The 144,179-nt window shown below is 41.6% G+C and overlaps 1 protein-coding gene and 2 long non-coding RNA genes across 4 annotated transcripts; 1 reads left to right on the top strand and 2 right to left on the bottom strand.

Moving 5' to 3' along the window:
- Nucleotides 1–13,580: 13,580 nt before the first annotated feature.
- Nucleotides 13,581–16,957, bottom strand: LOC133216852 (uncharacterized). The gene is made up of 2 exons (XR_009726737.1): nt 15,794–16,957; nt 13,581–14,689 (listed from the first exon to the last, which is right to left on the bottom strand). It is a non-coding gene; the product is annotated as an uncharacterized LOC133216852 (long non-coding RNA).
- Nucleotides 16,958–30,421: 13,464 nt separating this feature from the next.
- On the bottom strand, nt 30,422–100,698 carry LOC133216851 (uncharacterized). 2 transcript variants are annotated; one of them, XR_009726736.1, is made up of 5 exons: nt 100,471–100,697; nt 100,220–100,329; nt 75,863–75,998; nt 50,461–50,598; nt 30,422–30,453 (listed from the first exon to the last, which is right to left on the bottom strand). It is a non-coding gene; the product is annotated as an uncharacterized LOC133216851 (long non-coding RNA). The 2 variants fall into 2 exon arrangements; XR_009726735.1 differs by having other exon boundaries at nt 100,220–100,698.
- A 757-nt stretch (nt 100,699–101,455) lies between these two features.
- On the top strand, nt 101,456–102,906 carry POU3F4 (POU class 3 homeobox 4). Its single transcript, XM_061361913.1, has one exon. The coding sequence runs from the start codon at nt 101,561–101,563 to the stop codon at nt 102,662–102,664; it is 1,104 nt and encodes a 367-aa protein (XP_061217897.1). The 5' UTR covers nt 101,456–101,560; the 3' UTR covers nt 102,665–102,906.
- Nucleotides 102,907–144,179: the final 41,273 nt, after the last annotated feature.

The raw sequence follows: 144,179 nt of genomic DNA, 5'->3' as shown, positions 1-144,179 counted from the left end.
GGACCTCAGCCATGCTCTAGTAAATGACATTGAGCTTCAGCCGGAACTGGGGAGATTCTACTGCACAGCACTGACAGCTCTGAAGCCCAAGTAGACATAGGCTAACCAAAACAAAACCGAATTGGAGCCATGTGAACCTAGATTTTCCCAGGAAGCAGTCAACCCATGCTGCTGCTGATTGTTGTGCTAGTTCAGTTTTGAACATTGTATTAATTCAAAGGTTTTGCCCTTAAACATCTGTTTAGCAAGTTCAAGTCAAGCTTGCAGAACAGTTTTCTTCACTAAACAGCTGTTGATCACTATCTCAGCACCTCAGTCCAAACATCATTGAAATATCCTCTCATACACCCCAACAAAAAAAGTTACGATGCACACTTGAACCTACACAGCACTGCTCTGAGCTCCTTCCTGCAGGTTTTCCTGTAAGAAACCCTGGTCCCTAACACAAACAATCTGTCACCCCACCTACACTACGCTGTACTGGGATGCCATGAAGATTGATTGTCCTGATTTCAGCATGTATAACATTTGTGATGCCACCATTGCCACCTCGCAGACTGCTGCAGATTGGCAATGTAATGACATTTGGAAAGGAGGAAAATAGGTTGAAGTCAAATTTATTCATCACTTGAGTTTACCCAAGTGTAAACAGAAGTTATAGCAAACTTGCATCCCTAATTAAGAGTGCTTGTTTGGGAAAAAGGCTGGTGTTGCCATCCCCTTCTTGCTTCAGAGGCTGGGGAGATAGAGATCCAGTCCCCAGAAAAGTAACTGCTGAGGAAAATCAGCTCTTTCTTCTTGGCTCTTCACTACAATTCAAATTAAAATTTCTTATCAGGATCTGTCCAGTCTCTTCCCATAATTTGCTCCAAAGCTTGTTTTCATTTACTGTGCCATCTTTTTTCCAGGTGCACCTTCCCCTTGTCTTGCATGCAGCCTTTCCAATTCTCTCAGACTCTGCCTTGAATTGCTTGTTCTTATCTTCTAATTAAAGAGCTGCAGGGATCTGGATTGAAATCCTATTGAATTACCTGACACAAAGTGGTCTAATGGAAAGTACAGCTAAAACCAAAGTATTTTTACTGTGTCAAGTACATGATTTCAGATCACAGGATACTTTAGCTAAGTTGAATGTTGAACTAATGATTCAACAAATACCCAGGCAAAAGCCACCAGAAAGTGCTAATCCTTCTACTGGAGAAACTTTATCATGTTGAGGTTAGGTTACAGCCATGACAGAGATATCATATACATTTTTTTTAAAATTATATTCCATAAATGATTATCCATTAAGTGAAAGAGGTATCTTTTGCACTAAAAGCTTTAGTACTCAATATAATTAATGATGAATTAAAGCTGGCCATGTAAATAAGCAAGATGTGGGTTGGTCTGATTTTGCACTTTATTGAAAAATGTGACAGATTAGTAAATTCAAACACACTGCAGAAATATTTATTGTGAGAACCAACATTTACAATTAGAGGTATTTCCCCCTCCAAACAAATACTTCCTTGTGAAGAATACTTTTTCAATTTGAACTGAAAGCATGTATTTCGATTGCAAATTTTCAGAGAGAGATTAAATGCCAAATAGAGAAAAGGTTTATGTTGTTTGCATTTAACAGAGGAAATCTCTGCTGTTCTTTTTGCCTGTTACCATTCTGGAGAAAAATGCAGTGGGTGGAAGATAGGAAAAGTAATGAAGGTAAAGACATGTTTTCATGTTGCACTTTATAAAAAATTAAATACTCAGATACATCATTTACTGTGCTTGAAAGTGTTTCTTGAAAGCACTTGGCATTTCAATTTTATTTTCAAAAATGTGTACTCAGAAATTGTGGTAAACAAATGAAAGTAAATATTCAGGGATGAAAAGTAACTATATAAAAAAAGCAAATCTTTAGACATGACACTGGTGAGGTCACTTGAGGTCAGTGTTTATTAGATGTTTTAATTACATATGATAACAAGGACCAGGTAAAGATATGGAAGAACAAGACAAATATGTTCAGAACGTTTCAATATTGATATTTATATTGATTTATATGCATTGGTAGTTGATTTTATGTAGTTACAAAGAAGTAGAGTTGATGGAAGTAGCCATTGGGAGTTTTCAGAAAATAGTTTTGCGGGTCTGCAACTCCAGAGCTCATCTGAAGCCTGTTTCAAGACCTTTGTGTTGATTGGCATGTAGACTTTATGGTCACCAATCCAAGTTGGTTCCTTCTTAAGGAAATTTATGGAAGTGCCAGAACTGCAGTGTTCCTGCTGAGACCATGTCCCAGTGTTTTTGGTAAGCACTGCCATTCCCTCCACCACCATGGGTGCTTGCTGTGTTGCTGCTCACCTGCTCCAGGATCAGCACCACAGATGTGGTGGACCAGCAGTGAGTAATTTGCTAAAAGCCACTGTCCTTTCCTGCCAGCCCCCAGATGTCCAGTAGGAAAGACAGACCTCAAAAATGCCATGTTACTGCTGCTGGGGCAGAGCTGTCTTCACAGTGCACCTGAAGGCACCCACTGAAAGACCTTGGGCCCAAGGAAGTCAGGTAGGAGCTAGTCTCATCTCACCAGCTGCTGTTCCTGCTCACAGCACATACTACTACCTTTCTTCCAGGTACAGCTACATCTTATGGACATAAAATACGCTTCATTCCTTACACTACCACCCATTTCTAGTCAGTTTTCTTCCACTGCTGCTGTGACTTTTTCTGGGTGGTCCTTCTCATTGATCCTGATGACAAGTTCTCCATCATTCTGTGCCTACTGCAGCCCTGAGTGACCTCAGCACTATCCAATGTAGGCAAGATTTCACTAAAGACTTGTTATGGATGTTGCCATGGGCAGGCTGGCTCTCTTTATCACTCAGAGGTATTTCTTAGTCTTCTGCAGAGTGATTTCAGGAGATAGCTGTGACTGATTGCTTAGTCACTCAAAATTAGGCAGGTGCTTAAATGATCAGCTGAGACCATGTCAGAGTGAAAAACTAAAATTCTGAGAGGTGGAAATGAGGTAAGACACATTTGCGGATATTGTGAAAAAATTATCTCTTCACTGTTCACAGTCCCATAGTGGATAATGGCTGCAAGTATTATTTTTATCATCTGAAGTACGTATGCAAAGATGGTGGCTTTTTTTGAGGAGTAAATCTTGAACAAGGCTTCAGTAACAGCAATGATGGTTGGTGATGCTAGTGTGGGGGAGAATCAGGGCCCCAGTCTTTAAGGATTTCACTAGGGTTAATGTTCAACTAAAAGTTAGAGAACTAGATTAGATTTTAGCAGAGCAAAGTTGAAAGACTAAGTGCAGGGTGAAATTCAACATGATAAAGCTGGGGAGAGAAAGGACACGCAGGAAATAGAAAGTGTTCAAAGATAAATTAATGTATGCCCAAGGGTTATGCATACCACCTCGCAGTAATTGCACAGGGAATGTTCAAGTTGTTTTTTCTATTTTTTTTAAAGCCAGTGTGAAGGAACATAGAAATGTAAAAGTAATCAACAGTGGGGAAAAAAGGCTGACATGAGTTATAAAACATCAAATAGAGAGCAGGATTGGAACAATTGCATAATGAAGCTGAAAGCATAAAAAGCGATAAGAAAAGCAAAGGCAGCGACTGAAAGGAAACTTTACAGAGAGGTAAAATAAAATTAAAACTTTTCAGGTACAGTGCAGAAAGAAGAGGCTGGAAAAGCAGTCCACAGATCTGCCAAAGGTAGGGCAAGATACTAACCATATAGGGGACCATGTTAAAAGGCTGAAGTATTGCTTTATGATTTGTAAAGTAACCAATATTTAAATCTTCTCACAGAAGACATCATGCAAGAAATAAGTCCCAATGTGTTTTCAGCACTGCTGTTAATTCTTCCAGGCAACATGATGATGGCTGCTGGGCAAACATCTGCAACAAGCTGACCTGGTCCTGAGGACAAGGTGACACGCAAACACGACCCTTTTCCAAGAGGTCTTCCAACATGAGGCAGTCACAACCATCCAGCAGGCACACACACGGGCCTGCCAGGGTCAAGACTTCCTAAGTCCTTTCCTCGGAGTCCTAACATGAAACAGGTTCCAAAGCAACAGCCTTCAGGAACGGCAAAGGAATACTGACAGCTTGCACAGAAAGAAACAGCATTTAGACTGCCTTGCCAATTCACAACCCCAACTGGAAGGAACAGAGTTTGCATTTCACTCTGAAGTCACCAAGTTCCTCCCTGACATAAGACTTTCAAATTCATGGACTAATGCACATGACCTTACAGGTCAGGTAGACATTTCCTGCGTCCCAAGGGACACCATGCATGTAATAAGGTGCACTACAGATGTTGGCCATATTTTCCTCCTTGGGCCTTTCCAAGGCAGAGCTCTTCACTCCCAGAGTCCAGATGGAGCTCACCAAGACCACAGGCAAGCTTGCACACATGATACCCACAACCTAGCAAAAGGGCACCCCTGCTATTGCCCCACATCAAAGGTAACCTTCATCATCTGGTGTCTACCATCAGCTGCACCCCAGCAACATTGGGGTTAGGGGCATCTTACTGTGCTTTCTTTTAATAACAGCTCATATTCCTTAGCTGAACAGTATTTTCAGCACTGCAGAGCTTGAAGGACATGTTCTCCCTGAATTTAAGACACTGTTTCAATCTTTTCTTTCATTCACATAATCTCTTCTATTAAAATAACACTTTACTGGAATAAATGCACAAGAAACAGTGACTGAGTCATGGAGACTAAAACACTGACAACAAATATTGAGAAGCCAACCAGGGATCAGGTTTTTCAGCCAGCCTCCCTCCACAGATCAACCTTGCTGCCCAAGTCTAAAGCAAGTATTACTGAATTTATGCTCTTATTTAGTAAAGGCATCAACAGGAAACTGAAAGCAGAAATAGATCAGAAGTTGTAGATTTGGTTTACTGTGCTTATTATTTGAATTACAGGTAGTGGTCAGGCTCTTTTGCCTGTATATACAATGTATTCTCCCCTCTCCTGTAAAGAGACAAGGGGTAATATAAACATTGAAAATTCATGGGTTTACATTTTATATGTCAAACTAACATGGTAATCTCAAATCCTATTTAAACACTCACCAAGGCAATTCTCTGAAGATCCCCCATCCCTTCCTGTCTGCAGTTTACCCAGTCCTCCGCATTATTTATGATGCTGAGCTAGTTTCAGCAGTCACTCTCAAGTACAGCGTCTGTTCCATGGTTTTCCCGACACAGGAGCTGGACACTGAACTCAGCATATGTGTTTATCAAGTTGCCTCAGATATACTTTGAGCCTCAAGGTCATTTAAAAAATTAGAGAAACATCCTTGTCTTGGTATCTTGGCTTTACAGGTATTTCAGTGACTAAGGAGAGCCATAAAGAAGTTTCAGATGTGTTTTTGCCGTATGAATCTTTCTTTGAAGTTGTAAAAAAAATAGCAGGACTTTTACCTCAACGTATTCTAAAAAAGTGAAACTACCTGGCCCGAGAGCTCTGTATCTTCCTTTCTGCCACCACTAGAGGGAGAAACCTATTCCTGGGATCTCATGGTTTCTAGGCTGCTTCTGGAACAGGATGAGAATTATTTCTGTAACGTGGAAACCCGTTTGTCTCTGTGCAATAAGCACAGGTAACGCAAGTGGAGAGCCTCTGAAAACTAAGTGGGTTAAACGTTTTTCCTCCGCTCTCAAATAACTCCAATTACAAACCTCAAACCTTGTGAATTTAGACACTGCTGCAATTGTTCTTCTTTGCTGGTAATACAAATCCTTCTACTGTGTTTACTCCCATTGCATCCAGGGCAGAGGAGGCCAAACAGGAAGGAGAATACTGGGTTTCTATCAATACAGGAACAAAGGGTGTTTTCTAGCAGCTTAAACAAAATTTTGATTGAAAAGAAAAAAGATCTTTCTATTAGGTGTAAGGAACACTGGAAATTCATTCTGGATTTAAAAAAGATAAAATAAAATAAATCCTGAAGTAGCATTTGAATAAACTAAAAATTCTATAATTCTGGATTTGCAAACTTCCCCCTTTTCTTATGATAATTCTACTGAAAGACATATTGAGGGATACTTCTTATATCACTATATTTTAAACACTTCAACTAATCGTGATTGCTTTTGATAAGTATTTATAGCAGTGACAAGGTTATTCCACTGATATGGCAAATGCCTTTGCAAAACATTTTCAAACATGGGTGCAAAAAACTTTACCAGTGAAATCTACCCTCCCTGCCCAAGTATGAAATGTCTCAGCATCAGACGTGCTGAGTAACTACCGAAATAGGCTTTCAAATATGTGCTGCTGGTGGCCACCAGTGAGCAACCAGACCTGGCTTCATGACACATGGCAGTCCTAGAGGGGAAAAAGGCCATTTTCCCTGCCAAGGCAGTCTGCAGACTCAAAGCTTGACCACATTCTTTCTGGGGTACTCATTGTTCTTTTGCTCTCCAAAAAGCAGCAGCAACACCAACCCTTAAGGTTGTGAAGAATGAATCATTTCAAAGCTTAGACTTAACTGGGCAGCAGGTACAGATAATACCATATTCTTAGAGAAAAAGTTACCCCCAAATCATTCCTTCTTATCATTTAAAGGGCCTCTTCACTAACCACAGAGTAATTTTGTTTGGAAAGGGTTTCTGAAGGCTCTTTGATTGAATCCCCTGTTGAAAACAGAGCCAACCTCAGAGGCAGAGTCCCTTGCATTCGAACTTTGAGCACTGACTTCTTCACTGCAAGAATACACTGGTGACACATGGTCAGCATTTCTGCCAGGACCCCAAGGTCTTTGCCTGCAGAGCTACTTTTCAGCCAGTATCCAGACTGTAAAGATGCATGGAGTTACTCCAAACCAGGTGCAGGACTTGGTATTGTCTATGACAGCCTTCATGAGGGTTGTCATCTCACTTTTCCAGCCTGCCAAGACTGTGTTGGAGGGCAGTCTTGTCCTTTGATTTATTGACTACTTCCTCCAGTTTGGTGTCACCCCCTCATGTCTACAGAGCCTTAGATCCTTCAAGTATGATGCAAGAAAACAGGTTAAACCCATACAAATAGGAAAACCTTCTCCTGGTTCCTCTGTCCCAACCTCCTACTGCATTGGCCAATGTTAGCAGCTAATCCTTTCTATGTCTAATTTGTTTAATCCTGAAGAAACTTAAGTCTCTTGCCTACAATGTTGACTGAAGACCATCAATCACCATTTGCTCTATTATCAGACTGTCTTATACCTCAGACATTATTATCTTAGATATTGTTAATCATCACACTCAACCTAAGCTCTGCCTCTTCTCATCATGCACTAAACCTGGAAACCCTTCTTTTTCCAATTGTCATATAAATAAAATAAAATAATAATAAAGTATGAGATGAGCAAACCAGCTGAAGGCTTCCACCTGGAGAGGCTAGTACTGAGGCGTGGAGAGGAGAAACAAATCCTCTCCCATCAGCCATGCACCTGGTAAGCCAAGGCATCAAGAAAAACAAGGTTTTCTTTTCCTGGTGCTTTACTTGGTGCTTTTTCAGATCAGCTGCAACACCTCATCTCACTGAATAGGACATTACTTTAGCACTGGTTTTGTAAAAGAGGCTGGAAGCAAATTGTTATTAAAAGTTCTAACTCCATCATGTCTACAACATTTTGTGGTTGTCATTGTGAAGATGACAGGTTTTGGGATTTAAGAACTGCAGCTATATTTATTTGATCTGAGTGATTTTCTTCTCCTGTGATGATTTCATATCAGGAAGCTTAAGACAAATCACAGATTCTTTTTTGCCCTTTTGTGTGCATGTGTCTATATACTTGCACACATATATATAAAACAAAACATTCTACAGTAAGTTTCCCTTTCTGAAAGGGTTTCTACCAGCCTTAGCAGAGTAGCAGCATATGTAGTATGTATGTCACTCAAACATTCCCTTTAACTGCAAAGTTTATGTTAAATCTGTGCTGAAAGTGCTCTACGATGTATACTTCATATAACCCTGAATTACAGGTTAGGCTACACTTTAAGTATGAAATATGAAGTGAGATCATAATAGCTAAATCATTCCATTTGTTGTCATTCCAACACTAACCCAGGTTGGCAGAGCTCATGCTCAATGATGTCACCATTTGTACCTTATTGCAGTTTTTAGCAGAGCCCAGTCTGCATAAATTACCTTTGATCAATGATGAGTGTTAACATATTTTATTCTTACCTTGGAGCACACTTTGAATTATCAGTTGCTTTTTAGTGTTTAAAAAATGCACATGGGCAAGTTAAATGGCAGGTTAAAAGACACTGCAGTGACAAACTGCAGAAGCATGGTCAGTGCACTGGAAGCCAAAGGGACTGGAGACAACAAACACCCCCCACAATCAGCAGTGCTTTGATAATGTTCAAAAAGTGCTATCAAATTTGCAGGTTGGAAAAGCTATCAAAACCAGCCCTGAAATAGCAAGGGCAACTGTAGGATAGATTTTACCATCCTTCTACACATTAAACACCGTCCCATTTTGCATCAGCTCCCACTGAAATAAATAACTCAAGAACTATGCAACATAAATAACAGCAGCATGGTTAGGAAAAAAAAATTCATCTCTCCAACTTCTAAAAATAGCATCCTTTTGGCTAAGTTGTTCCTTTATGTCTTTCCTTGAGAAAGCGAGGGTGAACAGAATACTGATCAGGAATCACTAGCAGAGGCTGCCTCAGGAGCATCATTAAGAGGCGCATTTCTCCCACAGCCTCCTATTTTTCTGATCAAGAAAAGGGTATTTTCCATCTCCTTTTGCTTAAGGTTGGAGCAGTGACTGTCTACCCCTGAGCCTCTTCATCCATTCAGGTCTCAGCTTTCCCTATCCAAGACGTGCCTCTGTTTGGTGCACCTCAGGGCTGGAAGGCTGATCAAGCTTCTGAGCTCCCACCCAAAATTCAGCATAGCCCCAACACTTGAACTGGTCTTATAGGAAGCTGCCAATAGGGTCTACAGACATATATGGAAGGGAAGCTGCATCTAACTGGTCTTCAACAGTCCTTCACTGGGCATCTCTTAACTCTGACTGATTAATATATATTCACAAATGCAATGGTTGCATCCTGACCAGGTTTAAGCTGAGACCAACATTTAAGGTCATTTTTATTTTTGTATTTTTTAATATGCAAACTGATTTTAAAGGCCGTTGGAGGGGGATGTCACCAACCTCTTCTGTGGGCTGAAGCCACTGATATCTGAAACGCTGTTGGGACTTCACCCAGAGGATGAAAGGAGATGGGAAGTTTCTTTTTCTATACAACACCCCCAGCTCCTGTGAAGGGAGAGCTTAGGCAGCCAGTACACCTTATTGTCCCACATAACAAAGTTTTCCAAATTCCCCAAAATGGAGGAGGAAAAATGTCTGCTTTGGTGGTGCTTGAGCTACATGTGCTATTAGTGAAGGGAGTAACAGGAGTCAAATGCTGTGCTAAGCATACGCTTATAGCCAAATAAATGGACAAAAGGTCAAATCAAAGACTATCCACATTCGAGGTTTATTTCAGGACCCCTTCTTCTACCACTACTAGGGGAGCCACAGCCCTTTCAGAAACAAGCTGTTCCTGCTATTGCTGGCTTTGGACAAAAAGCATACTGCTGCTAACCTCTTACATAAAGTGAGCAGACAAACAGCTGAATTGCTGACCCCTAATGGCCTTTTCCCTAGGATTTGTGGGTTTGCACAAAGAAGCCAACATTTTACATGCAGCCCTTGATGGAGTTTGGAATTGTGCAGAAACACTGCTTGGAGTGCACACTCTTAACCCAATTGTTTGTGTACAGTGTTCCTCCTCTCTGATGCCAAACACTGTAGGTCCCTGGGTTATTTTTTTGTTGGTTTGTTTTGTTTTTTTTTTTAAGCTGCTTGGCCATACACAACTTTGAAACCCTGTATATACCTCCATTGCCATTAACATCATGATGTAAGTGCAAGCCTGCAGTCAAGGACATTCCTCTTTGTTACAGTCCATCCTCTTTTTTTTACAGCTGAACACTCAGAGATCAGTAGATACAAGGTCCAGAACTATTAAACACTCCTTGGATGCAAACGTGCGAGTTTTCTGGGACTGAATGCAAGAAGCAGGCAGCAATATGCATCAGGTTTATTTTATGAGAGAGAAATATTTAGCAAAAGCAGCTGACTCAGACTGAGTCCTGACTAAACAGTTCTCATCCTTACTTGCAGATTGATTTAACAGATTTTGATAGACTTCTGTCAGTTAGCAACAGATACAAAGCATCCATAAGGAATTACTATTTCCCTCTGAGTGGAGAACCATGGGCAGACCTCAGGCACCAGAGTGCCAACCTGCAGTAAAACACCACCTTTCCAATAAACCACAGGCTATGCTGACTTACCCTGGCTCAGCAAATCCCAGAGCCTCCAGCAGCCTGCCCCCATCATATCCATTAAAACTACTCAAACACAGCAGTAAAAACATGCACTGCAGCAGAGTATTTCAAGGACCACACACTGCCTGTTACCAATGCACTGGATGTTTTCAAGCCTCCCTAAGAAATCAAGCCTCACACCTCAGAGGATGAGAAAGTGCAAGCAATCCAACAGCCCGACTGGTGTATTTACAAAAGCCAAGGATGAAAGCACGAAACACTACAATACTCAAATTCAACAATAACAAAACAGCATTCAGGCATAACAGCCAGCACAAAAATCACCATTGTACATTTCATTTCCAGTCAGTTGAGCTCTGAGCTGCTAAAGACTACAGTATATTCTATTCCATACTCTTCAGCTATATAAATCCTACCTTCGTATTTTTGTTTTAATTTGAAAGACATAATTGTTGTGAACAGACAAAGTATTACCTGGAATAACACTTCAAATGCAAATTAAAGCCTCTGTAAAATTATTGTAATGCAAGAGTACCATGGTTTATTAACAGCAGATTTGCAAGGTTAATTTTCAATTATGTATTTCTTATTAGTTTCCTAGCTGTCTTGCTATTATTAAATTTAAAGAGGAAGATACTTTCAATATGTCCAGCTTCTGTGGCATTATTACTGATAATTATTCCTATTTTCCAATTTGTGTTACTCTCGTGTCTTGCAAAATTTGTAATTAATGAGCAAATAATTATAGCAGCACTTACTAGGGCTGCTTTAGTTAAGGCTGTGTCAGCTTTTGTATTAGGATCCCCATTTTTCAAGGGTTTATAACTCAAGCATAAAAATTCACTCTGGGCAGGCCCCTGTCATAAGAGCTGTCTGCTGAGCATGATTTTTTTGCTTTTAAATGTTTCTAAGCAGCATTATTGGTTCCTTTTTTCACGCTATGGATATTAAAAAGAAAAATCTCAAACTTCCAAGGACATTAAGTTCACAGTTCTCCATTTTTTATGCTCCAATGGCTCTTAAGTAAAGACATTTTATTTTAAAGTGAAGGTGTTCACCTTTAAAAACACAAAAGATGCCTCAGCATCTCCAAAGACCAGAACTAGGTTTTTAATGCCCGGTTGTCATTAGCTTTACAAAATAGACCCAGAAGAGAGCTTGACATTCAGGGTTGTTTATGTTGATCCCAACCAGTTAAGCATTCATGCACATACTCAATTAAGGCACATGAGTGGCCCTTAGGAGTCAACAGGCCTGTCCACACTCTCAGAGATGCACATGTATTCACTGCCCTGATTGAGCAAAACAAAGCATTACTTTCGACACAATTTTAGGCTGTCCCTATTCACTGCAAACTGTTGTACACATGCTTGGGAAAACTGAGCATCACAGGGTTCAGTTCTTCAGGATGCTGAGGACACAGCATTCCTTAAACCTATAGGGCTTAAAAGGCTCAGCACCTTCTTAACAACATGCTCAGCATCATGCAGTGTCCTGTCTGGTGCCAGTATAAAACTTATCACAGAACTGTTGCTTCTTTTTCAGCTGGAAGAGGAAGCCAAAAGTGAAAAAGGGAAAGGGAAAAGCAGTGTATTCTGAAACACAAAGTTTGCTATATGCCCCATACGTTTTGCCACAAACAATAATGACACCTCTAGAGCAAGAAGATCTACCAAAATTCAGGTACTACAGGAGAGCTCATCACAACAGCTTTCTCTAAACATCCTACATAGTTGGTCACTCAGAAAACACTGAATGCACCCCTTCATTACTGCCTGGCCTTCAGTATGCCTCCTCCTGCAAAGATTTTTGGAAGTCATCTAGCTCCTGGGAAGCCACCCTTGGAATTGTTTGACCGCAATATTGAGTTTAATTAAAGCAAGACCACTGCAATTCAGCAAAGAAAGAACAGCATTGTCAGCATATCAATAAGCTCATTTTAGGTAAACTTTCAAAGAGCAGGGTGAATAAGACACTTTCATCAGCAAAAACACATGCAAAAAAAGCCTCCAAATATTGCTTAGAAACACAGACAGAGATGAGACCTACCTGCATCAGTCACAGCAAGTCATGGAAAACAAGGTTTGTCCTCTTGAAAATCCAGGAAAGTTATGCCTTAAGCCTCCTCACCAAGACAAAAGCTGTAGGCTCTGTGGACCTCTTGTTTATTTTCGCTTGACTTCCATCAGCTGAGGCTATTCACACCCCTCTTTGGTGTAATTATCTCCTCACCTTTGAGTTAACTTCTAAAGAGGGCAACCCCTTTCTTAATCTATTAGTCAATTCAGAGCCATGGCACTTGAGCCTTTTACCACAGTGACTACGAGGGCACAAACATACCTTCCCACTGGTGCCATCCTCATTACATACTTTATTAGTCCGTTAGCAAATCCACCAATAATTTGCAAACCTCACCATGTTACAGGAATGCTGAGATATTTATTCCTGCAAAGCACATACAGAATCATAGAATTGTTTATGTTGGAAAAGACCTTTAAGATTGAGTCCAGCAGTTAACCCAGCACAGATAAGTCCACCACTAAACCATGTCCCTAAGTGTCATGTCTACATGTCTTTTAAATACCTCCAAGGATGGTGACTCCATCATTTCCCTGGGCAGCCTGCTCCAATGCTTGACAACCCTTCCAGTGAAGAAATGTTTTCTAATATCCAGTCTAACCCCCCCCCCACACACACAACTTGTTGCCCTTCACTGGACCTGCTCCAGCACCTCAATGTCCTTCTTGGAGCAAGAGACCCAAAACTGAACATAGTATTCAAGGTGTAGCTTCACCAGTGCACCAGTACAGGGAAGTGATTGCTACCTTAGTCCTGCTAGCCACTCTATTGCTGACACATAGCCTGGCCCAGCTACAGCAAATGTTAATCTATAAAAACCCTTGACATATAAACCAACTGTCTATCTTTCAGCTAAATATTTTCTCTTGATGACCTCATGTCATAAGCTTGCCCAGTTAAGATTGGCTTGCTAAATCTAGTCAGAGGAATCTATATGTGCTGATATTCCACAGTTGCTGATGGCCTCACATTTTGACTGTAACCATGGTGCTGCTGGATTTATCATGGCTGCATGGCACAGTGTGTCCCCCATTATTCTTTCCTGGCAGCTTTGTATAGCTTTTATTTAGCTGTAAAAATAATTTACATTTCTTAAGCATCTGACTTAAAGATAAAATAGAATTATGACATTGAGAGCTGGAGATTTCATGCAAATTTATTTGTAAATACAAACCATGTTTAGAATGCAAAATTACACAAATGTCTTCTACATATCACCCATCTCTCAGAAAAATTAATTCTTTACTTTTTTAAGAATCATGCCTTAACCTATTATCTACATAGCTGCAACATGAATGGAAACTCAGTAGAAAATCCTAAGTGAAATTTGGGTACCCTGGGTTGCCGAAGAGATCAGTTATGTGAGGAGGAATTTTCTCCCTTCTGCTTCACTGACTTGAAGTTGTTCAGGTCACCAGCCTGTGGCACTCTCCATCAGCAGCTCCTGGCCTGGGATGAAATTCTGCCTCCAGTGAAGTCATTGACAAACTCTTGCTTGGCTTTACAGGGGTCATGATGTTCAGCTGTCATAAGTGATGCACAGGAAATGCAGTCACACCACGAGTCAACCTCATAGTGCTCATGTATTCACATCACACACACAGCTCAGGCACCTGGTCCAAAAGTTATGTTACTTGAATATTCCAGAATAATATTTCTGGGAAAACCCAGATACTTGCATCTAATTCCATTATACCAAAACATCATAAATCCAAGTGATTTTTATGGTCTTTTGGAATTTCAGAATGGTACAGAATGTATTTTTTAAAGCTGGATACGAGTGATGAGGGGTTTTCTGACTATAAAGCTACTTTGTGCAAATAATCTAACAGTAGCTATTTTGATTTCAAAATGGTCATAGATTTTGAATGCAAATATGGCTTCATAAAATTTCTTTTAAAACTTTTGTCAGTTTCTTTCTGCTTTTCCTTGTAGCCCCTTCTCAATCTTGGTTGTATGAACATTGTCTCTTCTTATGCAAGATCTCTGCTTTATATTTGGGGGGGGGAGGGGGGGGAAGAATAAAATCAGTGGTTGTTTTCTTGGCGTTCCAATAACATAATCCCTATGAGTTCACAGCTTGATAAACAATTTCAGTTTAACATCCCTTCTACTTGGTGGAAGCAGCATCGAAACCATCTCAGGAATCTCCATCCTTCCCGTTCTACTGTCACACTGAATTCTCCACTGGGTAGGTCCTATTCCCATGGCACTCGATAAAAAAAAAAAAAGGTGGAGAATTATTTCCTAAGGGAAAAAAAAAAAAAAACCCAGCATAAAAATAATATCTGCCAATGCCCTGCTCTTTCTGTAACTATGCTTCCATGTTGAGGCTGAATACAACTCTTGAACTGAAAGTAACACAGAAAATGACTTCTCCTTTAAGTCAGAAAGCAGTTCTGCAGCATGTTGGCTTTGCCAAACCTGTGTAAATCCACACCACCCAAACTTTTGAGCCTCTGCTCATTATACTACATATAAAGGCATCCAGCTGCGTTTTGCTGTCTCTCAGATCACTTGTACACGAAATCAGCTATCATCTCAGATGTATTAAAATAGTTATTTCAGCATTTCATACTATCAGACATGCAATTTGTCTTTGCCTCTTGTCTGCCACACAGCACTGCTTGGCTTTCGGTGCATACAGCTGGGGTGAACATGACAAAACCCTGCCCAATTCACATTTCTCCTGCCTGCAGCTTGCTGCCAGCTTGAGGGAAGCCCAGGCAGTGAAAGGCTGTGTATGGAGCACCTCAGGAGCCCTTTGAATTTCAAAGATGACTTTTAATTATAGATTAGTGCTTTCAGCAGCCAACAGGCTGGTCCGGACCCCACACCTCTAAGGACTTGGTAAGGTGGAAAAACTCAAGTCCCCCCATGACTGTTACCACATGTGTTACTGCCATAGAGGCGTCCTTATTTGCTTCAATAAGAATGTCCCTTATTTACCTGAATACTGTAGTCAGTGATAGAGCTGGGAGCTCAAGGAACACAGGTTCAGGTAAATTTTTACTTTCAAATTGTAATAAATAATACATTTAATTGTAAACTAAATAGATGTTTTTAAACCGGTTTGTTGTTTGGGGTTTTTTAACATCACCTTCTGAGAAATTGCACAGGGAAGCAACTCCAGGATTGTAACAGAAAATATTCACTAAATGATTGTCTGGAATTTATCAGGTTATAAAACTTTCTGTTGGTGCTTTTAACTATCCCACAGAATTCCTTAGAAGAAGCATAATATTTGGTGAAGTCTCATGGAAGAACCCAAAACACAAGTAAAATGTCTGTTCTGGTGTTTTAACACTGAGGACATGTTATCGATTTTATACATTATCAGAAGAATTATACCTTTTGTAGCCAGTCATTGCTTTATCAGCATACTCAGAAGGTGTCCTGGTGTTGTGAGAAGAATCCAGTCATATTCTCCAAGACCACATTTATCTTGATAACTGTAGGTTAGCAACATCTACTGTGAAGAGCAGGAGAGTGATGGCTATGGGTGTTCAGCTTTGCATCCTGTCTGGTACTGGACCAAACATTCATCGGGACATCTGAAATATGGAGATGAAATGAAGAAATGAAAAAGAAAAAAAAAAAAGTGAGGTGTACGAATGAGAAATGTCATAATTAAGAAGAATCGAGTTAAATGGAGACAGGTTTAACAAGTATAGAATAGGTTTACATCTCAGGAGGGAATAATACTTTTACAACCTCAGACAGGACCTGAGGCTCCAGTCTCAAAGACTTTATGTGCTTCAGTCCCATTGCAAACAATTGGATTTAAGCACACGTTTAAGTGTGTGGCTGAGCGGTGATGGTTTGTGAGATCTCTATAAAAGCACAACCTTCTATTCTCCCAAACCATATGGGTTTGACTTCCCATATGGAGTGACAAAATAAAAATATATTCTAAAAATAGCTCTCAGAAAATGCACTGGCTGAAGGCTGCTTCCTGTGCTACAATTTGATTAGCCTTGTGTTTTATTTCTTCAGCAGCAATTTCAATTTATCTCTGATTTGGAGCATGAAAAGCTGCTTTTATAGTTGTAAGCAGAGGAGAAAAAGGCATCCGGGAAGCAAATATAGAGAGCTCTTCTGACTTTATAGTAGCTTGCAGGGTCAAGTAAAAAGATTTTAGAGCATCAGAAAACAAAGTGATGCTGGGGGATGATCTATCTTTGCAATCTGTATTTAAGTTGCCTGTCAGCCCCTCAGCAGAACATTACATATTCTGCACAGCTCCAAAGTAACCTAAAGGAGCCAAAAATTGTCAGTGCAGAAATCCCCTCTGTGGAAGGGATCTCTGCCAGCATGGCTCTCGCCCTGCTCGGCACAGTAGCCACACGCGGCTCCCTGACAGCTCCTTCTGTCCACTGCGATGAGAGGAGCTGGAGGAGCCTCTCCCACAGCATCGCAGCATTGATGGATGGTACCAAATGCAAACATTCCCATTTTGGCTCTGTTGGGAGGTGCCTCCTTGAAGGCAAAAACCTTCTTTCTTGTTTTTAAGAAAAATATTTAAAATTTTAAATTCATTCCTTAAACATTGGCTGGGTCAGGGAGCAAACCACCAACCAAGCACATGGGGATCTGCTGGTGGCATCTAAGACCTGAAACTGCTGGCACTGGAGAAGGGGAAGGAGGGAATCTACCTTCCTTCTGTCACGTTCTTACCTGAAGGTTGAAGAAGTGTCACAGCTGGGCTGAACAGGAATTACTTTCCCTCCTGCCTCATGCTGAAGGACAGCTGGGGAATAACATCACAGCACAAACACATCATCACCCCTCAACAGTAGATGGGTCTGGACTAGATAAAGGGCTGATGTTCCAAATATGGGGTTTATGTGTGCTTGGTTTGAGACTGACACAACAATGTGTCTCAACAAGGATTCTTCCTTTGGGATCTGCTATGAAGCTCCTGTGCCTCCAGAAGCTGTCCATGGATGCCTGGGCTTTGCTGCTCCCTGATTTAGCTTGCTGCCTTAGACTGAAGGCTGGGATCTAACAATCACCCCTGCTCCAGTGGCAACATGAACACAGGCAGCTGTCATTTATTTTTCTGGGCTACACAGGTCCATACCCATCCTTGTAACCTCTGAGAATCCAATGTGAGGTAACTACTCCAGTTAGAGACATACATTTCTTATTATTTGTGCCTTTTGCAAAGTAAGTAAACAGATAGATAGCAGACAGAAATGTAACTGAAAACATTTGTGCTCATCTTTCCAGGAGGACAGAGTACGACATGTCCTGCTTTACAGCATTTCAGTTTTCCCACGTCCTTGAGTTTGCTTGGGTTTATGCAAATAATAAGTGTGGATTTCCTGCAGGCCTCTGACACTGCTTTAGTAACACACACTCTGGGAGAGGTTTACTGTCCCATTTCTGGGTTAGTATTTGTTGCTGAGCTGCGAAAGTGAAATACAACTGAGAGAAAACGTGTTTGCAAGAAAACTGCACCCCTCCTTTCAGCACGAGGCAGCAGGGATAGCAAGTCCTGGTGGGGTGGGTTGGGAGAGGTATAGCAACTCCAAGCTCCAGTTCAGACCAGAAGGAATGAGCAACCAGTGAAGGACCACCTCCTCTCCTGGCCATTTGCATTGACCAGCTATCTGGAGTGAGATAAAGCAGACAAATCTCTGGCCAGGCTCTTGGTACATGTCTCCAACCCACATCTCCAGCAGCTGAAAATAAAGAGGGTTTGGGGTTGTTTTCTGATGGGTTGTTTTTTCTTGTTTCTCTCCAGTCTATTAAAGCTTTAGGAATGACTTTTTCAGTCTGAAAAACAGCTCTAGATTTACCCTTAAAAGAGACATTTATAATATCTAAGAAACATTAAAACCCAAGGAAGGAAAATAAAAGATATCTAGAGTAGGAAGAAGCTGAGCTGCAAAAGCTTTGGAAGAGAAAGGATTAGAGGCCAGCTTTTTTCTAAAGAATTTATATAGAGAAAAAAGCCCAAACCACTTTGGAAACAATTATTTACAAAGTTTAAAGTATTTGGCACCCTTTGCTTCTGTAAGATAAGGGGCAACAAATAACATCCATAGTCACTAGGAGTTAGCCCAATTACTTCTGTCAGCAAAACTAATTCTACAGAAAATACGTTTCTTCCAGGAAGAATACTTTCCTTGCTTCAAATTCGTTTTTACATTGCTAATAAGTCTCTTAGCAGTAGATTATAAGTGCCTCTTAAGCCAGGAACAGGCAGATCGCCCTGAGCGCAGCCAGCAGTCTCTTCTCCGGAAGAAACGTGATTGAAGCCAAGGAGAATTTCGCCTGAGGAGGTTCACTGCAGGTGTTTGGTCCCATGTCTGTACCCTGCACTGCTACAGAAACTGTTAATAATTGTTATACACCACCAGTCTTCAGAAACAATCTAGAACTATTCTGACCTTTTTACCTCTCCTTACATCTAGAAATGAGAGGGTGTTTTCAGGGCTACATGCCCAGAGAATAAAAACAGTCCATCTGCATGACAACTTATACAAGGCCCATGAAACTTAAAAACATGGCCAAAATGATCCAAAAACTTTCTGAAACATCCTAAGCCTGGCACCTGCTGGGCCAGGTAAACCCTCAAGGGAATGTAAGTTCAGAAGAACTTAACTTCAGTATAAAAGTGATGGATGAGAGATAAAGACAGAGACAGCCGTTTCTGGCACTGATGGGTCCCAAGAAGTGGATACGGAGACAAACAGAGAGCTAAAACTTTCTGACACATCACCAGAACAATCTGTAAAAACATTCACTGTCTTTTTGTAGATAAATACAGGTATATCATCTCTACCTGAAGGCAGGGGTAAGCACCAGGCTGCCCCTGGCAGCTCACCTGCATATGGTGCAAAGGCAGCTTCTCTTCCGGACAGCATATCAGGGCTGGGCTGGGAATTCACCACTCCAACACCAAGGAGGCTGTCAGTGCCCTCTCCTGTGCTGGGAGGGGTGGAAAGAATAAAAAGTGATTTTAGAGCTCACAAGAATTACAGCTGGTAACGCCTGTATGGAACAATAAGCTGTTGTCAAGTGTTGCCTGCTCTGCAGTGCTTTGCACGGAAAAGCATCAGAAACAATGCGCCTCAGGAAGCTGCCGGAAAAATAAATGCAGCATCTTAATTCACCCAGAGAAATGCTCACTTGTGCAAAGAAAATATTTAGATTATGAAGAAAGAGGATCAGCTTTCAGCTTGGGATATTCCGGCAACTCTCCGATTGATTTGTGCTTAGGCACTTCACTGAAGAACGGAGAATTGAGGTGTCTATAGCCAGTCCACATATTATCAAAAAGCATCTGACAAAGTCAGAAATCTAAATCCTGCACCCAGAAAAGGGGCTAAACTCTTTAAATCGAGTAATTCCATTTTAATTCCTCATGTTCTTCGATTTTTTTGTTCCAAAGGCTTTGTGGCAATTTATGTCAAAGAGCTGAGTAAATATTTTCTTGCACTGTGTGGAAGATGATGTCAGGCAGTGATGGAAGTGAAATACTGACTTTGCATAACTGTTTGTAACTGAGATAGAATTGACTCATTTTCTGAGATTATAGAAAATGCATTCTGTGATTATATATATGACCCTGGAGGCCCCATGGAGGTGAGATTATGCATCTCACAATGTTATTTTACCAGGAAAAAAATTGATTAAGTAAATAAAAAAATCGGCAGGATGTGACTTCATCGTGCACTATTGACATCTGCTTATGTGATTTAAAGGATGTTACTATGAATATCATAGTTGCTAATGTAAATGCTGAAGAAACCATAGGTCAATCATATAATAATAAATACTACCATAAGTTTCCCAAGGCCAGAAATGGCTGAAATGGTGATTAGAATTATGAATTTACTCTTGAATTATGTGATACTAAAAACACTTAGACTGCTGCTGCTTTCCTGGAACTGCTCCATTAAAACCAAGTAGATACACTCCCCAATCTTTCTTCCTCCAAGAAATAATGTCACCTTTTCATAAGGATATTTTCCTTTCACCTAGGCACCCACCTCACCCTGTGTGCTGCATTAAGCTGCTTTAGAGGGGTGCATTGAGCTACACATATATATGGTCCCTATCGCTCTGGGTGCTGGTCTGAGAATGCAGCACTCCATCTGTGCTGTTTGTGTTAGATACCTCACAGTGATGTAGAAAAAGAGCAGAAAAGCCTCAAAATGGTACTGCAGGCATAAAGCAAGCATCTAAACTCATCATCAGTGGCAAGCCACTTCTTCTCTTAAACACCAGAATAAAGTACTCTCAAAATGCATTAATGCAATAGCAGATACATCAAGTGTGATGAAAGACTGACCTAAACAATATGGTTTAAATTGACAAAACACCTGAAACTCATGGCACTATTTATGACACCTCAGAATTACCCTGGACACTGGGAAGACACAAAAAAAATGTGGTTGCAGCTTTAGCGTAATTCATTTAGGAGTTATCTGGCAGCACCTTGTGCAGCAAAAAAAATCACCCTGGCCAGCCTGGTGTTGCAGAGCAAATACTTCCTCCGGAGGCTGAGGGGGGTGACAGTCACTTTACAGCACAAACTGCCATTCTTCACCTACTTTTCCCCAGCTTGGTACATGCCTCCTGTGATGAAGGCTGCATGACTTTGTCCCAAAGCAGTCTGAAAATCAGAAGCTGTTGCATGAAAATAAGTAATAGGAATTGCTGGGTGATCACTGCATTACCTGGTGATTCCTGCCAACAGCTGTATGTGGCAGGCTGCTAAATCGTATTTTTACAGGGATAAAAACAAACCAAACAAAAGCTAACACAATCTAATCCTGTAATGCTATCTGAATATTGTTGGGTTGTTTTCCTTTAATGCTTTTAACTCCTTACTGAGGGGAAGCCCATAGCTGAGCAGTCATGTTCGAGCTGGTGCCTAATGCTGAAACACTCCATACAAAGAAATCCAGATATGCCATGAGTATTTTAGCACAGTTATACAAAAGTCTAAAATTAGGTCATAAATTATATAATCTTGCAAGGAAACAACAAATTTAATGACTATGCCAAACCAGAGATAAAAGCTGAGGAAGGAAATAGCATCTTGCTCATTAAATATTAAGGATCAGATCCTTCAAACATTCTCCAGTGATGAACTCTGTGGGAGTTTGGCATCTGTATTTGTGTGTATTCTATAGAATATGCTTATACATCATATACAAGTGCTGAATGTGATTTATGGAGCACAAACACATAGTAAGTATATTTATAATGCATAAGTATATTCCATCAAGAGCACAGAAGGTGATTAGTGACAGTTTCCTAAGAGGTTTAATCAGATATTTTGATGGCTTATTTCCAGTGTTGCTCCAAAAATGTTTTTCATTACAGGGCACTGAGAAAGAGCAGGTAGAGGCATCTCTGTTTCACACTTACAGCAGCAGCATCAGATAGCAGATTTAGAGATCAGCTCTGTTCCTCCTCGGTAGGATTGAAGAACCCTGTAAAAGAAAAAAGATTACCAAGTTATAACAATGGATTTGAAAATTCCCTGCAACCTTTGAATCTCTCCCTTAATGCCACCGTGCCCTAGCTTTTCTTCTACCCTTACAAAAGACAAATCTGATTTGATCTATTTGAAATAATAATGCAGGGGTGAGGTCTTGTGCATATTCCCTTCAAAGTTTTAACCAATTCCCCTGGGACCGGTGGCTGGTGCTGATGTTCTGAGTATGCTAATGAGAGGGAATAAGAGCCTCTGATGGAATAAGCCAGATAGCGTTCCCGTCCTTGCTGTCGTCAAAGCCTCTCTGATAACCATGTCCGTTTTTGCAAAGATTTGAGTCATTTGTGGATTGACTATATAATCCTTGTGCTGAAGCCTGGAAAAACTGCTGTTGATGCCCTTGGCAAATTCTTATCCTAAAAAAGCATGAAAAAGAGTACCAAGTAATTTCAATTCCATAAAATATATTAAATGCAGCACACAGGTATGTAAATGGGAAACACCAGAACTGTAATTTACTCATTTAGAGCCTGATCTAAAGGCTATAAAAGTTAATTTGAAATCTTTTCATTGATTTTAATGGCCTTTAGATCAGGCCCACATTATTCACTGCATATCATGTTTGTTTCAGTGCAATAGTGTATTTATCCAAAACGTGAATTATGTGGATTATTACACATACAGATCCACTTCTTGTTGTCCAAAAGCAAAGCCTGGGAAATTTATTGACTTTAGCAACACACATAAAACCTAAAAATTAAAAGAAAGCCCCAAATAATGATAATATTTTTTAAAATGAGGTAAAATATGGGGAGGCCTCCTTTTCATTACATACTAATACAATCTAAATGTGTTTTAAGCATCATGAAATCCAAATGGAATTTCTCACAATTCCTCATGTCTGACTGCAGCAGTTCAACAAAAAATTGCATGTAAGTGATTCAAAACCTCTTGAAGAAACAGCATTTTTTTCTAATTTAAGGAGAAGAAAAAAAATGTTACAACCCAAGCTCAGCAAGGGATAACAGTATTACAGTTGCTGCACAGAGAATTTAGCCACTCATAATTCTAAATCCTTCCCAAACGCTTTATTGCTATAAGGTGGCTAATACCAGCCTTTACACAACAGGACTCCCATAGCATTAACCATGAGAGATAGGCTTCCAGAAAGAAACTATAGCAGAGTAATTGTAAATCTCTAATGATGCATAAAACCAAGCTGAATTGGTCCTGAATTCTCAGCATAAAAGAAATGAACCATCAGAAGAACCAATTCTGGTGGCAGTATAACATACCCCAGTGTGGAAACTGTTTATGGTGGTTGCTGCAGTGGAAATATTCCTACTAATATGCAAGCAATACAAATTCATTAAAAATGCCCGAATGCCGCAACTTCTTATGAGACCATGTGTGACATTAAAAGCAAATCATTAGCCAAAAGAAAACCTCATCTGTATCAAAACAATTCACCATCTTTCTCAGTCATAGACAGTTTTCTATACAATAAATTCACTGGGTTCTGCATGTTTTTAAATCCATCTTGCAAGACTTTGGTGATGGTTTTGCGCACCGTGCCAGGCTGGGCTGACTTGGAGCTGCGACCCACTAGGACTTATCATCACCAGGGGCTCATCTGAAGTCAGACTGACTATGTAGGATCAGCCTGAAGCCTCATCCCCACCCTGCTTCACTTAAGAGAAGCTGCACTGGGACCTCCAGCAGTGACCTTCAAGGGTACAGAGCCATGATCACATATCAGCGGGACAGGGTTGTCCCAGCTGGTGTGCCAACATAAACCCAAACTCTCCTGTTTCCTTAGAGAGTTTAGTCAATTCCCTCCTGAAAGGCATCTGATAAAATATTGAAGTCCATAATTAATTATACTGTTTCAGTGATTAACTATGCATTCACAAACTTTAGCAAAAAACTCCACTCATTCCAGACACCCCAATGCACAAATCTGGACCTTCATCCATTAATCCATCACTGCCCAGATGCAGCTTCCTCCAGAAGCAGATCAGGTTCACTACATAAGAGACAAGAGATCACTTACTCATACACAAGAGAGGCACAGCACATGCTGAGGTTGTGCACATTTCCCCACACAGCCTCACCCAGAAGCTTCGGTGTGGTCATAAACACGATTTCTTGAGATGAGAAGACAGTCTTGCTTTTGCATCTAGAAGATCTCTGGCTTTGTTTTAGACATTGTCAAGAGGTATTGCATGGGATGATGCTTTTCTAGCACCAGGGCATCTGTCCACCGAGAACTAGATTGACAAGGCTGAAACGGTTGGGTTTGTTTTATCATTTCACAACTCTAAAAGCCAGACATATGAAAGCTCAGATAAATCATTGCACAGTGTCAAAATTGGCGAAGGCACAGATTTGAAATCTGCATACATGGACAAAAATAGGGTGTATCTGAAATTAATTAAAATTTCTAGTCACAACCTCAAGAACAATATTTATCCATAAAGAGCATGCAGCAATGTATACCACAGTGCATGTTTTTTAGTGAAGCTGCAGTTTTCATCTCTGACATGCAGGACTCGGAGGCTTAGCAATGACTTTTTATTTTATAAAAGAGTTCTCTTATAAAAACAAGAAGCAAAGGCCCATGACAAAAAGTCAAGCAAAAATGAAATGAAACACGAGTGACCCAATTTGGCTTTCTATGCTTGCATTTGCAGCTATCTGTACTACATACGACATATGCGGTGTAAAATATACCATAACTGTGTATAGGTGTTACAGCCTCATCTATAGTCCCCATGGAAATTATGGGAAGAAAAGGTGAACAATTTTGTACAAAATTAAAACCAAAATGAAACCATTGATCTGACTGATCTGACTGCAGTTAATGAATATTTTAACACTGACAGCAGTAGAAAAAGTTAGCATGAGAATAAAAGGTGAAGAAATTAAGTTTTCCTATTAAATATGCTCCTCGTACATAAATATATATATATATATATATAAAACAGTAAAGGAATGGAGAAACTGATGAGGGGAAAAACGTGGCAGGCATAAAAGAGAAACGGACTCCTTCACGATGCTACAAACTTCATTCACGTTTTCAAGGTACTGGCACCATGAGCATCTCTTTTATTTACTTGTGAGTGGTCTTACTCTGTAAGGAATTTTTACAGCCGTTCATTTTGGACAAAAAAACCAAACTACTTGACTGTTTGGCCTGAGGATCTTACAGCAGTAAGTGCTATCCAAGATACTCCATCTGACACCTCTTTATTCAAAGGTACCTCCATTTTTTACAATCGAACCAGAACAACTCTAATTAAATTTAAACAAGAAGCTAAAGTGAGATGAATGGTTTATAGGTGCTTCATGCTTCCCTACATTGATTAATAGATAAAGAATTCATACCTCCACCAAATTAGTTTACAAACCCTGCTGTAATATATTCCTTGTACATGATGATCTGTAAGCACAGTGCACTCTAGTAGGGACTGAGCTCCAGCTCCATCTAAATATGTGCTGGTTGGCTGCACCCACCAGGTATTTATGTTCCACAAATCTTTTCTTTGTGTTCAAAATTTCTCAATATGGGTTTCATTTTAAATTAAACTACTGGTGGTTATTCTAGCATAGAATACCATTATTTGTGAATCAGGCTAACAATGTGGGCAGTTGCATTGGAACAGGCTATTTCTTGGTGCCTAAAGAACTGCTGTGCTGAGTTTTCTTTTTCCTTTTGTTTTCCCTGATGTTGTCCTGCTTATTGCTCTGCTCTGTAAGTGAGCAGCAAATGCAATTTTCTTTCACATATGGATTAAGTTTTGCTAGAGCCATGCATTTGCCACTTGACAATCAAGCTCTTTAACCCACAAGCTGATCCACATGATGTCTGACTACTTGTAAAGCAGAGCATTACAAGAAGGTGGCATGCCAGAGGCTGCACCAAGTATTGCCTGTCTGTCCTGGCCAGGAACAAGCCCCAGCCACCATGGACCAAGCTAGAGTCAGCCAGTGATGGGCTCTAAGTTTTGGAGATGACATTGGCAGTTCAGGCTGGGGTGTGGACTAGCAACTGGTAAGAGATGAATACAGGGCTTAATCTCATTCTTCGATTACTTTACAGTTCAATTTTGCAAGGGGCATCCAGCCTTTGAGATGGATATCCTTGTGCTGGAAAAACAGAAATCAATAAATCTATTCAGAAAAACATAATTTCATTTTGCTTCTTCACCAGGAATTGAGATACACACAGTTCTCGTCCCCACTCTTCCCTGACTTAAATATATCCTGTGTTACATAAGTAATTGTTTTGAACCCACTCTAGGACACAGTCAGAGACATGACTCCAATAACACATCATCAGTAAAACAAAGCAAAACAGTTTCATGTCCCTGCTGGTTTTGTATATACACTCTTAAATGAGCAGATTCTCTCATTATTCACCCTGATCTGGTCATTGTATGCTTAGTCACAGCTGTGACAACAGGTGCCCAAGCATCTTTCTCCTTCATGGAGCTGCGTTTTCTCTATAGAGTTTGTTGTCAAATTCCTCTGCTGCCTTTCTCTGGTGGTTTTGCTGTTTCCTCTCCAGCTCTTCCCAGATGCGACTTCATAATTACCCCTGAAATCATCCAGGGCTGGCTGACTCTGGATGTGACAACCCTTCATCTTAAGCATCATCTCTTCTTTACAAGTGGTTCTTCATCCCATCACATGAAACCAGTTTATCCATCAACTCTGGTCATGCTTTGCTTGCCTGGACCTTTTTTGCATCTTTCTTGGTGCATTCAGTGACCACTGCTCCTAACTGCAATGCACAGCTATGTGTTGTAGAATATACTTTGGGACTATGCAGCAGCTAGAGATTGATTCCTCTATCAAATCAGATTATCTCCTCCTATGCCAAATGGCAGCAGGAGTCTCCAGTGACTGGTGGATTTCCAGATGGGCTCTTGCTCAACATTGTTTTTAACATGAAAATTCTTTGAAATTAATTCATGCCCTAAAATATAATTTATATTTTTATAGCATTTATATAATTTTTATATAATTTATATACATTTATGCCCCAAGATATAATTTCTTCACTTTTGTTTCTCTCTAACATCCTTCAAGATTGGTTTGAGGTTCCCAAAATTGAGTGCAGAACTGCTCCCCTCCTATTCCACTCCTCTAGCTGCATATTTACGTACTGCATTTTCCCACTGAGCTTAGCACTCATTTGGGATCTTTTACTGCTGAAAATCCTGTGAGTTCTTAAATTACCAGCACTGTGCTACTGAGCACTAACAAAGTTTATCTGATACAACAGCATATCAAACATTTTTAGTTCTGTAACAAATGTTTACTTAGCTGGAAGCAAATCTCCTCTGATATTGAAGTACCTCCAAATAAAGAAACCATTTGATATTATTTTTTTGCTATTGTCTTCAAAGAATATAGTGTAGGTTGGATGCAAAATCTACACAATTCAAGCTCTCTTATGTTTTGTTGGTATCAGAATTTAGGGCCTGATTTTCAAACCGCTATAATCTATCAGTCCCGCTGATTTGCAAAGGCTGGTGGGGGAGAAACCAGACTGAAAGCCAGCTATGTAACCTGTATCAGTCCCCTGAAGCACTGAAAAGATTGGGCCAAAACAGTAAGGCAAACACTTTCTATAATTTTACTTCAATAAAACTACAAAGGAGCAAAGAAAATATCCAGCTTTTGAGTCACAGAACAAATAGATTCAGTCCAGTACTAATAACATTTAGTTTGTTTTCTCCCTAAAACACCACAGTTAGGGGTTAAGACATGCATTTATGTCAGGTTTCATCCATTTGGGATCGAGACCTTTTTTTCCCAATTCACCCTTACAATACTGCCTTCCCTGTGCTACGGCACAGCATAACATCCCTACAGAAATTGCAACCACTTGCAGTTGATAGCAAAGTATAACAAATCTTTAATATGTTGCCACCATATTTAACACAATTTATTAGCTGACAACCAGAAGTAGAGGCAGTATCATGCATTCATCTAGTTTTCTGTTGGTCACCTACACTTTAAAGAATTCATTCCATTTATTATTAGGCTTTGCAGCACTTTGGACGTATTAATTAGCATGTTGAGGTAAATTGACTTACTTAATTTTTTGCTGCCTTAAAACTGAATAGAGGATTCATTCATCTCTTATTTTCCCTTTTTCCCCAGATTACTCTGAAGGTAATGTAATTATTGCCAGCGTGTGTGGCTTGATGCTTCCCAGGATGGGAAGTCTCTCAGGCTTGCTTTTGATCACTTGCTAATCTGGAATGGAAGCAGTTCATCTGTTCTGCTATGGTGCAAGCCTGCCTGAATGCAGGCACATATTGATCTTAAAGAAAATATAAATCTACAATAGATGCAACGAAATTAACAGAGGTGAGCAGTCATTCAGGGGAAAAAAATCAGAACTCAAAGACAGTGTGAAGCAACACCAGCAGTGCAAAGAATGTCAAGGAAAGGAGCTTAGCCACAGCTGTTTTTTTATACCTTGTTCTAATTGCTTTAGTTCATGGCTTTACTTCATTTACTGTCTCCCAAAATCATTGGTCAGAGTACAAGAAACCTTGATTGCTGTCTGCCAAGCTGACCGGCAGGTATCACTTCTCCAAAGGTAACGGGACGCAGTCATTCCCATGGGGCAGAAAGGAGTTCTGAGCTGACTCAGTTTTACATGGCATTTCTGTAGCTATAAAAGCTCCATGTTCCATATTGCTAACCTCTTTCTATTCAAGGATCCAGGAAAGGTGGCTCTGTCAGCTACCCAACCTGAAGTTCAAGACTTTTATGAGTGAGGTGACATTTTAGAGCATAATGACTACACAAAATCCTTATCAAAGATTGTCAGAGTTACTGGTGGTTATCAGTCAATAATTGTTAGAGCAACTGATGGTTGAGCAGTAACCCTTCACATGCAATTCTTCTGTGGGAATGGAAAAAGCAGCTGGAAGGAATTCATAACAAGAACCTTGCAGAGCTGAAAGAAATCTAATGTATAAACAGATTATTATTTCCTGTGGATATCGATGACAAATGAACTGGATTGTGGTGACATCTGGGAAATAGCACCACACTCTAAACCAGCTGAAATCCCCATGGCTTAAGGTAAAAAGCTGTGCTGTAACTTGTGAGAACTCAGTATAAAGAAAGCCCTAAATATCTGGGTCACTAGAAATACAGAAGTTTAACATTCCTCTTACACACTTTTCATTCAATTAATCTTTCCTTTGGGTTTTCAGTGCAATGAGTCATTGATTATTGCAGGGAGTGCTTTATAGGGTAAATTAATTCATATAAGAGAAACATTAAGATGTGTTAAGTAGCCAGACAGATAAATAAAATGCAAAGTAAGTTGGTCAATCCATTGCAAGTCAGCCCCAGGGGGCTCCCATTTCTGTAAATCAGCTACTCAGTGAGTACTACCAATACCTGTGCTCCTCTTTCCTCGTTTTCCTCTTTACCTATACCTACAGCTTTCATAAAATATGAAAAATCCCCATAGAAAAGGCAAATATAACCAAGAATCTGTTCCTCTGTTGAAAATTAGAATATATAATTTTTAATATATATTATAATAATATATATTAATAATAATATATATAATAGTCTAATATATATAATGAGATGATAGCTAATTACATGAGAACATGCAAAAAATAACTTTTCCATTTAACAAAAACCTCCCTTCAGTGCATGGTCACTCAGTTCAGCGCAATAAAGAGCATTTTTAAAAAGAAAACGAAGCAGTAAAAGTAAAATATGTCCATTTATGGTTAAAAAGAGAAAAAGGTGATGTTTGGAGAAGCTGGTTGTACCCATGAAATTAATCTTAAAATTATTCTATGGGCATGGGCCAGGTCTAAACATATTACCTGGCTTTTCAGTGCTTCCAAAAAGATTAAATTCTAATGAAAAAGACACTGAAACAAGAAACATGCTCAGTGCAAACAAGGATGGAAAAGGAGCTACCTTCCTCCTTGATACAGCTCCCTTTCTTCTTTAGCTTTGTACATATCAGTATGTTTATGTAGAAAGCTATTTACCAAGCAGTCAGCAGAGTAAGTTTGCAGCTGGCTTTCAGAATTACACACAGGGGAAAACTACCCTAAAGAAACAAGGTAATTCCTCATGATGTTACCTTGAGACTAGTAGTGCTGTGAAGTAGCCTGGATCACAGAAGATTTTGCATCACTAAAAATATTTAGGAGATGCCATGGTTATAGTTTATGAAGATCCCAAATTCCCCTTAGTGTTAAACTGTATAAATCTAAAGTAAATGTTGCCTCATATTTTGACTGTACATGGAGCTATAGCATATGTGTATATCTTGGCTCCTTTGCTGGTTTTTAACATTGAGAAGGGTTCCTATCATTCTGTGAGGATATTTATTTGTATCGAACTCATTTTGTCTCTGCAAAACGTGCCCTTTGCTGTCTAGAACTTTGGAAACTGAATTTTAGATGTTTGCCAGCAACCTGCCATGAACATCCAAGCAAGGAAAGGTAAAAACCACCTCAGTTTGCAAATATATATTCTTCAATTCATACTGCAGAGAAAGAAAAAAAGAAGATACCTTTATAGAGGAAAATATTCATAGAAATCACAGTATAAGCAGAGGGAAATGCTAAATACAAGAAATAAATTAGTCATAATATGAACTCAGATCTAACCTGGAATGTGCTATTAATTCATTTTACACTGCAAACCTTCAGGGGCAAGAGCCACATCTTCCACAATGGGACTTGGACAGTCAAATTTAAAGCACATTAATGGTATTCACCGAGCACTGGTACTACAAGATGGCCCTACCGAGCAGTCTGAGCACTGGTAGAATAACTTGTATCTATGTGAGTTCCTTCTTAGAGTAATAAACAGTTACCAGGCTGTGTAGAGGTTGAATTAGAACCCCCTATTTGAAATACAGTATTTAAACATAGCAAGGAGTTCTTTCCCTCCCTGGAGATCACTGTTTTCAAAAACAAATGGATGGATTATAATAAGCCATTGTGTATTATTTTCTGTTTGTCAATGACCTAGTTCCCATGCTGTCTGCAATACTGAAATGGGAAACTAAAGCTTGGGGGTTTCTTCAGCTGGAGTAACTCAGCCCTGCTCGCTGTGTCAGTGCACAGCAGGCAGAGAGCATCTCCCAGTGAACACATGAAACTCAGAAAGTTTCATTTCTTGGCTTGAATAAAATGAGAAAGAAAGATACCTTTCCAACATCAACAAACAGGTGAGTGAGAGCATCTTTACAAACATGAATTCTGAGGTGACTTCAATGACAGAGGTTGGCTTCTTTGACAGCTCACAAAATTAGGGTGCATTTCTGAGAAGAATGCATAGATTTTCCTTCTTGACCTGGGACTGATGAAGTTCAAATGCCTGTTGACATAGGGATTTTTTTCCAAGTTTCTTTGATTATTAAAATTAATATAAGCACGCGGTGAGAATCTTCACAAAAGAGCTGCATTCTGCCTTATTATTATCTTGGCAAAATACTTTTTATTTTCTTAAAATTGTGTCCTTTCTTAAAATTGATGATCCTTGCAATGCTTTACAGATAGTGCATTTCTACATCACTTAAATCATACATTATAATTTATAGGTTAGTTATTTTATTTTGGTGTCAATCAAAATCGGAAGCTGTATGAAAGAGTTTAGACTAGAAGAAACAGATTTTTCATGGTAAGCTTTAATAAGCGAGTGATGATAAGAGCTATTACATAAATAATAATAATAATATCTAATAATATGCTTGTTCCTGTATATTTAAATGTTCCATCTTGTGCTTGTTTGCAAAAAGTTAATAGTTACATCATCGTTAAACTGATGTAAATAGGTGAGTCTGCTCTGGGTAAAACCTGCAATGCTGCGCTGCAGCGCTACCTGATCTGCAAAGAGTGGATACTGAGATTTCAGCCTTTTTTCTTACAGCATACAACATCCTTCTAAAGAGATATTTGATGTTTTGACCAGATAAGTCCCATAAAATTGGTAGGGTGGACGACACTCAAGCCCCTCTCTAGCACAGACACATGGCTGGTTTTGAGCCAGTACTGCCTCTGCAGAGGCTTCAGTACTGGTGTTGCTGGGTCAGCACAGACAACAGTACACACAGCAGCAGAGGAGGAAAGCAGAAAATCACTGTAATTTCCTCCTAAGACTATCTTACCCTTACGTGACCAGGCTGGAAGCTCTAGTAGCTTCTGATGGTCCCCAGAGTACACATATATGATATTGGTGACCCTGCTTGGCACCTACCAGCTCTCCTGCCATCCACGAGCTAAAATACATTCAAAATGTTTTTAACTAAACTTTTTATTTTTACAACTCCTTTCCTGTGTTTGTCACTGAGATCCTATAACCCACAGGGCAAGAAATAAGATGCTGTACAGAATCTCTGTTGTCCTTGTATAGAAGTTATTCTTGAGGAACCAACTCTCAAAGCATCAGGAACCCCAAATGTACCAGTGTGCTCTGACCCCACAGGAGCACAGTCATCCTGACTACTCCTCCTGAAAGCCTCCCAGCAGAGGCTGGGACAAAGCACGAGTCATTAACTCCTGGAGACTGCACAAACACAACTACTCTGCTTGCTGCCCATACCACAGTGGTTAAACACTGACACTACTTACTACCTCCCTCATGCACAGCAGACCTCTGGCAGCTGTTGATAAATGTGATTTCAGGATGGGCTGTGTTAGATCACAGGTATTTGTACTTGTAAAGCCATCTCCTGTGGTGGCCCAGCCATCCACGGCCATATGGACCAGTGAGAGCACTGTTGGTTACATGTGTAGGTGGCTCTTTGGTCAGATTTGGCAGCAGCACTACCCTGCAGAACACCCCCCCCACACACACACACACTGCGTAGAGTCAGCTCCATAAATCACACATTACCATGCATAAATCACACATTACCATGCATAAATCACACACTACCATGCATCTCTCTCCAGCAATCCAGAGGCTGTCCAGCTGGACCATGGGCACAGATCATCCACCTCTTCTCATTGCGGTGGTGGGCAGCAGGTAAAAATGCATTTTGGCCAGCACAGGATGCTAAATGCTCTTCATGGTAAAGGGACACCCTCGGAGCAATACAGGGCATCAGCTCAAATCATCTCAAGAGTTAAATGGGCCCTGGCCTTTCCACCACCTCAGAGGAAGTGTAGGGGAAGAAGTATACCTCAACTGATATTGGCCTTTCTGCATAGAGAAACCCAGGTGCTTGGAAAGCAAACTTTCTTCTTCCTGAGAAGAAAACACCTCCTGCACACACCTCTTCCAGCATTTTGCCTGCTTAGAGCAAATTGCTGTTGTGGTGTTTACTTTCCTGCAGAAACAAGCAGGTTAGCCTATGTGATTTAGAAATAGCATTTGCCTTCTTCCCCACAGATGGCAAACTCTTTGGTTTCCGCCACCACTAAGCATACAAATAAATCAAGATATGATCTGCTAACATATTCAAAATTCTGTTTGGCCTGAATATTTTTTTTTTAGCTTCAAACATCAATTTCATTTCATAATGAATACATGCTTCGTCTCATAACATTTCATTTTTCATACACTTAGCAAAATGTTTAACTGGCTCTTTTTTTTTTTCCAAAGTAGCTTCATTCCTACCCTAAAAACATGCAAATCAAAGACTTACACACTTATATAATGGGCAGAATTCCCTACCTTTGGTTCAATCGCTAAATTATAAAATATTCATAATATCTACATTTTTTTCACAGAATGAATTTTATACCCTGACTTTTTTAAATGAAAATCACATTAGGATACAAAATTCTACAGGCCTCTCTGTGCAGCTCTTCCCATTTTTATTTGCTCCCTTCCCTGAAGGAAAACTTCCCAGCACCCATCCATGTGCTTCGCATGCCAGCATCCTGATGGGAAACATGGGTGAGGCACATCCAGCACTCACTTCCTAAGCTAATGCCCTTTGCAGTTCTTGTCTGAGCAGTTGTTAGCTGAAGACAAGAAGCCTTATTTCTATTCATTCCCTACATAATCCACCTTAGGAATTTACACCTCACCTACCCACATGTTCAAGGACCCAGAAATACAAAATATTTCCCACTGTGTTTTAAACCCATATCCTCCTGGATACAAGATAAGAGCTTAATAGCTTTGACACTGCACTGTTTTCATATTCATGCATAAGTTATGGATACAGCAACAGATCAGCACTTCTTTGTGCTTCTCATTGGCTCTGGTTCGCTGCCTTAAACTGTCTGAGTCAAGGCCACGTTTTAATGCCATAGACTCTCTATTCAAATACCAGTATGACCACATTTTAAAAGCCACCCTGTACCACTTCATTGCCGCAGATGTCCTTTACATCTGGCAAGGCCCGTTTCTCTGCATGTCAACAGTAATTCAGTTTAACAGCTGTCTCTTTTGACAAGCTTAGTGTCAGACTCTAAAATGACAGGGTGACAGTTTTCCTTTTCTTTAACAGAACATAGTGCAAATTAACCATTTGAATGCAAGATCACTGAACGCCTCCCAGATACAGTTTTCAGAGTCAACTGAATAGGAATTGGGAATTGCTGGTATTAACAACCAAAGCTAAAACCTGTAGGGTCTGACAAATCAAGGCTCTTCTCCTATACCGGAGGTAAACACTGGGAATTTGCAAACTGGAATGAGAAGTACTTTTCCTGCATTGCAGAAATACAAAGAATTTTCTGTATATTTAATTAGAGTGCTTGTTAATACAGCAGCTAATGGTACCGTGTGTGTCAAATACCACGTGTATTTCAAACAGCATGATGTACACACATGTTTTCCACAAATGGCAGGAGTACAAAATCACCACAACAGAATTTCTCGAGGAATAAAACTGGGCCTGAATAATACTGTGCATCTTAGTGATTGAAACCTTTAGCATGAAAACCAGCTTGTGGACAGCAACAAGTGCCACCATGATTTATGAACAACTTATAAATGCTACAAAGACACTGCTTTAGTCTGGTGCAAGAGTGAGCTTTATGAGTCTGGCTCTATTAGGCTCACATAAAAGTGAATTAAATAAAAATAAACATTACACTGTGCATATTTAAAGTAAATACTGAAGTGAGTTGTATGGTGAGCCCCTTCATTATGTCAATGTTATACCATGGCTGCCACAATGAGGAGGAAGGATATCTCCCTGGTTTGGTTCTTGTTCTACTGAAACCAATGCTAAACCTCGAAGCAACTGCAGTGGGACTAGACTCCAGGTCACACAATTTATGCTGTTTTTAAAGAACTATGAAAACCTTTCTGTTGTTTGTTCCTGGGTAAACAGTTACATCTAAAGCCCTATAAAAATAAGCTAGGTTTTAAGGATGGTACAGAGAGGGTAACCTTGAAATGCCTTTAGTAATTGCTTTTGTTTGATTATTAATATGTTGCCATAAACATTTGTATGTGGTACTCATTGCTGTAACACCTAAGCATCTCGTAATATTTAGAAAGATTCACACTCAAAAGTGTAAAAGGTATGCTCATTTATATGAGCTGAAATAGAGACTTCTCATTTCTCAATTTCATAATACAGCCAAGTTCTTCCTCTTTTATTCAGCTTTTTTTAACACATAATTGGTCATGACCACAGAAGAAGTCATTTAATCTCAACCACTCTGTAGCCAGGTCTCTCATACCATTAAACTTGTGTGTTCCTGTTCTGCAAGAGCTGGGACAGAGATGCTGATGGTGCTGACCTCCCTATTGACTCCCTTCTTATGAACATAACCTCTCTGTTCATTTCCATAGCCCACGAATTCATACTTTCATAGCCAGACATGATCCTCTGCAATTCATATTTTATTAATATATCATGAAGCAAAGTCAGCTGCAAACACATATTTTTAGTGCAACATCAACCCCATGGGAGAGTGCAGGTTGCTGGGTTTCGAGGGCTAGGTTGCTATTAGTATCACACGCAGCTCAGCTACACAAGACACATATAACTATTTAAAACACTTAACCTCCCCAAAATCTATCATACACCTGAAACACTAATAATTCTATAGCTTAAGCTAAACAGAGTACTATTCAGCTATAAATTTTATGGCTACTCTCTCCACCTCTTATGAAGTGTGAAAAGAGGCTTCATATCTGTCAGTCTTTTCTCAGAAATGACTTTCGCTGATTACTTAAACTTTCGTTAAATAAGCTTTCCACAAGCTGTAAAAACAGAACACAGTAGGGAAAAAATTGGCTCTCTTTTAAAAGTGCTGTAAAGTCTCTTTTTGAATGAGTAATTAGAAATGTGTAAACTCTTTTATGGATATGTGAGAAGCACACACAAAAAAATTGACATTCCATGCAAGAATTTCTGTGTGCTATCAAATTTCATTGTATTTCACAGAGACCAAAACTATAGAGACCCAAAATACACATACATTAGTGGACATGGGTTATTTGCCAAGAAGGAATTTACATACAGTACAAGTAAAACATCCTAATTTAAATCTATGACAATGGATACTCACATTCTTAAAGAGAAATCAGAGTTGTTTGTCTTTCCACTCATATTTATACAGATTGCAAAGCTGTTGACAGAGCACGATTTGAGCTGGGCCTTTCCAACTGCTTACTGTTATTTTTATTGCCATTGTCAGATATCTTTTCCGTATTGAGAATCGAGCTTAGATGGTCTTCTGATTTCCCAAACCCGTACACAAACACAGAGATGCCATGCAATCCAGGGGTCAGGCAGGGAGCAGGCAAGTGAGAAAAATGGATTCCCACTGCTGGCCCTTGTCTCCTTGAAAACTCCCCAAACCTTTAGTTAAACCAATGCACTTTTTCACTTTCATTTCTACATATACACACAAGCAGTCCATCTAAACCAGACTCTGCAGATGCTCTGCAACCCCTTGTACCTTCATGACTTCGCGTCCCTCTCCCTCTGCTTAAAACCCACGTTATTTGTCCTGAAAACTTGCTGACTTTAAGCGTCATGATCAGCTCCACAGTTGGGGGGCGGGGGGGGGGGGGCCACAATTATCTTTATCTAAAAAGATGCAACAGAAACTATAGATAAAGGGAGATGGGTGCTACCCCTGCGTGATGTCCTACCTCCCCAGGAAAGGGAACAGGGCATCCCAGGGGCACTGAAATGGAAAACCTCCCCCCTCCAAACTGGTAGGATGTTTGCTTGAAAAGCTGTTGGATGTCACGCTGTGTACACGTACTGTGCACTATAAATAGTAATGTCTTCTATGCTCCTCTCCATGGAAAAAAACTGCAGGAGGGGAAATAGTCTCAAATCTGTGTAGTTTTCAAGCCAAAGAGAGCCAGCCTCGTTCTCGCCTCAGTGGGGAAGCTGTAGGTAGGGGCTATGCCCCTCCAAACCAGGGGAGTCAGAGGAGCTGGATGAAAAAGCAGGTCCCAGCTAATGAATCTGGGGGTGAAGAACTGCTCCCCACGTGCTCTTCAACCTCCCAGTCCCAGTGGGTCCTGCAGCCATTAGCCTCTGCCCTCCATGAGCAAACGCAGACCCTCTCCAAGGGAGATGACTGGCACTGCGAAGGGTTTATGTGGCACCATTAAGCAGGTGGCACTAAATGCCACACAGCTCCTTGCTCCCAAAAGCACCTGTGTTCAAGTGGACTGCCAGGCACTGATCCCCCTCCAAATTCCATAGATTTCCAGCATGGAAATGGTGCTGAGGACTCCCAGGAAGAGCAAAGAGCTCCACAGTGTGCTTCCCCTTCTCCCACTAAAGATATTAATGCCATTATTCCTATTTTTTTTAATTACCAAGAGAGTGATTCAGACCCCACCTGCAAAGTTCAATAATCCTGTTGACAGCAGAGCAACACCACCATTCCCACTCCCCACGATGCTGCTCCAAGCAAGTTCTCTGGCAAAGCATTCACAGGCGCAATTTGGTGCCAAGTCAGTTATAAAACCAACCACAGCATGAATGTTTTTGAGTAGAAGAACAAAAGTATGAGAAAGGGAAAGGCTTCACACATCTTTAGTGTGGAGAATGTATTTAGTGCTCCAAGAAGCTATTAGATGGGGTGATACAGGCAATTTATTGTTTTGTCAATACCTTTTATTTTGATTTAATAACTTACAAAACCTACAGTCTATTTGTCGCACAGCCTCAACTTTCTTTACACAACCCCACTTAACTTTCAAACACTTTAACTTTCAGGTCAAATCTCTGTCATATTGATAAATGGGTCTATTTACATTTTTATCAGCGAAGAATTCTCTCTGGTGTCTTTTTCACTATCAGATTTCATGCACAAAATAACAGGATACTTACTATTTTTTGTTGTCCAGCACACACAACAAAAAGAGACACTTTAGAAAGCACAGATGTCTTCTGCAATAGTATCATTCCTACAGGCATTTCACATAGAAAGAGGTACAACACGTTCAAGAATGAAGTGTAAAATCAGAGGGCAAAAAAACCTACTCTAGGATATATACAGAAACTGCAGTCTGCCTCTGTTCTAACAAATAAAAAAGTCAAAGTATTTTACCCTCAAGAGGTATCACTGTGCACAACAGAGAGGCCTCGAGTGAAGTTTAATCTTATTTGGCTATCTGACTATTACTTCATTAAGCAAACTAAAAAAAAATGCTGCAAAGTCAACAAATTTTCCGATATTATTGTAAATAATCACCTGATTTTCCTACCAATAATGAGGAAAAATATAATCCTTATAGCCCTAAGCACACTATATATGTTTAACCTTTACTTTAAAATGGGATTAAATGCTGAACACTGTGGCTACTGTAAAGATAGTAAAAACAGATACTGCAGGAATATAACAGTCTTTAATGACAAGTTACAGAGTTCTACTGAAAGAAAAGCAAGAGAAAAAAAGGTTAAATAAACAGAAACCATAGTGCCTCTCATCTTTCTTACATTGACTTTTAGTAACTATAAAATTTCTGTTATACATGATTTGATTTCTCAGATCTGTGCATTAAATATTTACTTCTAACTCCAAGCTTATATGAGACCCAAACAAAAACTAATTAGCATTATTAATGATGCAAGAAATGTGATGCTTAGTCCCTTAAGATTCGTAATAAAGAAGAAAATGTTAGAGATTTACTTTCTTTTTCATTTTAAAAGGCAAGTTAAAACAATAAAACTTATTTAATTAACAGAGACTCTATTTATGAATTAGTTGTTTCTGCCAGGAAGAATGTTTAAAAAAAAAGAGTCTGAAATGAGGCTGAGACTACAAAGAGTCCATTTTCAGCTTGGGAGTCTCGAGGGAAAAATCAAAGGGTTTCTTTCTTTCAACAGTTTGGGTGAGATGATATTTTGAGATGTTGACAGCTGCCAAACTGCAGACCCAGTGAAGAACTACCAAACTGAAATAATTTTTATCTGTCTGAATTTGTCTCATTATTTAGTTCAAATTCCTTTCACAGATCACAACTGAAACGTCTACTTGGTTTAAAAGGTTTTTCCCCTCCTTCAATGCTTGTGTCTACTGCTTTGGGCCAAAAATAAACTCTTTCTCTTCTAAAATTAGCCATAAATAATAAAGAACCATTATTACTACCTTTAGTAGTGTTTCTAATACAGCAGTGTATTAATTGCCATCCATTTCTTCCTTATGTGCTAAGAATGGAACCGAATTTCAGTTGTTAATCATCTTTACCACACTGAATGTCCTCACTATGTTTAACTTACAAGATATTAGTAAAACAGAACTAACAGGTTTTGCTACAATAAAGTAGAATTAAAAATTAACATTTAAAACATGTTTTCTACTTTTCTGACAAAAGCTACTTATAAAATTCAGAACAAGGCAGTCTTTAGTGAATAATAAGAAAAAGAACACTTTCCATGCAACTAGTACCATTCTTAATTTTCCATTTTCTTCCTAAATCCTGTTTCCACTGCTAAAGCCACCCCTCTTTTTTCTAAACCCTTCATCTCTATTGGTCACATGGCTAACCTTGTGATGGCTTCTCATCTGCTTCAGACATCTGCCCCATGTTTCCTCTTGAAGCCTCTTCCCCTGCAATCACCCCATGCATTTCTGTCTTCATCACATATTCATTAGCCAGCTCAAAGCCGAACAAGCCCTTTCCTCTTTATTGTTCAAGCTGTCAGCCTCAGCAACAACCCCTGCTTCCTCCATCCGCTTCTGCCTTCTTCCCAGCCTTTGCTCATGTCTTCCCTCTCACTGTCACATCTGTGTTTTGAAGATGACCTCTTTAATCTTCCTCCAAACAACCATTTCCAACCCTAACCATTCTGTGATTTCTTTCTAAACTTGTCCTTAAAGACTCTGTCCCAGGCACATCTCTGTCTTGTCCCCTGCTTCCCCATGTGCACCCTCCCTTGCCTGAACTCCAGTAGTGTTAGCTCCCACCAAAACATCTTTCAGTTAGCTCCCACAAAAAACAGCTCACACAGCAGTTAGCTCCCTCCAAAAACAGCTCACACAACACCAGACTGAATGAAGACAAGAGTCTTCCTCCAGGAGGGGAAGGGCAAAGTCCTGCTGAGGGGCGAGCTCCTGGCACTGCTTTGGCAGATTCAATTTCTGATGTATTTTGCCATTACAGCTTGTGACCCTCAGCACTGTGATACAGAGGACCTTCCAGATTCCTGTAACAGGGATACTCTGCACTCTGCTACATGAGATCTCATGCAAATACTCTTTGAATATAACAACACTGACTTCTGCTGGCACAAATTCCTCAGAATTTGGATTAACTGCACTTTGGGCATTGTTTTATAAAAACAAAAAAGAAAAAAAAACATATGCTGAATTAAAAAATAAATCAAAACCAGAGATCTAAATATCGACCACTGAAGACATTGAATATCTTTAAAAATACAATATCTTATAAATTATCATGGCAGATTAATGCCCAGCAAAGATAGTGATGTGACAGAGTGAGGGTAATATCCCCAGCTGTACTCACAGACCTCTGCCGATCAGTGACCCAAGGACTAACTCACAGTTACATGATAAATTGGAATGGATTTTATTCTTTGAGTTTGTTAGCGCAGAAGGCAGGACGTAACTGTTTGGGAAGAGTTCCTGTCAACACTGAAAGAAAAATATGCTCCCCTTTCAAGGAGACTTACCCACACCATTATGCTCCTAAACAAGTAAGACACAATACATAGAGTCCTTCTTAACTCTGAAAATAAAGCAGAGATACATACAAAGATTACTAATTCAGTGCTTTTACGATTAATAAAGCAGACTCTCAAAATGAGGCCTTTAATTCTGGGCAACCCACACCAGCGAAGTGCATGTCCAGAGGAGAACATAGCCTTGCCCTCTCCACTCATTGATTAATATTTTTAATATCCTCCAAGGGTGATCCTCCTGCTAGCATAGACTTGATGCCTCTGGCTGCATCCTCTTCCCCAGGGCAAGGAGAAGCATTGCCATGGACAGCAGCATGGCAGATCTTGGCCATCAGCTCCTATGTGATGCTGCTCCCCTATGACCACCACTCAATGTGAACAGGAGCCAAACAAGAGTTGCACTTGCCTCCTGTTATTCCCCTGCTGCAGCCTGGGACATTTACATTTGAAAATGGTATCTGTCACTTCCTCAAACCAGGTTTGTTTTTTTTTTTCCTGTTTGAACCTGAATGAAAAAAATTCAAATCCCTGGGTGCCTGACATCAAAGTGTGGTAGAAAGAAACTATTGGGATGGTGTTCTGGCATTAATGTGGCACTAGAAAGGAAGAGCAGATGGGCAATGAGGGAGCAAATTCTGTTTAAGTGACACTGAAGATAAGAAAAAACATGGAAACTAAAGGGTAAGTAAGGGGATTTTAGGTGCAATATAAAAGGGGATTTGTGGCACATGTAATTCCTCCTTTAAATGTTGATTAAACATAGATTTTTTTTTTTTGCCTCTCCATTATAGTTACAGATCATTGTTTCTATGCTCTCTGCAAGCATCAGTGAAAACTGAAGGTGCTTGGCATTCTTGTATCTAATGTATGTTTGTGTTTTATTCGCACTCACTAACTGCATTTCCAACTAAAGATGAAAAAGGGAGGCATCAAGAGAAGAACATGCCATGATCTCCAGCATGCTATGAAAAAAAGCCAATGATTTTCTGGAAGATAATGGTTTCATTCCAAGCACAGTCCAAATCAAGCTTTATCAATTGCCCTTTACGACTAGGCAAGCCTGGCTTCTGATCATGCTGCTTTTCACGTGTCTTTGCCAGTAGAAAGTCTGCTTTGAGTATTATGGGATGAAGGAGCTTGACTTTCTCTTTTTTTAATTTATTGTGCTGATGTAGTCACTTGTGTATTCCAACAAATCACTAATTTTGAGTGAATCATCATTCCTAGCATGAACAGAAATAGGTTTTATTCCCACATTTCTGTACAAGCCCACCTCCACCAAACCCAGCCCTCGCAATGCCATTTGTCTTTGAAGCTCATTTACAGACCTAGGTGGACTAGAACAACCAGCCCTCCTGCTTCATCAAAAGGGTGGCCTTTCCAAATGTTTTATGTCATTGTTTCTATTATTTTCTCTACCTTCCAGAGAAGAAGCCTTAATTCAGTCTTTAAGTTCAACAAGATCCGTGGTGGAGCAGGACAGTAGGGAAGGAGGTAAAGGGGGGGGGGGGGGATGAAGACAGGGAAGAAATACCTCTTGTCTTTTTTTGGGTCAATCCCACACATTTTACTGAACTTTTCCACAGTCATAAATCTGAAGAGCTCCTCAAACACCCCTCCAAGCTGTGCTGCTCACTCTGCCTCAGCACTCCAGAAAAGATCTCCATACCAACCCTGCACAACTGACATGATGCCGAGATAGATATGTACCGCTCTCTGGATACTAAATCTGCATTTATTTTTTCTTTGCATGGGAGACCCAGACTCATGCCTGTGGCTGGGATTGGGCACGTGTGATGTGTGCTCATCTAGTATTGCTTGTGGCCAGTTAGAAAAATCATATAATCCACCACAGATTTAAAGCATAATTTAAACCTGCCAAGTCTCATAACTTCCAAGAAGGCAAATTTACCATAAAAAGAATGGTTTCCACTTACTAGATTTTATATTCAGGTTTCTGGCACACAGCTTGCCACCAAAGAAGACTTTTATGCAAGCACATAATCAATGGAAGCCTTCACTTCACTGCAGTTAGATTTAATGTGATAATGAATATTCCAGTGTCAGCTCTGGGTAAATGGATGAGGTTTCACCTCAGATTCCCTCCTTTAAATATCTCACAGAGGAACATGCTTGCTGAGTGGTAAATAATTCAGCAGCACCAGAAGAAGGACATCTGACGTGTTCAAAATGCAGGTGTATCTGCCTCGCTCTTGTATTGCCCCATGTTCCTGCTCTTGTAAACAGCATCAGTAGCACAGCAAAGAGTTCAAAGGCTATGTTACCTATTTATATCTGCCCCTTGCAATGGAGAGCACATGGAAAAAAATGCATGGCTTGAGCAAGCTGCCTGTGGAAAAATGCCTGCTGGGTGTACCACAGTCACATATGAAGCTCACCACTGTTCACCTGGTCCAGGTGTGAGGTAGGTCTGGGTAGGGAAGCTTGGTGCTGCTGTTCCAGACTAATGCCACAGCCATGAGGAATGCATTCCCTAATTAGCAGCATTTATTTTTATTATCCTTTGCAAAACTACAGATGATATTTCACATTCATTTGAAAATCTTTCTGCAATTTGCAAACATTTACTCAACCCATATGAGGCGAATTCTTCATGCTGATTTTAGGGACATAGAATATAGCTGCATAGTATTACTGGGAAAAACTTTGCTGTCATATTTCCCCACCTGTGTCACCATATTTTATCCTCATTACCTAACTAGGGCTGCCTGCAGGAGCAGCTTCCCAACATAATTGTTATGGATCTGCTATTTCTTTGGTCTTTTCACCTATTCTGCAGTGACTGGCTGATGTTTTTCCTCTCCTTCCTTTTGCCAGTTTCAAGTTTCCATTCCAACACCAAATGCTTTCCTCTTTTTCTACTGCTGTTAACACTAGGCAGATCAAACGAACACAAAAGTGTTTTCTCAAAAAATAATCATTAAGCATATCGTGTAGTTTAGTTCAAGTGACAGCTGAATATTTGTTTCATTAATAAGTAATTGCAATTAATTCATGGAGTCATCTCTAAAAGAACATTGTGATGTTTCCATGGTTTTAAAGTGGCAAAACACTAGTCATTTTTTGACAAAATTTCAGTACAAATCGCTCATAAGCATCCACTGGAAAAATCCAGCCTATGATGAAGAGCATCCCCATGACATGTGAACATGTCTCCCATTAGTGCTAGTGGCGAGGCGCCTACATACAATATAAAAATAACTGCAGTATTTAGGGTTTGAATTTCAGGTGTGTGAGTGCTCACACTGCTCCTTTAAAATGATTAGTAATGAAATAACTAAAGTTAAGGGTTTTTTCCATTTAAAGCTCATAAGCAACTCTTCTCCATGCTGGAGGAGTACAGCTTGTTCAACTGATCTCTTTACAATCAAAAGGCTGGACAACCTAATGATTGTTATCCTGAAACCTGATACTGAAGATGCTCCAGCTCACAAACTGCTGAGGCTCTAAAATCATTCCAGGAGTTATGGGCTCCCCCTCCACCAAATAAGCATCTCTCCTTGGAGGTCCAAGGAGCTCCATTCTCAGACCTACAAAGGTCATCTTTTGTGCAGAATGGAATAGGCACTATTTGCACTGATATTTCATTAAGAATTAAATAGCAGTTCACCATCTTTCACAACGTTCTTTCTAACCTTACAAACTGGCATGATTTGGGAATAAATAAGACGGGAAAGTGTTTTAAATCCTGGACACCAGCACCACTTCCACTCTAAAGCCAGGACCTGATACCTGCCCAGCAAAGGCTAAGGACATTTCTAAGCTACAGAAACAATTACAGTTGTTGCCATATCACCTTCTCAATAACCTTCTCCCAAAATTACAGGTTACAGTTGTCTGTAATCATTAACTGCCTGAAGGAGAGATACACATTACCAAAGCAACAAACCTTTAATCAGCAGAATGGGAGCAGTGCAGAAGAGAAAAATAGTTATTTAAAAAGCAAGTTGAAATAGTTTAGTATACATATATAACTATACCTATCTATATTTATATAGTTAACAACCCACAGTTGCAAAATTAAAATGTTGGGAAAAGTGAACATCATGAATCTGTGCCTACTTGGGAATGTAATTTTCTAGAATTCCACTTTCAGATGGAAGTGCTTGCAAATTTTAATATTGAGCAGCAAGAAGACCAGTTATATTAACAACCTGACACAGGGAACACAATAGAGAGCTGGTTAAAAAAAAATAAAAATAATCAAATATTTGTTTATTTTCAATTAAAAATTGAGATTTTTTTTTAACTGAAAAGATGCACAATTTCAAGCTGTTGAATTTAACAAATAGCTAACTTGGTGTCTGGTAAGCAAAGTTTTAGATAGACTCTTTCGTAAAAAATCTTTCACTGGAAGGTTTTTTTTTAATTTGTCAGAAAAATCAGGTTAAAAGGAATATTTTAAAAATTGTTGAAGTGCCAGAATTTATGAGCTAAAAACTAATAAAGTTGGATATGAGAATCTACACGTTATCTGGCAAGAAAATCTGGAAACAATCAGCTATTTTGAACCTTCCATCAATACACCATGCTTTGCTACACAATGATTTCTGTGATAAGATGTGACTTTGCCTTGAACGCAATTTGCAACCTATTAGCTTGATCCAGTTTCCACTGAAGTAAATGAAAAGATTACCATTGACTTCAATAAAAGCTGGATTAAACTGTTCTCATTCACAGTGGGGAAAAAAAAAAACACAAACCCTTAATGATTATTTATGCCAGAAATTCCAGTGTAAAAAGCAAAATTGGTGCAAATGTGTTGAAGAATTTGAAGAGAAAAATGAGCAGTTGATGTAAAATATTATTTCACTAAAAATTATAAGATTACTAATTACAGTGAATAAGCTTATGGAAATGCTATAGATGTAGTTAAATAGTACAAATATACTTCAAAATCCAATTATAGCAACAGAGCAATGATTGTACAGTTGCATTAAGAGTTAAAATAAAATATGATGCCAAATAAATGGGTATATTAGAAGGCCATTATTAGATTTTCTTGCATTTATCCACCATTGAGTGCCACTAACCCTTCAAGCTAGGGACAAATAGAAGAAAACAGATAGAGGAGGAATATTTAGTTTGCTTGCTAAATATAATCAGTAACAACTGAATATATTTCTACCAGAAAAGATAAAAGGAGATACCAGCTACCAATACATGACCTGCACAACAAATCAAAATGCTGAGTCTTGTTCACAGTCCTACAGTTCCACCAGAATCATCAACTTCTCTAAGTACCAGACTATAGAAGTAGTAAGACTTGAAAAGTATTTACTGCAAAAAGTTGAAGCATCCCAGAGAAAACACAAATACCAATAAAGAGGCAATCATTGCAACTATCAATATTCATCACTGGACTATCAGAGGAAAGGATATGCAGATTCAATTAGGAAAAAATACAGCCATGACTATCATCTGGGAGAAGAACGTTACTTACAGATAGGAAAAGAGGCGCTTGCTTTATTTGTGTGTTTAAATAATAATTTGATACTTTACCCATTATGTCAAGAAACTAGCGTTTAGAGGAAACAAATACAGGCAGTGTCACAGTGAGTCACTTTCTGATTTAAAACTAGAGTAAGTCATCCTTTGCTTTGCTCTCTCATTCTTGAAATTTATATTGATTTAAAAGAAAAAAAAATTAGAGAAAAAATATAGTACGTGTCAGGTTTGCCAGCTTTTGAAACCCAATGGAAATAGTCACCAAATACCATAAACTTCCTTAAATCACTTGCAACCTTAGCCATTCTTAATATTCAAACATATACCAGGCACAGCTTACATGGAGTTTTTGTGAGAATTCCCCTCTGGTAAACTGGTAAATGCTCCTTTGGGAGGTTTCCCATTGATAAACATCTGCAGTTTATTCTATTTTGCAACAACAGGGAGAGGGCTGGTAAGGTTTTCAGTTTATAAGGTCACACAGACTGTATCTTCCCCCCCCCCTCCCCGATACACATTGGTTCATTAGCATAATAAAAAGAGGAGGGGAAAAAACAAAAAGAAACCATAAAATAGTCTTTTATTCTGCTTTTGCTGTAGTACTATGAAGACAAACAAATATCCACATGCTCAGCTATGCCTTCGCTAAGCAAATCTCATAAATGTCTGAATTTCCCATTTATAGCCATGATTTCTAGAGGGAGATGAAATCTTTACCTCTCTCTAAATTGATGGGTGTCTCCCTCCTCCCTTCAGATGCCAGAATATGGAAGTAGAAGACTATCCCTCTGAAGACTGCATTTTATAATACTCTGATGAGATGCCTTTTGATTTAGGGTTTGCATGAAGGAAGAAAAAAAAAAATGCATGTAGTCTGCCAGCACCTCCAACCCAACTTTAATCACTTACTGTGTAGACAGCTATATCTGAGCTAGTCATCTAAAATCTCTTTAAAGTCAACGATGAGAAATAGATGTTTTTAGGATGGAATTAATTGATTGGAAGGAAGAAGGATTTATCATATAAGAATTGTGGCCCAGAGGGTTCTGCTTCTACTCCGCAGTAAAGTAAAACTCATTTACTTTACAGGGAGTTCACACATCTGCATTGTAGTAGTTATCCAAAAGAGGTGAGAAGAATAACACCAATCTCTATTAACCAATTTCTTTTTTTTTTAGAGGAACCCTCTTCTACTGTCCCTCTTCCCTCTGTTTCTTCACTAAGTCTCTTCTGGGACATCAGTTCATTTTTTTTACATTAGAAGCCCATTAATCCCTCAAGAAAATGAGTTCATTCATCTGATGGTAATAGAAACTTTTGGACCATAGATGACCTCTCACCTTGGCCAGAAAAACTGATCCATCAGGTTTACAAACCACATTAAACAGGCAGTTTCATGTCAATAATCACAGAAATTTTCAGAATATGGCAGAGAAAACTTCCTACCATTCTACCACTGTCCTAAGGACACACGGGTCCTTCAGCTTCTAGGACACGTCCAAATTATACTAGAAAATTATGAAGGCTCCATATACCTTAAGGTGTTGGGCTGTGATGATTTTCATGGAGACAGAGAAAACTATTCCCCCTCAAGAGGACGTGGCATATCTGTTGACTTGAAACTATAGCAAACTTAAGGGGGAAGAATAATTTCTAATAATAAATTTGTCATCATCAAGTAAGATCCAATGAAGTCAACTTGAAATAAGTTTTGCAAGACCGCAATATTGTGGAGACCCCCAGATGCCTTTATTTTGCATGATTTACCACCCAATGGATAGCCCTCTGAAATTTTGTTCTGCTTTTACAAGCTGGTGAACCAGCCTATTTCCTCTCACCCACCAAAGAACAACCATTGTACTGAAGATCTTTGAGAAATCTGCACACTCTGACATAAGGGAGTAAGTTTTGTTTCATGTTTTCCTTATGCTGGGGCATTCATCTTCAAAGTGCCTCACATACAACCAGGGAGCCTTAGAAGCGTATCAGGGGCAATTCAAAGAGCTTTGCATGGAGCAGAAGGGGGTGTCTGTTCAAAGCTGCAGCCTTGCATCTGCCAGAGAAGAGCAGATTCAAAACCGAAGAGGTCACTTCACCTACCTGTAGTGGGATCTCATATTCAGAAGACTCCTACTAAAAATAAGGGATATTTAGACAGTGTGATAACTGAAACCCTCTAGGCAATGCTCTTTCTCTCTCTCCCTCACACACAGACACATACAGAGCCATGTCTCCTTTAGGGATAAAAACCAAACAAACCAACAAAAAACAAACAACCAAAACTGTAGGAGACATAATAGCCTCCAGAAAACTTACAGATTAGCTCCATTTATAGCATCCTCCTGGTTTAAGCACAAAAGTTTCCAGTGAGCTGGACCACCACAGACCTCTGGTCAAACCACCTGAAACAAGGAAAGTAGAATAAGCAGTTGCTTAATATGTGATAGAGTGGTAAAACCACTGAGTTCTTCTAATTACCTAATGTCATACAAGGAAATATTCTGCTTGGTTCAGAAATTACAATTACCTGTTTTGTTGTTGGACCTGGAAGCCCCTGGGTAACATAAGGGTTCTGCCAGGACGGGTGCTGTCTAAATACCGAGTGATACAGAACTGCTTTCCCCAGAATTTATCATTTACATGGGAAGGACAGAAAAGGAGGAAAGTGTTGTTCTCATTTTATACATGGAGAAGTGAGACAAGGAGTGATGCAGGTTCACATCAAGCAGATCAACTGATGTTTAACATCACTGATGATGTTAAGGAAATCCAAAGTGGATTTTTAAGTGAAGCAGAAGAATAAATCTTGCAGATTATGTGTGAAGGATTTGTATCAGGCACCCAACTTTTTTTTTTTTTTTTTTTGTTAATAGTTTAGATTAAATCTTTGTAATGCCTGTTTTTTTTTTAATAAGATGCAAGCAGCTCTGGGTCTGCAAGGAAGTCTCATATTTGCAACTGAGAAAGGCAGTTGCATCTACAAGATTTAATCCCATTGCCCTGAGTTAGCAGGGTCTATCCCTGCTCCAATTGCCATCACACACCTGAAGCCAGCCACCTTCCTCTTCCTTCAAACATTCAGTGCTGCAGATATAAACCCCATCTCTTTACACAGTTTCTACCATCTACTGTCTTCAAGGACTTGGTTTTTTTCTCTTTTAAAATAGTAGGTTAAAATGTACAGCATTCTACACTGCTTCCTCAGGCTCCTCTTATTTATATTGTAGTTGTCTTATTAAGAGCTGTAAAACCTTTGGGACACTCTTTGTCTGAATGGTGCTTCACTTACGCAGTTACATTACTCCTGCATAAATTTCTGGTTTTATTAGAAGTACCTGTTTTTGTTTTTCTTTTAAACTCAATTTAAACATTTCCTCCACTGCCCCCTGCTTTGTTTTGCTGCAATGGTATTTCAGATTCTGCTTGCTTACTCCAAGCTTTGTTTATAACAGCAGGCCAAGATGGATCAAACTTTAGACATGATTCTGCTTCTTACGTGTATGTGGTTTTTCAAATCTTCCTCCTTAGCAAATGTATTATTAAAGAACATGATCAAATATACTGTGATCTGGGAGATAATGACAAAATTTAATTGAGTTGTAAAATTATGCATGTACTACATGTACTCACATATAGCATCATTTGCTACGAGGTGTCTCTCAGGAAGAGCTAACCATTCTGAGGCCCTTTCATAATGTAAAGCAGCAAGAACACACACTATGCTATACAACTTGTTTTCAGCCTGTATTTGCAAGGTGCCTTCTTTTTCCCATGTTCTCTTCTCACTTTCATTGCTCTTGCAGTGACCTCACCTGGAGCAACGAGGCTGCAAGCCCTTCACAGGTCTTCACAGAAAGAGCAATTGGTTTATACCCTGTATGTTTCCTAGTTGTAAAACAGCACAGATGAAGAGACTCATACTATTTTTCTTCCTGCTGTGTCCAATCAAGCCAGAAAGTATCCCTTGCTCAGAAAGAACCTGCAAATTACCTCAGCGTGCCTGACCCACCAGCAGTAACACAACATTAGGACTATTTTTCCCCACTCACTCACATCGTTGGTGCAGTGCTGGCTCTTCTCCTGCTGAGCTGCTCAAGCAGTCTGTGGTGCTGCCTGTCTCCACAATGCCTGGTTTGAAAGAAAAACACTGAATGTGAGTGAAATACAAACCTTTGCCACCAAAATATGTTAACTACTTTTGAAGAACTTCACATCAATTTACATATTGCAGGGTTAATCCCAGATATCTGGGAAGTCCAAAACTGAAATAGATTTAGCACAGCTAAGTAATGAACATGGGAAAGCATTTTGGATCAAGCCAAGTATGAAGTAAGGCAGTCTGTTTTCTTCAAAGGAAGCTAAGGCTACCTTTCATTACATTCAACTACATCAATCATAGAGAGCTTTAATGGAAAAGGATTAAAAACTACAAAGGTAAAACAAACAACATTACGGCAATGTCCAGTAGGATAAAACAAATTCCTTACATGGTAGGTACAATTACAGAGTTACTAAAAAAAGGAAGGAAGGAATGGAAGCAGGAAATTCATGTACCTTGACCAAACTCACTGTGACAATGACATAAACCCAGGACACTGCAGCACATACATTTTGGATATTAGCCCCTGTGTCCCCAACCTCATTGCCAGACCTCAGATCTGAACTCTCTATTTCTGTATTTCCTGTTTATTTCTACCTGAAAATTACATTATTTCATAAATGCAGAGTTTTATGTAATGTTGCATCTCTTTAAGTGTCTTCAAAGTATGTCTGCACCATCCCAGATCATTGCAAGCTATTAATTTCACTCTACTTCTGTTCACATTTTCACTTGCATGATGTGCCATTCACCTCTATAGTCTTTGAAAGTTTGATATCAAGTTTTTCATATGCCTAATTTGGGCTCTATTTGAGGCTGGAGTAAATTGTTACAACTTCTAAGTCAATAGGAGCACAGCGACTTACATCAGCTTTGTGTCAGTAAATGCTGACAAGATTGATTCCAAACTTTTTCAGAACAAGAGATTTTTGAAAATGGATTAAACAACATAAATGCTGAGCTGTTTTGCTAGACTGCAAATGGCATAACACATGCTTTGTGTGACATCTCTGAATTATCCCTTCGTGGTAATGTTGACATTACATTGCACTGACTCATGGAAGAAGCTTAAATACCCTTTTAAGTTTTCAAGACTCTTTGACAAAGCACTATTTCATTAACAAAATGTTAATGGAATCTAGGAAGCTTGAACATACAGTATAGCCTGCTGGTTTCAAGAAGCTCTGTTCACTGACCAAGAGATGTGTCTGCAATGCAGCAATGTAACTCTCATTTTTAGTCCAACAGAAAAAAGACAATACCAAGCGGGGCCCAAGGCTACTTCTGCAGCACTCCACAAAAGGGCTACCACACCTTCTGCTGGAGAAGATCAAAATAGCACAAATGAGAAAACATATCATAAAAGGTAAACTAGGAGGGACAGCAGGGTTGCATTGACTTGGAACTACAGCTTCTTGCACGTGAAAAGGAGGAAGATCTAGAGAGCAGAATCACACTGCAGAATCCATGCTCTGGGGACACATTTGGGAAAAGGGTAGTTCTGTGCCTACAACTAAACTCCTTGGCTCTAAGTAACCTGCTAATGACACAAAGGGCTCTCAGGTAAGTACAGGGTTTTATATTTGATGGGCTTACAGCTACAGACAGATCTGAGTTTTCAGGTTCTTGGTTCAACCCAGGACAGAGACTTGATGGTGAGACAGAGGCAGCACAAGCAGAGGAGATGGCCTCATCAGATGTCCCATGTCACTTGCTGAGATGGCAGTGGGGGGGAAATGCCACAGTGGCGAGACAGTGCCACATGAGGGATTGGTTTTCACCACAGACAGAACCTTTCACCTGTGTATAGCAGAGGGCAGGTTTCCCTCCCGATGACAGGTGCTTTTCATCACAACACGAAGCCCACAGCTGAGCAGGGAAGACCTGGTCACTGCTGAGCAGCGTCCTGCACCACAGATGAAAGATAGTGCTGACACTGGAAGAACAGATGCCTTTTTTTCTAATTGTCTTTTCTGAGGTCCAATAGGGCAATAGATTGTTTATGAACAACCACCCACACATCTTTTTATCAATAAACCTATAACTATTTATAATGCACACTGCAAGTGGCTGTGACATGCTCCCAACACCTTTTCAACATTGAACTCCAAATAGATATAATTTGTGAGCTGAATCTTTCCATGAAAGGTGACAGACCTTTTTTTACTCACACACTGAATAATCACATTTCTAAAGTTACGCTTTTCTGCTGTTGAGTACATCTGCAATTGCTTTTATAATAAGGAAAGTCATTATTAGCAAAAGAGATTGAAAGGGTTGAGCAGGGAAATACTAAACCTCTGTCCATTTGCTTGCTTTCTGCATTTGACAGCATTTTGTGTACCACCAGCTTTCACATTTCCTCCTCAACAGTCCATTTCATCTTTTAGATGGACTTGAAAAAAAAGTATCAAGTGGAAGAAGATAATGTAAAAAATAAAGGAAAAATTCACTGCCCAAACACAACACTTGACTGAGGCGTTCAAGGGCCACCTTGCATCCTGAGAACACTTCTTTTGGTTTTTTAATTATTTAGATTTCAAGGTGATAAAATCCACAGTGTTAAAGAAAACTTTGCCCAGCATTCCAGTAGAAGGAATGGTGAGAATTTGTCTGGGAAGAGGGGAAAGCTCTCTGAGATACATGTGCATTCATCTGTGCAATATATTAAAAACCAAAATAAAATTAAAAAGAGAGATGCATATATAAATAACAGAGTCAATCAAAAATGGCAAAGCTGTGAAACATGTCCATGCTCTGGTACGGATGACTGGATTCAAGGGTGAAGTAATCCAGGTGTTAATGAGTCAGGATTCAAGGAGCCTCATGGGACTGCACACCTGCCATCACCTACACCATTAGCAGTTTTGCCTCCAGTGTTGCTGGGATTGGGACTCAGGATTATAAAGGAAGAAGGAGATCCTCAGCTGACACATTTGACTGATGGATAAAGGGCTTATTTGCTAGCTGAAAACAGACATTTTGGTGCAGTAGTAAAGCTTCATATACATTACCCAATTTCTGTGTAACCAAGTCACTACTGTTGCCAGGTTAATGATCTCTTTAACAGCATCTTACGTTCTGTTTTCTTTTTTGTTGTGTTGGGTTTTTGTTGGGTTTTTTTAAACTCCAGTAAATCACCTTTGCCTCCTGAGGTGTACAACAACTACAGTATTAATTGCAGCCCGATGCCCCAAAGAGAAGACAAATATTCTTGTAGAAACAAAAAATTTTGTGCTAGGTTGAACACAAAGTGCAGATAATTTATCCTTCCCAACACCATGCTTGTTTTCAAAAGGAGCAGAGGAAAGCTGCACCGCATGAAGAGTGTTTAGCTGCACTGCAGCAATGCAAAAGAGCCCTGTATATCTGCTGCTTAGAAGACTCATTCCAGCACAAGGCAATTCCACCTTTCAATTCCTCACCAAAACACAAGAGGAAAGTGCCCAAAGCACATCCTTCACAGGCAAATCATCCCATTTAGACTGTTCTCCAGACATGGCTGTTGGAGTGACTCCTTCAGCTAAGACAGGTTCTTTAAAATCTTGATGTAACTATATAAAAAAATAAAAGACCGAGGGTCTTCTAGAAAAAAAAACAAATAAAATAAGCAAACAGCAAACAAAGTGGCTATGGCAATGGCCATACCAGCATCAGTGGAGTTTAACCTCTGCACACAAGAAACACAGCCTATGAGCACAGGATCTAGGTGAGCTTTCAGGGCTCAATATTCCTACTCATATGAAAATGCTGTAACCTAATAAAAGAGAAAGGAAGAACACACGCAATGTTCCTCAAAGGTTCCTTGGAGAATACCGCCATTTTTAGTACAAAACAATATAAAAGGACTTACAGAAAAATCAAAATTCAGGGGTATTGTAGGAAGAAAGACATTTTAATCTTGACTCCAAAGTATTGCACTCAGTTAAGGACACTGAACTTCATGATCTCACCAGGGTCGTGAATTTTCCAGATGAATTAACAGACATCCATTGAGTTGCAGTGACCAAGCATGATTTTTATCCTGGCTGAGGAGCTGCCTCACAGTGTTCGCATCCCACTGCCAGGAAAGCATCTCCCACCCTCCAGATAGCATTGGTCAAAGCCCTCTGTGAATAACCACTTTATAATGTGAGATTACTATGCAGTGGGTCAGTGGTAGCAGGGTTGAAAAAGGGACATTCAGATCTAAAATCAGAAGCCTCTATAGTCAGCACTGGAAAAATTAACTGTCTCAAAGGCTCTTACAGACCTAAGAGGATCAACATGTTCAAAGAACAGACTGCTGCAGCATGTTAGCAAAGGTTAGGCAAAGCTGAAAACCTTAAGGTCTTGCAAATCAATCTGTGCATTGCATAAAAGTTTCTCCTCTTCCAAACCTGAGATAAATGCAGGTTGTATTTGTCGCACTTTTAGAGAAACCTTTAACCAAACTCTTGCTCTCTTTTGAACAAGACTACAACACTCCAGAGACACAAAGACAACTGGAAGGCAAAAGTTCTGCAGCAGGGGCATTTTACTTCTGAAATGAGCTTCCTCCCCCTTATGATTACACAGATTTCTCGTACCCTGTCAACTCAGTATACTTACGCCCATATTTTCTTCAGCTGCCACATTTACCCACAAGTTCTGTGAGCATAAATAAAAGAAAAAACAACAAAAAATTATAAAAAATATCCCTCCATTAACCTGCAATTGTGCAATTGCACTAACATAAAACTAACTAGACACAACTGGCACTACATGATAGGATTTTTCCTTCCCATTCAAAGGAAAGAGCTGAGCTATAGTCCACCCTCTTGCTTGCCACTCATCACCAGCTGCTCCTCAAGGAGGATATTCATTAGTCTAGAAGAAAAACACCTGTGTAGTACCAGGCACTGCTGATTTTCTAGAGGCAAGAGGGTATTTACTATCTCTAGTACAATTACAGGAATTAGGCTTTTTGGTTTTGGGGTTTTTTCATCTCTGAATGGGTCTTAATTCAAAAGATTAAAGAACAGGAAAAAGGTATATAAAAACTGACAGTTCCAACACAGAGACTTTCCAATCATAAATACTTGTCATTCTTAGCATAATATGTAACCTGCAATATACTGTTGTGTTTCAGGCACATTTATGTACCCTATAGAATTTACTTTATGCTGCTATTATTCCTAAAGAACTTCAGATGAGTTTGGATCCATCATCATTCATCATGTCAGCCACTCTATGGATAGATACACACACTTTGTCTGCTACTAAACCCCAGGTTTTAGTAATTTTCACTGGTTTGAAGAAATTACAGAGTTCTTATTGCATATTTATAAATTATATCCTAACTTATATCCATTTTCTGTGAAAACCAACCAGTGCTTTAGAGATATATTAGGTCTTCTGATGCTGGTACTACCATAAGAAGGGCATCCCAAATCTTGTCTTGTTCTTTGTAGCTTAGATTTCTCTGTTCTTTCTGTTTATTGGGATTTAAACTTAAGGAGAAGTATTTTTGTTGCTGTTGCTGATAACTGCATTCCCAAGGGCTAACAATTGATTTGTATGGTGGGCCTTCCTCTTTTTGGATGTTCAGCAGTCTGATTTGACTTCAAACCTTTATCTTCTTCAAATAACTTTACACCTATGGGATTAGTTATCATCCCTACATAGTCAAAGGTACAGAAAATCTGAACTTTGCTTGTCACGATAAAGAAGGAGAGAAAACCAGTGGACAGTTTATTGCTGTCACCATCCAGCGAATTTCACACCAAAACTTTTCCTGAGGTGAGGTAGAGAAAATCACAGTATTTTAATAGGGTAATGTGGCAGCTCAGCAAAGCTTTAACTATCACCATGGACTGGAGAGCTCTGTGCAGACAAACTGGTATTTGGTGGGAAGAGCAGCAGAAGTCTCAACAGACACATTAGAGCTCACATGCATGAGATTACTGAGAGAAACAGGATAAAATCTTATAGGGATGCTGGAGCCATGGGACTTCTGATGTCAGCAAGACTTCCCAACAGCAGCCAGCAAGCACATCCCAGCATGCATGAGTGCACGTGGTGTAGCTACAAACTGAACAAGAATCCCCAGAATGGCTGCAGCCATATTTCTCTTCTCAAACAGGGAGAAGTGTCTTTATCACGGATGTAATGGGGCTCTCCTGAGAGTACATAACAGCCTCCTAGCATCATCAAGACAATAGGCAGCATGAATTAACTCCAAACCACAACAGTTTTCCAAAATCCTCTCCCCTCCCATAAATTCTGTTGTGTACTATTTGTATACTTGTATATGAAAGTATACAAAATACCTATTTATCTAGCATGCATAAATTACATTTTAAATATACGTGTGTAAAGCACATGTACATGTTAAATCAACATGGGTTTAGTTTATGTGCTTTCAGTGGAAATCCCCCCACATTATCGTTAACAATTGAACAGTTCTACTGCAAAGAAAAGGAAAAGCAGGACAAATATTTATTTGAATATGTATATATCCAAAATATTGTTATGTTTCCTTTAGAACATTACTATATTAGATTTTATATAGCACTCCTCAATGACTTTTTGCTCTATAAAAGCTGTGTAAGAGGCACAGTGTAAATCAGAGCAAACCCTGATATAGGAAAGAAAGGCTCCCATCATGTCCAGAGCGCTGCCCATGCTGTACAGCCACCCAAAGCCACACAAGCCTCATGTGGCATCCACAGCATCAATCCTGTGAGCCCACACCACAAAGAAACAGCAAAATGGGGAAGCACCTGTTCAGGATGTGGGCCCCACTGAGGTGGTTTGGGGTTTGCAGCTCCTGCAAGTCTGCCTAACACATGGACACATCTTGGTCCACCTTGAGTGTCCCTGGAGCTGGAGCTCCGCTCTGCCCTGGCTGCTTTATGTGTACAGAGAGTCATGGAGGTGGTTCCCATCTTCAAACACTTCCCTTTGGAGCATCTCAGCCACCTGTACAATGATGTGAAATATCTGATCTATTTAATGAGGCTTCCGCTAAAACAATTCCTTTGAAGTCCCTCAGACCATGACAGCAATTAACTCAAGACCCATCTTCACTGTTGTTGCTTTACCTACTCTTATTCAAGATCAACAACACCACTGATGGTGCGAATTATTTCCCTGCATAAGTAAAGGAATGTGTCTCACAGCCAGTGGTTACAGTCAGTTGGCAAAACAACCTGGTTGTGATTCCAGCCACAATGTGTGGTTTCTTTGGTGTCCCTGGGCTCATCTGGGTATTTTTAATAACCTTCGTTTTGTAAACATAAGACTGTAAGACAATTCATTGTGTTTACTACCGGCAGCATTTAGGTATGTAGCATACTGTATGTACAGACGAGGCAGCACAAATGGGATCATTAACTGTAGCTTCGCTTATTAACACTGTTCCCAAGCACATCCTGTGTCAGTATTACGCATACATGCATATATTCAAAAACTTTTACCCAAATCCATGCAGTATCATTTGCATTGCAAACTGTTTATAACAATGACATTAAAAAGCAAATATGATACCAAATGGAGTATAAATAAACATAACTTTTAAAAGGCAAAAAATCTATGAGTTTCTCCACATCAGAAAACAAGAGAAATAAGAAATGAAGAAGAGAGCAACCAATAGATACCCAGAAGTCATTAGTCTAAAAATGCCCTTGGAAGAAATTTTTTTCGAGGTTTTCTGTTTGTTTTGTTTCTGTTTCTGGTTTTTTATTTGCTTTGGAGTTTGTTTTTAAAGTGAGCAAGAATAAGGATAAAAGGAAACTAATTCCCCACTAAAGGGCCTCCTACAGACGAAGCGGGATGGCCTGATGACTCCAGCCACACCGCTGTAAGCTCTGCGAGGGGGAAGACACGTGAGCACATACGTTCCCTCAAACAAAGTTCAAGACAATTCTCACTGATGGCAATACAGATGTCACAGAGGGGAAAAAATAGAGGATCCAAATCCTTCTCCTTATGTACATCTGATGATGCCACCTGCATTCTATACATTAATCTGCTGGCCGAGATTGTACCTCCAGACCCCTGAGGGTAGAACAACACACCACTCCAAAGTAAAAAAGACAGGAGAAATAGCTGCGACCTGGATTATCTATTCTGTGTGAAATTCCAATATTTTAATGAGTGCAGAAGGGAAGTGAAATCTTAACAGATTTGTGCAAAACTGAAGTTATAAAATAATTTTCTGGGAATGTTGCATCTTAAAATTATGCAGTGGTAGTCTGAAAATGTTAAAATTCCCCAAATGTAATAAAATAAAAGTCAAATCATACAATAAACATGAAAACTACACTAAAATATAAAAAATAAAATTAAAAAAAACAACACCCACCAACCAGAAACCTGAACAAATCCACACATTTCAGCATCATCAAAATGATCATCAACATTATACCAGTCAAGAAACTCAAATAATGCATTCTCTAATAAATTATTACAACCAACAAAAATCCTACAGAAAATTTAGTTTTTACTTAAACTGGATTTTGGATTCAGAGCTGTTTGAACATCCTTTGACCACCTCTATACCCAAGAAAATTGCTGCCATCCTGAGCTCTCCTGCAAGGTGATGCAGGCAAATAGAAGAGTGCTGCTCATTGTTAGCAAAGAAAAGCCTAAGACCTATGTGTTCCATAAAACTGGTGGTCTTGGCTTTTTTCTCAGCAAAAAATGCTTTAAGGAGAGGTAAAGCAAAGCTATTGTTACTGAGACTTTCTTACTGTAAGAGCCCATACTACAGTGCATTTACTGGTATGCTATGAAATACCATAAATCATTCTGACAACATGATACTTGTCAAAATAAAGGCATAAAATACATCTTGGAGTAAAATAATCTTATTTATTTGTTTGCTCACTCGTGCCATTTGGCTTTTCTCAGTGGGTTTCCCAATCATTAGGGTGAATTAGTGAGATTCTGCTGTAAAAACATAACCATGTGCATATTCACAGGCATATAGACACAGAATATCTGCATATAGCACTGTACAAGGGAACTGAAAATAAAGCTTTCAAAGGATACTTCGGTTTTCCAGCAATATTTTTTTCCCTTTTCCATCATTTTTCCCCCTCCCCCCTACCAAATATTTCACTAATAATGCTCAACGGTGGCATGGTTTAAGGGAGTCCTGCGTGGAAAGCTCCTTCAGCTGCTTAGCCCAACAGCATAAATTTGATCTCGTAATTAGTATTCAGCTCAGCATCTTGGATAGAAACCAATGTTACAGCCAAGAGGTGGTTTAAATCACATAAATCATAGATCAATGACAGAACTCTAAGCACTGGATAGATTACAAAAGTAAGCTTTAGTTAAAAATAGATTAACCATTTCCCTGCAGGAATTCCTTCAAAAAAGCCCTGAATATAAAACAAATAAAATTAAATCTGATAATTTTTTTTTCTAATGTATGCATATACTAGATGAATTAATTGTTCTTTCCCTTGACAGTTACACACTGATTAAAGAAATGTGTTAACATGATATTTCAATGGAAAATATTGTAAATTGTGGAGACTTTAATTTCTTTAATGAGCCTTTAATAGCCAGAAAGAACGTACCAGCAACACTGTGTACAGCAAGGTTTATAACAAATGTCACAGCAACTAACAGAAACTTCTTTTGTTGCTGTTTTTATGAAAAGGGTGAAAATCCTTCCCAAGCCAAGAAAAATGTTTTTGAGAAGCATTTTTAAAGTATTTTATGTTTTAAATTTTAACTAATGAAGCACCCAGCCCTAAGGAGTATCACAAGCCACAAGCTATCCTGTTTTAAGCACCCATGCAGGCACTCAGCATCTTGAAGGATTGTGTCCAAAACCACCAAATTTTTAAAAGTTCAGTGGAAGAGGAAATAAGGGCTGAATCTCTTCCCTTTGACTAAGGAAGGAAGGAGGATTTGGCTCCTGCAATCACATTCTCCACTGGCGTAAACCAGCATTACACCAAATGGAAGTGTACCAATGAATGCAGATCATGTCAACAAGGATTCCACCCTGCAAACTGAGAACTGCAGAATTCAAATTAAAAGTAGGTGCTCACGCACGTGTATTTTACTGTGTTTTCCTCCCATGAGGTCAGAGGTTCAAAAGAAAGAATGGAAAAAAAAAAAAACAAACAACCCAAAACCAAAGCACAAATCTTTTTAGTATGTGAAGAAAAATGTGTACATCTGTTTTCTTAGTTGCAGAATTGAAAGTGAGAAATGCCTTAGCCTCATCTCAGCCATTCCTCAGGCCAGAGAACTGCACAGTTCCAAGCAATTGCAGCTGGAATAATGCACTCAAATTCCTCCCATTGACTGGCAGGAGCACAGAAGGAAGAGAGCCTTTTAAACACACACAGTCCAAGGCAGTTCAAGCAACATCAAACAGATGAAAAGTCGCCTGAGCATCAGGCACCGAGTCCTGCCACTTTGTGTGCCCTTTTAGACTCTTTAAATACAGCTTGAAATTAGTTAGTAAACAATCAAACAAACCCAAAATTTCATATCCCTGGGCTAACAATTTTTGATCAAATGGAGAATTGAAAATATAGTTCATCCCAATAAGGAGTTGTGCAGGTCTTGAACTGGTTAATAAGTGTTACATCCATGATATAATGAAACCAAACTTCCCGAATAACAATGCCTGGCTGTATATTTAACTTTCTACAGGTCACAAAAATGTGAAAAATATTTGTTGTTGCCATATCTAGAATTTTTAAAATAAAGAACACTGCTTTTATAGGCATTCACATTTGTTTTCAAATACTCTGGCTCTGGCCAAAAGAACATTTTGAAACTTAGTTCTTCATGAAAATTACTACTTTTGATTTCTAAGGACTTATTTCACCTTAAGAAGAAATAAAAAAGCAAGCTGCTCAGTGGCTATTTGAGGAACAACATTCAGATTTCAAAACTGGCATCCTGTGTGATAGAAGACTGCAATAAATGCAATCAAGAGATAGATTCAAACAATAATAACTAGCACAGGCTCCAGGGCATAGCAGAATGTGTCGTTTACTTCAGACCCGATCCTTTAAACATCAGTCCTACCAGTAGTTCAGTGGAAAATAGATGGGACTGCTCATGTAAGTATAGACTACTCATACGAGGAAGTCTTCAAAGGCTCTACATTTTCTAAGGTGCTGAAAAATGCATATCAAGTTTAGTAAAACAAAAAAAAAAAAAAAAAGAAAAAAAAAGCCTGAATAAAGAATCTCTTGTAACAAGCCAAATTGTCAGAGAGATGTCAGGGTTAATTTTTAAAGGCACGTTTCCCTCCAGCAACAATTCTCTTTAATTATTTCAATGTGAAACACATTATCAGACATGTTCATTCCCTGTTCTCAGCTGACACAAGATAGGTACAAGATGTTAAATCTCTGATGCTCCCACACATGGGTGCTGGGTACCCTGGTCCTTGCAGGCTCCGGTGTGAATAGAGGGTAGGCAGCACCTGCTGCACCCACAGCCGCCAGCTCCTTCAACCAATCTTTGGGGACACCGCATCATAGTTGTTACACCAAAATGGGAGAGGCTACGATGGGGGAAAAGCTGCAGGATATGAGAGTATGGCCCTTGACATGTAAACAGGCACCAAGCGCAGCACAGAGCCTGCAGTCACACTGGTTTAAGGGTTATCAGGTAACCATAACACAAGTGACAGCCTTCCAGCATATTTGCACGGGAATTTCTTCAGATACTTCTGGGTTTTTTTCACACTGAGGTTTAACAGTCACGTGGAATAGATAGCGCAAATCAGGAAAAGTCCAGTGAGAAAGCTACTGGTACACAGCAGCGCACCGAGCTGCTGCAGGGCATATGGGATATTTCTACAGGAGCTTATGAAAAACACTTTATGTTCCTCTCAGGTAGTAAGAAACACTGCTCAGAGACCCAAAATAAAATAGCATCTTAAAAATACAAGTTACAGTGGTTTCAAATTCAGATATGCAGAAGAAAACTCGATCTATGAGTCGGTTCAGTGTTGCAAAGCAGCATGTTTGATCAAGTATTTCAGATGGTGAAGGTGGGTTTTCTAAGGTCTAATATAGCTTCATAACTTGAGAGATGTGTATTTTTACAAGTTCTTACATATGCCAGAAGTCACATTCAACCCTGATTTTGGTGCAAGAAAAGCCTAATCTTTTCTCAAGAAGGAAGGCTGGAAGGGAAGAGGCTTTAGACCAACTCCACCAGATCGGCTGTAATCTAATGGTCTTTTTTATACTACCTACAGTAAAACTCAGTATATAGCTAGTCGTAAGATTAAAAGCTTTTCAAGTTGCTATCTTGGGAAATTTCTTTCAAGGAAATTACTACAAAGCCTTGTTTTAGTGTGTTCCCCTACTGTGCATCCTACTGTGTTTTTTTAATAAGGAAAGCTATCCATCCATAGAGGTGTATCCTGTTCTCCATGCTTGAGTGTCTAACAGCAGGCACATACAGTAGAAACTCTGATGTTTTGCCTCTTTAATTTTCACTCCATAATGTTGGTGCCTGGTTTTCCTGACTGCACCTTCAGAGCAGTTTAATTATGGGCGTGCACAGAATTTTGAGAGGGGATTTTCAGCAACAAAATTCAGATGTTAAGAACAAGCTTAATACATAAAGATGCTCAGAATTTTTTACCATAAAATAAAATCCTGCTATGCAGCTAGAGCAGGATGGAAAGTGTGATAAAATTAACATGAGAAAAAAATACAAATGCTTCATGACTAAACCAGAAAAGTATATACGGTTGCTTCATTTAGTCTTCAAAAGATGCTTCATGCAGATATAGAGATGCTTCTTTTTTGTCTTTAAAAAGACAACCGTATGCTAAATATGAAAGAATGGCAGATACATCACCATGCTTTCGAGCAAATAGGGCATAGTCATAGGTTTCTACACTCAAACTCCCAACCAAATGAAAATAACTCCTGACACCGAATTTATTAGCCCAAGGATTTTAACATTGATTTTGATGAAATTTTTTAAATCAAGTCAAGCAGCTCCCTGACAAAAGGTTACCACACCACTCAAATATCAGACTTGAAACGTGGGGGTTTTTATAATAACAGGCCAGGTACCGGGTTATAAATGAGGGCTGCTCCATTGACTTCAGACAGGGTATGAAAATTGATTCAATGGAGCACCATCAGTTCTCACCAGCTGAGTATCTGTCCCTCTAATCACAACTAAAAAGATTTTCTTAGTCAATTAAAGGCTTGAAGCCTTTACTCACTCACACAAAATCCCTGTTGAAGTCAGTGCTAACAATGCATTCATTTAAATCTTAACAAACTGCAGTATACTCACTGCCTGGTGACACAGTTAGTGCTATATATTGAAATACGCGCTCCTGCCATCCTAAGGCACTGACAGAGCAGTACGTACCATTCCATACTGTCTCACGTGGCCCAGAATAATACCTGACTACCCTCCAATTCTGACACGTTTCTTTAGTAACTGACAAAAAAATTAGCACATTCATTATTTTTGCTAACAGGAGTATGAGCCATATGAAGAAAACATGTACCTATGCTGACAGAATGGGAGTACTTTAATTTCCAAATTACATACATAAATAAATCAAAGCCATATAACCTGATAAATGAAAGATTATGAAAATAGTAATATCCTGCAAAATCTTGAAAGGCATCATAATTCCTCAAACAATTATCTTCTGTCATATTTGTGAGTAGCCCGTGTAGTTCAAGAACAGAAAATACAAATGTGCTCCTTTAAAATTCATGAAACCACTCATTCTGTCATAAAAGCAGGCATCTTTCATGGCTACTTATTTCACACAGTCTCATAACTAATACCGACAGATACTTGGAATGCAAGAAAAAAATGAGCACTGGACAAAGAACATGAGCTGCTCAATTCTTACATTTTAATGTTTAAAAGAGAAAATAAAATCATATATACTGCTACAGAATTTCTGGTATAATTAAATTAAAATTTGTAGATAAAAATGAGATTGTACAAAGACTGGTGGTATACTGCTACCAGGATTGGGCTGTGCTGCATCCATGACAACAGGATGGAAGGTTGCTTTTAATACTATTATCTTACATACCCACAGCTGAATGCTAATGCAGCTATACTGAGGAAATCAAGTTTCAGATCTGTATCCACTGAACTTACATCCACTAGGCAGGGAGTTTAAAAGCCAGGCTAGCATACAAAGACTAATATTATAGCTCTGTCAACTCCCCAAAGGTCAGATATTTCAAAAGGTATACACAAATATTAATTGTCAGGTAGTTCTGTACTGAAGACCAGAACTGAGGCAAAAATCAGGTTTTGTGACCATAATTTTCTTCCAATTTTATTTTATAAAATAGAGGCACAGAAGAAAACAGAGAAGGTTAACTCAGATCAGTTTATATTCTGCACACTGACAGATGATGATGCTGTTTCCTATGAGCATTGCCTCAGAAAGGATTTTACCTGTTTTCCTCAATGAAGGAGACAGCAAATGTGTGGGAAAACAGCTGGGCAGTCTCAGTTTTCAGTGGAGACCAGCAGTTCAATTGACCCATCCTCATCCCTGCTCAGTGACAGAGCTACCTTGCCTGTGCCCACATGAGGAACCTCTACTCTACCCAGAGGAACAGCAAAGCTCTCCTATGGGCACCTACATATCCGCTCAAGCTTCCCTGCAGACATTGTCTCCAGCCTCTCAATTGATCTTGTTCTGGATTTAAAAATACAGCTTGCTATAAAATCATTAAAAAAAAAAAGAATTAGAAAAAATAAAAGTTCTCAGTTTGGGGCAAATGGCTTAGTATTTCCCAGGTGAAAAAAATCTAAGCTGCCCTGTAAAATCAATGCATCTCTTCCTTGTTGGTGCCAACAAAATCAAACAGTTCAGTGAATCCCCAGGCAAAGAAGCCGTCTAAAGCCTTGTTCTACCAGGAGTGATCTCGTGTGGCTGGCAACACTGATCCATCTTCAAGAAGGTGAAGACAGCCTCACAAATGCTTTAGATCTCCCTTAGTGCACCAGTAATTTTAAGACATCTAATTCCATGTATTGCTTCTTCTCCAACCCACTGCACTTGTAGATAGAGAACTACAAAATATTTGAGCTCCTTTCAACTTTCCTACAATAAATTGTAACCCATTGTTCCCAAATCCAATTTTTTTTTTTTTATAAAACACTGGCTCATATGCTGTCATACTCTGAACAATTCATTTTTAAGTGCAGCATAAGTTTGCTGATGGAAACTCATGCTCTGCCTCTATTTCCTGCCATAGTCAAGTGTGTGGACATTCTGTCAAGTAAAAATGCCCAATGCTCCTTTTCTTTTTTTTGTGAATGCATTCTTAGAGTTACTATACGTGAAATAAATATAATAAAATAGTTACATATATAAAGAAATGTAATAGTATAACCTAAACCAACTAAGCTGAAATATTAAGTCACTTCTGGTAAAGGCTTCTCAAATCCATAAGGTGTACTTGGAGGAGACCAATCCAGCTATCATAGAATTGAGGGTTCATTAGCAAGCCACTGCAGAAGTGCAATTCCCAAAGGGCTTTTTCCCTGTGCAGAGTGCCCTTTCTCTTCAAAAGCATGGTTTCAGGGGGAAGCAAAAGATGCTTCATTTAAGGAAAAGTAAAAGGGGGCAACAACCGTCACAATGATGAAAGCGTTGGCTTCTAAGTAGCAGAATGACAAAAAGTTGCAGGGCTTTATCATATAGTAATTGAAAAAAGTATTAAGTTGTTAGTGGAAGTGTATTTAAGAAAAGCCCCACACGTGGATGTAATAGAAAATTAATCCTCAGAGCCCAGAAAGTCCCTGAGGATGTAGAATCCATCATGAAGTTACCTCCTGTCCCAGATTTTCTTGTTGCTTGCCTCTGCTGACAACAGTTGTCTTTTCATTAGAGTATTTGATATCAATTTACTCAGACACCAGGGGCAAAAAAGGATTTCACTTTCTTCATCTGAAAGACACTGATCCACAGAATTAGTACTTTGAACAGATGCCAGAGTAAAATAGTGACACATTTTCTAAACTAATAACCACAGGTGGCCATAGCAAATTGTCCAAAGCCTCTCAGGGCTGCCCAGGCAGCCACAACTCTCCTGAATTTCTGATGACTGTGATACAGGCAACAATCCTCATTGCAAAGGTATCCTCTTCCAGCCAGCTCTTGCTGTGGTTCATGTTTCTAAACTAACACCATAAAGAAATGTCACCATTTTTAATGCCCTCTTTCAGATAATGCCCATTCTTCTACAGCAGAGAATGCGAGGCAGTAACTGATCTAAGTGCATTTTTAAGATAAAATCTCTCAAAAAAGGTTAACCTGCATTCTGCCATGAATTAAGCATTAAACTAACTTCATGTGATACAGTAAATAACCTCAGGAAGGGTCTCTACCTTACCTAATTTGACAAGAGTTGGCTACTACTGCTGCAAGAACCAGCGGTGTAAAACGCCTGGAGAAGCAATGACCCAGTTGGCAGGAGGTTATCACACAGCTGATTCCAACTGACTTGGCATCTTGTGAAACCTATGGTTCACCCCAAACACAGTGTGAAACTTTGCCTACTTAGAAATGTTTTCACAGCTATTGGCTCATTTCTTTCTCAATCCTTGATTGCATTGAGGATTCATCACAGAAATCCTTACAAAAAATGAACTGCTCTGAAATGGCTGGTTCTGCACCCACAGGGGTTTGGATTTAGATGCTCAGGTTGGAGCCCAGTTGCCCTGTAAGAGCCTTGGCAGGGGAAGAGCCTTAGCTGAAACGTGGCAGAGCTGCACTCTTCACTGTGCTTTCAGCACACCCAGAGTTAGGCTTAAGCAAGAAGCTGACTCTGCAATTGAAGAAATGCTTCTGGACCTGCAGCAAGCAGAGCTTGTGCTTTGCTACAGGCAGAAGCAAATATTGAATACAAACTGAATATCTAAAATTAGACAGCATGAATTTTCTCTTAAGCACTGATGGATCTTGGTGGAAGAGTGGAAAATGAAGGTGGAAACCTGAGAGCACCAGAAACAAACCCCTCTATCAGCAGGACACTTACACAGTGGACATAAGAGCCTCTGTACTCAGTACATCACTGACCTACAGTGATCCCTCACACGCAGCAATGATCTGTCAGGGTTTGGACTTGACAAGGCTTCTAATAAGGTACAAAACCACGCTATTTTTATCAGAATACTCAGGATCAAACTGAGACAACCTATTTATTCCAACAGAAACCAACATACCATCTGAGAACACTTACATAGTAGGTTTTTCTCCAAAAACAGAGTGACAGGATGTGCAAAAGCATCAGTTATTGCTATTCCTCCATCACTTTTTTATCATATTACTTTGATGCCCAAATGAGCTTCCTCACTCAGAGTCTCCCCCTCCCTCAGGGTAGGTGTGCTGTTAATTCAGTACAAGATGTGAAAAACAGCCTGCAAGACCATGAGACACTGAGCAGAGCTTCCCCTCTGATCTTCAGCTGCTTCATTGCCTTCAGTGCAGCTTCAGCAAAGACTGAACACAAGACCCCACTTTCTGCCCACAGGGGAAACTGTACCTATTTTATCCCACAGTCATTTTGCAACATGGACAACACCCAAAACCACTGATCCAGCTTCAGTCAGATGAAGTGTGTTTGTCCTTACATCCTCATTTGGGACAAGATCCATGAGCAGGAGAGGGAGCAGTGGTCCTAGCAGTCGCCCCATGCCGTAGGCACAGGATGCTCCCTGTGCCTGTGCTTCCCAAAGACAAAGGGCTGAAACACTTCTCAGCCCCCTTTATTTTGACTTCCAGTCCAGGCAGGAAAAGCGCACAACAATTAAGTGTGTTCAGATACCACATCTGCAGGGATTTCATCTCAGCCACAGTTTCCTACACTGAACATTAGACTTGGTGCTTTTTCTGGTCAACTCTACTTTGTTGCAAAGAAAAACCCTGAACAAACAAACAAAACACACTGACAAAATTCAGCAGCTTTTAAAAAGAAACCTTTAAAGACAGTTACCAGTTATGTTTTGGAAGTCAGTCTAAATGGCTGGCAAGAAAATGCTCAAACCAACTTAATACTTTCTGTACTTGAATAATTGGGGTATGCATGCATATAGTAGTCTGAATGTTTATATTGGACTTTTTAAAAATAAATATATGGTTTGGCTATGATTCTTTAGTATTTACTTCAGAAAAATTCTGAGGTCATATTGTTATTGATGAAGAAAAATCATACTCTCTCAGTCCAACAGTTTGCCAGTCGTCAGCAGTTAACGCTATCTTCAACTCAGGTATTCAGATTTCATCTAAAATTCTCTCTCCCATATTTTACTCTTCTCTCTCTTAAACAGATATTCCTGTTTTGCCAAAGACACACCAAAAATTAATTGTATTTCTATTACTAATAAAGAAGTTTTACAAGACAAGGAAGTTATAGGTGAGACAGCTCCTCAGGCTGATGCTGAGTACCTTTGAAAAATGCCCTCCATAAACATAACATTGACATTGCTACAGCATCATAAAGTCAGAGAGTCAAGTCCTGTAAACATTAAAGTACTCAAGTTATTCATCTATCCGTGTCTGCAAAGTCAGTTACTTGTTGCTGTGCAGTACCACATTCCAATTACCGGAGCTCTGCTTTCCCAGCCGTGTTTCTCTTCCCTTCCCTGCATAGCTAAGGAGCCTTGGGTTTTGAGAGGTAAACTCAGCTCAACCTCCACCCAATGACTTCAGATACATTTTCCCCATTTTTGACCAATTCCCTGTTTTTCCTGATACTTTCCTGGCCGGCTTTTCCTTGGCGGTGTTTGCAGGGTGGAGCAGGGCTTTCCCTCCTCCTCCAGCTCCCTGGCAAACAGCCCATCTGGCATCCATGTGGCAGCATTTGCTACGTGGGATCTGGAGGAAAAGTGCCACATTACCAGTAGCAATCACGGCACAATGACACACAAAGAAATGACTTCCAGATTACTTCTATTTTTCCCTGAGATGTGGAGAAAAGTGTATGCGTAAAGCATCACTCTTTTCTTTTTACTGCAATTCACAGTGGTGATAATGTAGCACGGGTCTACAGTAATATGTTTTCTTTAAGCCACCCGCTTCTCTCCAAAGGCTTAATACCACAAGGTCTCGCCTAAGCTTGGCTCCCAGCTGCATTATTGAAGGTACTTGATGCATACACTTCGTAGTGTATGATCTAAACAGCAGAGAGAATACATTTGCTATAGCCAAGTCACCCCAGATGAGAGCTGTTTGGGTTTAATATATACCCTTTAGGACTCTCTGCATTACAGGGGAAGAGAGGCAGGTAAACAGGCTTGGGGAAGAGAAAAAAGCATTGCTCACATATTTTAAAAGCTGCCTCAGGCAGTTATAAGTTACATAAAGTTGCTCCTGTTCCTGTTGTAGTTATGTCAAAGTTATCTAAGGTGACTAGGTGACTAGCATAAAGTGACAACTCCAAACTTAGAAAACAAAGGTTCCTAAATGGGGCCTTTTCACATACACACAGTCAGAATGTAACCCACAGCCCACAAACCAAGACATGACTTCCAAATCTTATTCTGATCGTGAAGGTTATTCTAAGACACTTTTTAAAGCAAAATATCTGTACTTAAAACCTAACTAATTACTGGGAGATAAGCAGCATCTGAAAGAAACTATTCTTGTTTCCAGTAGTTGCATTCATGGACTTCATTTAGCCTGGCACTTGTGTAATAATGTGAATATTTAGCTTTTTTGAGTATTTATTCCCTACACTCACGACTTCTAGAAATCCTTCAAAATCTATCACATTCGAAAAAGAAGATAAAATGAGAGATATTCTGGGGAAAATTACTCCCTTTTCTGAACATTCTTCTTCCCCACATGCATTCTTCATTTCCCACACACATTTTTAAGGCACTACAATGCAAGTTTTCAGGAGCAAAATCTATGAGAGAAACCTAATTATATTTTAAAATAATCAAGGCAAAAAAAAAAAATTATCCCAACTAATTACAATGGAAAAAAGTTGTACATCTTTTGTGTATTTTATGAGAGAGAAAGGAATGATTAAAAATGTACCAAGAGCCATGAATGCCATTTTACTGTCATTTCCTTTGATTAACCTTCACCTGACCTCAATCCCTAAGGCAATTTCAGCTTCTTTTTGTTCTTCTATTTAAATTCTTCAGTACACCAGGTGAGCACATCTCCATCACTGCAGAACATTCGTGGGGAGCAGATTGGTTTTGGGGAAGATTTCACAGAAAATACTTGCTCTGGAGAATCATTTACAAAAACCTTAACAGGGACAGTAACAGGTCACATTTACTCCAAAAACGGGATTCTTACAGTCCCTGTGGAATTACATGATGACCTTCCCTAGGTATTAGACACAACACACTTGAGCAAGCCACACCAGTTTACACCAGAGCAGGACCTTGGTGCCACTGGCCAGTACAGACTTACCAACCTGGTCATGTTGGCAGTTCTGACTGACATCTCTGCTCTGCATCTGTAATGATGTCTGCTTCCACAGGAGATATAAAATGTAACTTGCCCTCTGGAATGGGAGAAAAGCCAGCATGAGCAAAAGCTTAAAAAGTAGATTATAAATTCTTTGCAGAAGGAATGGGTCCAGAGTTCAAAGTTTGCACAGAAACCTGATAGCACAATTCTTTCTTACTTTAAAACTCACTGTTTCCAGTGAGTCTCGTGATCAGTAGAAATAATTAAATACCGCATACTCAGACCTGACAAAAATCGTATAAGATCTGTAAAGCGTGCCTGATAAAATCTTAAGGAAGTCTAAGCTATTTAGTTCATCAGAGACTGACTTAAGTGATGAGTCAATCCTCACCCTTAAATGATTATATGATGCTGTGACTTCTGATGACAGAATCTATCAGGAAAAGATATGAGATTCAATCAAATTAAGCCCAGAATCAAGGTGCATAGTTTTAGCTCTTAGGAACCACAGTGAGCCACTGTACCAGCTTACCTGGGGATGAAGAGATACTGCATCACACATGTCCTTTAGTATCATTCAAAAATATATGCTATTACATAAACAGAAGTTATGGATTCAATGTAAACTTTACTTAGCATTGCGGCCAACACAATATGTGATCTGACCGGATTCATATCTCAGTTCCATATCATTCACCTTGGATGAATTTTTAGGATTCAAACATAAAAAGCAAAAAATTGTCCCAAGCTGTGACGTGAAGCATCAATACATCTTGCAAACTGCCATCCAAAAAGTTCAGTTTGGATCAACTGAAACTTACAAGAATGAATCATTTTTATTTTATATATATATATATATATATATATCCTTTTTAATTTTTATTTTCTTGCTGCCTGTACATAAAAACAATGAGATTAGACACAAACCTATTGGGTTTCAAAATGGTAGACTGACACAGCAAATTCTACAATTGTAAAAGAGGTGATACATTAACTCTGATCTACTCCTGTTATAAATGTATTCTCCACAAACTGGCACTTCCTGACAACATGAAGAAGTTGCAGCAGAAAAGTCCTGTTGATCTCAGTCATGACCCTTTTCTGATCTTAAATATTTAATAATATTTATTAAAAAGTAATATAAACTCTTAAAATTCAGATATCTGCAACTGCATTTATGAAGCTCTGCTTCCTTTTCATTTCTAGGTACATCCAGTGGGTGGTACCAGCTTTGCACATTAGACCGGGTTGTCTAGTATGTGACAGCTTCTGCACAGTTTTCCATTGCAACATCTTCACTGAGCTCCCCAGAAAAACGGCCAGCTCTTGAATGACAGATGTACTCACCTGATAGAGTGCAATACGTAAATGGAGGAACAAAAGGATCTGAAACTGCCTTAGGGAGGGAGGTCAGGTGAAGGTTAATCAAAGGAAATGACAGTTCGATGGTATGCACGGCCCTTGAGATTACATGTGTGTATTTTGCTGGGAAATATTTAACTGCTTTAGCTCTATTTAGGAAGAAACCAAAATAAAGTGCATATATGAAAAAAAATACTGAAGAATCCACAGATGGCTTCTTGGCCCAGTAGAGCTCTCATCGATGGGATGCAAACTCACCAGCTGAGAGGTGAAAAAAGCCAGAAGATGACAACTTTGCATTTGGTTTAACTATCATAAAACATTTCACTAACATAAAATAAAACACAGTAGCTGGGAAGCTATTGAAATTTAATAAAGCTCTAATTTATATTGCTTCCATATTTATCCCCAATATTTAGTAGTCTTCTCCCAGAATGGGTTCTTGAACTAACAAAGTAAAACTGCAACTAGAAAACACTGTAGAAGTCTAGAGAAACTCATTTGCGTCTTGTAATGAACTTGTTTTGGCCATGTTCCTGCCTCATTTGCATTTCCTTCCCAACAAGTATCACGCACTTGGATTTTTCTTTCAATAGTACTTTCAAAACCTGATTTTAAGTTTGCAGGCATGTAGAAAGGTATTTCCAAATGCGCTTTCCCCTAACATTTAATCATGAAATTTATTTTAGTATTTGTTCTCAATTAATTATGTAATTAAACCAGTAGCACATGACTTCTCAATCACAGGTAAGTAACACAACCTGAATCCTGATCGCTAGTTTTGATTAACAACAAAAAACCCCAAGTCAATAGAACTCATGGAAAATTTTGACAACTTTTTTTTTTATCCTTCCCACAGAATAAAAGGCAAAATTCACCGAATGAATTATTAATTATGAGTTATTCATCCAGCTCTAGTAGAAACTAATCTGTTTTTTTTTTTAAGCATCAAAAAGGTCTTTCAAATATAAGTTGCAATAATGAAATATGGCAGCAGATCTTGAAATGTGCCCTTACCCAGTCTGCAGATACGCAAAAGGTTACAGTACCAGAGTTATTAATCCCCCGTCACTCTGACAATTGATTTTGAACAGTCTGTTGCAGTCTTTATAATTCAAGATCATAAATGTTCAAAACTAATTTATTGCTCTTTGTTCCACCTGGCAAAAATACACTGTCAAACTGAGTCGTGTTGACACAAAGATGCAGATGAGTATTTAAGTCCTATTTTTATCCACATCTGTAAATTTGTTTGCAATACCTGTGTGTGATTAGAACTATTCAAAAAGGAGCAAAGAAAGAGGAAGAAATTATGCTGTCTTTAATGAACAGGAAATATTTACATAAATAGTAATAGGTATTTCTTTTAAATTTAATGGGGATGAGTCATTGTTTTAGTTTGTCAGTATTGATATTTTTGGTTTGCACTTGGTTCCCTGGAAGCTGTCAGATTTTCAAAGGTACACATGTAAAAGCTCTTGCTCTATATGCATATTGACATACATACCAGGCAAGGATTCCCACAGCCAATGAGGGATATGCAAAACCTTTCATCCGACATGGCTGCTTTTTTTTCCCTTTTCTTTTTAATTAGTGATTTTGAAGCCTGAACCAATTCCACTCATACTGAAAATTCCTGAACTTGCCTTTTCTGCATGCAGCAGTTGCCACCGCTCCTGCCCATGCCAGGGAAGTGCCAACGTCTAAAAAGGGACAATCCAGAAAAGGAAGGGAGGAGGGCAAATAGGGAGGAAAGGACCCACTTTACACCAACATAATACATTCATCTGTAAAAATAAAGGGGGGGGGGGGGTGGTAAGGATCAAAAAGAATATATTACAAGGAAGTTTAAGAATAAAACCCTGTTTCATACAGCAAGCATTCCATAATGAATGAATTACAAGTTCTCTAAAGCCTGCTACTGAAGCAGGGAACTGAAACACAAAGGGAAGAAAAACAGAAGAGCATTTCAACATCAAAAATATGCCTATTCAGAAGTCTGTTTCTCAATCTCTAAAATATTTTTTCTCAGTAGAAAGATGAACCTGTAAAATTACTGTTCTTTTCAAAATAACCACATAATACTTCTTTAATAACACTTTTCAATCTTGCATATTTTACAGCCCGAGAATATAGACTTCATCTTTCTATTATCTAGGGGCAGAATCAATTGACTGACCTGGCAAGTTTGCTCCATTTGAATTAGTATTTTTACCATGATTATGAAACAGGAGAGCTATCTGACTGCGTGCTAGAACTGCTGCATTCATGACTCTTAGACATCTGTATGATATTGAAATTAATTTCCAGTATAAAACAGTTAACAGAATAACCCTAGATAAAGGAAGTATAGCATTAATTTAATTCTTCTTGTTGGCAATGTTGTAAAGTCCATTGCTCAAGTAAGGAACACTTTTCTGAGCCAGATACAAATTAATTTTGCCATTCTTCTTCAAATACTAATTTTAAAAGTCAACTAAAGGCTACAGCAGCTTTGAAATATTTCAGTGATTGTTTTAATTACCTATCATACAGCTGTGAGACACTGTGAAAGGGAGGGGTGGAGAGAGAAAGGAGAACAACACCTGGTATACGAGCAATTGTTTTCCAACACAGAGAAGTAAAAGCAGTTTCCAAGCACTCAGCCCAACAAAAATCTCAGCATATTCAACACAGAATATTTTTTCTATCAGTACATTAATGTGGTATTTTTATTCCGGACTGCGTGTTTTTATTCTGTCAATAACTACTTTCACTGTTAAATAACACCACCAAATCTCCAAACATTAAATATATGAATTCTGACAGCTTTTAAAACTTGCTTTTCAACCCAAAGTTGATGCACACGCTACAATAACTTGCTAAAGGCACACTTGGGGCTTCTTTCTAGGGTCTCGTTCTCTAGGAAAAAAGCTCACTGCACTTTTACCACAACTACAAAAAAAGGCATATTTTTGTCATTCCAACCCTTAATAGAATTGGAATCTAGAGGCTATTAGGACTTCTGATGGCCTTTGACACCCCGGCTTCCAGCACCTCAGCAATCAGTCAGTGCTGGGGTAACAAAAGACCACTCAAACGTACAGTTGTCATCCCCACACTACATCTGTTGGCCACACTGTTAGGAAGTGTTGACCCCATCATTTCACCATAAACACCGACAAAATCAACAACAACAAAAACAGAAATGAAAAAGGAAACTGGATGTCAGAAGTCAGGTCAGCACATTTTATTTGCACATGTGTCAGTAAAGATAGAAGGAATCACTGAATTAAATTAAATCAAAGCAAACCTGCTAATTAAAACAGCTAAAATTATGTTTGTGAAGATGTGTGACTGGTTTCCTGCTTATCTGCAAATAAGCCTCCCCATAATATAAACATGTTTCTATCTCCACTTCATTTATAATAAGTCTTTAGGCAGATTGTAATTAGTATTTTGAGTTTCTAGTAGAAGATCTTTGTGTTACTGGAGAAATATTTTCCCTGACCATAGAATACTTATTATTTCAGCTTCTCTTCAAGGGTTCTCACCTGTTCTTCTCATGCTGGTCAGTCTTCTACCCAATTTATTTGAATCAAATTGTTTGGGTATGTGTCTGAATACCACCACCTTCATAACATATTGCTTGTAGGTAATCACAAATGCAGGCATTGTATTCAGCTCCACCTACAAGCCAAACCAAAAGCAATTACCAGTTTTGTTTGGATTTGTTCTCTAGTTTTGTTTTCATTCCACAATGGAAGAATGATAAAAATTATCATGTTGGGCAGAAGAACAGGGTCAAATCAGAAGTTTTGCACAAAAGATATACTATTTACAAAAATCAACTTTTTGCTTCTGTTTTACTTATTCCAAAGTTCACAATGCATAACTTTGTACAAACCCAATTACATAGCCCAGTGATTTACTGGCAAAGCTGGCCAGGAGAAATTATATGGCTTTAGCTAATGTGTATGCCTATTTACAAACAAATCCATATAAATCTACAAAATGACCAGAAAGAAAAAAAAAAAAGGTCAAGTCAGAAATGCATCTGAAGTCATATAGAACGCAAGCTCAAAATTGTTCAACTGATATTATGATTTCACTGGATAGCAAATAAACCGTGATTACAAGTATGGATTCAGTCTTTCAGATCATGTGTTACTTATTTATTTATCCCAGTATTTAACTTTAAGCACGTATGGAGTTTCATTGGCTTGGAAAGCATGGTGCTTTCTTTTTGCCCTTTTCATAATTTTTTAAGGATTAGTTTGCACAGTTAACGGATGTCTGGACTGACTTCAACAGGATTACTCAGATGTTTACAGTCACCCATGGGTTTCAGCAGGTCTTTTAGATTCAGGGCTACAAGGCATTAGGCCACAGAGCTGCATGTGCATGACATGAACAAATGGCTACGCAAATGGAATGTGATCTGAGGCTGGTATCTTGAACATGAAAATTGTATAACCGGAAACACTGCAATAATGTCTGTGTATTATGTAATTACTTATGCTGACAAATCTCTCTTGGTTTTGTTGAAACACTTCTGAAACAATACAGAATAACTTGGGAAGAGCACAAGCTCTTTTTATAGTTTGCGTAAAGTTAAATTTCTAAGTCAAAAATATGAACAAAACATCTATGATTTTTAATTGCACACCAAATAGTTTCAGATTATTGCATATGTCTTTTCCCTGGAATGACCACTGGGCACAATGGTCAGTCAGAGGTTTTGTTGGACATGGCCCACAGTTCTTTTACTCACCTCAAAGCAACTGCCTCCTAAAAATGCATCAAATTGCAAATATGCTAAACCCCAAATTTTGCTGTAATTGCATTGCCAGCGCTAAGTCCTACATCAATAAGAAACCCCATTGATGTCAGCATGACTTGTGGCAACACAAGATTTCCCTCCCCCCAGTACAGCTATAAAACTGGATTCTTGGTGAGTATATTTGAATTATGTGGATTATATATGATTAAACAGATTTGGATTAAATCACTGCTATGGGCTGCCTTATCAAGAACATACTGTCATGACCACATTGATGTACAGTAATCAAGGTGACCTTAGAGACTTATTTCAGCCCCAAGAAAACTCTGATCAACTTCAATGGATGAGGATTTTTTCTGCTCTGCAAAGATCAGTCTGTAAGATGTAAGGAGTTAAAATGCTGCTTCCCTGATGAATAGTTTTCAAGCCCTAAAATTATGATTCAGGCGACAAAGAGCAATCTTTCTTGCAGGGGAAGCCAATCTCAGCTAAACTCCTTGGACTCTGTTTCATTCATCAGGATGGAAAATATGGTTGGCTGTGCCTTCTCCTAGCATGCAATAAAATCTGAATGAAGGGGAACACCTAAATAAAGAAATCCACCAAAACCCTACCCAATCCAAGTTTGTCCTTCATTAAATCACTGCATTATTACCTTATTTTTTAAAAATGTTCTGAATATTACCATGAATCTTTCCCTTTTATCACTATGGTTAGTCTTCATTTAACCCATAAATATAGCCTATCATTTCTGTTCTAAATGTACCGTAGGGTTAGCCAGAAATGACAGAAACAAATTTCTTCCTCGCTGGAGTAATGAGGATACAGCTAAGAGAAGATTTTTGGTTACAGGTTTCTACAACTTCCAGCTAACCACAGCTAAAGTGTTAACTCAAAATGCTTCGACAATTCACAGGCTGCTGCTCCAGTAGAAGGGCTTTAACAGCTAGGGAGCATGTGCCTTGTGATGCTGATACACATCCTCATATTTAATATGGGTAACATTTGGCAATCATCGCTACAGAGGTCATTCTGAGGGTAGCGAGCAAAAAGACCTAACGGGTAAGAAAAGGCAAAAAAAAAAGACCCAAGCTGCCAAAGTCTGGGGGCTTGGCAGAATAACAAAGATAAACTAATGAGCAGTGCAGCTTTTCTGCACTGAGGCTGTCTGATTTCCACACAGAACCCTATGCCTCTCTCCTTTGGATTAAGCAGCCCAGAAGTTGCTAGATCCATATAGAAAGTTGAAGAAGGGGAAAAAGGGAAAGTAATGGTAACAGGAACACTTTCCTGAAGTTTACCGCAAATTATACATCAGCTCAAAAAAGTTTGTACCCCAAGATACCATATAAAGATATCAAAGGCTTGCTGGGGGTGGAAAGCTCTTATATAATCTATTACACTCCAAATATTTTATGCTGTGTTATCTCTCATATGGACACATGTAGTAAACATTGCGCTCTGAACCTCTGGGTTCACATCTGCATCGAAGGACTTGCATCATCCAGTGAAGCTGTGGTGAAGCCACAGGTCTAGAAACTTCCTCCCCTTTAACATCCATCCTCTAAACAAGTCTCCCACCCCATCCTCTCCTCCACCAAGGACATTTTTAGCAAGATTGCTGCGCAGCTAATTACATTACCATGGCATCCAAGTACCACACAGTCACGAGACCTACTTCTTTTAACAGCCCTTGGGTTTGTAGAGAGGTGTTAACAGGGAAACATCCTTACATTTGGAGAGCTGAGGCACAAGGTCAAGTCATTTGTCCAACATGACTGGAGAAGATGCACTGGGCAGAAAGTTGCTCTCTGTCAAGTAGCTGCCAGAATGAACTAGATGCCAAAGCAGCTGCATGACCACCTACTTAACCCAACCACTGTGCCCTCAGAGGTGCTCTCAGGAGGCAGTGCAGGGATTCCAAGAGGAAACCTTGAGCAAATAGAGAGAAATACCTACTTGCCACCTTCATTCTGCTGTCCAAGATAGCTGCTCTGAGCCCTTTCAGCTCTTCAGGAGCAGAGCACTAACTTAAAGAGTATTTTTTCCATGCTATTCCTCCATGCAGAGCACAAGTACTTTTTATTTCTAATTCCTCTCACTGAGTTCACTCATCTGTTTCCACTTGCTTCCTTTAACAGATATTTTAGTCACATCTGTGCTACCGGAAGAATTTGGGCATGACTTACTGCAGCTTGTTGTTCATTAGGCTATTACTGCTATTAAGTCAGCTTAAACCTTGAGGAGTTGTGCATTATCCTTGGTGCTGCCATCTCTCACTGCTCTGATGCCAAAACATTTGTTCCTATATACTTGCACAGCATTTTCCCCAGGTAATTATTAAAAAGCAACCGCAATAAAACTTAGAGTGGAGAATTCCAGCCCCACTTGTGGAAAGCAGAGCCTGGCCAGTCTCACCTCCCACCATATCACTAGCACAACAAGCTTTATGATGGAACAGGCTCATCCACAGCAGTTTGACAGGCTCATAATATATTCAATTAACAATAAACCCACAGCACAGCTTCCTGAACCTGCCAGCCAGCTGAACTAAGACAACCAGCTGCATACTAAGATACATTCTGCCACTAACCTATCTAACCGTGTAAGACCTGAGGCCTGTTAGAATTGAAAGTAGACCCTAAATAGCCAGGAGTGGCAGACTTTGGCCAAAAGTGTACCCCACTAGAGAGCTCACTTCTATGACAGACCTTGTTCTAACCTTTGCCAAAAAGCTGTGGTCATCATATCGTCAGTCTGCTCTGTTACTCAACATGCAATACTTGCGGTAGCAGACAGATGAATTAATTTAGATAACAGAAACAGTAGCATATAATCATAACAGAAAGAGCTGAAACCACAAAGGACTGCACTTTCTCTATGGCACAGCAGTATTTTTTTAAGTGTCCAGTCCCTTTTCAGCAGTATTTTTAGAGGAATAGCAGTTGGCTAGATACAGCCATGGATAATCAGTGGCAGAGAGAGTAAAGAAAACCCTGCTCCTGACAGTCAGCATCTACACTTTAAGCTGCAGAAGAAACAGCTGCCTTGCTGTTCATTAGAGAAGGGATTTGCCAAACACACTCCCTGATGCTCTGTTATGCAAGGTAGTACTATATGTATTCTCTCTTTTAACAGAGATGTAGTCTAAAAGCGTTCGTGTTTAGCTCTCCCATCCCCCTAAATCTTCTCCACAAAGGACACTGTCATCACCAAAGCTCTGCAGCAAGGATGTTGCAGACATCCTTTAAACCCCCAAAGAAAGGGAAAGGGAAGCAGTAAAGCTCTCTGAAGAGCTCTTTGGTGGAACAAGCAGAATTATGAGCAGCAGGAGAAATATGAGTAATTAAGACAACAGTATATCTATATCTTACAGCTGACAGAGTGAAGCTGCAAGTTAGCTCTGGGCAAGATGTTAGCAGAAGAAAGAACTGAGCAGGCTGTTTCTAATGTTACTGTTGAAAAGCCAGCCTGGAAAAGGGCTAAAGGGACAATTTCATTAAAAAGAAGGAAGTTGGTTGGATTAAGACAGCAGTTAGATGCAGACTTGTAACATTAAAGGAACAGGTCAACAGCTATCTGTAACAAGACAAGCAATCATTTGGGGAGTCAACCAATGTGACACTTGCTGTTCTTAAAAGAAAGTACTCTTAAATTATCTATTGGTGGAATATACAGAAAAATAGAGCTGCAGAACTGCACTGCAGCACAAACCAAAGCACTGGGGTGGATCAAGGCTGCAGAAAAGCAAGGGAGAGCAGTCAGAATGTTTTCCAACAAGCTTCCCAAAATAATGGCTGATTTTAGGCAGTCACCATTTGCCCAGAGTCGGCACTGTGGTCAGGGCACAGCATTTGCTGCTGCCCATGATGCAACCAGCATGTCCCCGTGCCAGCTCAGGTGCAAGGACCTGAGTTGACAGGGCTGTAACCATTGCACAAAGGGGCCGGACCCATTCCCCATGCCACAGCTCCTCTGACAAGTGCATAAACTCGATTCCACTCCTTCCTCCAGTCCCAGCACTCGGCATGCTCCAGTGATTCCCCAGCTGGCAGGACGGCCCTTTGTGGCTACAGCAGCATGGTTTATAGCAGCCCTGAGGCTGTGTTTTCCATCTAGTATATATAAGTGAATTAGTGGAAAATTTGAGCTTACACAAATCACAGAGCCAGCGCACAGTTTGTCATGGCCAGGCAGCCTGTTCTCAGGGCTGGAGCAGCAGTAATGAGGTGCAGTAAAGAAACTGCGGGCTGCATCCATGGTTCCTGTATTACAGCTGGGTTTAGAGCTGGGAAGGGAACTGCTGTTAGACAAGGCGGGGGGGAAAGACCAACAGCAGCTCCCATATCTACAAAGATTGAATGCATGGCCGGTGCAGTCACCTGGGGCTTGAAGCCGCAAAGGTCGATGCACGGATATTTGGAATGAACAGCCTTCCTCCCTCACCTCCCAGGCTCCATCTGTGTGAAGGAGGAGATGGGAATTACACAGAGTGCAATATTTGCACTGGAGAAATGGCAGAGGGGTTACTCCAAATTTACATTATTGTAAACAAGAGCAGCATTTGTCCAAATGATAAGAGCCTTAGCAAAGGCAGAGCCAGAGGGCACCAAATGAGGGTCACCAGCTGCAACTGCTGTTGCCACCCAAGAAGAGGAGCTACATGTCTGCAGAAGGATGGGGGACAGGGGAGGCTGGGAGGTGCCAAAATCTCTCATTATAGTTTTCAAGTGATTGCCACTTTATGCCTCTAGCAACATTCAGTACATCCAAGTTCCTAGACACGCTCTGGCCGAGTGCCCCAGCAGTTACTCATTCCTTTCTTTATTTGCACCTACAAGACCCAGCCCTTCTCAAGCATTTGTGTGTCCCTACCAACAGCAACAACACTCGTTTACATTAAAAATACACCTGGAATACATGTTGTACAGTGAAGTAAAACATAGGTATTCTCTATCTCTTCTTTCCTTTTCTACTTTCTCAGCCAGTGCTGCAGTGAGTGATGGATCATGTCATTCCTAAACACTCCATCACTTATTTGGTGTAGAAGGTCTCAATGTGAAGGGGTTTCTTGCTACAGACTATTTTCTGCTGCTTTCTCTACTATGAGGAAGTATGTATGCCTGTGCAATAAGCCTGCGGCACCCTTTCATATGCAAGGCTGAGGAGAAGCCTGCTCTCCGCATATTTCAAATCACAAACTCTAATGGCTCCTTAAAATACACACTTATATTCAGCCCATAAATCAAAATAGATAGTCAAATCCTGCTTATAGATCTAAAACCTTCTTATACTCTTGTGTAGCTCCATTATGTACCTAAGGTGTCATACTGCCTATATATTTCTGCCTCCAGCTTCAGCCACATCCCAGCACTGATTAAGAGCACCAGAGTGTGTAGCCCTTAAAAATTCTAAAATTTCTCACTTTCCTGAGCAGTAAAATGCATCTAAAATTAGGAAAAATGGCCACCTGTCATTTTGTTGACTTGCCAATGAGTTTATTTACTCATTCATCCCACATAGCAATTGTTTCATGGAAATGCAAAAACATTTAATATTCCACCGCAACACCAGGCAGTTACCTGCGTCTTGCCCCTGTGCCAAGCAAAGACAATCACAAGACTGAAATGGGTCATCAGCTGCTTTTTGTATAAAGGTGAGCATCTTTACAATTCTTTGGGATATATATTGCTAGAAACTGAGCTCAGAATTTCATATTATTATCATATTATAGACAGAATTCCTTTGATAAAAGGTCAAAGGTCAGGAAGACAAGAAAAATAAGGAAATAAAATCCAGCAACAGTCAGATCTTTAGCTGGCATAATTGGACACTGAAGTCCACAGAAATGTGTCCATTAGCAGGAGTGGGTGATCTGACCCATATGCTTACCACTTTCAAGTATAAAGATTAAAACAACATGCCTAACAGCAGAAATGGGTTATCTTACATTTCAGAGAGGCTTGGGTTGCCTAAAATTCTGGAGAAATGTTCAGCCTACCATCATAAAGACTTAAAGGCTGTTTGCCCAAACTCCTCGATAGCTCCTTCTAAAAAAGGGCGATGAGCAACCACAGATTTTTAATGTAATCTGTTTATAGTTTTAGAACAATTTCCAGAATAGAACATTTTTTAAATGTCCTGGGCCTTTAGCATTCTCACTTTGATCATCTCCCGTCACGTTATGGTTCAGAACAGAACGTGGTGGAGCCAGACTAACGAATCTGTCACAAATGACATCAGAAAGCCAAGTGACCTGGGAAAAAAAAAGTGCTCTATTTGAGCTCCATGCTCTTCTTGAACATTTTGGGGTTCATTTTTCTATACATATATTTTAATTAATGTTTTACTTTCCCTGGATTTATTTTGCTTTCGTAAAAGCTAGGAACTTGTTCTTAGAAAAAAAAACTCCTATTGAAAACAAAAGGAGTCTTATTTAACGAAGGCAAGACTGTAAGAGGTCTTCAGATAACAACTGTTAACAATTCTTTCTGGGGTTGAACAGTTTAAATATGAACCACTTTCTTAGGAGTTTAACTCTAAATAATAATTGTGGATTTTGTAGCCTGTGGAAGGGAGAGATTGGTCTTTGACAGAGTTTATATTACTGACCTGATGAGAGCAGACAGCTCCAAAAATGAAGCGATATCAGTGATAAAAATATTCTTTCTGCATTTAGGCAGGATGAATTGCATATAGCAAAGGGCAAATCCCGCTGGCCTTCGTGCTTGTGAGCAGTCCTTACCTACGAAGACAGGGACAGACTGACATGGTACTACTAACCAGTGGACATACAGACATAATATATATTTACTTGTAACGTGTTCGCATTACATTTCAAACATAGAGCTTGCATTCCTTTAATAAACTTGATCTACACAGTAGCATTTATTGCTTTTTTAACTCAAGCCATGTTGGAACTTGCAAATAACTTGGTTAAAAAAAAATGTTGTAATGATAGCCCGCCTTCCCCTTCTATCTGATGTAGAAATAGATAATTTCTAGTACTAAAAGTGATTAAATTTGGTTCATTTCCAACTTGTATTTTAACAATGCATTACCTCCTGAATTGCTGCATAAATATTAATAGGCAGCCTGATATGGAACTTTTGCCCGTAATGCCCTTGGAGAACCATAATCACGGCAAGTGGAGCAAAAGAGATGAGAGAGTGCACTGAAGATGGTGGCTCTATCCTCCAGCTTCACAGAGCTACCCTAGGTCAAGCACTTTTCATGCAGTATCACAGATGAGCAGTATCTCAAAGCCTACACTTTGTCTAGTAGGAGATGAAAATACTATAGACATTAATCTGCCTGATACTTATCTGAAATACAAAAAAACCCATTCCACTGATAACAAGAGCACCTACACTGATTTTTCTCCAAATTAGCCAGACTTAATTTTTGACATAGTCTACTTTCAGATTTCATCTGCAGATGTTTGCTACTCTAATCACCTCAAAAATGCCTGTATAGTATTTATCTACCTGAATTTCGTCCCTCTGAAACAGTCTCATTAAAAGTCATGATCTCTCTGGCTACCCTTTAAAAGAGGCCAAGTGCCTATAGATCCCCTGAAGTCATGCTTGGCCTTCTTGAAAACTGGCCAATTATTTTGATCCCTAAATATGGGCTTTGGGGGCTGAAATTCAGGACACCATTTCGGAAAACCTTTTTGGGCAGCCTTTCTTGTCTGCTGTAAACCATGCTTCTGCTATCTGAGGAGCTGACACTATTGATTTTTGCCACTGTAATACAAGAACGTCCCTTGAAACTGTCAAGTTTACTGCCAGTCAAAATACTGGCAGTAATAAGTGCAAGGAGAAAATATTTGTTTTTAAACAGCTCTTACACAGATGTATTTTGGACACTGGTGGACTATGCTAAGGGTTAAGTTAATTTAACTTTCACCAAGTTAGAAAGCTGTGAAAGTTTAATCACAAATGAACTGCAGTGGGCAGTTTGGTAGCTCACAGACAAATGTTCTCATTTTTATTCTTTATAGGCAGTGCTCAAATCATCATAAACCATATTTAAGGAGGCAGAAATTTCATGAGGGGAGGGAGCTGCTTTATAAGATAGAATAAGAGAAAAAGGCAACTTACTGTTTTAAAATTTAAATCCAACAAAATTACCAGAAATGCTGCTGGAAACAGAACGTTGAGAATTCATTATTTTGTTTCAAAGTTAGTTTATCATAAATCTGGCCTCTGACACGTAATAACTAGTAACATTTCGAAGGTTATTTGATAGTAAGTTCAACAGTGTAGGTGACTGAACATGTGAGCTGCATGATAATGAGTCCCAGGGGAAATCAGGCTTTAGGATGCAGGGTGAAGCATCCCTAGGCTTGTATTCAAATGGAAAAAACATATTCAAAAGTTTATTGTTTATCTCCTAAGAACATCAAATAATACACAGCCCTTTGAATCAAATGTATAAAGCAAGCCAGAGAACTATTTGCTGGGGGAAAAAATGTCTGATTTGATCCAAATTCAGAAAAATTAATAGCTTGTACACTGAAATGCATTGAGCAATTCTGACACAGAAAGCGGAGGGTTGTATTTTGGTTTCTTTTTTTACAGAACGAAAAGGCACAGCAAGTCAATTTGCTCTTGCATCAGACTCTAGTAAGAGGAGCTAGAAAGCATTAAAACCAGTTGTTTTCAAATCCTCTGCATTTCAGTACAATAGAGTTCTTTAAGTGTGACAAACACAAATTGTGCTTCTCATCCTGAATTTCATCTCCAAAGTTGGCTGTAATTGATTAATTCATAGTGTACAAACTAATTTAAAGCCAATAATGAGAGCAGAAGATTTTGTTTTTCAGCAGGGAGGTGTGGTACATAGAGCCCACTCCAACAGTATAATAGAGCCCCACCTCTCAGCTTGTTAAGCTCTTAAATAGTGAGTCGGATGCTGCGCTTATCAAAGTCAAGGATAGTTTTGCCATGAGCTCTGCTGGAAAAGCATGCAAGACAGAACTTTTTATGTAAGCTCCCTGTACCACCAATGCCACGGGCAGCAGCATTCCAAGCCCGTGACTACCCAACCGCTGGCATCCCGCCACCCCACCATGGAGCAGAGACTGAGGGACGGGAACTGGGTCCTCTTCCTGCTCCTGCCTTCCCTGGGCACAGCCCATCTGCAGCTTCAGTATTGCTGTTCACCTCCAGCCTCCGTGTTTCTATACACGGAAAAGTTTGTGGAGGGGGCATTGCGTTTAAGGATTGTTGCTGAGTTTGGATATATCGAGTGCTGAATTTCCATCTTTGGAGAAACATCTGGGCTATTAAAATAGATCAAACGTGACTCACGCTGTTTAGGTGTATAACCATACCTGTCAGCCACACTAGCTGCCTTCTTTAACATGGTTACGTAGACCTCTCTGTATCAAGAGGCTGTTATTTCAAAATGCATTTTGGACACAAGAACAAAATTAGAATGTATTTTCAAGGTGCCTTTCAATAACCAAAATCCATTTTCTGTACGGCTTTTGAAAATGTCCTCCTTTTTTAATTTGTTACTTAAATTATTACATACTATATACTTAAGCGGTGAAAAGTTACGCAGCGTGTGTCTTCCTGAACATCCCTCTATCACTCCTAACTCAATATTATGATGCCTTTTTTCAGCAATGCAACTGGCAGAGGTTTACTGACACACCACAAATCCTAATTATCATTAAAACTCTAAGTTCTGTGCTGGCAAAAGTCAGAGATTGAAGCGCTCTTACCTTGACAAGGTCTAAAATATCCAGTGAATGTTTCTTCATTCACTTACTATATTAGTTTGTATTTCCAATGTGGCCATTTTCCATACCTTAACTTTGGGAAAACAACTGCATTTAAATATGCACCAAAGGCAAAGAAAAATAAAAACAAGCAAACAGGCAATAATGCTGTCTAAAATGCTTTTTACTATTCTTAATCAGGTATTACTGCATAGAAGATGACTGAACCCAAAAGCTAACACAATCTTGAAGAAAAAAAATCTTTAGAATAGATGCAAACTTTCCAGATTCATTCCTCATGTTGTTACATTACTGCTGTTCAACTGCTGTTAGAGTTTACATGTGTAAGATGTACTGAGCAAATTAGAGCTACGTTAAAATACAAAAGACATGGAAAATGGCCACAGAGCCATTCATACAAATACCAAACAAGAATGGTCTAAAACAGATCGGTCTCTAACTGTTACTACTGTTCCAGAAAGAGTTGAACATGCACATTACTAGAAGTTAGTTCTGCCCGGTGCTGTGACATTAAAGTGTGCATAAATCAGTGCGCTCATTTTCCTATCAAGCGTAAAGCTCCCGGCTGCCAGTTATCGGAGGTATTCGCAGATCCACACCAAGCAACTCTACTCAGGGTCCTTCCTCTGTGTGGTCTTTCAGAACTGTCGTTATCAGCTTTCTGTTTATTATTGTGCTCAGTTTAAAGGGAATTTGCCAAGTGATCCCTGGACTCCAATCTTTAGGCCTGTTGTCAGGACAAATTAATTTCTGTGGAAACCCACTGTGCCTCAGATACCATCTAGGAAATGTAGGATTAATGGAGTCCCTGTACAACAAGCTTTGTAGTGCGGCTGCTGGGGGAGGGGAGCCACTCTTGGAAGGGAGAAATAACAAAAATAGAGCCTCTGCGCTTTGGGTCAGTTTGGGGCGACTTTACCATTTTTTATTACATCAGCTCACATCAATAATATTTAAAATACGGTCAAGTAACTGAATACAAACAGGCAACTTTTTAACCAAAAGAACAGTAAATGGAAACTCTGTATTGCCAAAGATGAAGGACCTGAGGTCTAATTCTCAATATTTTATATTTTACGTGTTTGAGTCAATCTTGTCAGTAGGTGAAAATAGGATATTAAAAGAAACAGTCTCCCGTGAATCTTAGTAGAAATAATGAAACTCAATACGTGCTCTTTTGGAAAAGGGGTACTAAAGCTCGATTTCTTACAGAGCCAAGTCATTACTGTGTTAGCTGACATAGGACTCTTTTTTTTTTTTGCAAAATACATCTTATTGCATTGTTAAAAATGTTTAACTGCAACTGTTCTTGCAATAAGTATACTTAAAAAGATACTTTCCTGCCTAGGAAAAAGGAGGAATTATTTTTCTTAGTGATGATAAATTACAGCTGAACTTAGAGCTATAATGGGTAAAGCAATTTTTTTTCCCTTATGTTTTTCCTTTGTCCACAGTGTAGCAAGAGAAGAGAAGAGAGGAGAAGAGGGTAGAAGAGAAAAAAGGAGCACTCCTTTTTTTTATCAATAGGATATTTTTATCAATCCTTTCTCATTTTCAAGGGGATGACCCTGCCCATGGTGAGGTATACAGGGCATATAATATCTTACAAATAATACCTTACAAAATGGAGTTTTTACTCTTATTCTTTTCTCTCCAAAAACAGATCAGTTGATAATCTACAGGATAAAGATAGTAGATACACAGGTCCACATTCTGTATTGTATTCCGTCTTGTGATTCCCTGTAGAATTGGTGATCTGTAAATCAGCCCTGAAGTTAGCCTAAAGTGGCACTAAAACATCCAGTGGATCACAAAAAAAAGCAAATAAAATACCACTCCTTTAAGGTGAAAAGCCAAATTTGACTTTCTAACATGATGTTGTTACCATACTACACTGTTAGTAGCAGTGCAAATTTTGCCACAGTGCATTTCTAATGCATTTCTCACAGCTTATAAGCTTGGCAGATGCAGATGCTGAAACTGCAGCAGAAGGCTCCTTTAAAATGTACCTCCAGTTTGCAAATACCTCAGTGCACGCTGCTTTTCCTTCAGAGGGCAAAACCAGCAGTGCTCCAAGAATACATGGGGTTTGTGTGATACCATACTCTGTTAGGAACAGCGTTTATGAGGATTAACTTTGGAAGATTATTTTATTAATCTAAAACTCACCTGCATATGAGAACTACTTTCTTTTCATTAACTATTGCAAATAAGTGTATTCCTCCCTAAGTAAAACATTTAATCTTGAGAGACTTTTTATATGCCAGTTTTTACCATTACAGAAATTTAATTAACTCCATAATTATGAACACAATTACCATTGAGCGCTACATGTGATTTGATGGTAGCAGCTACATGGCACACGCATACTTTCTGGTTTACAATTAAAAACTTACAGTAATAATAATGATAGGCAAAAAATCCCAAAGATCATTCTTATTCTTTGGGTTGCGTGAGTTGTTTTATGTATACAAACAATTATCAAATATGCCATTCATGTTTTGGCAATGAAGTGTTTAATTGCAGTAAGCATGTTATTTGCAACCAGTGGGCTGGATTCCCAGCTGATAGAAAGTCACCCAAACTGCAAGAATTTACCTTAAGTGTCTGGCTGGCCCCATTAACTCATCCTATAACAAACTCAAACACACAGCAAAGGCAGCAATGAAATCCCCAGCGATTTATGTATAGAGAGGAAAAAAGAAACTAAACAAATAAAAGAAAGGGGAAAAAAAAAAGAAAGAGGAAAACTTATATGATGGAGGAAGTGAAACTCTATAAAGTCTTTTAGAAGTTTACAAAGAGGCTCTGGGTAGGGGAATGCTGCAGAGGACTGCCACAGCATGGCCCTGGAAGCCTTCCGCACCAGGGACGCTGACCGGGTGTTTCGGGGTGGAGCTGGCAGGTCAAGAGGCAGGATGTATTTGGCTGTACCAAGGCGCTGCCTGGCAGGAACCATCACACAAACCCGGCTGCAGGTTGCTCTCACAGCAAGCAGGGGGGCTGCAGGCTGGAGCGCTGCCAGGCTCAGCCCAAGAGCACTTCACTGCTTCTTTAGGAAGAGTTACAGCACAACCGCTTTCATGCTATGCGATGGAGCGCCAGGCTGGGGTCAGCAAGGGGGCTAAGGACATTACGTTTAGGGGGGTTTAGGACTGAGATGGCTAAAAGCAAAGTTTAGGAGTAGGAATAGCCCTGGTATGGTTTTACTCAGGGAAATGGAGAGTTCAAGGTGGACTTTGGAGCTATCAGTACACACACAGCATTTGAAGGAATACCTCAGATAATGGTAACCATGCCAAAGTCACCATTCACTTGCTGCTGTCTCACAGTCTGAGTATCTGTGACATCTGTGTCACAGGTGTCTGTTGACACCTCATGATAATCTCTGTTTATGCCCTAATTGCATTCGCAACACTACATACTCTGCACATCAGAGGTTAGGCTTCGTTACTACAGCACACCACAAAGGACTCAAACTAACTTATATGGGCTTAGATTACCTCAGACATTATGCAAAGTAAGTCTGATAATCACTCATGCAATCTTTTCATTAGACTATGCAAATCTCCAGCCTAGCTCCCCAAAAATGTCCATTTATGTCAGCTGAAGGTCTGGCCCCACATACTCTTCTTAATATAATAGAACCCATCTCTGCTGACACAGTAATATCTACAGTGATCTCTACCTTCACCTACTCTTCTTAGTATAAGAGGGTTTTCCCCACCTACAATTAAGTTGCACAGAGTAAGACTCCTTCAACACAACATCCAAGCCTTTATCAAGATATGTTGTGGACTTTAAGCACACAAGACATCAACAGCCTTTCATTCTAATCACTCTCCAAGTAATTGAAGATCAGAATTACCCATTTGGCTCCTCTAAATAAAAAGTGATCTGCAACCTACAAATCTGGATTCAAAACATGTTCGCATGAAACATTCACAATACAGAATGCAGTTACAGCTCAGCCCTTGGTGGATCCTAGTCACTACTGTAAAACTATTGCATGAGTTATTTTAAAAGGAGAAAGCAAAGGGTATGATATGAAAGGGGTCAAAGCATTTCCAGATTTGCCAAGGGAGGGGTCTTACCAGCACAGTAAAATACTTAAACTTTAACGGGAAACTACAAATGCAAATATATATAAAATGAACCATAGAATTGGCTTCTTATGGAAATTCATGTCTCATAACAAGAACGGTACAAATATTTCACAACATGTCAAACCCATTGTAATATGTACATTCATGCTTTACTCATTTCTAGCACTGTAACCACAGAAAAAGGTAACTTAATGACACCGGTAATGGGAGTTTTCCAATCTTGAGGTATGGAACCTGTGTCTCAAGAACCTGGTTAAACCTGGAATCCCAGTCAGTAAATGAAAACAACAGGAAAAAAAAGAGAAGACAGCATCAGAGGGCTCAAACCAGCAAGATCCCAACCCAGCAGCCCTTAGCCATAGCCATCCTTTAAAAACACACCAGATATATCACTGCAAAGCAAGCTGCCATGTGATTTGTTTTCTAAAACAACATCTCACTCTGCTGTGGAAGAAATTTATTCCTTATTCCTCTTTAATATTCATAGGGTATAGAGCCACATTAACAGCTAAGTTTTAATTTCAGAAACATTCTGACATTTACAAAGAACAGATTCCAGCCCTGGTTTCACACTAGGATTTTTTTTTTCTATTATCACTGTTATTGCTGGTATTAGTATCACTGTATAAGGGATTAAAAGGTCCTGGACATCTCATTAAAACAGTCTAGATCCCCTCTTCACCATCAAGATACATTCTGTTATGTTATAAACAGGAATAATCTTTCTGGAAATGGAATGTGAAGTATTCCTCTCTTCTTTCTGAAAGAGGGACTTTTTAAATCGTGCGTAAGAATTATTCTGAATATTTGAAGCAGAGGCAAGAATATTCGCTATTAACGCTGAACTCTCCCCTGATCTCCTCATAAAATGTGAAAATAATAAAACAGCACCAACAAGCCAAATCTAGAATTCTCAGAAAAGTCAAGGAGAGAGATCCCTCATGGAAGTCAGCAGCATTAGTCCCTACATCTATGTTCAGGGGACCATTTGCTGAAGCACAGGCACACAAGACTTACGATTTTACAGGAAGGGCTGGTTTGGCTGCAGTTTGGGGAAAATGCGTTTTTGGTTGCAGAGATAGCCCATAAACTGCATTATGTTTGTGCACCAGACCTCTTTTTCATATTCTTCAATAAGCAGAAACGTAAGAGTCTGAGGCATAGATTAAATTGTTTCAAAAATCAGTTGTAGGCTGCCATAGAAGTTAACCAGTCTGACCTCGTGATTACAGACTAAACACTTCCTTAGGAAACAAAGTAGAGGAATATTTTATGTTTCAATGATTATTTGGGATAGTATTACCACATTATAAAAAAATGAGAAACCATGGCAATATTTAAGGGAGTTTATCTATGGATAATTGCAAAAGGCATTGAAATAGGACTCAAACAGAGGGTTGGGACATTGTAGGATTAAAATACATTAACAAAAGACAATACCCAGTACACAGCTTGCCCAAACTGCACCAATCACTTTGAGCTTCATGTAGCATTGCAAAAAGGAAAATCATATAAACTAGTTCCTACCCGATTACTCAGATGTTTTTACCTCTGGAACCTTAATATCAAGATACATGATGGCCAAGAAAGCAGTACTAAGATGCGCTCTTATTCTAATAGCTAAAGAGCATCTTCCAAACTACCTTGGTAATGATGCAAAAGACTTACAAAATATACTTCTCCAGTTCCATATTCCCGAGGACGAAATGCAGATTTAATGCCCAAGTACTCATGTGCCTTGTGACCATGTTATTTTCGTTCTTACTAGTGCCAATAGCAGTGTAACCCCAGAGCTTTCAAATAAACGGTTGCATTAGTTTGATCATGTAAATGTGCTGCCCGGTAATTAAATCCGGTTTGTATTTTTAAAGTGCACACTGACTGATATTCCACACAGAGCCAAACTGCGTGGTATTTGCATCCACTATCTCTCAGTCCTGGGGAATCCAGAAATTCATTTGCCAAAGGTAAAAATACCACACAAAATTCCTTCTAAATGTTTTGAAATGGTTTGTTCAAACTCTTGACGTAGCGTTTTGCTCTAAACAAATTTCTAGACAACCCTGTGATTTTCCATCTCTGAAAATATACTGTTTCCCCTCCATGAAACTAGAACAGAGGGTCTGAGAGAAAGGAAATTATTAAGCATTCTAGTGGGTTTTTTCCAACAAAAACTAAGATAGAGGTCAATGAATAAGTATGTGCAGGCTGGAACTTAAATCCTCTGGGGTGACTGTAGGCTAATTAATAATTAATGCCAGAGACATGGTGTTTGAAATGCAGATGTGATAACTGGAGGCCTGGCAAAGCTGTTCAGAGGAAGCAGATTTGGATGCTATAGGGAATAGGCACTCCCTTGCCGGCTGGCTCTGAAAGCAGACCTGGGTGCAAAGCAGGGCCTATGGTTTAGATTATATTCCCCTCAGCTGTTAATTACCTGAACCTACTTTGAAGTTTTTCTCTTTTTATCCTCTGCATGAAAAGAGATTGGTTCAGCCAAGGGACTTGAAAAAATGATCAAATACATGGAGTAGAGGAGGGGAATAGAACTTCAGATATAAAAAAAGATAAGGAAGAAAAACACTCAGGGAAACATATAGGAACGTATTAGGAAGTGCATGAGCGTGGCTCGATGTTTCAAGCAAGTTGTGCCGCTCTAAGTTATTTCAGCCATTAAGTAAACCCCCTGTGCGTTCTATGAATAGATTGGTTAAAAGGAATCTCTCACGATATGTATATAGTTTACAGTAATTATTTGATGAAAGTACCATAGGTGGTTTCCTATGCTATTTTTAATTCAGTAAAGCCATTTAAACCTCCTTATGTTTGGGGCTATTTAATGAGGTGTGCAACATTAACAGAATCACCAATGAGCTGTTACTACAAGTATTAAGATTTTTGCAAAAAATAAAGGCTCATTTTTTGCAAAAGGGTGAGATGGGCACAGCCTGGAAAGGGAAGGAGAGGGGGGGCAGGCGCCTTCCAGCACCTCCCAGAGCCTTCAACCTCCGGGGAGGGGGGGCTCTGGGAGAACACATCATCCCCGCGGCAAACGGGGGACAGGCAGGGCTGGGGAGCCAGGGATGATGAGGGTGCCTCCCGCACCCCATCAGCGGCCGGGAGGTGTTTGGGGGCCGCATAGCACTCCCAGCGAGCAGAGAAAGACCCCGTTACCAAAAGCAGGGGGATACCTCCTGAGAAAGGCTCCCCGAGGGTGCGGATCCTCCGAGGGTGCGGAACCCCCCGCGGGTCTCAGCGGCGGGAGGAGCCACCGAAACCGCCTCACCCTTTTCTCTGTGCAGCGACAGATCGTTCCCTGTTCAAAGCACCTCCAGAGTCTCTTTTTGACGCTCTTCCCCACTCGTTAGAGCCCGTCCGTTCAAAGGCTCCCCCGGCCAAACTTCCAGCAACTTCACTAAAACCCTTTGAAACAGGGGGAAGGAGGGGGAGGGAGATATAATTTTCTTTTTTTCTTTCCTTTTTTTCCCTCTCTTCCCCTGGAGTACCGCGGGTGAAGCCAACTCTCCTGAACTCAGGGCTGCGTGTGTTTAAAAATTAATTTGGAAATACCTGTCTTCAAGGCGCAGGCATCTCGCATTTGAGCCTATCACCTTGGCATCTCGGCACAGCTTCTCCTCCCGCTGATGCGGAAAACCTCCGCACCCCACCTCACCCCAAACCAAATATTTGTACCCAATTTCTCTTCCCAAGCGCAGCCTTTCCCCGTGATGTAAGGGGAACACGCAGCTATACAACAGCCCAGCGCACAGCTCTACACCTGCCTGGTGCTCTCACTCCTTGGTAGGGCAACCCGCAATGTACCCCAGGTGGGTGTTGTTTACCTGCAGCTAAATAAAGCTCCGAGATGATGATTGATTATGGCTCTGTCCCGCCTCCATCTCCCCCAAAACGGGCGTGTGAAGCCCACTGGTGTTGGCGTCACGGGTGTGGGGTGGCCCCATGGGAGCCCCGCCCGTGAGGGTGAGGGGCTCTTCCTGCATCCAAACGGCTTTCTATTAAATCCTGCTAATTTTCTAGGTGAAGGCTGTGAAGTGAATGTGAGGAAGCATTAAAAGGGAATTGAATTTGCATTCCTTATGCTACAGGCACATGTTTACATGACCTTTAAAACAGAATTAAAGCTGTATCATCAGCAGCTGTAGGCAATTCACATTACTACGGCAATCAAATCAGAAGGCTAAACTAACTATAAAACATAAATTAAACTGATAGAGAATCATCCTAATTCAGTAGGTTTACTTGCAATTTACTTATCCACTACTAGTAATTTCTAAACAGTTTGCAGGAGCAGCAAATAGGAGACACTTGAACGTGGCAATTCAAAAACGTGCTGTCCGAGGCGGGGAGCCGGTTCTCCCAGGTGCCGGGGGGACCAGCGGCCCGGGCACGCTTCACCACCCCGCGGGTGCCCCGGTGGGTCCGCGAAGGGCCTGCAAAGTGGTACCTGCAACTCTTGCATCGTTAAACCCTCAATTCCACTGGGTTGGCTCAAGCCTCCCGGGAGTCCCTCTGCCCTCTGGGGGACCCTGGGGCACGCCGTTTATTTTCTAAAACATGAAATGTCCCAATGGCCAACAGAGCCCTCGTTGCACCGCTCCTTCCTGCTCTCCTTCTCCATCCCCAAGAGGGACACTTTCCAGTGCTTGAAGCATGATAAAAAAGGACCAAAAATCGATACCGCCCGTGATTTCATCACAAGTTTGCGGAGTGCATGTCTTGGGCGGAACTGGGACCGGCACTGGGCAACCCCTGCCCCGGCGCGACTCCCTCCCTACCCCCGAGCACCCTCGACTTGGAATTGTTTCTATTTATTCCTTACAGGCGGCACAGCCGAGGGGCTGCGTCTCCCCCTTTTGATGGAGACTCTCCCGAACGCGCTTTAATTTGTCCCGGCGACCGCGCTGGTGTACTTATTTATTTCCCGGCCCCCACACCTCTCGAGGGGAAGGCAAGGAGGGGAAGCGCCGGGAAAGGGGTTCTACAGCCTCCAGAGGCTTTTACCGGCCTGTGCCTTGACGCGGAGTAGGGGAAGAGAAAAGGTATCAGGAGATGCCAGGGGACCTCGCATGCCGGGGGAGGAGCGGCTGAAGAGGGCTCAGCCCCTCAGCTTCTCTCTGCGGGGACGGGTTACTGCTGGGGAGCACAGTGGGGCCGCGGCACAGAAGGGAGCAGCGGAGTTGGGGGGGCTCCAGCATCACTGGCCGCCCGAGGCGCGCCGGGCCCAGGCAGTGCCCATCAGGGCCCTGGATCTGCGTCCCGGTCCCTCAAAGCTTCTGTGCTTCGCCCAAGCGCGGTTCATGAAGGAAACACCTTTTATCAGCACAGCCTGGCCTCAAAGTTCAGGGTTTGTAACAGCTCTGACTGGCGCGACCTGGCTGAAACTGGGAGTAAACTTTCCAACAAGCCGTGACAATTTCGCCTGCGAGAAAACAAAGAGTTAGCAGTACCATCTACGTGTTTATAACGTGCGTTTATACGTGTGAACCTAGGAATGACGAAGAGCTTCAAAATGCAGGAGGCGTTTAGATCCCCCTGCAGAATCGGGAGCATCCCTGGATGCTTTTGCATGCTGAATGTTAAAGCTGCGAAAACGTATGGTTGAAATAAATAAATAAAATTAAGCAAAACAGCAACAGAAAGAAACGACCGCACTGAAATTGCCCAGCAAGCTAACAAACAACAACGCAGGTATTTGTCATCCAAGGAATGGAGCTATTCAATGTCTCGCTGGCCAGCAGAGGTTAGATAACATGCTGTTTAGTGCGTTTTCAAATCCAGCCGTTTAAATATGTCTGAGCAGAAATCTGTCCCTTCAGGAACTGTATTTGGAATGTTGCTAAAATACAGACAGAACGGCCTCTGGTTTGGGAGGATGGGGGGGAGCGGGATCCACGCCCAGGCCCGCCCGTGGGTGCCCGGCGGTGGGTGCCGGGGTTGGTGCGGGTGGGTGAGGACCCCTCGCAAAAACCCACCCGGGATTTCGGGCCGGGGTGAAACGAGCGCGTCCTTATCATCACGCCTGTGTGAGCGGCGCGGGGGGGGAAAGTGCCTACGTAAAAGGGAAGTAGCGTTCCGAGGTGTTGTGCGGTGCTATTAACTCCTGACGTGACCTTAAAAGCTGCCAAAAACCGCCCAGGGAAGGGACCCTGTGCCGGAGCCCCGCTCGCCAGCCACATTTCTCCATTAATCCCAACAAACCCCGACGCTTCCATACGTGGATTTAATAAACGGCAAGACCGGTCCCACGGTAAAAATACGCACTTTGGAGACACTTCCAGGAAGATATATATAACACTATGTTTTTTTCCCCCCTCTCGACTGCAAATCAACCAAATGTTCGAGACGAGACCTGATGCAAACCAACACAGCTAAAAAATAACAGTGACCTGAACAAGACGTGGTAGAGCAGAAACGAATGACATTTTTCTTTCTTTTTTCTCTCTTTTTCTTTTTTTTTTTTCCTCAAGCAAGTACATTTTTCAAACATTAACAGTGTGGAAAATAATAATAATAATAATGGTAATAATAATAATAGGCGATTCGAGCAGGGGAGCGAGGAGCCTCCCCAGACGCTTTAGAAACCGCAGCAGTTAGAATACAAATGCCATTTACCTTGTGATTTCTCTGCCCGGCACTGCCTTTATTGTCCCTCCCTAGCCTTTCTCCGGGCGCAGGACCAGCCCCGCCGCAGCCACGCTCCCTCCGTGCCGGGCTTATTACTAACGGGCTGGTGGTGCTCAGAGAGATTGGGGGGTAGGAGAGGGGAGGGAGGGGGGCTGCATTCATTCTTACATTAGGACTATTTGAATTTGCAATCTGTCAGTCCATCTCCTGGCCGTGGCTCCCTTCCTCTCTCCCTGCACAGCGTTTACTCACGTTCAAGAGCAGCCAACAGAGACCAAGAAAAAAAAAGAAAGAAAAAAAAAAAGAAAAAGTAAAAAAAAAGTAAAAGGACTAATTGAGCTTGTGTCGGCATTGGCTAATTTCTGTTAATACCCTGCAAATTCCTCTTTTCCTAACCGTCCCCCATGCAGGTTGGGTTTTCACAGAGCATCTCCGGAGACCCAGGAGCTGCTCTCCCAGCCCTGCTCGCCTAGGTGATGGGTGCTGGGATTCAGCGCCTCGATGCACACAATGCAACCCTTAACTCCTGCCTTCAGAACCGCTTAAATTGCCCTTTCCCAGCCCCCACCCCAGTTCTGATTGACTCTGGGTTTAAATTTGCACTTGTTCCCACCAAGCGCAATCTAACTCGTCCTGTCTCTAAAGTGAACTTGTGTTGAAGGTGAAGTTTTCAATATAGAGGTCATGACACCGAGCCACAGCTTACCGCTCCGAGCTTCATGCTGTATTAAACACAATCAAAACGAACCCCTTTTAGATTCCCTCTTTTTTTTTTCCTTTCCCCTCCCGCAGATGAACAATGGGGGGGGGGGGGGGAATACAATAAAATCAGCTCTGCCACGATAATAAACCCGTTCCTCTGGCTCTGGGCTCGCTCTCTCCTAGGTCCCCACCTATGGAGAAGAGCCTATAGAGCCGCTTAGGGACACAAACACACACACACACACACATACCCGCAACACACGCACCCCGCATTTCGGTTATGGCTCTTAAAGGGGCATCTGTGGGTCTGTCTTCAGGAAAAGCCCCCCGAGGTGCGCCCACCCTCCGGCTCCACGCGTGGGGGCCGCTGCCCACGAAGGGGAAAGGACGCGGGGAGCCCCGGACCCCTCGTCCCGCCTGTGCCTCCGCCGGGTAAGGGGGACCCGGCACAATCACGGCTCCTCCACTTCAAAGCGGGGGTTTTTCTCTATAGCGACTTCTAGCTGCCCCAAGACGGTAGGCTGCCTTCAGCTATTGTGCGATCTTTTCCATGCCAAAGATTTAGCAGAAAAAAAAAAATAGATATTAAAGGGAGTTATTTGTCGCGGAAATGCGGGTCCCGCCGGTGCGGAGGTTCCCAAAGACAGAGGGATGGAGCGGCGGGTCCAAACCCCGAAACTTTTCCTTTTTCTTGTTAAAAAAAAAAAAAACAAACCCAAACTTTAATGGATTTCAGTCTATGAAAAATAAGTTACAAATTCTTGCAACAGTAGCTTTGCATGTACTTATTTTTCTCCCATGTCCAGACGGGGTCGTCTATTGAATAAGGCTCTTTTATTCTGCATGGGGCAGGGGATTTGTGGCCATGGTCCCCCTTTTATTCCTCTCTCTATGGAAACCCAGATCATGGGGAGAAATATGCGAGGCTGAATAAAGAAAAGCAGCAGAAAGGACCGCTTGAGAGCGGCATCTGTTACACTTGGGAAGTTAGACTGACAGGAAAGAGCTAAAGAAACCCTCTCCAGCAGATTACTTAGAACAGCAAGAAGATTTAACTATATGCAGATAAAAACACTATAAAATACACCATACAGGCGGGATGAGAGGCTCCGCTGTCAGGAGCGGAGTGCCGCGGAGCCAGGCTCTGCCTTAGACACATTCGCAACTAATATTAAAATGGGACGTTGGGGGTTTTATTTCCCTGCTAAGAGACTCCGTCTTAATTAAACGGCGGATCCGAACATCTATTTTCACGGGCAATGGGATTTGAAAAATGGTTTCGGAAGTTAAAGTGCAAATTAATTTTAAATAATTTAGTTACATTTTTATACGGCGCGCATTTTTGATTTTTATATTTTTTTTTCTCTCCCGCCCGCTCCGGTGATATTTATTTCGAGAAGCTTGTAAAGGCGGAGGGCGGGGGGGGGAAGGGGGGGGAGAGAATGGAAAGAAAGGGGAAGAAAAAAAAAGAAAGAGGGCTGCTGATATAACTCTTTCTGTGCCCTCCCGCCTTCCGCGGGCGCGGTGCTGGCTACGCCGCTCTGCTCCCAGCCCTCGCCGCGGAGCTCTCCCGGGGACATTTTCCACCTCCCGCCCCCAATCCCCCCTCCTCCCGCTCCTCTTCGCTTCCCCTCTCCCAGCAAACTTTACTCTTTCATTTATTTTCCAAGTTGCCCCCGGGGCTGCGGCAGGCGCGCAGCGGCCGCGGGTGCGCAGCGCAGCGGCGGCCCCGCCGGCTCCCCGATATATCGCGATCTGCCTCCAGCCACGCACCCCCTGCTCTTTGAGGGCCAGCCCTGCCTTTGCCCCCTCTCGCACGCTGCGCCCTGCCCGAGCCCCGGCGAGAAATTATTGCGATTATTATTATTATAATGAGGAAAGCGACGCTACCCGGCTATAAAGGAATCAGAGGAGCGCTCACCTTATTTATATCTATTTTCTCATTTTCTTGAATTTTCTTCAGATCTGTCTTCTCAGAGAAACTAATGCCTTAATGACTTTCTGGTAGCTGCAAGCCTTCTTTTATTTCTGCTAAATATATGAAAATGTATGCAAATTTAAATCAAGCTTAACCTAGGAGCTCTTGCAATATATTTAATGGAATTTCAAACCAATAAGGGAACTCTGATGCAGTCTTCTGTAAGTGCAAATATAATTACGCAGCTAGGTTACCTCCAAAATTATGCAGGGAAAGGTCATTTTTTAGCTCGGGAGCGGGCCGGGGCTGCCAGGGCTCTGCCTCACCCCGCCGCCGCGGAGGGTCCCGCTGCTGCCCCGGCGGGATTCCGCGAGTGCGGAACGGCGCCGGGGTTCTGCCCGTCGGGCCCGGTCGAGCCGGGGGGCACAGAGCTCCCCCCCCCTCCCCACCCCTCATCCCCCCTGGTGGGGCCTGGGGACCGCACGCGCTTTTCCCCCCTTTATTTTCCACTTTCTCTCCGTTTGTTTGGGGTTTTTTTTATGTAATTTCTCCTCTCCCGGGGACCGCACTCCAGGCGCGCAGCGGCAGCGCACCGCTCCTGTGCGTTCCGTATTGCGAACTTTTGAGGAGAGGCACCTCCCGGGTTTACCGGAAAGAGCCCTTTGGGGCTGTTTTTATTATCTTTAGTGTGGGGGTTTTTTTTTCCACTTAGTTTTTGCCTCTCCGACAGCACCTCGGAGCGCGCAGCCCGGGGCAGGCGGGGGATGCGCGGCGCGGCGGATGGGGGGCACCGCGCACCGGTCTGCGGAGCCCGCCCAGACCGATGGGAGGGCAGGGTCGGGGGGGGGGGAGCAGAGAGAGTCCCGGAGGCGCGGCTGAGGCCGGCACCAGCTGCGCAGGGGTGGTCCCGCGGGGCTGTCGCCGGGGCGCCGCCGTTTAACCTCTGCCGCGCGCTCCCCCTGCGCTAATCGCTCCCCATTTAAGCCGTGCCCCGCGTCCTCCCCTCCCTTCCCCTCCCGGCGCGGAGCGCAGCGCGGCGCGGAAGGAGTTAAGCGGCGGGGGCCGCCTCGCGCCCGGCCCCCGGTGCCGGCGGAGTGATTCACTTCCTGCCTCGGGCCCGCGCGGCCCCCAGGGCGCCCTCGCCCCGCCCCTCCGCCGCCGCGGCCGGCCTCCCCGCCCCTCCCATTGGCCCGTGCGGCGAGGCCCCGCCGGCGGCGCGGCCCCATTGGGCGGCGCTGCTGCCAGTCGGCGGTCGGCCGCTGCCCGGGCCGCCGTGCCGGTGGATGTCAAAGGCTGAAGCGGCGGCGCCGCCACAGTATAACTCGTAGGGGCTGCGCGGCGGCCATGGCCACAGCCGCCTCCAACCCCTACAGCCTGCTCGGCTCCGGCTCGCTCGCCCATGCGGACGGCGCGGGCATGCAGCAGGGGAGCCCCTTCCGCAACCCGCAGAAGCTGCTGCAGAGCGAGTACCTGCAGGGCGTCCCGGGCAATGGGCACCCGCTGGGGCATCACTGGGTGACCAGCCTCAGCGACAGCGGGCCCTGGCCCTCGGCGCTGGCCGGCGGCCCGCTGGAGCAGCCCGACGTGAAGCCGGGCCGCGAGGACCTGCAGCTGGGCGCCATCATCCACCACCGCTCGCCCCACGTCTCCCACCACTCGCCCCACGCCAACCACCCCAGCGCCTGGGGCGCCAGCCCGGCCCACAGCGCCTCGCTGGCCCCCCCCGCAGCCGCCGCCGCCGCCGGGCAGCCCCTCAACGTGTACTCGCAGGCGGGCTTCGCGGTGGGAGGCATGCTGGAGCACGGCGGGATGACCCCGCCGCCCGCCGCCGCGCAGGGCTTGCACCCGGGGCTGCGGGGCGAGGGCGGCGGGGAGCACGGAGAGCTGGGCGGGCACCACTGCCAGGACCACTCGGACGAGGAGACGCCGACCTCGGATGAGCTGGAGCAGTTCGCCAAACAGTTCAAGCAGCGGCGCATCAAGCTGGGCTTCACCCAGGCCGACGTGGGGCTGGCCCTGGGGACCCTCTACGGGAACGTCTTCTCGCAGACCACCATCTGCCGCTTCGAGGCCCTGCAGCTCAGCTTCAAGAACATGTGCAAGCTGAAGCCGCTGCTGAACAAGTGGCTGGAGGAGGCCGACTCCTCCACCGGCAGCCCCACCAGCATCGACAAGATCGCGGCGCAGGGGAGGAAGAGGAAGAAGCGCACCTCCATCGAGGTGAGTGTCAAGGGCGTGCTGGAGACGCACTTTCTCAAGTGCCCCAAGCCGGCCGCCCAGGAGATCTCCTCGCTGGCAGACAGCCTGCAGCTGGAGAAAGAGGTGGTGCGGGTCTGGTTCTGCAACCGGCGGCAGAAGGAGAAGCGGATGACCCCGCCGGGCGAGCAGCCGCAGCACGACGTCTATTCCCACGGCGTGAAAACGGACACGGCCTGCCACGACCTCTGACCGGGGCTGTCCGGGCAGTCAGGACTGCGGGCAGCGCGGATTTTCCGCCGGGGCTTTAACTTATGGTTTCCGAGAGGCAGGAGACGCGGAGCGGGTGCTCCCCGCCCGCCGCCTGGGCAATATTTTTTCTCTCTCCGACCTTTCCGCTGATCAGTGCACGGTGTTTACTCGCAGACAAGGTTTGGTTTCGGTCACGACTAAGACGAAGGGGAAAAAAAAACAAAAACAAAACACATACAAAACGGGGGAAAAAAGAGGAAAAAATGAAAAAAAAAAAAAACCTCATGGGAAAAAGGAAAAAAAAAGAAAGAAAACCGACAGAAAAGGAAAGACAGATGTGTGCCTATGAATAACCTTCCAGCGCCTTGGTTATATCAGCTGTATTTCAGGTGAATCTGTTTTACAATAGACTAGTTTTGCATTTTTAAAGACTTATATAGCGTTTTTAAATGTCTGAGGTGTTTTACTACAAACTGTACACAATATTTGTGACCTAATTTGTATCGAATTGAGCAGGCAAAACGTTTCTCCCTTCCCCACGCACCGGCAATGTCACCCGGTGGGGACGGGGCAGGGCGGCCGCGGCCCTTCCCCCTCCCCATCACCCCCCCCCCGAGGAACGGGGTTCCCCTCCGCGCCCGCGGAGACCCGCGCACCCCACTGCCGCCCGCGCTGTTCTGAAAAACGGGCTTATTTGTTGCAGCTTTTCTCTTCCTTTTCCAAGAGCTTCCCAACACCGTAAACCGGCCGGGTTCCAATCCTGACCTCTCCCCTCTTCTCCCAGGGAAAAGAAAAATAATAAAAGTCATTATTTAAAAGAGATTTATCCGAAATTAAGCACCGCAAACAAACCCGTGGCATTTGCCAGTCGCTTTCTTTCCGAAGATGAGTTGGGCTTTTTAATCAGCGCCAGACTGAGGTCTGTAGTAAAACACCTTTATACTCCTGCGCTTTGGCTTCGGAAATCGGTTTCTCTGTATTTTGTTTCGATAGTGAAGAGGAATGGGGGGGGATGGCTCATGATTTCTTTTTGGAGGGGAGAGGGACAGCAAACACCCGCATTTGGTTCACGCTGAGCTTATTTCCGCGTCACAGGGAGATGCTGGATTTGTTGAAAAGCTTTTATTAAGAAAAACAGAAACAAAACACCGCAACCACGAACAGGGAGAAAAAAACCAAAACAAAGTCACTAAAATGCTACAACCACCCCAGTTTTTGGTCAAGGGGAGGTGCTGACCTCGAGCCCACCCCAGTAGTGTTGCACACAGGGCCGGGTGCGCAGCGCCCACAAACCCACTTGCAAAAGGGAATTGATGAGCGGGTGAGTGTGCGGGAGCGCACGGCCACGATAACCCACTGCTCCCGCAGCCTCCCCACGGCCGGGCTGGCTCGGGGCCGCCGGGCATGGACCGGGCCGGGCACCCCCCGGGTCCCCGCAAGACCCCCAGTGGCCCGATGCGGCCCCGTTCTGCATCCGCCCCCGGCTCCGCGGCTCCCCGCACAGCCCAAATCCTTCCCTGGCGCTCAGAATTTTTCCTTTCAACATTTATATTTTTCAAGTATTTTTCAGTAAGCGCTAAAAAAAAAATAAAAAAATAAAAAAGAAAAAAAGAAAAAAAGAAAAAATAAAAACAAAGAGAAAAAAAACTCGACACTGAGGACCTGCCTATTTCTGCCAACTTTATAACTGTACAGTTTTGTATATTAAACGTTTTTTGGAAGTTATTAATTTAAAGAAAGATCATTTAGTTTATTCATTTAGTAACTGATGTATAATAAACGCTATTTTCATTAAAGGTTGCTTTTTTCAACTATTTTATCCAAAATTGCCTATTGCAGTTGCCAACAATTATTTATTTTCAATAAATTCCGCATTATGTTAAAAAAGAGAAAAAAAAGAAAAGAAAAAAAAAAGAGGTTTCAGAAAGAGAAAAGAAAAAGCCTGAATGGGTGTCGGAAAAAATAATAACGAAACACACGAGTCGCTTGTAACGTTTGATTGTCGAGAGGTTCTAGTCAAGGGGTTTATATTGACGCAATATTTTATTGTTGTAAAAGGAAAAAAAATGAAAAAAGGTTTAAATAAACATTTTTACAAAAAAAAAAAAAAAAAGGAAAAAAATTATATTGACCAGCTCCGCTGCGTGGTTTGTGCGCTGGGTGCGCGCAGCGGGGACTGCCCCCGGGCCCGGCCGTGCCGTGCGGCCGCGTTACACCTGCGCGGCCCCGCGGAAAATGCGCAGTTGGGGTGGGAAAGGGGCGCTGCGGCGTTTTCGGGGGTGGCGTATATATATATATATATATAGCATGTGTAAATATTTGTGTGTGTATGTAAATATATATAGAAGGTATAGCAGCGCTGCCTCCCCGCCTCGCCCCAGCGCACCGCGGTACTACGCGCCCGCGCAGCCGCCGCCGCCCGGTTGGTGCCTCCCGCAGTCCCCGCGGCCGATGGGGAAGCAGCGGGGGGTGTCCCCGTCCCCCCCCAACCCGAGCAGCAGGAATCGGGGCGCGAAGGAAGTTTCTTTTGTTCCGTCCTTCCTCCCCCTTCCCAGCAGCAGAGGGGCCGCGGGTCCTGCTCCCGACCCCCCTTACACAGCATCCCCCCGGGCTGCCTCCCGCTCCCCCCCCCCCCCGGGCGGGACGTGGAGTGTTCGCGAGGAACAATAACAGTTAATCACTTCTAATGGGGTGAAGCGGGGAAGCTCCAGTCCCGGCAGCCGGTCATGGCGCGGGGAGGAGGGGGGCTGCTGGGGAGAGGCAGGAAAACAGCAAACTTGAGGCCAGCACCAGCCAAAGGGGCTGTTACTTTTTCCTTTTCCCCGTTCTGAAGCCGAACCTTGGGGAAAACAATAACCAACCCTTCTGCCAACAGTGTACGGGAGGCAAGAATTACCTTTTGGAGTCCCGGGAAGCGACCCAAGAGCAGAGTGAGGTCTCTTGTCTCCGTAACCCAGCAGCAGAAGGACGAATGGACAGGCACTTTCCCACATGGCTACAACCACCATAGCCCGGTACCTGTTAGCGAGAGGCGTTGGGATGTACACAGTGGGCAATGCTTTGTTTCTTAACCATAAAACTGATATATTTCTTGTAAATCTTTGCAAGATGCAGCACAGCACAGACACCGTGGTCTTGGGGCGAGCGGCCTGCGGCTGCCCCTGTGCTGGGCAGTGAAGCCTGGCTGCCTCTGCAGCGGGACACCAACCTGCCACTGCCTCAGAAAGGATGACAGCAGGAGAAGAAGGGAAACTCCCCCCCCCCCCCGATCCCATTTCTTAAGTCAACTGCAGAAACAAATGTGCAGCGAGTAGCGTGGGTACCAAACCAGGAGTAAATGGCCGCGGTTTGTAAACAGCCCCAGCCGAGGACACGGAGGAGAAGCTTCACAGTAAAACATGCCCTACGTGGTCATGCTGGCTCTGAACACGCAGGGTGTGGAGAGGTGAAGCCCTTAAAGGCAGCACTGGTCTGGATGAAGGACAAAAGGTATTTCACTGAAATGAGCCTGTTTTAAAGCCCTGTGGCTGTTCTGTAAATACAACTACAGCAGGGGCTGGGTTATGCGTGATTTTAAAACAAATTATGTTAAGAGACAAAAGAGATGCAATGAGAGACGAAATCAAGCGAGTTTATGAACAGAAGTACTTCAAAAAATACTTGAAAGCTGGGAAAAAAATAGGGAAGGAAATTTCATTTAAAGAAAAGAAAATCTGTTTGTTATTGCCCGTATACTCCAGTATTACTGTGAGCAAAAGGAAACTCTTTTGTGCCACCTAATGTTAAGTACAGATCACTGTTGTCTTCTTTGCTGCCCATCATGCATGGCGTGCGTGTGGAGGCCTCAGGGTGCTGAGTGCACCCAGGCAGAGGGGGGTGCCTGGGAATGCTCAAGAGTCCAAAAGTCCAATGAAACCAAGGGCAGGAAGAGAAACTTCAGCTTCACAGTGACGGATCAGGTTATCTTCTGCATTTAGGAAATTATCTAAAAAAAAAAAAAAAAAGAACAAGAGGGGGTGGAAAGAAGCACGGGATATGATCATAAGAGCGAGAGACTCCAAATTTGGTCTTCGTTGTAATAAAATAAATCCAGAACGAGCATACCCAGGCTTTATGTAAGCTGCCCACGATCAAGCATTGATCTCAGCAGCCTCTTGCAAACCTCAGGGCTTTCAGCAGCTTCTCCCTCTGCTCTCCTCAAGGACCCAAGCAGCTTTGCCTTTGCAGCCTTCGCACATTCACGTCTCCCAGTATGACGAATTTGTGGTATGGATGTAGCAGCCGTTCACCCTAATAGGAGGTAATAATGTAGTATGGAAATATACCTCACACAATCCTTTAAAGAAGGGTTGAGAGCAAGGAGCTCTTTGGGAACAATGAATTACACCACTTTTGTAATTTTAATGGAGTGTTAAACATCTTAAACGATTTTTGAGGCTGAATCTTCTTTGCTTTCAAAGTTATATGGAAAGAAGGGAACCTGAGGCTTCCCTTCAAGTTTTAATTTCGAATGTTCTGAAGCTGAACTCTCTCTCTGAACTTTGCTCTCCTCCCCTCTAAAGACAACCAGGACCACAGGAGTGGCTTCACTTGAAAGCAAAAATTACTACAAGTAAACAGAGATGCTATTTCACTTTATAGTGTTCTTTATCAATCATTCAGAATACAGACCATTCAATCCATACCTAGACTGCACTTGAACAAGATGTGTTTCAAATCCCTCAAAAATAAGTATTTTGAACTTTTTTTCCTTGTTTTTAAGCAGCAGTTTCATAGGTTCAGGCAGAGCAGACTAAAGCACCTCTCCCTATTGTTCCTGCATCCACGTACCACTGATTTTTAGGGTAGATCCACATGTGGAGGTCCATTTACAATGTAAGTCCTTCCCCCAGGAGCCAGGGAGCGTGCAGGGCCATGGGGATGCCCTTTGGCCAAGGGTCTGACTTGGAAATCCAGCTACAATTCATCACTTCAATCACTAGAACAGCTTCCTTGTAATTCAGTGAGCTGCTTCGTGCAAATGAAATTATTCACGTGTGTCTTTGCACAGTCTAATTACAAGGCTCCATCCTATAAAAAACATATATCAAATACTTTAGGTAGGTGACCAGTCCCCGTGGGTATTCCTCAAAGTACTTGCAAAGATCAGGGCCTACATTTGTACTCACTTTCCCCTTTTTCTAGTGTCCTGTAACCAATAGACTGGAAAGGCTCCACAGCAATTACATATTTAGGATATGTGATAGCTGCAGTTAAGATCTTTACAACTGATTGCAGGATAAAATTTACTTCAAATGTGCAAGAGCCCATTTTTAAGCCCCAGTGTTTCAGCTGCTTTCCATTATATATATTCTGAAGAATCAAAAGCAATTAGAGCATACAAAGTCTAAATGGTAAATAATTTCCAAATCAAAATCTTTATTAAAGCAATAAGCATCTATTTTTGTTAGCACTGTAAGATACGGAAGGGGCCCAGCTAAATAACTTTGGGTTTAATGTCATCAAAAGAAAGCCAGACTTCTAATGCTGTATGCGAAATCTTGCGCCAGATGGAATTTTTGTTGAGGTTTTAAGATTTGGGAAAAGAGGGCAAGCAACAGGATTTAAAGGTGGTGATGTGAATGGTGCCATGGTTTACACACGCTTGTGAAGGGTTTGCACGTGGATCTGGGGCTTGCTGATTCACAGCCTGCTACGCCAGCTTGTAAATATTTGTAGAACCACATCCCTAATTAAAATGGCAAAACAGCATTAAATCTTGGACAGGGATAGGAAGAGGAGAGTGAGGAAGAGCTGTCATTGCTAAAAGCCTGTCAACAAGAAGTTAAAAAGCTAATGGCAAATATCATCTCTGCCGGCTCTGTTTTTGCGGTGCTATCGATCGCCGGGTCCTGGCTCTGCAGTGGCTCTTGATCAATGTTTTGCTGGCACAGGGCAGCACTGAAACCACACCAAGGAGTCAGCTGCAGCAAAAGCGTGGTTTAAAATGTGGGTATTTCAAGGAGGGACTGCAAGGAGCTGGGCAGCATCCCCTTTCTCACCCCTCGTACTATTAAAAACCTGAAAATGTGGCTCCATTATTCTACTGCTGGGTTTTATTTTATTATTTTAAATGATGCCAGTCCTCGAGTTCTGCGCCTTGAGTACAAATAATATTTATCCAACGTAGAAACACCATTTCTGAACTGAAGCTGTTTTCCTTTTTGGCCGAAGCGTGACGTTTTGTTTTGCATATTTATCTTCGGGCTTTGGGAAGGGAAAATAACATAACATAACAGAAAACCAGCCCGCAGATCTAACTTAGCAGGGAACGGCTCAGGGAGGGGAATGCAACGACTCAACTCCTCCTGCCATGTCGGCTGGAGTGCAAATGGAGGTAACACGAGCTGCGCCCCATCAGAGCTTGTACTTCTGTCTAGATTACGGGATTAGTCTCTGTTACATCTATCTACAGTTAGGAACTTGTGATCCAGTTAAAGCAGCTTGAAAGGCGCCCAGCAGGTGCTGGGGGTCCGACTCTGCAGCACAGACTCTGTGCAGTTACTGGGGAAAAGCTGGGGCTGGCCTTGCATGGGGCTTCCCAAGGCTCTGTACTGGAGCAGGAGGAAAGGAGAAAAATCCAAATCCTGCCAGAAAACACTTGGAGCCAGGGAAAATTAGCCACAGCCTTCCCGCCCTGCCCCTGCATCCTGAAAGTGGAGCTGCTAATGCACCAATGGAAACGCTGTCAAACGTGAGTTTGTGATATTTTGCTGCTCCTAGCGTCACACATGTTGTATGGACATAATGAATCTTATGGACCTGAGAAATGCTAATTCAGTGCTGGAATTTTGAGTTTGCAGACACTGTCCTGTAAATGTCATGGGGGATTACTAAACCCACAGGAAGGTTATAGCTCTGCATATGTTTAGACTATTGATTTAAAGCCTTGTTACCTTTCATATAGATTCTTCATGAAGGAAACAGTTTAGCAGTGGGAATTCCATCCACATTAAACTTTTGCAGAGTCAAATCCTTCTGTACAATCCTGTTTTTTAATAGAGCAAACCAATCTCTCTGTAGGTGATGTAAGATAAAGCCAACAAGAGCACAGGAGACACGCAGCACCTTACAAACATGAAATCCTGCCCTTCTCAGCCAAAAGGTCTCATAACCGCAGCAGGGAGAGGATGCAATGCAGCCCCAAAGTTATACAGCCATTATAACTTTGTAATGGAAAAGTTATAGTATAGGTTTTACTATTGTGTGTTCTTCATAGCACAGTAAAGTTGTAGTACAGCCTAAGAAAATCTGCCTTGGTAACAAGATCTATACAGAAATGAATACATGGTAATGTGACTGGCAATGGTTTTCCCAGCAAAGCCATGCAGTTATGTAGTAAGACAGTTATAACAAGATTAGATTTCAAGTACAAAGCTGAAGTTCAAGGAGGGTATATGAGAAAGTTACAAACTGATTTTTGAGCTTGCACTTCCCCATGGTGGAGACCCTTTGTGACTAAGCATCACCTGGGCCTGTCTCAGCTGGACCTGGGAAAAATGTGGCCTCTGTTCTGCTCCTGCCATCCCAAGACTGAGTTCAGATGAGTGCAACACACTATGGGTCAGGTCCTAGGCTCCCCTCCCTGCAATCTGTGCTCTCCTGAGTCTGACTCCATGGTGCTGGTCGTTCGAGGTACAGCAATCTGCACATTTAACATTCAGTGCTGGTTCTCAACCCTCTGTGCAGGCACTTTTTCCTTCCTAAGGAACAGGCACTACAGAATCTTTCCAAACACCCTTTCTTGGACAAAAATAGGGTGTGAAGCAATTCAAACCCAATTCAGTAAAAGAGAGCACCCGTTACAGTACCTTCACCCTAAATCCAGATTAAAAACTGAAGTCTGCAGAGCTTTTTGCCCATTTACTATGCTGCATGGCAATTTCATATGATCTCCAACTACTCCACCTCCAAAGTATCAAACTCACTGTAAACATTTCCTGCTCTACAACATTGTTCATCCTTGACTACAAAATACGTCTTGCCATTAGACATAAACCAAAGCACATCCAATGAAAGAATACGGAACAATTATTTCAGCAGAGAAGTCTTGAGGTTTCCTAATCTCCTGAAAACACTGCATTACAGTATCACAGTATGTTAGAGATTGGAAGGGACCTCAAAAGATCATCTAGTCCAATCCCCCTGCCGGAGCAGGAACACCTAGATAAGGTTACACAGGAACGTGTCCAGGCGGGTTTTGAATGTCTCCAGAGAAGGAGACTCCACAACCTCCCTGGGCAGCCTGTTCCAGTGTTCCGTCGCCCTCACTGAGAAGAAGTTTCTTCTCAAGTTTAAGTGGAACCTCTTGTGTTCCAGTTTGTACCCATTTCCCCTTGTCCTATCATTGTTTGCCACTGAGAAGAGCCTGGCTCCATCCTCGTGACACTCCCCCTTTATATATTTATATACACTAATAAGGTCACCCCTCAGTCTCCTCTTCTCCAAACTATAGAGACCCAACTCCCTCAGTCTTTCCTCATAAGGGAGATGCTCCACTCCCTTAATCATCTTAGTTGCCCTGCGCTGGACTCTCTCCAGCAGGTCCCTGTCCTTCTTAAACTGAGGGGCCCAGAACTGGACACAATATTCCAGATGAGGTCTCACCAGGGCCGAGTAGAGGGGAAGGAGGACCTCTCTTGACCTACTAACCACCCCCCTTCTAATACAACCCAGGATGCCATTGGCCTTCTTGGCCACAAGGGCACAGTGTTGGCTCATGGTCACCCTCTCGTCCACCAGGACCCCCGGGTCCCTCTCCCCTACACTGCTCTCTAACAGCTCGTTCCCCAATCTATACTGGAACCTGGGGTTGTTCCTGCCCAGATGCAGGACTCTACACATTCCGAGTTGCTGCTACCTATTGTGTATATTGAAGGTAGGATGAGCAGGAGATGTGGCAAGAGAAGGGCAGACACCCACCATGGCTGTAGGAGAGTTAAAAGGGATGAGTTCAGTGGGTGCTTGTTTCCATCCACATTACAATGACTGTCTTCAGAAGAGATTTATGTCATACCATTTCTCCCTCTTGCCCCAATCTAAGCCACAAAAATGCGGTATCAGAGTTGTAACGCCTCATATATTCTAAAGAAGATAATAGTAAACTGCACTGCTTTGACCTTTTCTGGATTTCTGCTGTTTGATTCACTCACCGCGGCCATCCCTCGTGCTCGCAGCAGTAACCTGTGGGGATGCAGTGCAGTAGGGGCCAATCCAGCTACGGAATATTGAAAAGGTTAAAGTCTATGTTTATGAGTCTATTAAATGTTTATGGTCTTTCACAGGCTATACCGGGCATTAAAATTATGATATCTCATTCTCATAACAAACACTGTAACGAGACCAGAAAATGGCAAAGCACAAATCCATTCCAAAGGCAGCATTTGCGGTGAGAGTACAAAACCAGCACAGTATTAATTTGCTTCTTTGAAATAGTCAAAAAGGAAGACATGATGCCATGCACATAAAACACACTTAACATGACAGAGCAACAGATTGCCCAGCTAGAAGGTGCCAGCCACCCATCTCCAACACTGACCAGCAGTGGATGCTTTAGTGGATATTGGAAAACCTGAAGAGAGATTAAACATCTTCATCAGTTCTCAGAGTTTTTAAGCTAAACTGAAAAAAATAAAACTCTTTTGGAGACTACTGGCACAGAGCCATGCTGCTGGGGACACCACTCCTGTTCCCAGCAAGCTCCTTGATGCCTGCTCAAACCACCATAAGCTATCTATCTGCTTTGCTTTTATACAGAACAGTGGGTTTTATAAGTTGATTAAACACTTAACATGGTTGTTTTGGTTTTTTTTATCTGTTCTAAATATATCGCCTTTTAATTTCACTGCATGTTGTAAGATGGTTACAGTACATTAATGAATGCCCGTAAACATGGACAATTTACACCTTCTTCAGCCAGGCACTTAACACACCCTGCATTCCCCAGTTTAGGCTGCATTAGTAATCCCCTAGATAGATACAATCCTATAAACACATAGGAAGACACTACAATAAGCAGAGTTCAGGTAGCCCAAAAAGCGATGGGTGAAACAGGGGCTTTGCTATTCCTGAGCAATTTTACATGAGAAGTGATAAAGTATGACTTACTAGTTCTCTGGTCCCACATCCTAGAATCTCAGCCAGGGTGATGTGATGAGCACCAGCCGTACCATGCCAGCAGGTCAGTCCTCAGCAGTGTTCCTTGGGCAGCACAAGGGATGAATCTAAAAAGAAACCTGAAGATGAACACTGCTGCTAGTGAAGGGGAATTCCTCCTCAGAATGAGGAGCAATGCAGGAGAAAGTAATGGAGAACAAAGTTTCTTTGAACTACGATGGATGGTGATATCAAATCATAAGTAGACAGACAGGCACATGTAAACATGTAGAGGATCAAAGGAGCCAGCCTAAGTGCAGCCAGCAAGCTCCCAGCCAGGAAGGGCTTGGAGGCCATCCAGCTGACACTGATGGTTGTTCAAAAGGTCCCCCTAAAAGTGGGATATCAGCAGGCTTCAGTTCAATGCACCCCACAAATTACCAGGGTTTGATGGCCAGGGAGTAGCCAGAAACCTTAATGGAGAGAGAAGGAAACCCCAAAGCAATAAAAAAACCCCAAACCTTTCTGCCCTGTCAGTGGAAGCCTACATTTCACCAATTCTCACAGCAGAAGAAAGGTGAGAAGTGCTACTGAGAAATACCAGTGGGTGTTATTGTGGAGTACTCCAAATCAGTGAAAGCCACAAGCTTTGTGGCTCTCAGGACTGCAATGGACAGCCCGTTCTTCCCCAGGAACATCTGTACTGTGGTCTGACCAGCTCTGAACACAAAGACTAACTTCTCCAGTACTTGTGTAATTTATCTACAGGTACCATAACGCCTTTAAACACCATCACCACTCTTTTGGGGAATGATCCTCATTTTGTGTACAAAGCTGCCTACAAAATGAATCCATTCTGATGACTCAGGGTCCCCTGCTACTGCCAACTTGCATTTTAGAACAAATGCAAGACCAGGGTTAGAACATGGAGATGAGAAGACAACACACACTAGCTTTACCTGGAAGATCCTAACGTTTGCATGGTTGATATTATACCAAGAAATAAGAGTACTGGGTGACTGCAGACCTCCTAATGATTACTGGGACCTGGAAAGGTGATGGAAACTGGGCAAAAAGGGAACAATGAGGGGGGGTTAAAAAATGAGAAACCAATTGGTCAACAGGTTACAAGCAAACATCTTTAGGATGGGCTCAAAAAGAAGCATTAGCAGTATTCTGCTAATGTACCCCTTTGGAAACAGCATGGTATGCCCGGTGACCGAAGGGAAAAATAAACTAAACTTCCCTACTGTCACTCCTCATTCAGATAAACACACAAACATTGAACTCACAAACAGCGATGACCCCAGTGGTGCCCTGAATCAATGTATGGGGTGAAGGGCAAAAGATTTAGTCACCAACTTGCAAAGCTCAAATAGTATTTTCATGTCAGGAAACCAGCCTTAAAGGCCTCATCCTTCCACTGTAAAACTGCTGATTGTCACCACAAATTGCTATATTTACACATAAATTCTCCTGGCAAAAGAATAGGCATAACATTCCTTTCTGCTTGTTGTACATGATGAAGATATCCCTTCAGGAAGCAAAGCCTCCCAAACAAACAGCAGCCTCGTGCTCTTGTGAGCTACTTGAAGACTGAACTTGAAGTAACTTGTTTAAAAATGGCTGTGAAAATAAAACATGCAAAGTCAGTAATTGTATTTTTCCCTACTATTACCTCAAACAAATTACTTCAGAATTACACTATTTTTTCATTTTACAATCACTTCAGATCTGATAGTTATTAATGAACATAACAGGCTCTTAAAATGGCAGTTATTACAAGTATATGAAAAGTTTAAAAACCTATAAAATATGTTATTGATACTTATTTTACTTTCCACTATGTCACTAACATGATTTTTTATTTGTTTTGTAATAGCATATTAAAAAACTATATACATAAAATATGATAATGCCTGGACAAGTTCCTGTGTGATGTACTCTAGGTTACCCTGCTCTTGCAGGGGGGTTGGACCAGATGATCTCTTGAGGTGCCTTCCAACCCTTGGGATTCTGTGATTCTGTGAAAGGATCAAAAACATAGTGTAGGCACCAAACCAGGATTAGTGTCACAGAAATAGAAATACATAATTTCAAGTTAAGTAATATGTGGTACCCAGCAGGGACTGAGATACCTTGACACAGGAGAAGAGGACAGAAAGAATGGAGCTCTTCCAAGAGGAATGACACACATGTAATTCCCCACTGGGGCCAGGTTTTGCAAGGGCGACTGCCCCACACGAGGCATCTCAGCCTGTGCTGACAAGGTCCTATTAAAGTATAAGTGAACTAATGGTTACTATAGCACATATTTCAAAACAATATGTAGATGAACTCTTAGAAATGCAAGAGTCATGTCCCAGGCAAGGAAAGTTCCTCCTGCTCTGCAAAACCAAGGGAGGAGAGAGGGATGAGAGGACAGAAACTGAAGAGACACGAAGGCTGTCTACTGGGAAATGGGAGGATTGCACCCAGCTGGGCATGCTTCTGCATGGCTCTCTCTATGGTAGGAAAAATAAATGAGAAAAACTTGGAATTAGGATGTGGGCTGAAGCATGATGGGATGCTCTGTGGTGTACAGCAGTGCTGGCTTTAGACAGAGATGCTCTGGCGCTGTTACCGAGCTGCTGCGTGAGATGTAGGTGGTTCCTGGGCTTCTGTGGTGCTAACACACGTCTTCGTGCTCCAGAATCATCTGTGTAGTAAAATCATCAATGTTGAATGTGCTTTAAGGAGTAATTCATAGAATAGTTAGCGTTGGAAAGGACCTTAAGATCATCCAGTTCCAACCCCCCCGCCATGAGCAGGGACACCTCACACTAAACCATGTCACCCAAGGCTCTGTCTAACCTGGCCTTGAACACCACCAGGGATGGAGCATTCACTTCCTTGGGCAACCCATTATTCTTATGTTGCAGAAAAACAGCCTTTACAAATCCAATTCCTTAAAAAAAAATATTAAAAACAAACAAGCAAACCCCTAAGTAGGAGTTGTTGGTGGGGTTTTTTCTGAAAAAAACCTTAAAAATCCTTCCCACATCCAAAGCAGAATATTTGATGTCTATCCTAGAGTACAAATATTTTTATCTGTTAATTTTTTGGGTGTTATCTCATAACTCTTCCAAAAAGACATAGAAAAATTCAGACTGACCATTAATTTTTGCCATCACACATGAATGTGAAAGCATTAATGTCCTCCCATAGCAAACCAGCAAATACCAGTATGAACCAAGGCAATGAGGAGCATACAGAAGACGCGGGGTTGTTGAGCTTAGCAGACAAGCTTATGATTAGGCAAAAACTGTACTTTCTTACCAGTGCTTAACATCTTTGCGATGTATCCGAGCAATATATTGTGCAAATATCTGGTGTTCCAGCGGCGAGATGGGTCACGTGGATGGATGATCAAATACAGCAAGGCTCATCGCTCTTCCGTCAGAGACGCACGGTCACGCAGCAAAGGCGCATCTTTCTACTTGCTCTGGCTGCTGATCTATTGATTTTGAACTGCTCTGATTCCCCCTGTGTCTGACTGTAGATGCAGAAGAGATGAAGCAACTGGGAAATCAGCAGAGCAGCAAGCTGAGCAGTACAAATTGGTAAAAATTATTTAATACTGGGAAGCTGATCTAGTCCCCCCCGGTAATACTGTCAATTAAGTGTATGAAATTAATATTAATTATCAACAATGGATTGTTTGCAAGTGTAATAATGAATAGAGAAAATAAGGAGAAACAGCACATTTACAATGCAAAAGTATTGGCTGTCTCTGAATATTTCCTCTGAAATCTCTTTTGGTTCCATTAAGGAGTACATTCATAAATACATTTTCTTAATATTTGAGTTGCAAATCAGCCTAGACAGATTAGAAAGTACCATGAAGCAAATACATACAGTGAAATTCTGTCTGATCCAAGAAGTTACATTCATTTTAAAAAGCCATCATCAGAAAACAACCCACAGAGCAGCTCAGCAAGATCAGTCTTCTTTAAGACAGCAGAAACCAGCAGCACTTGCATGTATTTTAACAAGAGAAACACAAGCTAGAATATCACACCCAGCCCATGCTGGTGCCTACCAATAGATTGCAATGATTTTCTTCTCATGTTGGGGATGGGGAGGAAAGGAAAGAGGAAATGGCAAACCTATTCTGTAAGCAAAAAAAAATCTTAATCTCTGATATGCAATTTATAACTAGCTTTAACTAATATTTTTAATCAAATCCTGCGTTGAAAGTGCACTTTGCTCTGCACCTGCCAGGAAGAAAAGCCAGGGAAAAGGCTGTCAGAAAAAGAAAGGCATGAACCAGGATGCGAGAGGCCACTGAACTCTCTGAACCCAAGGGAGGACAAGCTGGTGTCAAACCCTGGCTTCATCTGCTCCCCTCTCCCGTGCGCTGCTTTTGCTTCCATCCTAGTAATTAATGCTGGTTTGCTCTCTAACTTTACATTTAAAAGGATGGAAACCTTCAAATACATGAAAAGCATTTTCTGCTGCATATCGATGGCATTTGGGAGAAAGTGTTCAATGTCAGATATTTTCTGTGATGATAAAATAGTGCAACTGTTTAAACAGTAGTGCAAGTTTTGTGTGTGCCTCCATCAGTCTGGGAAAAACCCATTCCCCTTGGCACGGCACCTGCTAGGAGGGATTTTCTCCTTTGCCATTAAAGCTATGCTCTCAGAGAGGCTTTCATTATAACATCACTAACAAGGGCTCATTGTTATATAGTATACCACAGTGAGATTTGATCAAAATAAGTATTTAGAGAAATATTTCCCTCTAGAATTGCCTTCCTCCACCCCAAAAAGCTTACAGGACACTCCCACCTGACATATGGTGCAAGTGTAGTCAAGTCCAAGGCACAACAATTGTTCACCACCAATTGTGTTGTTTCTTTGTTTAGTTTTTAAACTTGCTTATAAGACCAGAAATTGAATTTTCCCTATTTGGGATAATTTTCCAGAGCTTACTTATCTGAATTGAAAGGTGACAGTAGTTTTGGGGTTAGGAAAGTGTTCGTTAAGGGAATGCTAGCCGACTTGTATGGGTTTCCCAAGGCTGGGCTCTAGGAAAGCCAGATGCACCACAAAAGAGGGCAGGAGGTTATGGCAGTAAGGACAGTATTAGAAAAAGGGATTCAAGCAGTTGTCTACCCAGTTGGGTGGGTTTTCAAATCTGTACCATAAGTGAAGAATAAAGAAAATTGGTCAAAATACCACAGTTTTCCCCTGGTGTTTGCCCCCAGCTAGGAGAAACTGCAAGGTTTCATTTCTGCTGGAAGAGGAGGATGGTCTCTGCCGGAATAGGAGGATGGTCTCTGCCAGCACAGTGAGTTTCTGGGCACGGGCAGCCCTAAGAAGTCAGGGAACAAAACAGTTCATGACACTAAATCAATGCCAGCCCCAGCTATTTAGAAACATCAGAAAGTTAACATTCAGTCCCCAGTTCCAGAAGTCACACTTAGGGCAAGGAAGAATTAAGCTGTAAATGCTCATTTAGCTAATTTCCTACCAAATACTTATGCTTGCTTTTGCTACTGGACACCTGTAGACCTGGGGTTGGGCTGTGCAGTGTGCCTAAGCAGGCTGCAACCTCAGGCCAGCTCTGGCTGGTGCCACAGGAGGCATTTTGGCACCACAGCTGGTGCAGTGCTCAGATCAGCTGGAGGAGGCGAGCAAAACACCGATGCATACCACAAGAATCAGTTGTACGTGCATCAGTCTGCTAATACAAGTCTCTGTAGAAACATGTACAAGAAGGATCTGCACACTAACCGAACTGCTGGTGAACTACAGAAACCTGTAGCATCATAAGCAGTATTAATCCTGCTTTTAGAGCCATGTATAAAATGATGGATCAGCTATGCTGCTTGAGGGACATAAATATCATTTATTAAGACAATCTTGGTTAGTTCTTTGCAATTATTTTTTAATAGAAACATGAATCTCGGTTAAAGCAGATTTATGCTCCTCCTTGCCTAACCCCATGCCAGGATCTTTGATCCCAAATTATTGAGGAACTGGAGAACTCCTCCTACACGGGTCATTTCTGATTGAAATGTGCACTAAGCAGCAAAAAGAGTAAGATCTTTGGGGGTTAAATCTTTCAGCATCCTCAGCACATATCATGCACTTAGTTGAGCCACAAAGTTACGCTTTACAGTTGGTACATTCCAGAAGAACCTCCTATAACCAAAACAAACCAGATGCTCACAAGGGGAAAAAAGACTTCCTAACTCAAGGAAATGAAAACAGCATAAGGAGAAAAAACAATCCTTTAGGTTTTTAATGTTGATTTATACTAATCTAAGTAGCTATTATTATGGGCTGATCTGTGGCATTTTTGCCCTTCCTCCAATCTGTCACAAAAGCAAGACATTCAGCATTACTTATTCAACCAAAAGAACCCCAAGTGGAACCCAGATGAGGTGCCTGTTCCTGCAAACGGCTTCTCTCTGTGGTTGCTTGAGAAAAGCAGCAATGCAAACTGAGTTATACAGAAGTTATACAATATGTACAATAAAGTAATAAATGGAGATTACTTACCCAGATTCTTCCCAAAGGCCTTTGCATTTCTTTTTTTGCATAAAATAAACTGTTAGTGAAATGCATTTGTGCAACAGGCAATTGCTTTAAAAGCACTCAGCAAAATGACTTAAAGTTTAGAGCAGAAACAGCATAAAAACGAATGAAAATGTCATTTCCAGTTTGAATGGTGAGAGAAACTGAGACAGTCACATTGGGATTTCAGCAGGAGGACTTAAGCAAACAGCATTTCCAATGGGGAATTACCCACTAACACTTTCAGTAATGAGCAGTAATGAGTGCCCTGAACCTCTCCCAGAGCCAGAAACAGGTCACTGGTGCAAGCTCCTGCAAACAAATGGCTCCAGGCAGCCATCCCCATCACCTCCGTCCTGCTGCCCACCAGCCTTCTCCCTGCCCTGACTTCTCCCTTTCCCTGCAGATGGTGGGCTCCCCTGAGCACCCTCTGTGTGCTGCAGACACCAGAGCACTTGCAAGAGCCTGGGGGAATTATTGTGAGGTTTTTCCTTCTTTTCTCATTTTTGCAGTAGTTTCTGTCCCTCCTCCCCCATCCCGTTTTGCAGCATCACAAGAGATCCCACTCAGTTCTGTTCTAATTAGAAATTAGAATCAGATTTCTGAGTTAAGCTTGTCAAAGTACATCCCAGCCACATGGATGCGGGGTGTGGGAAAGGCCATAACCCGCTCACTACGAGCATCAAGAGGCAAGTGAGTATTAAAATGGAAGTCACAGAAGAGCTTTAATTTGGACAGGAAAAATAGGGATAACAAACTATTCAGGACACAGCTTCCCTTCCAAATGGATGGATGTGCCGATTCTCACTAGATCAGCTTCAGGAACCAGAAATCAGTTTGAGCAGCTGCAATCCATTGAAATTTATGGGAGACTGAGAGAAAATAATTCTGAATAGTACAGGTCCTTTGACATTAACTTAAAATTATTTTCTAAGTAAATTGAGTGCAGTTTTATTTATAAGCCCAATCCTTCTGCAGCCCACAGCGCTACTGAAGGGGGAGAAAAGACAACTTTCAGCTGGTGTAAACTGTCAGAGCTGGAATTTAAAGGAATTGGGACCATTTATGCCTAGTAAAGGTCTGCTCCAGCGTACTGCTCAGGATCATATGAATCGCTTCTCTTTCAGGAGAAAAGCTGTCTGAATGTCACTCACATTGCCCTTTATTTTTATCCATTAGACAAACAAAATGAATGATCACATTTATGCCACGGACAGAAAGCAGACCCCACAGGCTATATGTTGTGAAAGGAACTCTTTCTACCAAGCGAGATAATGCTTGAAAAGGTGAATGAAAAGATTTTAGTAAAGAGGAAAATGTCCCTGTAGGACCCTTCCTAATTCTGAGCTCTTCAGTAACGTCAGCCTCACTAATCCATACCTAGCTGTGAGTTCAAATGAAAAATTCATTAACTTTGTGTCCTTTAATTTATTAGGTGTAGCAACACTCCTCATCAGGGGAAGGGCTGAAAGGAGGGGACAATCAGGGCGCTTTTATTCTTTCTGCAAATCTATGGGCTCACAAAAGGAGAGGACCAGTTTGTGAGAAATTACACTCGCCTAATTAGAAGAGCCGCTGTTTGCTCTCACAGGCACGCCGAAACCAACCAAAGGGAAAACGTAAAACCTGCCATCAAAGACCTGAAATGGCCACGACTAAAACCATGCCAGGACCAGACAACAGCAGAGGCACCTCAGTGACCATTTCATCCCACAGTGGTACATAAAAAAGGAACACGTTAGGAACGAGAATAACAAAGTCTTTTATACAGTGAATTAAACCTGAAATCTGGACTGCCTACGCTACAGCAAGACTAGATGCTGCTTTGCATCCACTACACTAACTGCTAGACACCTCTTCACCTGCATTATGGCACGTTGTAGAGGTTTTCCATCAAACTGCCTAGGAAAGCTGAGTTTGGGTGCAGGAAGCGGGAGATACAGAGGATATTTTTCCTCTAGAGGCTGTCTTGCTCTGGGGGCTCAGGGATCACATCACAATCCCTCCCTGCTCAGCTCCCACAGCTGAACCTGGGGATAACAAACCACTCCTGCCTTTTTCATTGGGCTGATGGAGGGATTCAGTTTTATTCACAGTACCACAATATTTTGTCCTTACATGACCCTCTCTGGTGTCTCTTCCCTCGCTCTTTGGAAAGGAATAAGCAATTATCCCTGTTTTCTGCCAGGAAACACAGATAGCGAGTGGGGTGAAATGGACTGCAGCCAGGGCAGAGCCAGCATCGGAGCCGTGTCTCCAGCCTGCCAGTCCCAGGACCTATTAACATTAATGCTTAATTAGTGTTTACATTTCCCAAGCAAAATGTAAACATGTATCTGCACCAGCCAATACCAGCTGTGACGGAAGAGTGATGTTATCCAAAAGCAATTTCCTCTCCTTTCAAAGGGGTATCTCCAGCAGGTAGGACCATAAAGCAGCATCTGAATCGTGATACCTCATATTGTGCATTTACAAAGAGCAGCAGTGAGGCCATATCACCAGCTACAAGGTAAGAGCAGTCACTATTTAAGACTGACCAGAAAGACTAAGCAAAGTAGTAGGAAAACAAAAAATAAATATCAAAGAGTCCCACCCCTTTGAGGATGCTGCAGCAGTCATGTATGATTTCAATTATGGAAATACAAACCATCTTGATAGCCATATGAATGTACCCTTTGAAGCAGTGAATTATTGATACCAAAATTAATTGTTCTTTGGAACAGCAGAAAACTCTGAACAGCTGTACAAAATGTTCACAATGAAATCTGAGTGTAGTGGAGGGTTAATCTGGGTTTATATTCCTTCACAGATATTAAAATGAGGTTTGCTGAGCCAGAAGTTCATAGAACCAGCTTGTTTCTCATGCTTGTATGAGAAACTAGTACAGATATTCTGGCTGGCGGCAGTCCACCCTTCAGAACTGATGCCCTGTTTACCCAAACATGGAGCATGTCCCTTTGTCACCAACAGTACCTTCTCCAGGCTGGCTGGCCAAATGTCTCCTTCCTTGTAGTCCAAGCTCTCCCACTCCGGGGATCATGTAGACAAAGCTGTTCAGTCTCCCTTCTAGGAGCCATACAAGGTCAGCAAGTTTCTTGAGCAGCAGAGATGAAGCAAGATGATTTTTCTGGCAGTGGGGTGTGCACCATCACCCCTTTGTCACCAACCACACGCACACTGAACATCAAATGTGAACATTGATTCTGCAGACAGAAACTGAGCTCATCTGGGCTGATGGAAAACTACCATTGAGAACAACCAGAGACAATGCAAAATGCAAAATAAAATACATATATATAGCTGTTAACTGTACATAAGTGGCCATCAGTGCTTCTGTACAACACCTATACAAAGATAGATGAGATATGTAAGGTTCTAGTGCAGTTATTTAAAGGAGGCAGACTTAAAAGATGTGTATGACATGCAATCATCTCTGAGGTTGAAGTCAACTATCCTGTAGTGTTACCTAAGTAGTGCATAATAACCTAAAACTATGAAAACCAATATGATCACCTGACAAGAGGAAGAGGCCATTCAGGCTCAGGTGAGAAGCACAGGAAAAAATCTGACAAGATATTACAAGCTGTAATAAGTAAGAATAACACATTAATACCTTCATTGTGTCTTATGGTAGAGCTCAAGTTTCAGTACTTGAACTCTATCAGAAGGACAAGGAGACACATGAAAGCAAAGAGCACCCGAGAATATGGACATTGTCACAATGGCTTGGATGATCAGGTATAGCGACTCCTAATCAAATAGTCACACATATGCTTGCTGTAGAGGAATTCCTCATGCAATTACGAACATATTCATGACACCAGGGTCTCCAAACCAACCTGTGATCTGTGAAAGCAGGACCCATGAAAGAGTGAAGGTGCAGGACTGTCCTGCAGCCAGCGAGGTCACCGTTATCACAGGCACATATGTGTGGGTACATGCCATGGTTCTCTGTAAAGCATAGGTCACGGGAGTTGCTATGTGTATTTGCATGTAATATTGTATTTTTTAAGCTGCACTTGTGTTCTTTGAAAGCTAAAGCTGGAAGGTTTTGTGGTTACCCTCCATGCAAACACAAATTTAACCCGCCATGTCACGGCGGCACCAGAATAACCAGGCTAACCACAGTCCACAAATGGAAAATTACATAAAACTGCCTTGGTGAACGACAGAAAAAGGCTACTTATCCTAGAAGAGCAAAACATGGGCAAATGCTGTCATCTCGCACCCTCATGGGAAGCTTCTGAAAACACGCATAGCTGTAGCAATGCTTTTTGGAGGCTTATTGCTGTTTTCAAATCTCACCTGCCGATTGCGGGTGCAATGCCAGCCTTGCCTGCCTAGGGATTTTGATCGCTTGCTTACCTGTCTTGAACATAATGTATTCTGCAGCGTCCCATAGCCCTGAGGTTAGCTGACAAGTGCATTTCACAAAGTAGGTCTCACCTGGAGTTGTACGCCACGCTGCCTGCAGATGACACCCATGGAAGTGGCTCAGTAACCTGGGTATTGTCACTCCCATCAGCTGTAATCCATTGAAGTAACAGCTTCAAGTCACAGCAGGGTGATACAACGGAAAGCATTTATTTGCACGCCACATCAAGCTAGAAAGGTAGATTGTGAGTATGTGAGGGCACAAAGGTTGAACATTATTTATTAAGACACATATAACTTTGCAAAGGCTTAGCTAGACACCTTTGATGTTTCTGAAGAGCACCATCTGAGCTCATTTTTGGAATAGAGTAGCTAGCTCAATGATATCTTCATTTCTTGAAGACAGTTGTTCAGTCTCTTTTCTATACTGTATGTTCCACATTAAGTCATTATCTATGCTGTTCACTCCATTAATTCTGCTAGTTTTATTAGCAAAGTTCTGCTGCCTGGTCCTGTAGCAGTGACAAGCATTTCTAAAAGCTAATCTGACAGATAATGACTCCATTAAGTGTTGAATACTAATTGGTTTACATCAGGGGCCTGAAATTAATTGATGTAAATAAATTAGCACCTGAGCATGCATCACCCCAGCTTTGGATTTTCCTAAATACCAATGATTTTTAAAGCTTGTATCTTCAGCAAAAAGCAATGGAATAACAAACAGACAGGATGGGTAATTAAAATGTGGCAACAAAATAAGACTATCAAGATGAGCTTAACAAAGATTGTTTACCTATTGATGGAAAGGGTAGTGCCTGCCTGTACAATCTGTTTACACTGCTCTGACTTGTAGAAAAGACACTTTTCTGACAGTTTCCTGAAGATATAATTATTATTACTATTAATAACAGTGACACTGACCCCCACACCATTACTAAGATTTAGTAAAGTTATGTGATACATAGGGAATGCATGCTATTAATCACAGCAAACACCTGCCCCCCTTTTAAAGTCAAGCCTTCAATTATTAATTCAAGGAATTAATAAAAGTTATTTTGTTTTAAAAGGATAAAACCTCATTATACTGGAGATTTGTCATTGGAATGAAACAAGTAATGGCTTGGGAGAGCAAGAGTGTGTGTGTGTGTAGTTTGGGCATGTCAACAGCAGTCAGTAGGTTAAAGACACCAACAAATACAGTCTATTCTTATATATAGATTTACTACATTTCTCTCATGTTTATAAGGAAAGTAAAATCTAATATAAAACAGTAAAAACTGGAGAAGACTCCACATATCTTGGGAAAGCAGATATCACTTGGAGGCAAACTCAGCCTTAGGACAATACAGACTTATAGAATTATTTGGTTTGGAAAAGACCTTTAAGACTGAGCCCAGCTGTAGAGCTAACATTGCCAAGTCCACAACTCACCACGTCCCTACCCATCTTTTAAATACCTTCAGGGGCGGTCACTCCACCACTTCCCTGTGCAGCCTGTTCCAGTGCTTCACAGCTCTCTCAGTGAAGAATATGTGGACAGTATGAGTCAACGTGAGGGTTCACAACTCCACCACCACCAGGGAGCTCACCTGTATTGAGCAGGGGTGGTGGGAAGCTTTGGGAAAGCCACCGAGGTTGATCAAACGACACCCGTTAAATTCAGTCTGCTTCAGATCAACTTTCTAACATACTCCCATCGATTTCAGGTCAGATACACAGATTGTTTTTACATGCACAAAAGAACAGTTTGTTTTGACAGAGTTATCACCACTGTGAAAACATTAAATGACTTAAAGTTATCCTGGAAAGAACACGATCAAAAATTTCTGGAGGCTGACATCATCTTCCCGAGGGAATTAGGAAACACAAGGTTATCAGGAAGAAATATGTTAAGGAAATTTGTAAGGAACCTGTTGCAAGATCTCTTGAGATATACAAGAGCTTCTTCTATGAAAAGTAATTTAGAGTATAATTTCATTTTAGTGAATATTATAAAAACTTCTGTAAACCCCAATCAAGATAATTTCAACCACATGCTATCACTTTGCAGTATTTCACTAACAGTGTTACTGCATATATATTACATGTATATATATATAGACACACATACACAAATATATGACATTTATGAAGCCAATGAGAGTTCGAACCATAGAATGGGTTGGGTTGGGAGGGACCTTAGAGCACCCAATTCCAACCCCCTGCCACGGGTAGGGACACCTTCCACTAAGAGCAGCTTGCTCCAAGCCCCTGTATCCAACCTGGCCTTGAACACTGCTAGGGATGGGGCAGCCACAGCTTCTCTGGGCACCCTGTGCCAGCGCCTCAGCACCTTCGTAGGGAAGAACTTCTGCCTAATGTCTAATCTAACTTACCCCTCTCTCAGTTTAAAGCCATTCCCCCTTGTCCTATCACTCCATGCCCCTGTGGTAAGTCCCTCTCCATGGAAGAGCATGGAAGATGCTTGTACAGTCTCAGGAAGAAACCAGGGTCCTCCTCTGCCCTCCCACCCAGCACCTGTACCTTGTGGGGGCCCCGACCTCCAGCACCAGTGTGAAAGGAGGAACACAGCTCTCAGTGCTTCCATGCCTGGAATGTCCCTCTGTGACAGCCGTTTTTGTCTTTCCTGCGGAGCTCCTTTAATAATCCACTTTGATCTAACGCCAAAGTGGCAAGTCATTGTAAACGAGCGGCCGGAGCTCCACACTGCGGTCATAAATAACAACACAAGTGTTCCTAGTCTCACCCGAATCTCCTTTTGGGGCCAGGATTGCAAGGGATGGGTTCATCCCATGTTTCAGGAGTTGCAGCTCCTGGACAGCACATTTATCACCACCCTGACCCTGGTTTCAAGTTTATCACCTGCTTTTCAGTTGCAGTGATTTACCTCAATCATCATGGATCCCGATTCCCACACAGAGGAACCTCTGCCCCATCCCTGAGTCCAGGTCATCTCCTATACCAGCAAACCATTTCTGGCAGTTGTGTCATCAAGACATCATGAGCTGGGGATTTCACTGGGGCTGGCATCCCCCACAGGGCAGCTGACAGACAAAAACTTCCTATACATTCATCATGCAACACCAAAGCTGAACTGCAAGGAACAGGGGAAAAAAGTCCTCTGGAAAGTAGCTGTAGTAGAACCAGCCGTTTCTTGACTCTAGCACCCCAAGCGATTCCCCCATTTCAAAGCTACTAGCCATTTTTAAGTCATAAATGTAAAAGGTAAAGGTATTATTAACACTGAAGAGCTATAGCAATGAACAACCCCTTTGTTGCTTACAATAATGCAATTAAAATATAGCTCCAAGTGATTAAACAGCTTTTAAACATTGCCTGAAGCTAAATAATAAGTCAGAAGCATTTAGTAATATGTTTTCAGATACAGGCTTCTTTTGAAAGCATTCACCTAAGAGTGGTGGAACACTGTGCAAAGTATTACCTCTTGGGTAACAGTAGACAACTTCCATTATCATTCAGAATCTGGGCCAAAACCTGTTGACACCATTTAAGTGGATAACAAGTTTTTTCCCTTACGACAAAGCAACAGAACTCCTCAACTCCAAAGCAATGTCCTTGAGGTAGGGAGAAAGCCACTGCTTCATGGATGCAGGGATGTTTCCTTATGGTCCATTCCCTTCTCTAGCCTCAAAACATGTTTAGAGCAGCTTCTCTTTAACCTCACCAGTGCAATGATCTTGAATCAGCCACTACCAGTATAGCACTGGAAAGGTGTCAGGAGTTAACCAGTGAAAATTAATGACAGAAATAAAACTTCCATGAGTCTCTCTTATCATCAGTATTTAGGTATAATGGATATTTATTAGTCAGTGTAATGGACAACAGAGCTTAATGGGTGCAGTTTTCTGGTAGTCACCGTACATATGCTTAATGAGAATTCAAAAGACATAATGAATTAGGATTCCCCTGTTGGGCACTGAGTATTTCTTCATTAAATTCTAATGAACTGGGAAGAGTATCAGGTTTGCACATGCAGTGTATTTTTCCCTTTTTTTATGGTTATGTTTAAATGCATTGGGTTAATCCTCATCATCCTTATGACAAAGAAGTGCTGAAAAAACATTTGTTATGAATGGAAGGAATATAAATATGTAAAGACAGAAAAGCCAGCAGCCAAATTATGTGAAATAACAGCCAAAGAACTTTTGCTGTATCATGCAGAGCCCATATCACCCAAACCAGCCTCGAATGTTTCTCTTCAGATATCATAGGATGAGATGAAATCTCATTTAGCAATAACATTATGGCACATGATGATGCGATCTCACTTGATCACCACCTTCAGAAAAGAAAGGTCTAACTCCTGAAAACAGCACATAACAGCCTCTCCCTATCCCTAAATGAGAGGGGTTGATGCAGACAAATCCAAATTGCTCATCACAATGGCAAGTATGCAATGCTGCCAAAAATAACACAGGAAAAACACCTATTACATTGAATAACTATTTCAAGTGTGACCATGATGCCACCTGAGTAAGTGGAAACCACTGCTTTCCCCTCTCCTGCACCACAAAGCTGCCCCGAGCCTTCCTCCTCTGTGATGGCAGCCATTCAAATGGGAATGGGCCATCCCTGGCATGGTGACACTGCCCATGCAGACCCCAGCATATCCCCTTGATCACTGACTCCTACATCGAAAACCTGTGGATTATAACACTTCATCTTCTCACTGGCTGTTGGCAAGACATGCACAGCAATTAGGCTGTTATGGCAATTTTATGGTGCTTGTAAAATTCATTAACTGCTTATTAACTTTTTTGTCATTAATATTATATTTTTCTCTAATTTCTTCTCTGCCCAGACTCTGTTTGCTGGGTTTTTTTTTTCTGTTTTATTTTTCTCTTCTTGTTTTGCCTTTCTTGTTTGCTTCCTGAGACAGACACAGCCCAACTTTGTTCTCCAGCCATATGGAGGCCCTGGAGGGGGAGAAGAGCTGGCTTTCCCAGTTTGGCTTTGCTATTCAGGATGAGCCTGGAGCAGTGAAGCCACACTCCGACAGAGCCCCACAAAGGCTGAAAGACAGCACTGCTCCAGAGGGTGGACAAAGCCCCAGCTGGCCTTTGCTGGTGGAAGCCTTCATACAAACTGATGGTTTCAGTCAAGGGACAAGTTCTCTTTCTTCTGGAGACCTCAGAAATCTCTGTTTTCTTTAAACAGAGGATGAAGGTAAAGACTGGTGATGTGGAATCGTCCCAAAGAGGTGATTTCTGGAGGACAGCGTCATACAGAGGTTAGAAACCAGGCACTTGTTCTTCGCAGGCACCAGGCAGTTTGAGGTTTTCTCCTGTTTGTTTGCTTATTTTTTAACTCCACATTGGGAATAGTCTCCGAGAGACAGTTTCATCATATTTTACATTAATAGAACACTGAACTGTATTTTATTTGTACACTTGCCAGGATTTTGATATCTCACTCCCAGGCTCCTGTCCTCTTTTTAAAGCATCTCCAGAAGGCTCCTTTGATGCTCCTAGCATGAGGGATCCCACCACCCCACAATGCAAGAGATGGAACTGGAAACTTTCCCAGAACAAGTTTGCTGGTTAAAGGGCTCTGTTTGTGATGAAATATAGGTTACTCCACAGGGTCTTACCTTCAGTACTCTCAATCTGTTGTCTCAAACAATGTTAACCAGTACTGCACTTGATGGGTTCATCTCTCTTGTAAGAAATACCAGAAGACTTTGTTATTGTCAATAACATTATTACTGATGCTCAGTGTGGCTCTGCTTGTTTTGTCCTAGATTTTCAGAGTTTTACAAGGCCATGTTTAGGACCAGACAGTGCCATGGACATGCCTTGCATGAGCCACACACGTGGTAATGCACTACACAGCTCCAGGGCATCTCCTACCATTTGGGTCCTGCCCTTCACTGGGCAGAAGGCACAAGCTGAAAGGTAAAGCAGCAGAGTCATAGAATAGTTAGGGTTGGAAAGGACCTTAAGATCATGTAGTTCCAACCCCCCTGCCATGGGCAGGGACACCTCACACTAAACCATTGCACCCAAGGCTCTGTCCAACCTGGCCTTGAACACCACCAGGGATGGAGCATTCACAGCTTCCCTGGGCAACCAATTCCAGTGCCTCACCACCCTTACAGTAAGGAACTTCCTCCTTATATCCAATCTAAACTTCCCCTGTTTAAGTTTTAACCCATTACCCCTTGTCCTATCACTACAGTCCCTAATGAAGGGTCCCTCCCCAGCTTCCCTATTGGCCCCCTTCCGGCACTGGAAGGCTGATCTGAGGTCTCCAGGCAGCCTTCTCTTCTCCAAGCTGTCAGTAAAAATACACAGGCATGGAGTTACACCAGTGGTCCTTCTTCCCTCCCACACTGTACCACCAGTGAAAGCAAATGCCTCTTCTCCTGGAGCTCAGGCTCACCCCTGTGCCTGGAGCAGGGTGAGCGCCCAAACCCTTGTATGCCCCCCCACTCCCCACATGGCAGCACCAGCCACAGCACAGTGTGTGGGGCAGGAGTCACCCTCATCTCTCTCTATAAACAATTAGGAATGGAGCCCTCTACGATCAAGCATCCGTGGCAGAGGTGGGCAGTGGGGTGCACTGGCGGTGCTGGGACACACCAGTAGTGCTGGGGCTCGGCGCACAGCACAGCACCGGTGGAGCATTGCCATCTACAGCACTGCGAGCAGCACTGCACAGGACCGGCTCCCTCCATGCAATGCTATTGCTCCGTTCTTGGCCGAGGGCAAACAAAGAATGTAAGATTTTTAGTGTGGTGCAGATGTGGGGACTGCAAGCACAAACTCCTGAGTAGGGTCCTCAGCTGCACCTAACATCATTTTGGTTGGGTTTTGAGCTTTGTAATTCATTCCTCGCTCAGAGAAAACTTCACCCACCTTGGAAGTCCAGCTTAGCTTTTATTTATTAGGGGCTAATTAATCAGATACTTTTGAATACTTGATGCTTTTGAATACTGCTGCCATCACACAGTGGTGCTTGCTATAAATTCGGACCATAACCCTCAGCACAGATTCCTATTGAATGATATAATCCGTTTTGTTCGCTGCTTGCTGAAGTGCTGTGTGGTGCAGAGACCCGCTGGGATTTTCCCCCAGCTGCGGGAACCTCCAGACTAACTTTCCTGCAAGCCCTTACCACCAAGTGAGCCAATTATAGATTTGTTTTGGAAGCATATTCCTGGCATGTGAGGTGCTATGTTACCTGTGCTGCAGCCATCGTGACACTTGAGCCAATGAACTCAAAGCAGCCTCATATTGTGGCAGGGAAAAGGCATAAATTCAAACATTAAAATGTACTAGTTGGCACAACCATATTAATAAACAACATTTGGAGCCTATTATATTACAGTTCAATGTTGTTGTTGGTAACATTTCATAAATTGCTATTATATGTCATTTTAAGGGCAAGTTAAGGGACCGCAAGGCTGTTAAAGCATTAAAGCACCTAACTCTTGCTGCTTACCAACAAAGTCATCCTTTCCACTGAAGCCATTCTAATATATACTGCATTGTTAACTCAAAAAGTCATTTGTCTTGGCAAGCGATGACCTTTCTTTTCTATTAAAGTCTTTAGTGTTTATAACTTTCTTTCTTCAAGATTAAAGCTTTGTTGTACTTAAATAGTAGGCAAAAACTGCCCAAAGGTTATTGCCTTCATGTTTGGTTCTGTTAGTTGACTGATTGATAACATTCCTGCCCATTGCTCACACGTGTTAGGATTTACTGCTCTGTATCACTCGAGAAATAAAGCTCCAGGAGCCCAACTGAAGCACAGGTTATGTTCACTTTTGCCTGTGCTGGTGCAGTTGATCAGCAGCTGAAAGCACTGTGAGGTGCATTGAAGGGAGTGTATGGCCAGCCACTGGGAATGTGTCCTGAAGACAGCCCCTGTGCCACCATGGCGGGACCATCCGAGCCAGGCTTACCTTCAGGGAATGCCTCTGCCTCAGTCGTCTTCATCCTTCATATTGCAGTACTGAATTGCACACCAAAGGTACTAATACAATAAGCCTTCACTGTTATAGCAGAAAAATTAAATTTGCCTTATTATGCCTTCACACAAATCCTCGTGGAAGAGTTAGCTGCCATTTGCATTAAGTAACTGTATTTCATATTGCACTGTTAATACCAATGTCTTTAGAGGTCATCAGACTCAACAGTTAAAAAAATTAATCTGAGAATTTACAGCAGTTAAATACAGCTAAATAATTAATGATGAGGAAATTGAACTTCCCATTGAGATTGGATTAGGAGCCAATGTGGGACACCACTGCTGTAGAGCATGTTTCCCTGGGGAACCTCCCAGCAAAAATCTGCCTCTTTATTGCTTTCCGTATCACTAATAAAATATGAAAGGAGAGAATACAATAATATTTTCATATCATATTAATGACCTTCAGAATGCAATCAGACTAGCAGCTCTCACTGAGCAATTTGCTAACATAATATGAAAGTGTTAATATGATATGAAGGTCACTAAGACAGTATAAAAATTAGTCTAATGACAGCAACTAACCCAGGCCTTTCAGCAACAAGAACAATTAACTTGCAACTTCATTTTTGCACCCCGTACCTTGTATGTGTATGTCAAGCACAGCATTAACAAGGAGCCTCACAGTGTCATTAGGGCAGGAGGGATTCACCTCTCATTGATTTGCCCTCCCTTTAACTTCGCTGGCTCAAACCTGGTGTGGGAAGGGGCACCTCACCCTGGTCGTCTGCTAACTCAGCATGAGGGGGAAAAGACAAAATGGAAAAGGAGAGAGAAAGTGCAAAAGTTGAGATGACAATTTCAAAGGCAAAATGGAATAAAAGGAAAGAAGGAATGCAAAGGAAATCAGAGAAACACCTTCAGAATCAGTTAGAAAATCCACCAAGCTGGGAAGCCAGACACAGCCTGACATGCAAGTGTAGGAATCACTGAGCTTTGGAAACCATGATGGAGAGAAAAGGCAGCACAGCAGCAGCCGACAGCCAGGGGTTGTGGTTTGGTCTAGCATGGCAAGGTGCTGCTAAATCCCAGGCAAGTTCTCCTGAGGCTTTTAGCTCCTGTTTCTCCTTCTGCAAACCTGGAAAGATACTTGTAGGAGGTCCTGCCATGCTGCCAAGGTGCCATGGGCTCCTTGGAGGGACATCGCTGCAGCCATGTAAAGCAGCTTCCAAAAGGAGGAGACAGACATCTCCAAAGGATTCATTGTTGAGAAAAGCTTTGATTCAAGAGGATTTATGGGAAATGAACAATAATATTTTTAATGGAACCGTGTATTAGAAAATGATAGTATTTCAAAATTATGTTAATAATTTTCCACTTGAGTAAAACTCACATGTTTAGAATCCAATTTTGGTAATTAAAAATACATGAATGCCCAATAAAAAAGAGTTCTGAACAACTTTAAAACTGAGAATTTAAAAAATAAGGGGTTTGTTTGTTTGTTTAAAAAAACCCCAAACCCCCCCACATTTAAAACCCACTCTGAAGTAGGATAACTTTGCTTTTCATCATGTAAGCACATTGCTGAAGTACTACAGAGCATGGAGAGCAGTGGGCATCTTAAAATCATTCTTCTAAGGTCTTCTTAAGAAGTGGATCTAGTTAGAAGAGGAACTCTGCTGTTGATCCACTATGTCACCTTTAAGAGTAAGACCTCTGTTTTCAAGCTTGCCTATTTGGCCTCACGTTAAAGGCCACCAGTGCAGGAGCTCAGACTCCAGGCATCTTCCTGAGATTCCAGCATTAACAGCTAGGCTTTCATTGCCAGAGAGCTGTACCCCAGAGGAACAGATGGAGAGGGTCAGACCAACATCTGCTGAGCCCTGGAATGTTCCCTCCTGGGCCCAGGGAGGAATGCAAGGAGGGGGACTACTCCATGAGGCTTCTCCCACCTCGGACTCCTCTTCCAGACCCTCTGCTCCAAAACTCCTTTCTCCTCCCTGGAGCTCACCTAAATTTCACCATACAGAATATCCTATGATAAGGTTATTCACAATTTAAGAATGTGCTTAATGACAAGTCAACTCTTTTTATTAAATTTGGGCATTCTGGTTTCACTTTATGCCTCTCATGGCACTGACTTTATGAGGGACCTTGTCAGAAACCTTTGGAAAAAATTAACCACAACACTTCAGAGTTATTCTTTCCTCAATTAGGGATTTGTCTAATTATACCAACATCACCATAACAGTGAGGATCTGACTGAAATCAATGGAAAAGTCTTTGTGAAATCTCTTCTGTAAAGCAGGAGCAGGTCAGACCATGGCTTTGTTTCCACAAACAGGGCTTTTATGCAGGTACTTTAGTATTCCGAATGGAAAATACAGTGGGGGAAAGTGTGTGGGAAGTCATTTTTCAGCTGCACAGTGTGCAAGAGGGGTTATCTCCTCCTGGAGACTCATTTTACTGCTTGAGTCAAAGCCCCTTTATATGTATCTTATAAAGGAATTGATTGGTATTTAATTAACCTACACTTTATGCCATAGTCAATCTTTAATTAAACGCATCCTTAAGCATAGAATTTAGAACGTTACTCAAACGACTTTAAGTGCAGAAAGCGGTTTTATGTTTTCCTCATAAACGAGAAATACGGAATGAAGTAAATAGCTGCTTGAAAGGAGTCTCCTCAGTCAAACACAAAACTTGCAGGGAGCCATCCACCTGCAGAAGGAGGCAGCCAAACCTTTCCTGTTGAGTATGGAGATTTATGGAGGGCAAACCTAAAGCAGTAGCAAGGCTTTGAAGGAAGGAGACCCTTTAGATCCCATGAGCTCTTTAAAGCCTCAAAGCCTCATTCAGTCTTTGAAAAACAAACTCCAGAAATAAAGCAAAAAGGTATTAAGAAAACCTTTCTAATGTAAACTGCAGTGATTCATTTTAATATCTTAAGTAGCTAAATATTGTTTAAATAAGAACGCCTAGCAACGAAAAGAACATCTTCATTACTTGATAATTTGCAACAGAAGCCCCTTTCCACACAAGCCAGCATCTGCTTTCTCTGCAAAATTCTGAGCCTTCTTATACAAAAGTGCTGAACAGGACCAAGTTTAAAGTCAGCTTGTTTTCCATTGCCTTGTAATACTCATCTTTACATTAACTTTACTCCCTAAATACATGCAAGCATCATCTTTGCTATAAATGCAAACATGCAGCTACTTGTCCACACTTTTACCTTCCGAACCTCAGTCCATCCCTCACTGTGGCTTAGCTCTTTCATTCAGCAGCAGTGCTGCGCAGAAGATCAGATATCCCCCTCCAGCCCCATTGGGTTGAGCATCACGCTGAGCACCTCCGCTGCAGGCAGGAGAAAGCAGCTCAGATCTTCAAAGCTTAAGAACATCACATGCCATAGAGGGCAGGAAAGTGCAGGGACCTGCTCAGCATCTTCTTGGCAAGCTTGGGAGACTCCTGCATGTAATCCAGTCTCCTCTTGTGACTGACTCTAGTTTCCCTTCAACGTTACAGGAAGATGACATCCATATGCTTTGACTCTAAGGTGATATCAGGAGTAGCAGCAGTCTGGCAGCTCTCAGGGCTGTATCACAAACCTCCTGTGCTGGCTTGGTTCTCCGAAAGCTCCCATTCTCAATCTGCTGGGAGGAATATCCTTCCCATTGACGACCAGAAACCCCAGCTAGCCCAGGCTGGGAAGCCACTACACTCCCAATAGGGAAAGCCACCTTACGCTGGAGCAGAGCCTCAGCTTCTTCCTGGGGAGGAGGTGCTGACACATTTGGCAGAGGCCTTGGAGAAAGCTGTCACCTCAGTCCCAGCATGTAAAGGAGGAAAGTGGAGCTGCTGGAGCTTCTTTATCCTGTCATCCTCCTTCCCTGCCCAGAACCTGACTCCTGTAGGCAGAGGTTCAGATGCTGGTGGGCTCAGGTGTATTGGTGCATACACTTTCTACCTCCAATATTTTTTAAACTTAAGCAATTTGTCTATTCTTATTAAAAAGATACAAGTTTGTGAGCAGAATAACCCTGTTTCCTCCCCAAAACCATGATTCTGTAGTTATTACAGCTAAATGCCTGTGACTGAATATTTTCAGATTTATAATGTGCTGGCTACCCACGAACAACAAAGCACGGCAGGCTGCTGCAAGCTATGGATGTAGGCAAACCTGGGGCACAAGAGGCTTCAGAAAGAGCTCCCATGTCTGCTGAGGGTCCTGACCTCAGTAGTCCCGATAGCTTCTCCCCTATCGTGCAGGGACCATGAAGGTGGCCCTTTGTGCTCAACCCTTTGTAACTGAGGGAGATGCTCATCCCAGAGCATCCTGTCACCTGACCATGACAGGGCTCAAATTGCCTGAAGAATAAAGTGATGAAGATGATCTGGAAAATTCATTCTGTGTGTGAAAACAATGGTAATCAATTTTAATAAGTTTTGAACAAGAGATCAAATGAATGATTTACAGACTTGGGCAAGCAGACAGGGACACAAAAGGGATAAAAAAATACAGGAAAAGCCATTATCTAAATCTATGTTGTTAATAAAATTTACAGTTATTCAGATGCAGTGATTTTCCAAATCTCGTTTACTTTTCAGCATGAATGTTGCTCATTGCACTGTACAATGAAAATAAATGAGCTAATCTGCTCTGCAATGCAGAGATGGGGTCCAAGGTTTCAAGGATTATCATTTAAATATTTCTTCCTCTACAGCTTTTGTTTTGTGAATCACCTCTTACAAAAAATTACATCTAGAGGCAAATGTTTGCAGCTATATCTGGGTTACATATGACCACCTGATTTAGGGAGTTTGACATCAAAAGAAAGGTTGCCACCAGCAAATACAAGTGCAAGTGTATGTTCATGCGTCTGATCTGCATCAGTCAGGCCAAGCCCAACCAAAGCTGATGCTGCAAACACTTTCCTGGTGCAGCTGGGAGAGGGGAGGAAGGGGTTATGGCAGGAGGCAGCTGGGAGGTTTTGGTCACATCCAGCTGCTCCCCAGCCCTTTGGGGAACCCAGCCAGGCCATTCATTCCCCAAGAGGTTCATCAGTTCAATGCATCACAGCGCTGCCAAAGAGAAGCGTTAACTTTCTAAAGAACTTAAACAAGCAAAACCACTACTGCCACCAAAAAAAACCCCAAACAAAAACCCCACTCAACCACCAGACCTGAGGAGTCATCATTAAAAAAGACGGAAGAGACTCATTACAGTGTCATAACAAATCACTGGATCAGTTTTGGTATCCAGATCTACTTAGGCTTAAAACATCACTTCAAAATGAAGTTTTGTATTATTTTTGGTTAAAAAGGTATCAAAGAAAGCATGTCTATTTCTTTTCCTTGAAGTTTTTCTGCATATCTGGAGAATACAATAATTCGCCACCTTTAATGCAAGTAGCTTATTCAACCTAAAAGTTTCCCACATCTGAGGCAAAGACACAATAAAAGCTGCATGAGGTACCTGCCCGTAGAACAAACAGCTGCTGGCACAGGGCTCCCTGGTCAGCACTCATTGGGTCCAACATGGATCATGTCTCATACAGGTCTTAAAGCCCTGTTCACTTAGAGAATGCCCAGGAATTGGCTAGAGTAGATCCATAAAAAGCCAGAAAAGTATGCTGTCATAAACCCAGTGCTTTCTAATTTAATGATGCAATAACATGGCGAGGGCCAATTACACTGCTCTCAGCAGAAAGACACAGCAAGAAAAATCACTAATGGAGATCTCGGTCTTTTTCTCTAGTCTAAGAAACACCAAAGATGCATTTTCAGGTCTATAACACAAGTGACACTAAGTGCAAGACAATATATTTCAATAGATATACAGAAATAACTCTTTCCTGGTGGCATGTCTGATATTGAACGTGTACATTGACCTAAAGAGAAACATCTCAATCAATCAGAAATTCTTTTTTGATCATTAATGAAAAAACCCAATGAGAACGGGGCAAAGGGGCAGGCAATTGTGCTGCAAATCCTGAAGGCCACCAAAGGAGATGAAGGAGCCAAGTGAGACATAGCTGACTGATTGCCTGCAGACCTACGTCCCACCCTGATGGTCTGGAGCTGTAGGAGATGGTCATTTCCACCATATCCAACACAGAGACTCAGGGTGCTGCTGAAATTCACTCCCTACCAACAAGTAATTAAGGTTTTGAACCATGAGTCTCATTAGGTTCATCATCATCTCAGACATATTTAACATCTCTGCTTTGGTCATTGCAGTAAACATTTTGCAACTGTCAAATACCTGATCACTAGGGGTAAAGACCCAAAAGACCCATTAAATTGTCTTGAGGTGCATACCTCAGCTGTCACCGTCCTCTTTAAAAGAGTGTACAAAGCACCTCCTGGACACCATTCTGGTCCCGTAATACACATCCATTTCTGGATATGCTTTGCAATTTTCTTGGTATGACAGGAGAAAAATCATTACTTAAATTTTAAACTCACAATGGCTCAAATTTCAGTATTTTACCTTACCCCACAATAAGACTTCTTTTCTCCACCCAAAATCAAAGGTTTGTCAAAGTGACAAAATAGAAGACTAGGAAATGAAAGCAGGAGTCCTGGAAAACATCAGTAAGAGCAACAATGCACACAAACATTCAGTGCACGTTGGTGGGATGTTCTTTGCTAGTGAAGAAATATAACTTGCTGAGTGCAATAGGCTCACAGGCTGAGCAGCAACAGCAGGAACATCAGCTTTAGCCTGCTCTGTTTCACCGCTGCTCTCTCACAGGAACAACACCCACTGGGAAATTCTGATCAGGCACCATTCAGTTTGAATAAATGGAATGATCTGTCTTTGTGAAGAATATTGTCACGCCATGGGTGTCAGATGCTAACCATATATGATTTTGTACAAGGTACCTATGATCTAGATACAACCCTTGACAAACAGTTCAGGTAATCTCATCCAGCTTGATATTTTTTTGGAAGACGTGGTTCCTACCTGTGTGGATTAGAGCTACTTGACCACAGAACCTCCAATTTGTGCTTAGCATGTGAACAAAAGCTTAGTAAGGCAAAAGATCAAAAGAAGTAAGATAAAGATTTTGAAAGAAGATACAGTTGAGAGGCACTTGTCAGAGAAGCCTTACTGGTGTTAAATCTTCCCTCCTTGATGCCTAATCCCATGGAAAAGACAGCTCCCAGGTTTCCATACACAATAACCACTTCACGGTGTTCAGTATTCTAGTCTACAAATATTAGTCTTAATAACAGTTTCAGAAAACATTATTTTCCTTTACTTCTATGATTTGCATGCAAGGAAGCAGAAGCTGCTCAAATTTTTCCCCATCTACTATTAATTTCAACCTGCTAACATGTGCTAAGGGGAAGATCGTTTTTTCCTCACAAAAGACAACTCAACACTTCCTGATACCCAGGCACTTGAGGCAGTGACTTCTGTAGCTATCTCTTCCAGGGACAAGCACACCCAACCAGGCAGGAGTCTTTGAATGAACACCCCACTCTGTTCACACCACATCCTATTTTTAAGCACCATGAAGATGGCTCAACTAATTTGCCTCTGAATGCTGCCTTATGTAGATGTCGAGAGTCACTGCACAGGTTTTGAATTATTATTTACCAGCTTGCTAGTATCAATGTGATGATTCAGGAGGAATTAACATTACACAAGTAAATGAGGTTCTAGCCTGCAAACCCAAGCAAGGCAATTTCTAACTAAGCCTAGTCATTTCTGAAACAACAACAAAATCACATTATCCCACACAGAAAAGAACCTCCTCTATATGGCAATGGATTCCCTCCATTTCATACAGATTTTCCTAAAAAGACATTTCTCAGGCATCTCATGGGCAATGTTCAGTGTTTTCCCTGGCTGCAGCTTTGCATACAAATCAAATCATTCCCAGTGCACAGTACGCCTGAGCAGACCTGCTTGGTATGCCTCACAACAGAAGGATTTTAGCACTATGCCAAGGCTCATACAAATTCAACTAATACTCACCTCTCATTCATTTCTATCAATAAACCCCAAATTAATGGATAGAAAATTAAAGACTGGCATTAGATCATGATCAAGCAAGATATGCATCTTCTCACATTATCTGTGGTCTGTATTGATGTAATATGGATAAGTGAACTTTCAGGTTAATCTTGTGTCCTGGGTTCAACAGTAGCAGTCATATTTCCCCTTCTTAGTAGCTGGTGCAGTGCTCTGTTTTTGACTTTCAGCCTGGGAACAGCACTGATAACACCAATGGTTTTAGTTGCTGCTCAGTGATGTTTAGTCTGCCCAAGGACTTTCTGAGTCTCATGCTCTGCCAGGGAGGAGTGGAAGCTGGGAGGAAGCAGAGACAGGACACCTGATCCAAACTGACCAAAGAGGTATTCCATACCACAGCACGCCATGCCCAGGATGTAGAACTGAGGGCAGTTACTCAGAAGGGCTAGATCACTGCCGGGGTTGGGCTGGGTATCAGTCGGTGGGTGGTGAGCGGTTGTATTCTCTTCCCTTGTTATTTCCCTTATCATTATTATTATTGGTGGCAGCAGCAGGGGTTTGTGTTATACCTTAGTTACTGGACTGCTCTTATCTCAACCTGTGCGAGTTACATTCTTTAGATTCTCCTCCACATCTCTCTGGGAGCTGGGGGGGAGTGAGCGAGCAGGCTGAATGGCAACTGGGCTTAAACCATGACATCTTGCTATATTAACAAAATACTATATTATGGAAGAACTTATTTCAGTGCAGTTTTGACTTTCAATTGCTCCACTGCTCATGAAAGACTCCCATCCCCTAATTCACAGCATTTAAATAGCTGCGATGCCATGTGGAGCATTTATGGCAAACAGCAGATGCAGAAACCAGATAGAATCCCTGGTGGAATTCCTATTCTCCTTATGATGTCATCTGCTCAGGGCAACCGTGATGTAAGCAAAGCAGATGTCATCCATGGGAGGAGAGCAAGTGCTTGCAGAAACTGAGTGAGGACACAGGAAGAAGCAGGAAGAATGTAGTGCTGTTGAAAACGGCTTCTCATGTGTGGCTTTGAGATGTTGTCCTGCTTTAGGGAAGAAAAAAAAAAAGGAAAAACAGGTTTGGGAAAAAACAGGAATTACTGAGTATTACAAATGACAAGCAGGAATCTTGATACTGGAAAGAGATGCTACGTACTAATGTTAGCCCAAAGTTCAATCTGTGGTAACACCATTTTTTTCTTTGTGTCAAGAAGGGGGGAAGGAAGGAGAGATAACCCCAAAAGAGTAATTCCTGCTTCCAGTAACTGTTGCTGCAGGAGGAAGAATCACTGGTTTTTGATGAGTCTAGGATCCCAAGTTATCAGAAATAACCTCAAATATCCTTGTATTTTGCGCTAAATCCAGAATTTCATCTGACCAAGAACAAGGGACAATCCTTTCTCCATCAGTGGAAAAATACCTTCGGGGCTGGTGGCCACATGCTGTGTTTGAATTGGGACCTGGGGATTTTTCTCTGCAGACTAGTGCATATCACTTCCCAAAAAATATACTTGTGTTGCTTCTAGAAAACTAATTATACACATAGCTCACCTCACCTGAATTCAAAATAAGAACAGGCACATTGAATATTTTCCTTATAATATTCCAAAATCTCAGACACTCTGGCTGACTTCCATATTTTGTATTTCAAAAGAGAAAGAAAACTGTGTCCTGGCAGATCCGCACTTTAATCTATCCTCATTGTAAGTCCATATTGAAGACTTTTTCCTAGGAAAGCATCTCAAAGTGCAACCATTTCTTTTCAAAGCGTTGACAAACATTTCTATGGCTCCTGACTTACAGTGGTGGAAGGTCATCAGCTCAATTCACACTATTTGGGTCTCTTTTCCATAGACGGAAGGTCACACTGAGCAACTCAGTTTGGAGACAATGATCCATCAAGAGACTCATGGCTTTCCTAGAAAATAAACTCTGTCTAAATAATTTAAGCAAGATAATGCCTTCTTCCTTCATGGAAAAAAGTGTCTTTCATGGCCTGTCTTATCTTTGTTATGAAAAAAATAATGCCTTTCATTCAAGCTACAGCACAATGATCTCGTCCTACTAGTACTAGACATTCCCTCTCTCTGAGCCCATGTCTCCTAGCATTGGGTCTCCAGCATGAATAATTGCTCTGCACAGGCCTGGCAATGGGCAGAGTGCAGGTTTTCTTGACATCTCCACAACAAACTCAGACTTCACCCTGTCTGGCTCCGTTCCCTCCTGGCGGTGGGTGAGCTTGACTCGGGAGATGGTGTGTTGTAGGGGTAGGTACTGAGTGAGCAGAGATTCGCAATGCAGTCACACGTGGTCCTACAGTAAGGCCTTGGGTGACATGGTTTAGTGTGAGGTGTCCCTGCCCATGGCAGGGGGGTTGGAACTGGATGATCTTAAGGTCCTTTCCAACCCTAACTGTTCTATGATTCTATGATTCTACAGTAAGCATTTCTGTCATTATCACTCTACTGATCCGCAGTGAAGCTCTGACAAGTGGCTTTAAAATACCCTCACATCTGCCCAGCATTTGGACTGCCCTCCTGTCTGTCTGACCTGTGGCCACCTCCATGATCTGTTCAGCTTCATATCCCTCCTCCAAGATTAGCTAGAAAAAGAAGCCATTTTTGGCAGAGCTAATTAAAGGGAGGATGAAAATAGTTGGTCAAAGGTAACAGGTAAATAATCAAGCTTTTAGGTCAGTTGTGATGAGTTTACATAATTCCTTATATATTTGCAATACATCCCAGATAGGAACGCTCACACTTCTAAAGCCCAAGGTAATGTACTAACAAAGAGGGGTGCACAGGATCTTGGTTTTCTAACATTTGAAATCTTTAAATGGAAGAGAATTTAGATGTGTCAGCCTTAGTCCAACCACAAACTCAGTACTTGCCATAGTGAACACTACTGAATTCAATACCCCCTTTAAGACCCATCATCCCTCTGGCCTTAAACTACATCATATGCAAGTGCATCATATGCAGTGGCAAGACACTAAAGAAAATGAGATTTTTTTTCCCAGTAAACCAGCAACCTGCATGGCATCACAGCATCCTTCAGGACAGTCACTTTTGAAGGGCCAAATTGCAGCCAAACAAAAACTTACTTCCTGCCTAACACAGACCTCCCGGATGAGCAGCTATCTCTGCTCATGTTCTCAGTTTCTACAATATACTCAGTTATTTGCTTTGTTGTCATGATATTTAGGATTAAGTTATTATATTTCCACATATTTCCCCATAGACATTTTCTTAAATAGCTTACGTTGGAAGAGCAATAATCCTACAGATGGTCCAGCTGATTGTTTACCTTATTTCTTTTCACTGGGGTAGGTGTGTAAATTAGATCTCTCTTCTCCAAAGTTTTCTCGGATGAATGATTTCATTAATAAGAGAAGAAACAGAAATCGATTCAAGCATTCAAAAGGCTCCAAAGAAAAATAATTTCCAAGTAAAAATAATTAAGGAAATTTCAAAGCCCAGAGAAAAAAAGGACTTTATCTCTTTTCTATAAATCCTATCTTAAAAAAAATAAAGGGGGGGGGAAATACAGCAGCCTGAAGAAACTTGCCAAAAATGGCAAAATTTCACAGTTAGATAAATTGATTTTCTAGTGTTTCTTTCCTGATGCCTTTTTATGATAGCTTCATCCTCTAAGCCATTAAGAAATTTTGTTTGATGTTTCATTTTGAATTTCCCTTTCTAGTTGCATCCAAGTACTAAATTGCATACAGCTTTTTATCTTTGCATCTCAAACAATACTTTCCTCCCCGTGATGCTCACACCTTTGGAAAACAGTTAGCAGGGACACCTTTGTCAGACCTCTAGCTTTGTTGAGCATCTCTGTTTCTGGTTCTCAAAGGTTTTGTGTCTTCTACTGAGGAGGAATGGTGGATGTAAGGTGTAAAAACAACCCCTGCTAAGAGGTAGCTCATAGAAGAGATGATGGGATGCGTGTGTATGTGCATGCATTCCCGCATACTGAAGAAAGGTAAATTTGGAAGGAATTTGTGTTTTACTGACCCCACTGATGAGCTGGACCTTCCTATAACAAGATCTGCAAGCAAACAGTTTTTGCTGAATAGGACCAAGTGTCACTGGCAGCAAATCATCCTATTCTTAGCTCCAGATAATTTGTAAGGACATTTGAAGGCCTGTGCTGGGGCATAAATCATTCACAGTACACAATTGATTCATGCGAAATTTAAGTTAGTTCACTCTGAACTCCAAACAATTACCATTGCAGTGATCTTATAAAATGTCTCTTCCCTTGGGAAGAAAGCATCTAAATCAAGCTCGGTTTCAAGCCACAAAAATTAATGATAGGTATTCTCATCTCAACGTGCAGGAAACTGTGCACATAAATCCCCATGTCAAGATGAGGCTTCTGTAATTTTAAGCATTACACGAGCCCTAGATTCAAAATTTAAATTAAAAGCTCACCTAAACCATAAACCCCTCTTCATTCTCACAGCTATTTTCTTCTGTTTTCACTTAAAAAAACCCAAA

Source organism: Neopsephotus bourkii, unplaced genomic scaffold, assembly GCF_033783945.1.
Source record: "Neopsephotus bourkii isolate Nb327-2 ecotype Australia unplaced genomic scaffold, CSIRO-AGI_Nbou_v1 NB_1067, whole genome shotgun sequence".
Taxonomy (NCBI): Eukaryota; Metazoa; Chordata; class Aves; order Psittaciformes; family Psittacidae; genus Neopsephotus; species Neopsephotus bourkii.
This window is presented reverse-complemented; position numbering and strand designations above follow the sequence as displayed.

Bases quoted from the DNA above. Each gene is read 5' to 3' on its own strand.
- POU3F4 (XM_061361913.1), top strand. From the start codon at position 101,561: ATGGCCACAGCCGCCTCCAACCCCTACAGCCTGCTCGGCTCCGGCTCG.